This window comes from Trachinotus anak, unplaced genomic scaffold (assembly GCF_046630095.1).
Source record: "Trachinotus anak isolate AG129_WGS33_773 ecotype Australia unplaced genomic scaffold, CSIRO_AGI_Tana_v1 ptg000032l, whole genome shotgun sequence".
Lineage (NCBI taxonomy): Eukaryota > Metazoa > Chordata > Actinopteri > Carangiformes > Carangidae > Trachinotus > Trachinotus anak.
Window position 1 is genome coordinate 15,849,291 of NW_027273883.1, and position 127,942 is coordinate 15,977,232.

The 127,942-nt window shown below is 39.6% G+C and overlaps 10 protein-coding genes, 1 long non-coding RNA gene and 2 pseudogenes across 17 annotated transcripts in view; 9 read left to right on the forward strand and 4 right to left on the reverse strand.

Moving 5' to 3' along the window:
• The window catches only part of kcnn4 (potassium intermediate/small conductance calcium-activated channel, subfamily N, member 4), a 19,150-nt gene extending 6,204 nt beyond the window's left edge, over positions 1-12,946 (reverse strand). For both annotated transcript variants that reach the window (XM_071470686.1, XM_071470687.1), the window contains exons 1-4: positions 12,296-12,946; positions 6,650-6,745; positions 4,192-4,628; positions 1,546-1,681 (exon numbers count right to left, since the gene is read on the reverse strand). In XM_071470686.1, coding sequence (XP_071326787.1) covers positions 1,546-1,681; positions 4,192-4,628; positions 6,650-6,745; positions 12,296-12,700 — 1,074 coding nt within the window. In that variant the 5' untranslated portion in view covers positions 12,701-12,946. The remainder of the gene's footprint in view (positions 1-1,545; positions 1,682-4,191; positions 4,629-6,649; positions 6,746-12,295) is intronic.
• A 978-nt stretch (positions 12,947-13,924) lies between these two features.
• Positions 13,925-20,296, reverse strand: LOC139613809 (maternal B9.15 protein). The gene is made up of 5 exons (XM_071470725.1): positions 20,097-20,296; positions 16,466-16,643; positions 16,187-16,324; positions 15,619-15,952; positions 13,925-15,318 (listed from the first exon to the last, which is right to left on the reverse strand). The coding sequence occupies exons 2-5, from the start codon at positions 16,636-16,638 to the stop codon at positions 15,106-15,108; spliced, it is 858 nt and encodes a 285-aa protein (XP_071326826.1). The 5' UTR covers positions 16,639-16,643; positions 20,097-20,296; the 3' UTR covers positions 13,925-15,105.
• An 8,345-nt stretch (positions 20,297-28,641) lies between these two features.
• Positions 28,642-48,372, forward strand: LOC139613820 (uncharacterized). Its single transcript, XR_011686828.1, has 4 exons — positions 28,642-29,193; positions 38,642-38,702; positions 47,109-47,345; positions 48,019-48,372. It is a non-coding gene; the product is annotated as an uncharacterized lncRNA (long non-coding RNA).
• Positions 48,373-51,004: 2,632 nt separating this feature from the next.
• Positions 51,005-56,437, forward strand: spaca6 (sperm acrosome associated 6). 4 transcript variants are annotated; one of them, XM_071470716.1, is made up of 9 exons: positions 51,005-51,489; positions 51,652-51,738; positions 51,953-52,024; positions 52,258-52,281; positions 52,387-52,464; positions 52,985-53,088; positions 54,908-55,064; positions 55,600-55,769; positions 55,978-56,437. In XM_071470716.1, exons 1-9 carry the CDS (start codon positions 51,276-51,278, stop codon positions 56,020-56,022), a joined length of 951 nt encoding a protein of 316 aa, XP_071326817.1. In that variant the 5' UTR covers positions 51,005-51,275; the 3' UTR covers positions 56,023-56,437. The 4 variants fall into 4 exon arrangements, with proteins under 4 accessions (XP_071326817.1, XP_071326818.1, XP_071326819.1 ...); XM_071470715.1 differs by having other exon boundaries at positions 51,196-51,489; positions 55,589-55,769; positions 55,978-56,428; XM_071470717.1 differs by lacking the exon at positions 51,953-52,024 and having other exon boundaries at positions 51,195-51,489; positions 55,589-55,769; positions 55,978-56,430.
• A 15,257-nt stretch (positions 56,438-71,694) lies between these two features.
• On the reverse strand, positions 71,695-76,106 carry has1 (hyaluronan synthase 1). Of its 2 annotated transcripts, none has more exons than XM_071470680.1 (5): positions 75,837-76,106; positions 74,172-74,880; positions 73,822-74,047; positions 73,556-73,688; positions 71,695-73,429 (listed from the first exon to the last, which is right to left on the reverse strand). In XM_071470680.1, the coding sequence occupies exons 2-5, from the start codon at positions 74,865-74,867 to the stop codon at positions 72,748-72,750; spliced, it is 1,737 nt and encodes a 578-aa protein (XP_071326781.1). In that variant the 5' UTR covers positions 74,868-74,880; positions 75,837-76,106; the 3' UTR covers positions 71,695-72,747. The 2 variants fall into 2 exon arrangements, with proteins under 2 accessions (XP_071326781.1, XP_071326782.1); XM_071470681.1 differs by lacking the exon at positions 75,837-76,106 and adding an exon at positions 75,583-75,645.
• Positions 76,107-78,925: 2,819 nt separating this feature from the next.
• Positions 78,926-81,518, reverse strand: LOC139613813 (trypsin-3-like). Its single transcript, XM_071470729.1, has 5 exons — positions 81,370-81,518; positions 81,093-81,246; positions 80,646-80,908; positions 79,203-79,339; positions 78,926-79,119 (listed from the first exon to the last, which is right to left on the reverse strand). The coding sequence occupies exons 1-5, from the start codon at positions 81,407-81,409 to the stop codon at positions 78,970-78,972; spliced, it is 744 nt and encodes a 247-aa protein (XP_071326830.1). The 5' UTR covers positions 81,410-81,518; the 3' UTR covers positions 78,926-78,969.
• Positions 81,519-87,814: 6,296 nt separating this feature from the next.
• On the forward strand, positions 87,815-91,358 carry LOC139613797 (chemerin-like receptor 1). The gene is made up of 2 exons (XM_071470704.1): positions 87,815-87,950; positions 88,658-91,358. Exon 2 carries the CDS (start codon positions 88,668-88,670, stop codon positions 89,799-89,801), a length of 1,134 nt encoding a protein of 377 aa, XP_071326805.1. The 5' UTR covers positions 87,815-87,950; positions 88,658-88,667; the 3' UTR covers positions 89,802-91,358.
• Positions 91,359-94,730: 3,372 nt separating this feature from the next.
• LOC139613799 (chemerin-like receptor 1) lies at positions 94,731-97,918 on the forward strand. Its single transcript, XM_071470708.1, has one exon. It carries the CDS (start codon positions 94,741-94,743, stop codon positions 95,833-95,835), a length of 1,095 nt encoding a protein of 364 aa, XP_071326809.1. The 5' UTR covers positions 94,731-94,740; the 3' UTR covers positions 95,836-97,918.
• Positions 97,919-99,583: 1,665 nt separating this feature from the next.
• LOC139612929 (chemerin-like receptor 1) lies at positions 99,584-102,229 on the forward strand (annotated as a pseudogene).
• Positions 102,230-104,535: 2,306 nt separating this feature from the next.
• On the forward strand, positions 104,536-106,649 carry LOC139613798 (chemerin-like receptor 1). 2 transcript variants are annotated; one of them, XM_071470706.1, is made up of 2 exons: positions 104,536-104,632; positions 105,239-106,649. In XM_071470706.1, exon 2 carries the CDS (start codon positions 105,253-105,255, stop codon positions 106,345-106,347), a length of 1,095 nt encoding a protein of 364 aa, XP_071326807.1. In that variant the 5' UTR covers positions 104,536-104,632; positions 105,239-105,252; the 3' UTR covers positions 106,348-106,649. The 2 variants fall into 2 exon arrangements, with proteins under 2 accessions (XP_071326807.1, XP_071326808.1); XM_071470707.1 differs by having other exon boundaries at positions 104,569-104,628.
• Positions 106,650-109,750: 3,101 nt separating this feature from the next.
• LOC139613802 (chemerin-like receptor 1) lies at positions 109,751-112,094 on the forward strand (annotated as a pseudogene).
• Positions 112,095-114,891: 2,797 nt separating this feature from the next.
• Positions 114,892-116,877, forward strand: LOC139613795 (chemerin-like receptor 1). Its single transcript, XM_071470702.1, has one exon. It carries the CDS (start codon positions 114,892-114,894, stop codon positions 116,056-116,058), a length of 1,167 nt encoding a protein of 388 aa, XP_071326803.1. The 3' UTR covers positions 116,059-116,877.
• Positions 116,878-126,808: 9,931 nt separating this feature from the next.
• The window catches only part of LOC139613796 (chemerin-like receptor 1), a 2,925-nt gene continuing 1,791 nt past the window's right edge, over positions 126,809-127,942 (forward strand). Inside the window, exon 1 of the mRNA XM_071470703.1 lies at positions 126,809-127,942. This exon is cut by the window's right edge and continues 1,791 nt beyond it. Coding sequence (XP_071326804.1) covers positions 127,578-127,942 — 365 coding nt within the window. The 5' untranslated portion in view covers positions 126,809-127,577.

Below are 127,942 nucleotides of genomic sequence, written 5' to 3' on the forward strand. Positions count from 1 at the left end.
AAGTGCTGACCGTAGGTGCTTTCAGTCGAATTACAGGTGTGAGCATCACCCCAGTCACTGGCTCCCAGAACTGCCCTGATGGGAGTAGGAAATTTATTTTTTTCCAAATCATGGGCACAGGTTGGCACACCCTCCTGTTGTAGTGGTGCCAAAGACAATAAACCACCTAAAAATGGATATGGTGGAAAGTTTTCCCTTATAAGGGGGGAGAGGCTTATAAAAACAAGAGAGATGGAGAAAGAAAGAGGGAAAAGATTTGTTTTCCACTTTGTCACAGAGGTGTCTAAACCAGACACATCCAGAACCACAGTGGCAACGCTTATCTGCTTGTACCAGAATTTCAAGCAGCACAGGTGAGTCAGCTGGCAGCAAACCAGCATCTGTTACTTATTCAACTACACAGCCACTCCTTGCTCTCAAAGACTTCTTGTTCATTTTATAATACTGTAACTCCTTGTGTTTTTATCTCAAATAGGATTTCCACATCCTTTTGACCTGTCATCTATATCTCTGACCTTCTGCACAGCGCCCACTGCATGCTTGACAGTTTCCCTCTCTGTCTTTTCATGTGAGGTGCCTGGTCCTGCAGAAGCACCATCCATTAATTAACAGCTGCGATCTAAATCACACACACAAGGGAATTAAAGCATGCAGGTCTGTCAGCACCGCTAGGGTGTGCAGCTGTGCAAAAAGGCTCTAATGTGTCCAAGATAACTAGTGGAATAGAGCAGAACAGGCCTGGATGGAACACAATAGGCGCAAGAGAGAAGTGAACCAACCTGGACTGAACACGATATGAAATGGGAAAAATTAAATAGGAAAATGGGGGAAGAGTTGCTGCAATGGAACACAGCCGAAACAGAGGGGAATGAAATGGACCATAGAGGAAGATATGGAACAGTGTGGAACAGAATAGAGCAGAACAATATTGAACAGAAAAGAAGGTAATGAAATAGAAAAAATCAGAAGAAAATATGTTGAGGGGGATGTGAACGGAACAAAATAGACTGAAATAGAGCAAAATACAACAGAATGGAATCAAATGTAACCAAGTGGAATGAAATGAGGCAAATCAAAACATTAGATGTGAGTAGAGCAGAATAGAAAACAGAAGAAATGCAGAGAAGAACTGGAATAAAAGAGAAAGTAAAAGGAAAGAGAGAGCACAGCACAGTAATATGAAAGGAACAGCCAACAGAACATCACATGTTTGTGCATTATCCATGCACACAGAGAAATGTGAGGTAGTTTTAGTTAAGAACAAATGCAGAAGTAAAACAAGCTGAGCAACATTTCTCTTTAAATCACTACTGTTGTGCTGGCTAGATAATTTTCTGATAAGAGGGAAAAACAACCACTTGAAATGACATAATAAGTGTTGTGTGTTTTACTACTTCAATATAAACACAACTGCATGTGATTCCTTTAGCACATGCACAAAATTGCCCTTAAAGCCTTTGTATTTCCTGATGAATCTCAACACAGCATAAATTCTTCAGTGTCTTAAATAGAACATTTTCTCAACAAGTAACCCAACCTAGTTACCATGACTCCAGTGAAGAGACACACCGCCTTGCCACAGGTGGTGGTGGGCGCCACATCCCCGTAGCCCACTGTGAGGAAGGTGATGGCTATGAGCCACAGAGCTGTGTTCATGTGGCCTGTTGATGCTTGTGTCTGTCTGCAGGGAGAAGAAAACAGGACTGTGTCACAACAAAACTACATTAAATGCATCTTATGGACCCCACTGTAGTTACAGGCAAAGACAAAGAACCCAGCCACGTTCTTAATATAAACTAACCAGAATTAACTTTTACATAACCCCAACCATCTTAAATCTAAACAGTCATTACTATTTTCAATTTCTGCATGTAACAATGTTTTACTTAAACAAAACCATTTTTAGTTTGTAAGCAATTGTTGATTTCCGGAGCTATTACCATGAAAGAACTCTATTAAAAAAATAAATAAATATGCATTCATTATTGATTCAGTAACTTCCCATGTACATGTAGGAGCAGGTGATAAAACTATCACAGTATATGTAATATATATATTATATTACAATAGTTACACTGTAGATGTCTCGATTTTGTAAGCTTTCTTGAAAAATCAATATCCATACCTTATGTTCCAGCAAATTAGAAACCTGACAAGTTAAGGTGCTTAGTTCAAAAGAATCAAATTTTACCATGAAACAGCCGATGGTATAATATAACCATAAATATAAAAGTATTAACTACCACAAACAGTGTGGGGAAAACTATTTATATGTGCATATATATATATAGTTCCTACGGAAATTTTAAGACACTACGGGACTTAAAGCTGCCTAAACCCGCTGTCAATCTGTATATAACACTGTAGAACTTTATGTCTTAGATACAGTGATAAATTAAAAACCCATTTCCTGTGCACAAGGAGTCTTCTAAGTTTGATAAAGGTGTTTTCTGTTAATCAAACAGTGCTGATGCTCTACAGCACTTGGGAAGTTATAAAATGAGTGTCAGTGTAAACTTGTAAAACATTATAAAGCACAGCTCCAATGTACACTTGGCAGAAACCACACAGAGTTTAGTCAGTGTGTGAGTGTTTATCTGTCTCCTGGATGTGGCAATCATGTAGTATAGAAAATGGCTGGTTTAGCCAGTCGGTGTTAAAAGGCTTGGTGGTTTTATCAGCTATCAATCAAAAATTGTTGTATTACTTCTGACAAACCAAAACACACAAGAGTGAGACATTTGAAACTGAAGGCAAAACCTCCCATTAAGGTTCAGATGAACAAATGACCTCACACTGTTCAAACAGCCAAACACACTACAGAGCATCAGGCTGACATTTAGTTGGCTGACATAAAAGAGAAGCTTGTTAGAGTAACAACATAGAATATGATTATCAAATCCATTTTTAATATGAAAGTCAAATTGACCATCAAAGTGTGTGTGTGTGTGTGTGTGTGTGTGTGTGTGTGTGTGTGTGTGTGTGTGTGTGTGTGTGAGAGAGAGAGAGAGAGAGATGATATAACATTCAGACACATTTTTCAGATATCAATATTTCAAAAGTTCTATTCACGATTTTGTGCAAAAATCGTGAATAGAGCCTGATAACTGAAATCCTGACAAAGTCTTGCACAGAAAGAGAAAAAAAAATATTTGCTTAAATATTTTGTTTCTATTTTGATTCACTGGTAAAATGCACTTTGGGCAGTCACATATTTGGTAATTTCATGACAAATGTAATAGTTAAAGGTCACTTTTTTAAAGGACATTGTGTTAATGTTAAAACTAATGGCCCTAGAGATTATTGTGTAAAGCAAACAACAGGCATTCTTTCAGAGTTAACATTTTCTAGCTGCTGAGTCCAGTCAATATTTGTTGAGCAGGAACAACTCTCTCATAAAATGAGATGATGATACGCCCAAGCAAAGATTACAACATGTCAAAGTCAAATTCATTTTACGTCATTATTCTGCCAACAGTTCTTAGCCCAAACTACACCTGATTTCTACCCCTGAAGGCATAAGACTGGGGACAGGGGGGAAACAGCTTGTTTGACTCTGTTCAAAGGTAAAAAAAAAAAAAAAATTCAGCCTACCAGTACCTCTAAGTGTGCCAAGAAATAGTCAGCACATAACCACCTATAAAACTACAATGTGTTATTCTTACCTTTACCTTCAGAAAGAGTGTGGCTAGTTGTATATGCCTGCTTCCGGCCTTTATGCTAAGCTCCTGGCAGTAGTTTCGCATGTACTGTATAGAAATGACAGTGGATCCAATTTTCTCATCTAACTCTTGGCCAGAAGAAGAATAAGTATATTTCTTCTTTCTTCAGTGAATGAACGACTTGTTTTTGTGTCATTCAGTTGTTTCATTGGAAATTTTTTAACTTCTCAACATTATATCAGTAGTATTTATGAAGTACAGTATATTTCAGGGTAGACTGCTCATTGAAGGCGTTCCAGTTTAAAACAATTTCTATTTTTGATGGATGTCCCTCATAATATATACAGTCAGTCTCTAAGCTTGGTGCAAGTGCTCACTGTATGTGACTCTTATTTGCAAAGATATTATGTACTAATTATAATATTTAGTGCACACAACATGCAGTATATCATACCAGTTTTTTTGCATGTGGTTTGACTCCTAACTTATTATCTGTACTGATTACTTACATGCAGTTTTCTTTCCCTACCTCTCACACAGAGTAAGCATCCAGGACGCAGTGAGCCAGAAGAAGAGGATGAAGACCAGCAGCGTGCGTGCCGGGTGTTTGTTCATCAGTACCTTGAGAACAAAGCGGAAGGTAAAGTTGATGCTGTTAAGCGAGCCGATGCTCCTGTAGGAGGCGCTCAGCAGCACTTTGCTGTGCAGCAGGATGGCTCTGTGCACCAAGTACAATCGGAGGAACATCAGCACTGACAACAGTAGCTCCATGTCCACCAGGACCTCACTGTGATGGTTGGAAACACAGAGCGGCGCTGTGGAAGAGGAGTTGACATGGGGACCTGCCCTCCAGTATGTGCCAACAGGATGGATGGAACAGACCAGCAGCTCCAGAGTGATCACAGTAACCCTGTGGCTGGTCATGGCAATACGCCAGTCCAACTGGTTGTGGTCGTTGACGAACAGCTGAAAGATGGAGGACGACAGTAAAGACAACGAGTGAGAGAAGATGGAAAACATGATAAAAGTTGGAGATGGAGACCATTAAAAATACAGTTACAGTTGGATGTGGACAAACAGACAAAACTTTATCATTTGCTATCACAAGCTTCAACTTCATTTCTCATTTTCCAGTTGATGACATCATTAAATGTGCTACCTGTTTTATCGCACCTGTTGATCATCTATATTTATTCAACCTTGGCATAGACAGATTTAAATATTCTGTCTGGAGAACTGTGGAGTTGGTCGAACAAAAGTCAAGAACATCTTTTCAATTTATTTGTTGCATAACACAGAGGAAAAGGTTTAACAAAAATGCAAATACATAGTTCGCTTAAGTACACCATGTGTGTGAAGGGCTGTGATAAGAAAAGTTTTTTAAGCCTCAAAAGATAGGAAGGTTATGAAACCACAGATATCCAACAGCTATCTCAGGGGGAAAATTGTATGCTAGTTTACATTAACAGTTCACCGGTCAATGTGTAGCTTTATTGCGCTTCAGTTTGTTCAGGAAAGTAAAGGAAATTAAGCCGGTCAGTACTCTCAGGAATTCCTCCTCTCCCATTTTATTTATAAAAACTTTATCCTTGCTCCACTGACTGAGACATCTTGATATTCTTGCATGATTTACTTTGTCACCTCTCACACCGCAGCGTTAAAAGCATCTGTATGTGTTTGAGTCTCCACCCTAAACCTGCCCTCCCTTATCTCCTCTATGCACTTGGAATGGACCCCTCTTGTATCAGACATACATGACTTGCAACCAAACAGAAAACACTGTAGGTTAGAGTACAGACCCAGCAGCCCAACCAGAATGATAAAAGAAACCGTGAATCCTGCAATGTAGTTCAGTATAACTACTCTCCATATACACAGCACTTTCTGCACTTGTTGCTGTACTTGATTGAATATGCATGCTGGGAGTGTGTGTGAGAGCAAATGAAAGAATGTTTACTCAGTTTAATTTCAACAAAATCTCTTCATATACAGTGGGGTCCAAAAGTCTGAGACCACTTTCCCATTTAGTTGAATGGCAGTGAGCCATATGGATTGGAAAAATATTGCAGCTGCAACATTTTGCATGCCTGTGTGGGCTGAGGTTTTTGTCCAGGGTTTTTTATGCATACAGCAAATAAAACACAGATAATCAGTGTTGAGGCTACCATCAGTGGACCGAGAGCTCCTTCGAAAACAATTGCCCTCAAGTATCTCTAACAATGTATCATTCTAACCAAGCTAATTTGGAACAAACATTACTGGTTTAACTAGAATTATAGCCTCATGGCTGTATGCCTCCCCCAACCTGTCAAGTTGCAGTTCACATCCCTATCTGTCCAGACTCATACAATATGTGCAGTGAAGACTTTTCAACCTGGCAGCACAGAAGATCCCTATAATCACAACAGATTCAAGGTGGACACCCAAGACTAGTGTCACCAATTCAGTATCTGACCAAATGTGAAATATTGTCACAGTCTCCCCTTCTGTTGAATAATGGTCAGAAAAGTGTTTTTGCAGAACATTATGATGTCACAGGGGAGTTGGCCTTTGACCTTTTGGATATAATATGTCAACACTTCATCATTTTATCTATCTATTAGACATTTGTGTATATATAAATGTGTAATTCATTCTTGAGTTATGGCCAAAACGTTTTGCGAGGTCACAGTGACCTTAACCTTTGACCTCTGACCACCAAATTCTAATCAGTTCATTTATCAATGATATATCAAGTTCACAAGAATGGGATGAACATGAGGTCAGAGGGACCTTGACCTTTGTCCCTTGGCCACCAAAATTGCATGGTGTTCATTCTTGAATCCAAGTTAACGTTTGTGCCAATTTAAAGAGACATGGTGGAATACAAAATATTGCAAATCAAGCTCTTAAGATCAACAATGCACTTGTGCATGCACACACAGGCTCTCATTCATGCACACAGGACATGCAGACTGATGGAAACAAAGGGGGAAAAGCAAACTCACCCTTATGTCCTTATAATGGAAAGCTATTATGAAGATGAGGAGACACCCAGTGGACAGGCTGATGGAACAGTTGATGATTAAGGCAATGTTTGAACCCTGGGAAGGAAATGGAGACAAGGTAGATAAGGCATAAAATGATGGCTTTCTAGGAACAGTTGATTAAAGAGTGTTCTCCATTATTTTTTTTGGTAATGTCTGGGGTGGAAAGAGAACTAGAATATCCAAATCATGAACAAATGTTTATTATATCAGATCTCCTGACTGTCAGCACACACCTGTGAAAAGGTGAACTGGGAATGTACCTGTGGCAGTGTAAAAGCTTGTCACTAGGACAGTGTCCAATGTAAACTATATCGCTGGGTAAACCTTTTCCTCCCATTGGAAGGGCACTGTTCCCCCAGACAGTGTGGCCAGACCAACAAAGAGGAATTGCTCAACTGCAAGAGGGACAGAGCCCTATCCAGCTTCCCCGCAAAGAGCAGCTGTGTTGCCAGCTGTATCAAGCATTAAATGTGAGTCTCTTCACTGGTGGACAAGTGCTTTTTCATCAGTCAGTGTATTACCTTAACTGACTTTATGTACATTTATTTCACACTGAATTGGCAAATAATTTTGGTCAAACATCGAAACAACTTCATAGTTCTAACAGTTGATTAATCGATTAAGTCAGTCAATAGAAAATTAATCTCCAACAATTTTAACCCAAATAAATGCTTGACATTCACTATTCTGAGCTTCCCAAATGGCGCTTTTCACAGTTTTATATCACTATAAATTAAACTCTCTTGAGTTTTGGTCTGCTGGTCAGACATTGGTATCTTTCACTATGCATTTTCTTTTATTCTATGGATGAAATAGTCGTTGATAAATTGAAAAAATAATTCACAAATTAATCGGTAAATTATAGTCAGTTGCAGACTTTACCACCTCATAGCCTCATGGAGGATAAGCATCTAGGATTCATTGCCTACATGTTAAGATACGTACTTTCAGTAAGAAAATGGAGATCTCCTATAAGTCTTTTAGAGTGCTATCAATACAACCAATGCTACTCATCAATCTCTCTCTGATCTGTGATGTTCACTCGCCTTATTAATAAAGGTTGTGTAAGAGATTTCTATTTTTCATAAAAGTTGATTTGGGGCTAATTCATATGGAATATTCTGCCAGTTCTAATTCTTTTTTTTCTTTTTTCCCTTTTTTTTCTCTTTTTTTTTTTTTTTGTTACAGAACGTGGGCCTAATGAAAGTGGAATTACTGGTTCTGTAATATACTCCAAAAAGCCACTCAATTACAGTAATGAGAGTGCTTGGACTTAAACACTTTTCATTCCATTGAACTGACAGCAGGAGACACAGACACATATGCTCTGATACACCCTAATTGTCTTATTTGTTTTCACAAACTGAAACTAACAAAGAAGCATAGGCCTCTGCCATACTACCTTGGTCTCAGCAGGTTAAAGATCTGCACCCTTTATTCATGCATCCCAGTGCAACTGATGCAACGTCAATGGAAGTTTTAATGGGAGGTGCAGTTTAATGTGGTTTACAGTTAAAAAGATAATTGCAAACTTTCAAACTTGAGGAAACTTGCGCGTGTAGGTGGTATGGTGTGACGTCCGTTGGCAAGGTACGCCGTTTTCCAGTTTCTCCCATAGCATCCACATCACGTCTGTATTTCGTCCAGGGCTAATTAGAAGACTCCACAAAAGCTCAACATTTCACCACATTCCATAACAGAGTGTTCAAGAACATGTTTCTTGCCGAGTTTCTAAAAATGTTTTTGTAAAGTTTTTCCTGTTGGAAACAGTCATTTCAAGCCCGGTGAACCTAATTTGGGTTAACCTTAACACGGATTGTTTCTCATAGTTTTGGACGGACAACGTGCCCCCGTAACCAGGACAGGCCACCCAAGGCATAGCAAAAAATTAAAAATAAAACACTGATTCCAGTGGTCTGGTTTGTATGTTCCGAGATAAATAAATACTTTCCAAAGCAATAATGCACGCATCTGACTTGAGTTTTCTAATTTGGTGTATTAGTCTGGGTGGTTTCATTAGCTTTCATGTGGCTTTTTGTGCTATAGGTCACTAATGGAACTAGAGGTATCCTGTAATAAACTTATGAATACACACAAATTATAACCAGATTATTACACTGATTGTGGGACAGTCACAGGAAAGGAGACATTGCAGAGGGTAAAACATTTGCAGGTTTGGTTGATAACAGCCGAAAACTGAATGAGTTGACTTCACTACCTAGAGTATACACAAGGAGATGTTCTAAGAATATTACAGTAAGAGTGACCCTTCATACCAGTCAAACACTGCATCAGACAATGTTAGTGTTTTCAGGACTGATGTTGACAAGATGCACCTGGCATCACGTGGACCATGAACAGGACAAGTGTGGCTGGCTAACTGCCAGAAAGGAACAAAAACTTGAAGATGAGGACACCGCTTTATGTCACTCTGTAGAGCATTGTTTTCCATCCTGCTGATTGTCTTTCTATCTAGCTAGTTAGTCATTGGTTAACTGCAGTGTCTCATCCCTCCAGAGAATTTAGTTGGATTGAAAACCACTTTCCTACAGGAATATTATAGTGATTTTCAAACGGATGACAACAGTTCAGGACCACTAGTCACCACAGAAGCTCATTTCGATAATTCCTGCTCTCTGTAAAATCATCAGCAAAATAACCAAAGTACCATACAAATCACTTTTGGTAGTCATGGCTCAGTTCCAGCAAAGGAAGAAGTTTTTGAGCTAGTTTTGACTTGATGTATGTGGGCCATGGCTGGCTCCTATGCAGTGAGCGTGTTTCATTTTGTGGTTTACGAGCTAAGTTACGGATGACATAGCATAGGCTGGTTTGTGCTAATTTGCATGTGGGTAAGAAACTGCATGTAAGACAGGTTTCCATGTGTGGGTGATATGCAACCATATTGCAGTATTCAGTCTAAGGAAAAGTGAACTTACACTCATCATTTTACATAATATGTGGGCCACAACACTTAAAATAGATTCATATGTTTTTTATTATATATATTTAACTACATTGCTACATGTGCCCAGTTCATCTGAGTTTATAGCTATTGATTTACTGTCATCCAATATCAAATTTACATCATGATAGATATTTTTTCAAATTTAAAAATTAAACCATAAAATTTTAGAAAATGGAAATGAAAACTGATATACTCTTTTTTAATTTACAAATTGACCCGAAAAGTTAAATTAATTGTGATCCATTATTCATTGGAACTTTCATCCACCTTTTGCCCTGGTCTGATGTTACTTTCAGACAACAAAACAAATAATAAAATCACAACTGGAGAAAGCAGCCATGAAGTAGCTTAACAGAGCATAAACAGCTTCAGTGACAGGCAAGGTGCAGAGTAAGAAAATAAAAGAAAATATAAAAGAACAGATAAAATATGTAATCTCACTGGTTTAACCGCCAAGGTGGTTCAACACTGTTCAACAAGTTCAGTTGGAAAAAAACTACCATCCAGTGATGAGGTGTGGTGGCAGGTCTGGCTGGTTGGATGCTTTTTAAGATTATATAAAACAGTGGTTTCACACACATTTAATCACAATTAGTCACATTTAATCGAGGGATGTTTCAAAACTGTAAAGACTCTCTGACCAAAAGATGTTGCCTCTTACACCTGATCTGATAAACCTACCCCGCAGCCCACATTCAATAGAGCTCATCAAAATGATCCACTTTACCCCACATTCAAACATCTAGGCATATTCTTCTACATACTGGACTTCATGCTTGACTTGTTAGTCCTGATACATGGCTATTGTTGTGGACTGTGAAGTCATTTCAAGAAGTCGTCAGAGACTTGCAGAAAAGAGGACATGAGGTTGCATCCAGGTCAAAGTGCACACTCCTGGCTTTAGCCCAGCTGAACTCAAGACATAGAGACTTTTAGCCTGGCCATGCAAACACTCTAATTATACACTAAATGATGTGGAAAGATAGCCTGAAGTACTGTGAGCAATCTCGCTGTAGGGGAAGAGGTGAAATGTGGAAAAACGTTCCATAAATAGCCCTGTTTTCGTGCATAACCATGAAAAGGTATGCTTAAAATATAACTATGTAGACTGGCGTTAACTTTGATAGGGCAGCTCCAAAATATCCTGCAGCATACTTAAAATGGCTTTAAATATAAAAAGCAATAATTCTGTTTTGCCTCACCAGCCACTGCAAAGATGCTGTATTTTGTTAAGACAGACCCTGTGTGACCAAAAGTCATGTCAGTCCTTGGGGGGGGGGGGGGGTCACAGGTCACACTCATGACTTGGACATCAGATGACATTTAAAGATCAATGCTGACAATTGTTGTAAAAGCTATGGTTAAATCAGCAAAGCACCCTCTTCAAAATAATATGCTTTAACTGCAGCACAGAACACTTTTCCAGTGCATCAGCATTTCCATGCTACCGAAGCTGATGCCTGTTGTTAGGAATGGACAGACAACACCTGTTCTTGGTTCGTATTTGTAAACTGGAATAGTAATGTCATACTCGTGCCAGCACTGTTAATGTCACGACCGTGTTTCTCCAGGTCCAACTCTGTGAACACATCAGCCGTAGTTTTGAAGGTTAGGCCATATTTCCATAGGTTTCTCAAAAGATTGTGATTTAGTAATGTGGGGCTCTTTGACACTGTAATCAATCACTGACTTCACAGCATGGAGGTGGTCTGATGTTTTGCGGCATGCATGAGAACTTTTTTCCACATGTGGAACTGGCGTGTGCTGTAGGAAGTCAGGGGGAGTTAATAATTTGTTGATTGTGTGGCCTGGCATTGTTATCCACTGAGATCTGCATGTTAATGTCATGAGGCTGTGCTACCAAATAGTGTGTCTGGAAATGGACTAACTAATCAGTAGGTCAGGGAGGTTCAAAGCCCAGGTGCAGATTCTGCTGTTATGCTGTATGGGTCTTGTGCTGTCTGCTAATCAAGGAAGTTGTTATGACAACAAATACAGGCAGTTCTGCAAGGATTAAAAAAAAAAAAAAAAAATTATGGTCAATTTAGTTACTGAAAAATGTCATGAGCAAAAGACAACACGGTTTAATATCAGTCTCTCGATTTTATATGTATCTGTTCTATCAGGGTCTATGGAAATCTCATTTTTGTTCACTTGTGACTGCTACACATCGAGCTGAAGAACAGCAGCAGAGCAGTTGTTGTTAATAAAGCTTTGGTACCACTGCATGATGCTCAAAGCAAGGAGATGGTGATTTTGTACATTATGTTGTAATTTCATGATGAGTTCTAGGGCCAACAGTAAAATTAACCAACTGAGAAGAGCAACGTGAATGTGACGTTGATGTTGATTTACAGAAATTGCGCTGCTGTTCCTAAATGGTCTAAATTTACAGATGTAGATGCAGATGTACGCTAAACGCTTTGCAACATGTGCAAAAGGTAATGTGTCACTATAGGTCACAAGATTTCTGAAATTGACTTATTAGCAGAGGGCATCGTAATGAGAGTTGTAGTGGAAACAAGGAGATGCAAGGAAGGCTGCAGCTTTAGTTTTTTTTTTTTTCTGATTAGTAGTCTGATTTGATCACCTATACACAGGTCAAGACATTTGTGTGGTTAATATCTTAAACCTACCGGTTTATTAATGAAGGGACATAGCTCGGCGTGGATGATCATGAGCAGTATCCCGAGCAGAGCCGTGCCCAAAGCCAACGCGCAAAGACGCTTTTTATCCTCTAATAAAACTTTTCTCTCTCTCAGTCTGTAGAGGTCATCTCCCTCCATAAGAGTTGTCCGCTTCCCGGGAAGTGACAGCGGCACGGATACTTCTGCCGAGTCCCCGCCGTTTCGACTGATCAAGCCATCGCAATTTACACAGTCCACTTTGGAGTCGCCGTGCAGGCTGCGGTTTGTCATCTCCATCGCCAGAGCGCACAGGAGACGGCCGCCTGTCCCTCTCTCCCTGTCGTCGCTCTCCGCTGCTCCGTCCTCTCTCTGTCCGGTCTCCGCTTTGCTTCCCTCCCAAGTTGGGGAAGGCATAGTCCGATGGGCGCACTGTGTACCAGGCCCTTCTCTCGTTTGTTGCTCATCGAAGTAGCGGATTTAAAAAAGCAATTGGTCCCTAATACACCCTCACCTGAACACACCTACCAACCCAACTGGCTCGGCGTGATTACGCGCACTGATGTCCTCCGGACACTGCAGCGGGCCGTGTGCTGCTATTTGCTTGGGTTATTATTTTGGGAGTGTGCGTCAGTCTGCCGCAAATGAATTCTTTGCGTGCTGTCTGTCTGTCTGTCTGTGTGTGTGTGTGTGTGTGTGTGTGTGTGTGCGCGCGCTAGTCTGTGCCTGGTGCGCTCCCGAACACATTAAAGCTCAGGAATTAAACGGCAGGTTCACTGTTTTACACTGTTTTACAGTGACCCTCATGTTCTGTTATCTTTTTGTTCGTGCGAACTGCATCAGTGTGATCAGTTAAAATGCAATTTTGGTAGAAAAACTTGTTTAGAAAGAGGTTAAGAAAATTCAGTTTTGTGTTTTATTTATCAGGCAACAAGCCACAAAGCCTCGTTTTCCTTCTCTGAAATAAATAAATAAGGCAAACTATAAAAATAGAAAAGATTATGTACCCTCAAGGCTTAATTTTATTTTTGGTAAAGCACTGCAACAGTGGTAAGCACGAGTTCCTCAACAGCTACAGTGTGACATCTGGTGGTCGAGGAAGTTCATCCTCTGATTTGTTGCGGTCTATTCGCCACATTCGTCAGGGTTCGCCCAGACTGGCATGACCCGTTACTGTCATGGCTTCTTCTCCTTAGTCATCTATTTTAAATATGATCTTTCAGGTGTTTTTGGTGCTCTGTCCTCTACTTTATTATTCATTGTTCAATGGTATCTGCGTTTTGACATTATGATTTGCCTCATTTCCTGCAAGGCCAAACACAAAAGATGAGACACAAACTCTATCCTCACCCTATTTACTAAGCTTTTAAAGGAAGAACAGCGTCATGACCTTGGGCTAAATGACGCATCGAGGAGTCCTTCCGCTGCAGCATCCTGCTGCTCCTGCTGACGGTGCAATGAGTGTCCTCACAGCCCTGAGTGACAGGCTGAGTTTAAGCCGAGTGTTGAGACTGACAGGTGCCTTCTGGGTCAATTCCAAAATATTTATATGAAAGAAAACACAGACAACACTTAAGATGCAGCAACGACAAATTCTACACTCAATAGCACTGATTATATAAGTAAGAAAAAGAACACAACTTAAAATGACAAGTAGAAGTTGATTTAATCCATTGCAGTAAAAAAAAAAAAAAAAAAAAAAAAAAAAAGTAAATGCAAGAGAAAAACTATGCTAAAGCAGGCAGATGAGCATCAGATCTGCATTGGCAGTAAATAAATATGCATCTAAATACTTAAATAATCTCAGTACATAACAATCAGTGAGTGAAACATGATCGTATTCAGGATATAGGCCTATAGTGGTGGTGATTTTCATAGCAAGGGCAGTTATTTACAATAAAACAAACAAAAAAAACAAAAAAAAAAAAACAGCTTTAAGCAGGACACAAATTTCACCTGAATAAGAAGCATGTTTTTGCATTTTGTTGACAGCAGAAAGAGTTAAAGCAGTTTACCATCATGTTTGTGTTCTGTGGAGCTATATATATATATATATATATATATATATATATATATATATATATATATATATATATATATATATATATATATATATATATATATATATATATATATATATATATATATACACACACATATATATATACACAATTTCATGTATTAGCTGTGAGTTGAGCGCCATCCACTGGTGGCCAAATAAATTATGACAAAAAGACTAATATTAGAAAGTGTGTGGTATCCAAGTTCTATTATTTACAAGCAGTTTAGTAAAAATATTCTTCTTAATATACAGATATTTTTCACTCTAGCTACAATAGATTAAAACCCTGAATCACATTTTACATTGATTAACTGTGAAGTACACACCATGGACCACATCTGGTGAAACTGACAGAGGTTCAATTAACAGAAATGACACCTGAAGAGACAATTATTTGGCTTTGAGCAAATTGCTGAGAGTCCCTGAGTTAGTCCAAGCACCCAGTGACTTAAGTCATTCTTCACGTGAACTGTACATTATAAAAAAAATTTTAAAAGCAGTGTAGACCTGACGGAAAACAGTTTTCACTCAAGTTCAGTGGTATCTCTGTGCTGAGTACAAACAATTAATTACAAGTCACCACAGTTCAAAAGGAAAGATGAATTATTACAGGTTGTGCAAGGAATAACTTTGAGCTATACAGTGAAAATGTTCTTTTTGGCCCAGGTTTAGCTAAACTCAGAGACCTGACAGGAAAATGGCTCAGTTGAAGGAGCTTATAATGCTCTATCCGCCTTCACCCCGCGAGTTCCTGGATGGTCTAACCCTTCACAGCTCCCCATGGCTGCAGACTGGCCTGAGGCAGAATGAACTGCGGAGATGGCTGCGGCAAGATGTAGTAGCCAAATACCTGCTGGGGCGGAGGCTGTGGAGCCGGAGGTGCGCACACTGTGGTGAGGAACACTGGAGTGCCCTTCTTGTACTGAGGCCAGACTGGTGCAGGGTGGTAGTAGTACTGGAGGCTAGCAGGGAGCTGAACGGAGAGAAGGATTGGAAGGAGAACAAGAGATTAGCAGGGATGGTGGAGACTTTCCAGCTTGAGTGTTGAACACACTTTTTGTGTGTGGCTCCTTTCTAAAGCATACAATACTGAAACATGGCAGCAGCAGCTAATAGACTAAACTCTGAACAACTGGGCACTTTATTTTTTAGCAACTGTTACTGAAAAAAAAAAAATTGGTGCATTTGTTAGGGACTATTTTCAGCTGCAGATTAATAAGCCTTATCCTTTAATTATAAGACGCGAACAGATGGTCCTTAAAAAAACATTTACCAAATTTCTGACGTATTTGATCTTATTTGGTCCTTCTCCGTGTCGCTTCCGAATCCTGGGCACCATCGCTATTGTGTAGGTGTCGCCTTCTGCCGCATCCTTCTTGACAGCTTCCCTCTCTTCTTTTCCTTGCTCTCCCTCCGTCTCGCCATCCTTTACTTCCTCCTCTGTGTCACTCGATGCGGTGGAACCACAATCTGAAGAGGTAGCAGAGTGGTAATCTGATGTATCCAGGTTTATCGAGTCCTGTTCTCCCTTCACGCCTTCCTCGTCCTCCTCTTCCTCTTCATCTTTGAAACAGGCTATAGTGAAGGGCCTGCTGTTCTCTCCAGATCTGTGAAGAGGGAGTGGATTATTTTAAACCGCACACAAGTCACTGTGCATTTAACTGTCGTCCATATCCCTACTTCTTACTTCCCATGTGTTGTTATTCATCATTTCACAGAACACACCATGACGACACTTACTCACAATTCTTGGCTAGACTGAAAAATGCCTAGTTGTCGTTGAAGCATGCCTGTCTGTATCATTCTTTGCCTCTGCCTCAGCAGGCCACCCAGTGACTCACCTCGCACACACCTCCAGTGGGTCGATCCACACTGTGATCTCAGGCGGTAGGCCCAGCTCAGTGGGTGTGAGCTCACTCTCCTCACATGCCTTCAGGACCACTTCATCACAGAGCACGCCGTTATTTACCCGGATGCATCTGTGAAGGATTTAAATGTTAAAGATTCTTGTTTTCTTATGCAGATCTCTCCCTCTGTAATACAGGGACGTAAGCTGATCTTTGCTGAGAAAAACATTACATACAATGGCAAATATGACGTGTTAAGTTTTGGGTAATTACCTGAATGCCTGCCCTTTGCTGGGGCTGTCGGGGTACCAGTGACCCTCATATTTGTCACATAAAAGTTTCTGTAGCTTCTCAGCAAAAGATTCTGCTTTGGCTTCATCAAGCTTGCCACGTGCCACGACCAGGCGTTTGAGGAAGTTGACTCCGGCCTTCACCTCTCTTTTCATGATGTCTGCAGAAAACGAAGATAAAAAAAAAAAAAAAAAAAATTAGTCGAGGTTGCCATCGAAATCTTCTTTCTTTCGTTTCTGTGTGGTGCATATATGGCTCAGTAATCACTTGCAAAACTTTTTTTTCTCAAACCAAAGCACTAAGAAGCAGAGTGATCTGAGTTTTTGGCTTCTCTCTGATGAGATGTGGTGGTGGTGGTGGGGTGGGGGGGTCGGGGGTAGGAACTTCAGTTGCAGCGATAACAGCACTTCCCTGTGCCGTCGCCCCTGAGCCGTCTTTTTTTATTACCTCCAGGTGAGCGGGCATAAAGCATGTGCAAAAGACAAGCGGGGATTTAGCGCTCTGTGAACACAGAGCCATGTCCGTAAAGGCTAAAGTTTGTATACAGGCAAACAAGATGCAAAGTAGCACTGCTGTGTTGAAATATAAGTATTTTGACATGCAAATCCAATGAGCTCACTGTGCTGTTTATCTACTGATAGCATGTCTGTTTGGGTTGAGTGCCAGTGTCAGCCTGACCAGGTGAGAAGAGTGTGCTCAGTAAAGGCCAAGGCAATTCAAACTTTGCCAGCATGCCAAGCCCCTGCTGATGTCCCTGATGAGAAAGTCGTGCCTTGAACTCTGAGGTGCAGACAGTGATTTGTTATTGTGGTTTAAAACAGACCACTGTTGCTTCAGGTTGTGTAATTTGTTGTGAGGGAAAATTACTATTATGCCCCAAGACATGTAGCCACAGCCATCTCTTAAGAGCAGTGATGAGCCTGTGACACGGGCTAGAGTAGTTAGAGTTTGAGTGGTAACTTTAAATCCCTAACAGATATTTTTTGCCATTACATGAACTTTGAGAACATCAGTGTGTTATCAACCTAATGTTTAGACGTTCAAACAGCAGCTTTGATATTCCAGTCAGTTATTAGTCTGCAAGGTAAACAGGTCAAATTACATGTATTCTTTACGTTGTTGTTGTTGCTGTTGCTGCTTCCTTGGTGATATACCTCTGTTTTGCTGACCATCATGCTGCAGCTAAATATGTTCATCCCAACAGTCTCTACCAGCAAATGGTCATAAATCTTGCAACATGCTGACCTGCAGGATGTCATTTTGTCTGACACAAATACCTGAACACAGGTTTTTCTGGTAGGTCTTCTAGTTTGGGATTTCTGCTGTGACTGTGAAGAATGTTAAAGGGGGCCTTGTACATGAATTCCTGCTAATATGGCCCTGAAAAGTCCACAGGAACTCAAAACAGATAAGGCCATTAGTGGATGTCTTGTTGTTTTGGGTTTGGAAAACATTAAAGCTTGACAAACACTGAATATACCTATAATGCCCCCTTTCCCTCTTGATCTTTAATAATATGAATCTATGTCACTTGGAGTCATTGTGAATAAGATGTAAATGAATTTAGGAAATACACTCAAACTTTATTTGATATATGTTGGTGTGATAAAAATTAATTCATGTGAATATTATACAAGTTGTTTGAAGCATGCATCTCCAAGTCTAGTGATTTTAGATTTCTCGTTCCACTAATGATGAGTTTCATTGTTTCATTCATCTCATGTTCTTGATCGATCAATCACTTTGTTTGGTCTATACAGGGTTAAAAAAAAAAAAAAAAAACTGAGAAAATGGCCATCACAATTTCTTAAATCCCCAGTTCACCTATTCAAACATATTGTTTTGTCCAGCAAACAGTGTAAAAGAAACTAAAGAAATTAAATGTATTACCATACAGGACTAACAAAACCAGTAAATAGTAATAACTGAGAAGCTCTAACAAGTAATTTTGTTTAAGGTATTTATGCTTTAAAAAAATCATTGTTTCCAATTAAATTTCTTTCAGGCGGTTAATCAACTTATCTTTTCAGCTCTATACTGAGGGATTCACTGTTGTTTATGGGTTGAGGAAGTTCTATTTTTTAATTAAATAAACCATTTAAAAAAACCTGTTGGATTATTGTAAAAGTACATAGTCACAAAGCTGAGACAGACAATTGATGTTTAGGAGATGCATGGTTTTCACAGGACAGTACAACACAGTTAAAATGTTCTGATTAGCACACCATCACTTTTGTCCTTGTGGCCAGGTGTTCTCTGACAACATGTAGCTTCCCACACATCACTACTGATTCGGTATAACATGAGTCATGTTTTCAACTGGATTGCACCATGCTACTACATTACTGATGAATGTCTTCTTGAGATACTAGAAGGAACTGAAGGAGATTCACATCACCAATGGGGTTTGTTTTCTCTGATTTCTGACAAGTGTCACGTCTTTGATCTAATCAGAGGCTCAGTCATACCCTAAACAAAAAAAAAAAAGCTTCCAACCCTGATGAGCAGGGCTGCACTCCATGTTTACTGTCTGTCTGTTCACTGAACAATGACCCACTGCCATTATCACAGACTCTTCTGATACTGTTTTGATTCTATGTGGGAAAACAACAACTTGACCCATTTGCAGACTGCTCATAGTGCAGTTTCACTGCTTTACTCCAACTTAGACACAGGGGGCTGAGGACAGGCTGGATCACACTCACACACACATACACATACACACACACACACACACACACACACACACACACACACATCAACAACAATAAAAACTTCACACAACAAGTTGTTGATGTCCTCAAAAAAAAAAAAACCATAACCTCATATGTGTTTCCCAGAATAGGCCAAACAGACCAGTCATATCAAAATCAGTGTAATCAGTTCTGAGGAGGGTTTACAGGTGAGGGGCCCTTTGTCTGGTTTCGTCCGCAGTCACTTTGGGTGACAACGAAACTTGTTGTCGCGTCTGCGTGAAACAAAGGACACACAACAAAGAACTAAAGACACAACCATGCGTCCCAAGGAGGGGGACACGTGTTTGTGTGTGGCTAGCTGCGGACATCCATTACAACCAGTATAAATGTAAAAACTGAAGGTATTCAATCCTTCGCCCTCTAGTGTGTTTCTTTCTGCTGTGACAAAGGAAACTTCACGCTACATGCTGGAAATAACGCATTCGGGGTTTCTGACAGTGCGGAAACCCCCCGGTGGAAATTTAGAAAGTTAGTAGAAACACATCCACGGCTGTATTTTCGGTACAGACGATACACTACTGAGTTATGCCAAACTAAACAAGGTCCTTTAACAATAATCAGAAGGCTGTATGTTTAAAAATGCCAAGTTTGAAAGACTTAAGAAGTGAGTTAGTCGGCTATAAAAATAGTTAGGGGTGAAACACCAATGTGGTAAACAGTTAAAACAAAAACAAAAATAATAATAATAAAAACAAACATTTAAGATGAACCGAAAGAGACATACAACTTAATAACTGACTGGAAATATAACTGTAACAATTAGGCTACAACATTAACTTCAACAACAAGATAGCCCCGCGTTTAAAAGCGAAACAAGACCCTCAAAAGTATAAAAACGAAACAAAATGTTTACTCACGATAAAGAGGAAAGAAACAGCGTCCAGCGTGTGAATGTCCTGCGGTCTGTGCGTGTCCTCGGCTCCTGCTCGCGCCGTGGCTGCGTGACTCTGGGTGCTGAGGTGTTGGGTTATTATGGTGAGCACATGCTGCTTCCTTGTTCTCCGCTCTGCTCTCGCTGCTTGCTGCTGCAACACACACGTAACGTTACCGTCAGTGTGACTCACTTCCTTTACCCAGCACCGTGAGCAAGAGCCGACTGGCTCCCGGCGAGGGCCACACCCCGCCCTGCCCAAATATGGGCAGCCAAGGTAATCAGCTGAGTGGGGGGGGGGATTTCACTCTGTTTCGTTTAGTGTAGGTTTGTTCGTCCCTGCTAACCGCGACAGTAATTTCACTGTCCTCTGATGACATTTGGTGTAATACTCGTTTTTGTCCCTTACTGTGACTCCATAATGACCTATTGTTGTCAAAGGGCTGAGTGTGTGTGGCGGATAACAGTGGGATTATGGTGACTTTACTGTGGTTGCACTTCCTAACAAGGCACCTTTTATCATAGTTTTATATTCTGTACCCAAGTCCTTGAAGAACTGTCAACCAATTCCTTAATGAATTGTCAATACGTTATTTGGGTCTACTTATTATTTATAATTTACAAAAAGTATTGCATTAAAAACTTTACATACAACTAAAAAGTTGTCTTATCAGCAAAAAGGCATTGAAGTCTTAAAAGCAACAGCATCATTTATGCTACCATGTTGAAATACTCCATTACAAGTACAAGTCAAAGGAAGGACAAAACAATTGTATATAAGCAAGTACACATACCTCAACACTCTATTAAAGCACAATATCTGAGTATCTTATTATACTGTAGTTTTGAGTCATTTTCCACAGCAGTGTCAGTACTCCATATTAGTCAGACACTTTTACTAAACTTTTACTTATGAGCAATATGTACTTAAAGTAAAAGTAGTTATTATGCAGCATTATTACTTTATGAAATTATAATTATCAATGCATTTTTAACATAGTAACTTTCTATACTGATTGGTAATTTATTTTGTAACTATGTATTATATTTTGTAAGATGTATATTGTATGTATGATATATAACTAACAGAGGAATGCAGTGGAGGAAAAAGTACAATATTTATCTCTAAAACATATTAGAGCTTTAGTCTAAAGTAAAGTTCAAGTACCTCAAATCTGTACCTAAGTATTTTTCTTGAGTAAATATATATAGTTACTTCCTACCGCTGGTTTTCCTTGCTCCCATAGGTGGCTTGTTATGTTGTTTTCCAGTTTAAAATGTGTGAACACTTTAATTGTGCTGGAACAGTGAATGATTACTGCTGTTTAACAATTTTCCTATAATGTCTTTAATGTGTTTTTGGATCAGTGCAGTTCTTTTTTTTTTTTTTTTTTTTTTTGCACATAATTGTCACTATTTAGCCTAAATGGCGATTGTGTTTATCTGAGCAGCTTTTCAAAGAACTGCACACTCAGTGCACTTTTGACCATGGAGCTCCAGACATAATAAGCTGTGAGTCAGTATGTTCAATAAAGCATCTATAAAAACTGACCTACTCCAGCTGCCTACAGACTGCAGCTTTAATTTACACAGACTGGGATCATATTATCAGATTAACAAGATAGTGATGTAAAAGAGTGTATCTCTCTCTCTCTCTCTCTCTCTCTTCAGACGCCTTTAATTTTTTCACATTTTGTTGAGGAGATGGGAGAAACTTCTGGAAGCAGAGAGCAGGCCTCTCCTTAGTGCACCTAAAGGACTCTCAGACTTTGAGAAACAAGATTCTCTGGTCTGATGAAACCAAGACTGAACTCTTTGGCCTCAGTTTTAAGTGTCTAGCTGGTGGAATCCAGACGTGACACTTTGAATTGGTGGTCCTACTAGAAGTTTCTCCCATCTCCATACAGGATCTCTTTAGCTCACTCAGAGTGACCATCAGGTTCTTGGTCACCTCTCTTACCAAGGCCCGTCTCCCATGATTGTTCAGGCCAGCTTTAGGTAGAGTCCTGATTGTTCCACACTTCCTCAATTTAAGAATTATGGAGGTGGTCTTGGCAGCCTTCCTTGCAGGAAATTTATTTATTTATTTTTTTTTGTATCCTTCACCAGATCTGTCCCTTGACACAGTCCTGTCTCAGAGCTCTGCAGGCAGTTCCTTTCACCATGTGGCTTGATTTTTGCTTTTATGTGTATTGTCAGATGTGAGACCAGTATATGTGTATGCCTTTCTAAATCATGTCCAATCAGCTGAATTTACCACATGTGTACTCCAGTCAAGGTGTAGAAACATTTCAAAGACGATCAAGAGAACGGGAGAAATTTCTAGTGTCATAGCAAAGGGTCTGAATACTTATGTCAATATCATATTTCAGTTTTTCCTTTTTAATGAATTTGCAAAAATTTCTAGAATTCTGTCTTCACTTGTCATTATAGTGTACTGAATGTATAGCAATGAGGGGAAACTTGAATTTAAACAATTTTGGCCTAAGACTGCAACATAACAAAATGTGAAAAAATGTAAGGGCTCTGAACACTTTCTGAATGCTCTGTACATGTCCTGTACATTGCACTCACAGGTTGCTTTGCTTTCATCTTCTGTCCAATTCATACAAAACCAGCTCCACAGGGTTTAAGTCTTAAACCCTGTGGAGCTGGTAAACTTAAACTTAAACTTTAAGTCATCAACACAAATTGGAGCACCTGTAGGAATTGTTTGCAAGAGCTTCCAAGGCTTCATTTACTTCCATTGCTACAGGAAAGCTGGACATTAATTTATTAGTTCCTGAAAAACTATTTGCTATGAAATTTACATGTTTACCTTAGTTGTTTAGTTCACACACACACACACACACACACACACACACACACACAAACATATATATATATATATATATATATACACAGTATAGTGTCTATTGCTAACATGCTTGTGTGTAAGCAGCATTTAATACAGAACAACAATACATCCTATTTTATAGGCCAATCAAAATTTTGTCTATACAGTCTGAATTTGCAGAATAAGTATAACTGTGAAATAAATGTGTTGAAGTAAAAAGTAAAATATATGTTTTCCTATTAAATGAAGAGAAAAAGTGTCATAATGTGGAAATATTAAAGTTCAAAACTGTACTTAAGTACAGTGCTTAAGTATATGCACCACAGGTTTTTTTTGGTTTTTTTTTTTGTTACTGATCAGTGTCTTGCATTTTACACCAGACCAGACGGTATTTGTTTCCCTTTGTAACCACTAGAGAGCAGGCTGGTTTCTTTTTTCAATTTTCATCCAGTGAAAAATGTAAAACACAAAGTCAACCACATTAGAAACTCCACTGCTTTCCTTCCTCTATCTTCATTGCTCCATGATCATGTATCACTTCTCCTCATCATCCTTTGTCCCAGGATTTATCAGGTACAATAAACCCTTTGCACCTTAATAGACCATCATTCCCGCATTTACATAATTTTTGTCATTTTTAGTCAAATACCCTCATCAGGCATTAATTCAGTTTGAAATTATGTGTATTTGTAGGCCAGTGTTGCAAATACAGTTATCACATAAAGAGAAATAAAGACAGTATTTAATGATTAATGAAGTCATCAAATTATTATTTCTCTCCATTATTTCATTATTACTATAAGTCATAAATGATCACACTTCTCTCATTTTTTCTATTGTATGTTCTCCCTCTCTTCTCTGCACACCTGTATGCCATTCCTTCCTTTCTGTCTTGTGACTCATTCACTCATTAATCCCTTCTTTTCTTTCTTTGTCCATTTGGATTTTCATTTCTCCTTCTTTCCCTCTCTCATCAGCCGTGTGTGTCAGTGCAGGTAGGTTGAGGACAGTGTGTCAAATCTGTGTGGATTTTTCTTCACTCCTTCCTCTACTGGACCACACTCCCCTGCCCCAGATGCCAACTCAAGAGTAAATTATTGCTGTGAGTGTGTAAGAGAGAGATAGAAATAGATAGATATAGAGAGACATGAGGAGGATGCGATGAGAGAAGTAGAAAGTGTTGAAGAGTGGGTGTCTTCTGTATTGATTAGCATTGCTTTGGCAACTGATGGAAATTAAATTGCCTTCTCTGTCTTTGTTTCCTCTCTGTCTCTCTGTCTCACTCTTGTTGACCTCCTTCCCACTCCAGCTCTGGGAGCTGAACCTCTGTTGGGTCCTGTTGTTAACTTTAAGACTGACTGCATTACAGTGTCTTTAAACAAGCAATTAATTTTCTCAAAGAGTCACAGGTTGTACTTTCTTTCTTTTTAATCCTGATGTTGCTTGTCAGACCCATACAGCGTCTGCACAACTTTCTCCATCTGAAAACTATTGATTTTCCTTGTCAGTGTGTCATTTGTGCTCCTCAAACACTGGCCAGTATTCTGCTGCAATAATGGGAGCCCAGACTGGGATACTTCATACAAACACACACACACTCACACACACACACACACACACACACACACACACACACACACACACACACACTTTTCGTGTACATCTTTTCTCACAAGTGTCATGATTTTGTAGATAAGTATTGGAAATGAAACCACTTGACCTCGAAATGTGATCATTCTTTTTCAGGCACAGGCACTCTCTGAATGCGTCTGGTGGTATCAATGAAGCCCACGCGCATACACCACAAGTAGCCTGCTACGCCTTTAAAAACATATTGATTTTTCTCTTTCGCAGGGAGCTTAATGTGATCGATCGGCCAGGCCCTTTCAAGATCAGCGCCAGTATAAGCATCTCTTCCCCTAACACACACGCTGCATCTTTCCCCTCAGGTAATGATTGTCCTTGGGCTGGGGGAATAGTTTGTCTGCATTTAGAGAGAGAAGTGTTTCTTGTGGCATCCAGTCCCTCTCCCTCCTCTCTGGTGCCCAGTAATGCGCTTAAGTATGGAAGGTATATTTGACTCTTTAACAAAAGGTATGAGCGAATGCAGCACACACCTCCCTTGACCTTTATCATCCACCCACCCCACCTCCCTCCTCTTCCTCTCCACCTCTCAGTGGGTCGATACCTATTTATATTTGCAATGCATTAGACCAATGCCCTCTTTTCAGATTGAAAAAGTTGGCTTTGCTCAGTTTGGTGCCTCACACCAACAAGAAGCTTTTTATGAACATGTTGCACCTTTTTTCTGTATCTTTTTAAGGCATATTAAGATCAGTGTAATCACAGTTATCTGTCTGGTTAGCTCTTCAAAAAGCAAAAACTAAGACCTATTTTAATGCTCTATTTCAGAGGATAAATCGGGCCTCCACCTGCTGCATGAGCTACATTACGACAGTGGTTCTCTGCAGGGGGGGTCTGAAGCCTCAAAGTGGTCACAAGAAAAATCTGAGTGATCATGAGATGGTTCATGAGAAAAGATATAATGAGAAAAAAGCTTTTTCTTCTCCTTAAAGTCATGTTTGAGAAGGAACCTTAACCCCTGACCTTGAAAAACAACATTTGAAAAAAAAAATCAGCTTTTAGACCAACATGGAGGATACAAGAATACCTTAAACCTGCATTAACAACTTTTTGGCCACTTGGGGGCAACGGAAACAAGCTGTAAACACAACATTGAATTTTTAAGTTGTTATGGCAAACTTGTTAGCAAACAGTTGCTTATTTATACCTCCAACAAAGAAGGAGCAACCTTATCCTTCATTTGTAGCAATGTTTCTGACCACCTGATTAATGTAAGTCCAATATTCACTCTCCTTGATCTTTGCTTTTGGTCTCAACTTTTCAGGGAAATATCTAGTTCTTTAATGTCTGAATTCACTAGCTAGTCGCTAACGTTATTTGCCTGCTGTTTGGTGCTGAGCACTTAGAGTAAAATGGGTTTTTATAGTTTTATCTCTGGAAACAGCAGCTTAAAAAAAACAAAACAGGAACCTGAAAGACAATGTAAAACAGCTGAGGGGAACTGCTGAGTCAGATGATCTTTCTTATCTATGAACAACACCTTTCACATACAATCAGTCATTTGATCCATTGATAATGTAAAAACTTTGATTATAGCTGCTCAAATGAAAAAATGAAACCATAATTATGGTTGGGACAATTCTTTGCTGTGAGATTGTTCTGTTTTATGAGACTGGAGAGTTATACCTTTTCAAGACCAAAACATCATTACTTGGTTGAACTCCTCATAGCTCATACATAAACACATAACACCCGTGAAAACCTGATTCGAAATTAAAAAAAAAAATATTGCATTAATTAACACAATTGATATATCTAATCAACAAATCCCAAGTAAACACTTTAACCCACTAAGTTTTTTCAACAACTTCTTAAATATACAGTAAATAGTTCCAATATTTTTGAGGAAAAAGTCTCCCAGACTGGCGTCAGGTTTGCACACGCCCCCTAAGTGTTAGGGTTCAAGTGCTGTATATGCATGTGATGTTGACATATTTATGTTTTCTTTGTAGATAAGAAAGCCTTACATCCAACCTTAAATTTTGTTGATCCAAGCCTTAGACAGGATTAAATCAGCAGGAAAGCTATTTCTCACCAGACTTAATTTGGTTGGTGACTTTTTAATGGCCTATATTTCAGCTCCTCCCCTTGGTTTGGACAAATGCAGTCTAAACACAGCATACATTACAGTGCTAACCATCTTCTAAGTGCATTAGGGATAAACAATACAACACTAAAAGGGATAAAACACAGTAAAAGTAATAAATATAGCAATAATTGTAGAATATATATCGATTCAACAACTTCGGGCTCATGACTTCTCAAGTGATCCACTCCCTTGAATTCCCCAAATTTCCTCCCATCTCACTTCTGATGATGTCAAACTTAAATGTGAAACCCAGCTGGCAGAGTGAGGAATGAGCTGGAAAACTCTAGGATTTACCAGCAATATCTTGTTTTCTCTTTGTATAACTTGGTAACATGTTGTTTTTCCAGGTCTGTAATTTACCAGTAATTTGCTATTAAGTTTCCTGGAAATAATAATGTAATGATAATATTTTTAGGGAAATAAGGAATTTCCTTGACACAAAAGCTCAACTTAAACCCAAGTAAATATTAATTCAATAATCATTTATTATTTGAAACTTTATTGCCCATGTTTATATGCTTATCTGTAGAAACATGTCTAGGACATGCTATGCTAACTTAATGAAATAATTTTATTAAACATCGCTATTTTCTCTATAGTTAGTACCAAATTATATAGTTCTTTTCAGAAAACTAAAATTATGGGCCTATTTTCCATTGAAGTGATATCTATAACTTTATGGAGGCACAAGTTTGAACAAAAGCCTGTTGATATTATTTCCTCTATATTCCCTTATTCTCTCTTGTTTTGTTTGATCTCTTACATAAATGTTATAAAATAACTTCCATTTACATGAAACTTTGATGTAAGATGTATTTATGACCCTACTGTCCACTGCATAAATGTTCAGGGACTACTTGTATAATGTGGAAGAATTAAACATATGCAAGTCTGTGCTGTGAGAGGCGTTGGGTGGTTCAGTTTACCATGTGCCCCCGCTGGCCTACGATCGAATCCTGCCAGAGCTCCTGACTGCCCTCTGTTTCCCCCTCTGCTGTCTCAACAATGAAATCAGTCAAGGTGAGTGCACTGCCCACTCTCTTACTTTTTTTTTTTTTAAAAAAAGGACAAATACATAAAAGCATAAGCTGGTATCATAGTTCATTTTATGACAACACAACACAAACAAGTTGGCTTATTATGAAACATTTCACCTGTATGTCAGCAGTTGCCATGGAGATTCTGAGCAGATATGTGAGGCTCTGTTTAATGGTCTGACCTTAACCTTGTACTTTCTCGATTGTATGCTTTCATGATGTTATAAACACATGGGCATACTTTATACCGTTAAGCATTCTTTTTAATGTAGATTCATACCTCGAAAATTATAAGAAAACTTGCGCTCTGATTAAGATATTACTTTTGTGTTTGTATGTTGTACATCTCATATATTTCTTGAACTGATTTCCAAGTCCCCCATAGCCTTGAACCACCATTTACAAACCTTTCCCCTCCCCCATCTGCATTTCTTTCTCTGCCCCTTTTTGCCCCTCTGTCCTGCTCTCTCTCTCTCTCTCTCTCTCTCTCTCTCTTTCTCTCTCTCTCTCTCTCCTGCAAGCTGTGTCTCTTTCCTGTGTGCTGGGGGGCCAACGGAGGGGAAGTACATCGAGAAAGAATAGCACTCTCTCAGTTCAAGTGCACAGGCTTAAAGACACAGCTGTCTTCAACAAAGGAGGAATATGACAAGAGGAAAACAGTCGTGGAAAGGTAGAATAATGACCTACTGACAAGGCGGCTGTGTACATAGAGACAGTACAGGGATCATTTCACAAAAAAAGGAAGGGGGGGGGGGTTAAAAAAAATTGTGAACAGGAAAACGCAGAAAAAATGTCTCCTCCCCTTTTCCTCTCTCCACGTCTACTCCTCCTTTTCCCTCCCACCTTCCTTTATTTCAATCTCTGTCCCTCCCTCTCTCCTCTCCTTCATTCCTGCCCTGCATGCATGCGCATACACACACACACACACACACACACACACACACACACACACACACACACACAGATACACACACAATGACTGATGCCTTCTCCCTCCTTCTTATGCATTCTCCGTTTTCTCAGCTCTCTCTGCACCACTCAGACTTTTGTGCACTTCTCCTCTCGGTACGGCGTACGGTGGAACCGGTTCTACGCAGCTCTGGCACATGCTATCCCAGCCACAAACTGAGCAACAGCAGCAGCAGCAGCAGCAGCAGCAGCAACAGCAGCCCCTCCTGCTTCTCACTTTACTGCTTGTGACTTTATCTGCTCTCCTTTCCCTCCGGTACTTTTCCTCACGGTGCTGATTTCCTTTGTCCATAAGGCATGTTTCCTTTCAAAGTCCTGAGCGTTGAGGGGTGAGGAAAAGAGAAGCCGTGTCTGAGGAAGGGGAGATGAGGGAACAGCGAATAAAATGTGACGAGGCTGGAGTGAAACAGAGATGCAAGGCTGCAAGTCAAGAGGGAAAGCACTAACTCGAGAGTGAGGAAGAGGGGACAGAGAGAAGGAATCAAGTTGGAAAGAAACGCGGGAGAAGGTAAAAAAAAAAGAGGCAGACTTATGCAACATAACCTGGAATTCTCTTGTATTTTGTTATTTCCCTCTAGAACTGTTATTTCGAAAGAAAAGTAATCATGTACGCACATTTCATCTGTCCTTTATTGTTTTTGCTGTCTTGATTTCTGTTCTCAGCTCTGGTTTGGTTTCTGTTGGTTTGTGTACCTAAAGTGATTTTCCTTCCTCCCACTCCCACTGGAACATTTCCCCTGTCTCCACGCTTCTCCCATAATCCAGCCATGCCTTTTATCTCCTGTATTTGCCAGACAGAATATGTATGTTTGCTGAACGAGCTCTTGCCTGAAATCAAGCTCAGTGTTAGTCAAAGGCTAAGGCTGCTTTTGGGGCCCAGTTGTCAGGATGAAGAGGAAGGAAGGACGGGGTCGGGGCACTCACTTTTGTGCCATTAGTCTGCGTCAATCACTGTCTTTGTAAATCTTTTTGCGCACAGTGTTGGAGTATGCGCTTATTAAGTGAATCCTTTGGCCTAGTTTTGGTTCAGTTTCAGTTGATATGAAACTGTTAAAAAAAATGACACAAAGTATTTGAATTATTTGGCCATCATCCTCCCTGCTCTGGAATTGACACGTCCCACCCTCTTCTTCCCCTTACTGTTTGTTTGCGGTCTCAGTGTGTGTCCCTGTTACGCTGCACATGACCAAGCCTCATATCTGTATGTCTCTCAGCGTCCACTAACACCTAACTTCCTTCTCCGAATACCTTTTAAGCTTTGTGCCCATGCCGCCCTCAGCTCATCCTCGCTGTCCTGTGCCTCCATTGTTTAATATCGACAAGTTAGTGTCGTCCCCCGCATGTGCGCTCGAGGGCCTGTGATATATCCTCATCCTAGCCATGACCTTAAAAAGCTTGTCCATCTCCATGGAGACCCGACACAAGCTCTCAGTCCCTGTACCCCTGACTGCAGGCAAACAACCTCAAAAATACCCCAGTAGTCTGCAGGCCAGGGTGCGCCATTTGGCAGAGGGAAGATATAAGGTTTTCCTGATCAGTGGCTCACAGGGTGACTGCAGGGATGATGGTAGTCTTGATGGCGTTGATAGAAACAGTCTGAATGCAGGTTTAACCAGAGGAACCAAAGTCAGCTGGACTGCCGACCTTGATGGCTGGTTGGTGCCCATAGACTGGGTGTAGCAGAGACCGGCTAGTAGAGGAGCACAATTAAACACAGATATACGGTGGGGGATGAGTTAAGATGATTAAACTGAACACATATAAAAATAAAGTAGGTTGTTACATTTTATTCCAGATGTTTATGATAACACCAATGGTCAAATAGAGAGCATGCTCAGATGGTCACTGTGCCGTACTGATTTGCACAATTTGATTTTAACTTGTGGATGCTGACCATGGCGTCATAAAGTAAGAATATGTAATTGGGCAGTGAAGTCACTTTGATAAGTTCAGTAAACACCTTAAACCGTTTATTAATTTTGACTATTAACCCTTCTGCATTCTCAAAGGAAGCTAAAAATATACTAAATAACCTCAAGAAAACCAAGTGAGGGAATGTTCTAATGTTTGGGGGGAAACTCAATATTAGACACTTGATTTTATCGGTTTTTAATTTCTGTATTCAGTAATTTACATGAGTGTATTTTCAGACCTTGGTCAGCGGTTTATGAAAAGACCAAAAGCTTTTGTATTACCACCAAACTTGATGGGTAAAAACCAAATTATCACATGGTCTAGACGACTCATAACCAAAACAAATCCTACTTTTCAATCCTTTTCATCAGCTGTGGGAAGTTTGACTCATAAGATGACAAGTGAATGAAACGTGAAGTATTTTAATACCAAAATATTAAAGTTTTATTTTCATAGAACAGATGACATTGTACCTGTAGGTAATATTCAGTGGGCTATTTTCATTATCAGTGATTCTGCCAGTTATTTTTGTAATTGATCAATTAAAACGTCACAACATCGTAAAAACTGCCATAACCACAATTTTCCCGAGATTCTGATGATTGATTAATTGATCCAAATTAATCATTTCAGTTCTACTCGACTTACAAACTTACAACATGTCACTGAAGTGATTTGGATGATTACACAGCATTATTGACTTTGATGTGTGGAGTTGGTGCGATGTTACCCAGCACTGGGAGCTCGATGTGGCACTTCAACCTGCACAACTGTAAGTGTAGCATATAGTTATGTGTTCACCACATTCATCTAGTACTGCCATTCCAGATATGTCTGTCTGTGTCCTTTGGCCGTAATACATACAGTTTTTTGTTGGGTTTTTTTTTGGTGGTTTTTCTTGCTATAAGCTTTATTAGCTACTTCCAATGGCTACATCCTCTGTTTTCTATATTGTTTTATAACTGCTGCTAATAGATTCATTTAGACATTTACTTAATTTAGTCAATTAAATGTTTCGCAATTCATTTTTACAAACAAACTGAAAACAGTGTATAAGAAAGCTTTAGTGAATAAAGCCTATTGATATCTGTTGTGACATAAAGGCAACCTCTTTTACCATAACGCTTAAAGCATATGAGGCATTCACTGCATCTCCATAGCACTGCTTCTGAATACCTTGGCAGAAATAATGGATTACCCTGACTTATTGTACTGACTATGAATGTATCAGTTATTTAAAACCTCTTCAGTGTTAGGCCACCACTTACTGATCCCAGCACATCTAAACTTCACTGTGCAGAGGCAGCTGTTAATGTGCTGCACTTTATAAAACATAACCTTCACCATCAATTATGTAGTTCTGGTGTGAAAGAGACGGAAAAAGGGCCACACACAACAGGCGGCAGGGTCCGGCATGGAGAGAAAGTACTGCACCATGTGACTGCTGTGGATGTACTAACGCGCTCTCACGGTCTGAGTGAGAGTTATTCCCCCTGGACTCAGTGCTCCAGTTGCATCAATGTTTGTCTGCCTTCTCTAGGACATGGGGCTGAAATGAGGCTGGAACTGAGAGAGCTCCATCTGGATACCCACAGGGCTTTCCTACTTTATAAGCAGAGCGCTAATAATGTTTCTCTGTGTTGCACAAAGTTTTACCAGTTTCAGTTTCTGGCTGATGTGAAGTTGTTGTGTTTCGTTCCAGTTGCAGGAGGTGCATGTCTTTTCTTATATTGGGTTGCTGGCCCATGTTGTTAATATGGTATGAGATTACTGTGGATGCTTTTTGTCTCTGTTGAGGTAGATTTTAATTATTAATGCAGAAAGAATAAGAACAATAATCCAGTATTATGATATATATCATAACATAACACTCAGAAAAGGCCCATTTTACATAACAAGTTATTTTACTTTTGATACTTAAGTGATATTTTGTTGCTAATACTAGAAAAAGTTTGAATGTAGGACTTAATTGTTGCAGAGTATGTTAACAGTGGGGTATTATATAACTTACTTGTATAACTTTTACTTAAGTACTTTTTGTTTTTTTAGTCTAATTTTTATTTCACACATCTGAGCTTGCTCACATCCATATACAGTATATACTCATATTCAGTATACACTTTATACTGACAACAGATCAAAGAAGAGATTATGTGCAGTAGAGCTAATATTAGCATATGACAGAGATATATTGGTATCAGTGTACATGAAAGCCATTTTGCATTTTGTCTGTGAAATTGCAACACAGAAATGCCACAGATATGTTTGAGCTAGTTTATATACAGTGTCACCATCACATACAGTAATTTGTCCACCAACACTGACAATTCTTTTTTACAATTGTTAAATGTCTCGATCAGTACAGTACATATCTTCATAATATATATTTTTTTTAATTAAAAAGTGAATCTTATAAAATTAGTTTCTTTATGATTTGTGCTTATGTAAAAGATGACTATCAACTGATATTTTCTCTAAAATTTCAACTTTTGATGTCAGTGTTGGCCTCAAAATTGTTGTGTCAGGGCATACAGTGTCAAAGACCACATAAACTGCAATGTCCCTGCAATGTTTCTAATCTGGTCAAGAATCTTTGTGCATGGCGTCCTCCTCTCTTTTCCTACGTTAACTGTCTACCCGGTGACTAAATACTGTTATTTAAAGACAAATGAATAAATAAATAAAAGTAATGTAAAAAATAATATATCAATTTCAAGAAAAGCTATCCTTTAATTGGGCTAAAACTTGAACAATACGATTAAAAAGATAAATGTTTTTTTTTTTGTTTGTGTTGTTTCTTTTTAATTGACTTCAATGTCACACCTTTTTAAACTGAAGTAAATATTAATGTTGTTAGATTTCTCAGATCAAATACTTTTAAATTATTTCAGTGGGTAAGTTTTTTTTATGTAAATATCTGCATCTGATCAGCCTAAATCCCAAAGTGAGGTTGCAAGAGAGAACATACACCCTCCCACCCAAAACCCATAAATTCTCACTTTTTGCTATCATGAAATTTTGATTCATGTGGGTGTGAGACTCTCCTTACAATCTCCAAATGATGAACAGGGGGTAAATCTCAACCGTTTTTTCTGAACAAGAACAAGAAAGCAGATCATTCAGAAATCTTCATTCACATTATTTTGCTGTTGTATTCTCTCTGGTATTCCAAAGCATTAAGAAGTGGCCAGTGCGTGATGACTGAGGTGATGAAGTTTGCCGACATGATGTTAAATCATTTCTGGTACAAATTACACTTATTGTCATTTGGTTATGACCAGAGTAGCTGCACCTTACCGGGTACATTAATGAGTTTTTTGTGTTATTTCTCTCTCCAGCTACAGTGTTAGACTCTATTCCAGCGACTGAGCTGATATCAATGAATAGCTTCCTCATGGAAGGGCCAGGTGGCTGCCTTGTGCATTCAGATGGAGGCAGAGGTGGTGAGGTGGGGGTTAATATTTGCAGGCTGTAGGAATGTGTTTGGAGTCAGCAATGAGAATTCCTCAGTTCTGCATTAGTAGGTCACAGTGTTGCCTCCTACCTCGCCAACTATCTCAATCCTCTCTTTGCCCCTCTTCCCCCATGTCTGTTTCTTCTGTCTCCCTCCACCACTCTGTCTCATGTTTGATCTCCGTCTTTATCACCACGTTCCTACGCCTGTCTCATTCTTGATGCATGTCTTTTTCTTCTGTGTTCTGTCTCAAGTTTTGATCCTCATCATCTCCTCTCTCCTCTCAGGCTCTTTAGATGTCTCACAGACATCTTAAGAGCCTTAGGAGTTGGGGGTGGGGTAAAAAGCAAGCGATAAGGAAAATGCATGTGAGTGTGATAATTCTAGCACAGCGCTCTCTCCTGCTGGCCTCGTGTCCTCTCCAGTACGTCAGTCATGTATGATTTATGGAGTAGGTTCCTGAGGAATGGGCTTTTCGATGTCATGAGCCAACAATGAGAAACACAGACACAGAAACCCATCTTCTTGAAGTCATCTTCATCAAGATTTATATGCGAAATTTTACTCATTGTTTAGTTTAAGATAAATTAACACCTGAATTAAAGATAAAACAGCAAGTCTTAAAGGAGATAGTTTAACATTTACAAAATATACAAATTTGCTTTTTTTCCAAGCCAGCAAGCTGAGTGGTTCGATAGCACTCTCATAGCTGTAGTAGTCTACTGGATAGGTAGTTAGCCTAGTGTAGCACAAAGACTGGAACCAGGGGGGAACAGTTAACCTGGCTCTCTTTAAAAGTAACAGCACCTGTACAGATCACTATTGAACATGTTTTATCTTTTGTTTAATCCATTTGAAAAATGACATTATGTTACCTAGTTAGCTTTAGGGGTACCAAGCTAAGCTAGCTTCATATTTACTGTGCAGAAGTGAGAATGCTATGCTTTTCTTGCATTTTTTTTTATCAATAAAAATATCGATTATATTTATATTAGCTGGTTTCAGCTGAGATTTAGCTCTTTTTCTCTGTTATATCGTTGCCATTTTTTAGGTTTTATTTTTTATATTAGTAATTTAACAATACTTTGGGAACTGATGATGGAATTTTTTTTTTTTTACATTTTTTGACATTTTATAGCTTGAACACTTATTGGTTATTTGGAAAAATAGTGGATTAACTGAATAGAAAATGAAAAAAATTATCGTAAGCTGTGGCCCGAAAAATTACCGAAGTTTAAAAAATCAAGTGGTTTAAAGTGTCACTACGTCTCCTCTGGCAACATATTGATAGCATTCACAAGGATCTCCATTATGCTTCGCAGTGATACACATGCTCAGCATTGGCGTCGGAGGTGTCAGCAGCCCACGTCACACACCGACACCCTCAAGTGTGCCAGCTCCCTGGTGCCAGACAGCGAGGAGGAGATGCGGGTACAGTGTGAAGAAAAAGGGGAAAAGAAAGATGAAGGTGTAAAGAAACAGGCCGTCGGAGAGGTAGAGACAAGTGGGTGAAAACAGCTAGAGAGAAAGCGCCTGAGAGAGGGAGAAAGGGTTTGATGCTGGAGCAATGGGAGGATTGAAAAAAAAGGAAGGTGAAGGGTAGGAGGAGGTGGAACCATTTGTGTTGATTATCTGTCTGCTCAGTGAATCATAAGACAATGAACCTCAACTGCTCCTAAGCAATGAAAATTAGTCAGATGGCGAGTACCTAGTAGTTCGTAGTGAACTGACGCTCCACATAGCAAGCATTACACATCAGCATATAAACTATCATTGCAAACAAAAGTGCAGAAGTCGGTAGTGGAAGTAAAACTTGCCATTTGCCGGCTGTTCTCTGGTCAGCGTGGGTTGTCAGGGTCACATCTGTAAGATGAAAGGAGAGGCTGCGGTTGGTTGCTTCCACAGGGGGATGGAAAGGTCAGGAAGTGGCCCCAGCACAAACACCAGACTCATTGTTCAAGTTCAAGGTAACACTGAATGGGGTTTTCATTCAGCTGGCTCGGCCCGCTGTCCTCTGACAAGTCCTCAATAAGTCATCTGATAAGTTGCTGTTTTTAAAAGGGTCGTAATTAGAGGAAAACACTGCCTTTGGCAATGTCTGAAGTTAGTGTCATGTTGTTATAACTATAAACTAATTATCCTAGTATTATTTATTTAATTAGGTTTTTTTTGCTTTGCTTTAGACAGGGCGTTCCTGGCGGTTTGTTTCAAAGCAACTAACTGCAAGGTATCTTTGAATATATGTGAATGTGCTTGCAGGAGACGTGTGCTCAGGTGTGTCCACTGTCTGCCCTTTCAGACAATAAACAAGGTCACAGCCGGAGGGTCAGATGTCAGGGCAGAGTTTCCCCTCCTCCACCTCCAGCAGTCCCCCTCCCTCCCTCCTTCTCTCCCTCCCTCTCTGTTGTGTCTGTTCGGTCGTCAGCTCCTCATTAACTCCTCACAGGGGATTTCCTGTTCGCCTCCTTCGTTTCCCTGTTTCTTTTCAAAAATGGAACGGCATATTAGCTCTTTTTGCAAAACATGAATAATTAAGTCCTTCACGGTTATTGTGCTGAATATGCAAACTAACTGCCTGAAAGTTGTAACCACAAGCTAGGAATGAAAAAAGTAGTCAGAGCACGACTAAAGCAGCCACAGTGCCAAACCTATGGGAAGTCTGGGTCTGTAACTGATGACTTTGTGCTCTCATTGAGTACAGTACAACACACATAGACACACACACACATACACATATACACATATACACACAAGCACATGCACATAATTCAGAGTCTGACTCACCCCCTTTAACAGAAAGTCAATAACAATACAGGAATGATTAATCAGTCCCTCCAAGGCCCCTCCCTCTCTACTCGCCACCTTCCACTCTCTCTTCTCAACCCCACTCGCCCTCTCTCAGCTTAGTATTGATCTGAATGCATTTGCTTCCCATTTATGCGTTAGCCCCCCTCCCCCATCACGTATACACTGCCACTGCATCGAGCGGTCACAAAGAGCCTTTTACGCAGGAGTGTCTCCTGTGCACACAAACAGCACACTCTCAAGTGTGTGCACATGTTCCAACAGCAAACACACATCACTGCAGCGTGCACGCCATCTGATACTCCGATAGGTACTACACTTAACTGCCATGCACTGAGGCATTTGGCTTGATTATTCTGGAGTGCAAATTAGAAAGGTCCTTTTCATAGTGCAGGTGCATTATGTATGCGTGTTCTTGTTTGTAAGCTGCACATACATTAACCTAAACACGAGGCAGCACCCTTAGCGGTTTAACTGACAGTTCATCTGACCCCCCCTGTTTCCCCCCTTACTATTCTGGTTGGTGGCACACAGGTTGCCATGACACCAGACTGTTTTGTCTGCCCTTTGACCTCTTTAAGGGGTGCTGTGGTCAATCAGGCATTACATGTGAGGGGCAAATAGAAGGAGGAGAGGGAGGGGGCAATGCATTTCCTCTGTAAAAATGAGGTCCAAAAGGTTCCTCTATACATCCGCTTTGTGCAGAGCAGAAGGTGGGGAGCCTCTGAGAGGCTCGCAGTGAAACAAAGACACATGTGCACATACAGACATGGCAGCACTCTGCAAGGGTAAATGAACTAGGCTGGAGCTCCCAGGGGGTGGGGAGTTATTATGCTCATTGTGCAGTCGGCCAGCTAAAGCTGTTTGGCTGCTTCTTTTGAAGTTATATTTATCAAACCGGAGCAGGAGGCTTAGCGCTCCAAGCTGGTGCATCACTTTGTCCACACTGCAGAACGCATGTGTGCATTGAAATGGCTTTCAGATATCGACATTTAAACCCCTTCAAATGTTTATCCAAACAATCTCACACAGAAAATTAAGCATGAAACTGAATTGATGTAACACTGTTGCCACCAGTTGTGTCCTTTCTTGAAACCTCCAAGCCGTGAAACAGTGAAATGATAATAGAGTTATCCTCAGTAATTTCCTCGTAGTAATTTCTCTGTCAGCTCAATGCTGATCATGTCGGGATAATTTTGTAAATATCCAAACATTTATTAATCGCAGAACTTGAGAAGCAAAGCAAAGCATTTGAGTGTTGAGTGCAGCTTTTTAAATGAGGCTAATTATAAAGTAATTTACTCTGCAGTGTGAAAAGCTTTTGGCACTGTTAGTTCCTCTGTTCTGAATGTCAGTGTTATGACAAATGTTTGACAGTGATCCATCTCTCTTGTTGTTTTATGTAATGATAACTGATTGTTGAAGAGTGTCATTTGGACTGTAGCCGTTTGATTCTTTAAGTTTTTGTATTTAATGATGCTCCCTGTTCTGCCTGTCGTGGAGACTTTACTTAGATTCTTCAACTTCCTTATAACTAAATGCTGGTGTCAAAACACTTCAATGGAGTGTCCACTGTGTGTGTTGCATTTACGAGCGGAAGCTCTTCTCCAGAGCAGCTCATGAGAAAGTCTATGTCTTTTCTTGTCCATTGACGCTTCAGCTGTTGCAGAGACTGAACCTGTGACCTCTTGGTTAAACAACAGTCTTTTTATTCGCAAGGCCAGCTTGTCTCCCTCTAACCCACCTCTGTGTGTGTGTGTGTGTGTGTGTGTGTGTGTTTCAGTTTGCCTCCGCTTGTCTGAGGAACAACACCTGCCACACTTTGACAAGGGAGTGATGTCAAGGTACCAATATTTCTTTATTCTACATTTTACTTCTCAGTGTTATTTTAAGGGAAACAGTGGCTGAAACAATAATGTAAAAAACTGAAAGCAATTTGAATGGATCTACTTGTCACATACATAGTGTATACTTATGTTCATTCAAGCACTTACTGTATGTACGATACACACCTGTCAACAGATACACAATTGTAGAGTATGTGAATCTATCTTTATCTGAATTATCCAATTATCCAGTTATCATCACAACATACTGATTACTCATTCAGGATATTAATCACACAGCATGTTCTTGGATTACTGTAAAGGTAAACCTGCACTGACAGAATCTCAACACAAGAATGCGGTTCAAGTTCAAGTGCAAATGCACATAGTATACACACAGTATAACGAATGAAAATCCCTTATATCTCCCTCATATTTTTCATTTTTAATCTGAATCTATGTCCAAATGATTGCTTGAACCTCTATGTCTGTTCCTCAATGCTTCAGTCATGAGCATTTTGTCGCTGTAAACTGTGAGGTTTTACCCATCTCCACTTTGACACAGATATGAATTTACACAGTTCCTTTTTATCTTCTAACAACCCCAGGCACACTGCTCCCCTGTGTTTACAAAAATACTGAATGCAACTGCACTAAATATTGAATTTGTTTCACTGGTGTACACAAATAAATTTGGATTCTAAATATTCAATTTTTGTTAGACATTCAAGTTGAATTGGAAGTAAATTTTTAAAAAAAAGCTTAAATCTGTAAAATCTAAAGATACATGCATGCACAGTTGTTGACTAAAAGGCTGTTGTAGCTAAAAGGAGCTTTAGGCTTTTTGTCTAAAGTAAATCATTTGTCCTAGAATTATTTTGCAAGAAATTATCTCAGAGGGTAATTAACCATGTTTATCCAATTCAATAATGCCAGCACACAGTCAGCTAAATAGAAAATAATCATCAAGCCACTGTGATGCTCCAGCTGATCTGATGCTTTAGATTTGAAAATAATTTATGACTTGTCTAAAATGAGATTTTGATGCTGAACTTTAAACATAGATGATGCATCCATGTTTAAAGTGGGATGCCATTGCTTCTGTGCTGCTTATTTGGCAAATTGATAGGCCAACTGATTTTTTCTTAACACACACTCCCACCACCATCACATCCACACCTCCCCCCCTTTAATACCCAAGTATTTCATTTCTTGAGAAACATGTTCTTCCATCATGCATCTGATTGGAAACTTTGAGGGGGAGGAGCTGGGCAAGGCCAGACACACACCAATCCCAGCATACGGAGATTGACGGTTGTGCCATAGCAACAGTTTGGCTAGTTGCCAGGCTGTTGGAGTTGCCAGGCAAAAGGTTCCCATGGCAACATTCATTTTGCCATCTTGGTATATGAGGCTGGCGACAACCAAAGCAGATTAGTGTAGGATGGAGGATTGCTCTCACCTGGGAGTAAGCACATGCATATTTCAGCAGATCAGAGCATTACTAACATTGCAACATTACTGTGATGTTGCCCTCAGTCAGAGCTGTTGCATGCATTGCTGCAAGGCGAGGGAGTAGGAGAGGTGATATATTCATTTTTGATATTAAAACTTGGCTCCATAGCTTTGGTGGGTGAAAATCTGGTGGCAACCTGAGCATTTTCCACGTTTCCATTTCGCCAGAGTTACATCATGTTTATTTCATCACCTGCTATCTCTGCTTTGAAAGTGAACTTGTCTTGGTGTAGCTATTAAGTGATATCCCAGTGTATGTTGCTGTATGGAGATGATGATCATGTATGAGAGGAATTTTGAACTTAGAAGCGAGACCGCCCCATTTATAAATCATCCCAGACATTTTTCGTAGTGGAGTAGTCTCTCACTGCTTAGACACTCAGACAGGCCTGCTTAAGGGTGGAGTGAGCAAGAGAAGGAGAGAGAAGGATAGCTGACACTGGCACAATTACACTGCATTTCTGCGTGATTTGACTGTGAAAATATTGCAGACGTGGGGTATAAAGTAAAGGAGGTTGTGGGTATGAAAGAAGGCCGGTCAGCATGTGTGGATAAAGAGGGCAGAAGGGGGGTATGAAGACAGAGGGTGGTTAAAAGGGTAAGAGGCGGGAAATGGGGACCCATGAGGGCTGAAGCAGAGAAAAGGCTGAGTGAGTGAGGAGAGGGAGGAGATGGGGGGAGGAGGGGGTGCACTTCGGGACAGGAGAGAAAAACGGAGCAGCAGAAAGAAAGACGAGGATTAGGACTCTGAACACATACCATACAAAAAAAAAAAAAGAGGAGAAGATTGGACACAAATTCACCTTGCTACATTTTTACAGTGACACAAGCTTGTTGCCCGATTAGTTAAAGGTTTTTAAGATGGGATCTAGTTTCTTCTTCTCTTTGTCTATCTATTCTCTTGGACATTGTTAATCCGTAGCTGCACACTTCAACATGAGGTCTGCAGAAGGATAGGTGCGGTCGATGATCTTTTCTGTATTGTAACTCTTCTTTGCTGAAAGATGGATTCCACAAAGCCCACATGCCAAAGCAGTGTTTTCATGCAGAGAATGCAGAGCTCCTACACATTTCTCTCTTTTTGTCAATGTTGCGACTCAATAGATGGTTTTAACCTCACATTTTTTAAATAGTTGCAATTCTCAAATCATCTTGTTTTGTTATACATTTTCTGTTTTGATAAGGTGCTGCTTAAACTCTTTAAATTTCATATACACACCGTATCATCTTGCCCCAGTTACATCTGAATGTGTGCTCAGAGTAACGTAACACTCCTGGCTTGTGGCTGCTGGAATGTAGCATTGTGCCAGCAGACGTGGTACTGAGGCACACAACCATTATGACTTCTACAGAGAGGCTCTACGGATCTGAAAAAACATTTTTTAGTCCTATAGTAATTTTTTTCACACCGTGTTTGACGTGAGGGAAATTCCATTTTGACAGTGGAGCAGAAGTCACCCAGATTTAGATATCACAGCTGTCAGCAGATTTGATGTTGACGACAGTTTTATGGCAGATGGTATTTAAAACCTGTCAGCTATTAAGTAGTAGAATCAGACAGCTGATTGGGATGAAATGCTGCAGTGTGTAAAGGTTTGAAAGTGCAAAGCCAAATATTATGGTTTCATAATAAGTTGGACACAAATAATAGCTGGTGTTATTTAAATGTTGAAGAGGGAAGATGAAGATATGAATTTTAGTCATTGCTTTCCTGAGTGAGGACATGATGGGATAAGAGATTGTTTACTTTCTAACATTCCATGTCAATACTAGAACAGCCAAACCCTGATTGTTCATGAACCGTGATTTTGCAGCCGTCAATGCTGCTTCTCTCTCAGAGTCTTGTGGCATTGAACTGAACAGATGAGAAGGGCACAGATGAGGAGAGAAGCCGGGGAGTTTGCACAGCCACCAGTAGAGGGCAACAGCTCCTAAGAAATAGATGGAAATACCATGAATGGGCCCAGGAAACTATACCTCGGTAGTACTCACACCTGCATGAGTGGCCTAGATGTGTGGAAATGGATTTTCATAGCTCTGTTCCAACATTATCAAACTTCAGATCGACATCTTTTGTCTCCTTACAGTACACTTGCTTGTGTCAGCCTCGCCTTTCTCCTCCACGAGTGTGATTGAGTGAACCATCCAACTGATGATGCTCTTAATGCAAAGACATGTATATGCACCTGCCCTGTATACCTGAGCTCATCCACTGCAGCCTCTGGGCACTTCTATTCCTTTGGCATCAGAGCCGTTGTGGCAATCGGTATATTTCCTGCGGATCAACCCTCCCAATTCAATCACAATTGCAGACTCATATCTCTACAGACAAAACCCATCATTCAGACTTATTTCTCCTGCTATTGATCAAAGCCCTATTCATCTCCTGTTACCACATGCACAAACTGACATACACCACCAACTGAGCTCAAAGGGAGAATGCTATAGTTTATGTCAGAGAATCAAATTTTTTTTGCCCAAATCCAAAGCCATAGAAAAAACAGAACAGCGTGAAATCATCCCTTAACATCGCATACACCAGAGAAAATCAAAGGGATGAATCCCTTTTGAGTCTGTATGTCTCAATCTCAAAACTCTTTAAATTATTTAGTGAGTAAATCGTTAACTATTTGACTGTATTAACTAACAGCTACATTGAAATGAGGAATGAAGCACTGGCTGACTGGTAGACAGAAGCCAGACAGGTGAACAGAGTATATATGATGACACCTACGTCCTGCTGGGGGAAGATCTTGTCTGGAGAGCAGCTCTACAGTCTGTGCTCTGCAGTGTGAGGTAGTTGGTTGTATGGTTTCGCATAATAAACAGCACGGAGATAACTGTACAACCTTCTAGCTTTCCCTGCGGAGTCACTTCTTGCCACGTCTAACGCACCCCCAGCAGAGAGGTAAGTATGTTGTTACTCCGCCAGAGGATCTCCTAGTGGTTAATGACATGACTTGCCCTTTTTTTTCTTTTTTTTTTTTTCAGCTGCTACGCCTTTTATCCTCTCATGGTCTAATCAGACACACTCCCCTTGGGCAAAGTCCTCATGAAGCTTTTCCAACTTCCCCATCAGCTTGTGTGTCATTTTATGAGCAGCATTTGTAGCAACTGGGCATGTTTGTCAGGAGGACCACCTACTGCTTGACAGGTTGTTGGTGGTATACTCACGATCAGTGACTCCATACTGCGGCAGAAAAAAAAAACCTTTAAGATAGGACGCTAAACCTCCATTTTTATCCAGCAACCTACTTCGAATCCGGATAAGGGACTGTATGCAAAACTATTAGTGTGGGGATGGGGGATGAATTTATTACATTATTTTTATTTTTTATTATTTTGTTAATATTTTCGTTGGACTCTAGTGTTCACTGCGGGAAAACTGCAATACCCTCCCCCCCAGCCTCTCATGGTAAACATAAGAAAATTGTACAAGAAAGATCCTACCACTCCCTGCTCCTCTGCATATAGCAGAAAAAACGACTTATGTCTATTTTCTATACAATAAATTGTCACATGGGAAGCACCTCTCCCCCCCTAATAATTTTCATACAGTCCCTTTGTGTTTCATAACACAACACACAACATATAATACATATAAATGACATAATCCACACACATTTTACAAAGCCTTGCCATGGAAATCATGGCCACCCTGTCTGTGTTAGGAGCCTTGTGTGCCTGACATTAAACTTTTACACATGCACGGCTTCCATGTTACCACTTTGTGCATTCCCCTGCATCCACCAACACACACTAATTTATCCAGTTTCATTACCCCACAACCTCACCCTCCTCCCATCCCCTCAGTATGTCAGACTGGTGGTTGAGACAGCAGCCATCTGCAGTGCGTTATAGCCAGCTCTCCTCCTCTCCTGGAAGGGGGAATTGTGCTGATTCGGCACTGTCAGTCGTAGTGTTCTTTATCATCCACTGCACAACGCAGCTCTCCTGCCAGAAGAGACAGCTGAATGTCTGACAGTTGCAAGGTGTGCAAGGCAAGGATAGTGTAGTGGGAGGAAGGGCTGTATCTGCCCTGCCTGATTCTCTCCTCTCATACACCAAAGATTGTTTATACCAGTGACCTGTTATACTTGGCTCATTTTCCAGCCTGAGAGATACTGCACACTCTGCATATGTGGGAGCAGATTCCTATACAAATGTTCATCCACATGCAAGTATGTTGCTATGAAAATTGTCTTTCAAGGTTGGAACCATGAGTACAACACCACATCCTCTCGCAGTATCATGGGTTCCTTAAAGCCTGGTTTTTCCCTTTTTTGCCTTTGCATACATACACTAAGTTCTAGAAACATGTGTGATGAGTATGAACGTGCTGCCAAAAACGATGCTGTCTCCAGTCTCTCGGGATGTGACGGTGAACTAGAGCATCCCGATCCCGAGACAGACAAGGCAGACATCATCCCAGACTGATGATGTCATCCCTGTGGAGCACTCCCAGTGCTTTGTCTCTCAGTGGCACTGCAGTGTGCAGCCGCAGGCACACACACATATACACACACCCAACCAAACACACACCGACACACACACACACACACCTGTCTGTGACATTCTGCGTTTGTCATTCAGGTTCGGACACTGGTCTTGCCAGAGAGAGCTGCTTTTTCTTGGTCTTTTAGCCAAAATGGCATCCAGCTTGCTGCTGTCTTGGAAAGCTATGCTCTAACGTAGTCTATTGGCAAGAGGGCAGACAGAGAGAAGGCAGAGACTCCTGCACTCTATAATCCGCTCACAATCTACGTGCAGTAAACATACAGCAATTTGTCTTACTGACATTAATGTAGGATCGGATAGAATATATGTGCTGCATGAGCACATATTGCACAGGAACTCGCAATCAGTGCAAACGGACAGTGCAGAGCAGACAGTTCACATATCACAGCAGATAGTGTAAACACATTCAGCATGTTGTTTCTATGCAAATTTAGGTGGCATGGAGTTACAGTTCGATTGCAGCTACAGAGGAGGATGTGAAGAGTCCTATAGTGCATGGGAGCTCTGCATAAGACAGTTATACAGAATAGGATCAAAGCAGGAAATAAATTCAGCCGTACAGAGTATGTGTCTGGAATACCTGCTGCTAAAGTGACATAGAACAGCATATAGGCAATGTGGATACATCATGAATATTCATGAGGTATTATGAATATATTTATATATAGTGTGGTGTTTTTATTGTAACCCACATTTCTGAAAGGTTGGATCCTCGTTTTGCATATTTACGAAACAGGAGCCTCAACTGAAAGCCTTTTGAATGAAGGTGAAGATGAATTTGTCTTAAACAATTCTCCTCATGTGCTGCTTGTCCGTTCTTGCTTTTCAGAGAGAGGTGCTTTAAAAATTCTCTCTAAATTTTACAAGATGTCGATGTGCTTACTTACTTACTTTTTTTTTTTTTTTGTTAATCATGGATTTAACTATCTAGCCATCAGGGAGGTGTTATTGTTATTACAGCCCTCAGTCATTGCTTACTCCTTTTGGCCAAGAACAATGTATTTTCTTTGTCAGTTTAGCCTCATTTGCTCTAAATGTGTGACATATCGGTGATATTCTTTGTTGTACAATATGGTCAGAACACTTTAGGGCCATTAATGATGCTTACACATCAAGTGTAGTGTTTATGCTCCATCTCGCTCAACAGACAGCCAATCAGTGGCTCTAAATTTGATTTACTTTCATTTCTGAATTTCCCTCAGGGCCATATGATTCTGTTATCCAACAAACACAACTGCAACTCTGTCCTCTTGGAGAGTAGCACAAATATTAGAGTCAAACTGCCTTTGGACATGTGAAGTGACTAGGCAACCGCACAAAAATATGAAATGTATGAAAATATCAAAGGATTGAAAAACACAACACATCATTAAATATGCAAAAACTGTTGCAGTTTCTTTGTTTGTGTATGCATTAAACAGCCTCCATTTCTGCAACATTTGCATTAGCTGGGTTGTACCCAAGCAGCTAACTGCACATTGTCCACCTCTGATGTTAAGCTGTGTAATCAAGACACATTCTTGTAAATGGTGAAGCTTTCCACGATGTGTGTTTGATGTCCCTCCAGCTGCAATTTACAGTTGTGTTAGAGCCAACGCCATAAATCCTGTAATCAATTTGATGATGGTATGATTGCTGTACACATAGGGGGAGGCAGTAATGTCAGGCTCTCAGGTTCATGAGACTCCTGGGCTTCATATTTTCTCTATTCTCATCCTATTAGAGATTCTGACCCTCCCCCTCCATCCCCCTCTTTCTGCTAGCCTCTCTGCCACCACACCACCCCCCTCCCCACCCACCCACCCACCCACCCCCCACCTCCCTCTCTTTCACACACACACACACACACACATATACACACACTCTGTCGTTGACACACACATAAACACACACGCATGCACTCACTGCACTCTTATTCACTCTCTTTCCATCTCTCACACGTTTACACGCATGCACGTAGCTCACAGACTGGAGTGTGTGTGTGTGTGTGTGTGTGTGTGTGTGTGTGTGTGTGTGTGTGTGTGTGTGTGTGTGTGTGTGAGTGTGTGTGTGTGTGTGTGTGTGTGTGTGTACGTGTGTGTATGGGGGGGGTTTACTGGGCTACTAGAGACGTGAGGCTTGAAAAACGTGATAGGAAAAGAGGGAGATGGAGGGTTGAGAAAGGAAGAGGAGAGAGAAAGGAAGAGGAGAGACTTTGAGGTACAATGAAAGCAAAGAGAGACGACTGGAGACCATGAATGCAGCATTGAGGGTAAACGAGTTTGTGTGTCAATGTGTGTGTGTGTGTGTGTGTGTGTGTGTGTTGTCTGTCAGCTGTGGTGTGTAAGCAGGCATGTGGATGCACAAGTAAGGAAGCTTTTTCTCTCTTCTTCATTTTTCTGTCATTTGCAGCTCTGTATGTTTGTGACGGCAGCTTTGCGGAGACAAAAGGTGAGGAGCTGTATAGATGTCGGTGTTAGTCAGGTAGAGAGCAGAATAATGGAATCAATACTATTGTCTGTAACCTACCTGCCGCTGGGCTCTCTGTCTGGCCCCGGCATAGACCATCAGAGAGAGAGAGGGAGCTGAGAGGAAGCACATATTCACTCTGACCGGGAAAGAAAAAGAAACGAAGAGGCTGACTTTAAGGTGACTGTTTCTTTTTTTTTTTTTTTACATTTTCATTCACAATGTGAATGTAGATTAAGGATTGTATGTTTATTTTTTATGCAGATGTGACATGCATTTTTATCTATCTAACTACTTCATCAATAATTCCTTTCTTCTAGGTGTATATATTTGCAGTATAAATGTGACATTCTGTCTGTGTTTGCACACGCTGTCAAAGCCTTTCAGTTAGCGTCTAGGCTGCGTGACAGGTCATGTCTACGCTTCATGTTTGATTTGCGGCTTGTTTTAATTCTCACTTTCCTTTCACACCTTATATGTAAATCTCAGATAAATATTTGCCTCATTATAATTACCTGTTTTTACATCAGCAAGCTGAATTAGTAAAATAAGCAGCTGTCAAGGAATGGCAGTGTTGTACAATATGCATTTACTGCAATTATCATGAATATTATATTTCCATTCTGTTGTGCTATGTGATTAATGATTATGACTGGTTATGATTAATTCACAATTTTTCTTTACTGATGCTGACATGAATGGAAATATTTCAAAGTAAAGCAAGCTTCACTGCAGACAAATCCATAATTAATTTCTAGGTGAAGTTATGGCAAATACCTGCTTTTCCCTCTCAGCTGCCACGTCTTAACTAAGACGATCTGAAAATCACATCTCTCTTTTCCAAATTCTTAAGGCCTGCAGCTCATGAAGTCAGCCTGTAGGTTGGACTCAATATGCACTGATGCAGTTCAATTTGATGCAGGACGTGACGCAGGTATATTGCACCTTTATTCATATTAACGCCAAAGTGTTTTACATGACGAAAACATGTTTTCCCCAATAGATGAGTCACAAAATGTGCTAATTTTCCATCTCCACAACGTATGAACATATTCAGTCTTCTGGAGTCAGCACGTGTTATTCTGTCTGTCTACCAGCGGGTGGCATCGTCTTTTAATATTTCTACGCAATGAATTTCCTTTTTTTCATCACCAAAATATACAGGAAGTTTTACACTTTACATTAAAGTGTCATTATATTATTTCATTCACAGGTGGATTGATGTCTGGAACGCCTTCCTTGTCCTACTCTTCGTCTCCTTCTTCGTAACCACTGAAAACGAATTTCATCTTAAATAGTAAGTCCTAACGCAGATTCTCTCATTCCTATTATTGGACTGATAAAATATAATAAGTACTGCATGAAGGTAATGTCAAATGTGTAAACATCTCTGACTGGATACATGGGTTATATGAATACCTCTAAATTAATGTAGAGTGTAACTCCATGTAAATTGTCTTTTCCATGGAGTTGTGATTTGGCTATTTATGTGTCTTAGATGCGTATAAATGGTTAAGGTTTGGGTAGTTATTAAGAACTAGAGATAAGTGTCTTTTTTTGTTATGTTGTAGGCTATTATTCTAATACTATTATGTTTCTTATGTATGTATGAAGTTGACTTTTAAATCCCTTTTAGCTCACTGAGCTCCGAAAAGCTCTTATACTCTGTAATTTGTCAGTGTTCAATGCTCAATAAATCATTTTCAAAATGCCCATGACATTTAAAAAAAAGTTGAATAATTTGTTTATGCTAAATTAATAGCATTTTCTCCACAATTTACTCAACTGCTGCACTGCTGAGATGATTTGTGCCTGCTGTGAAAAATATCACTTTGATTCTGACTGTTACTCTGCAAAACAAAAGTAGAGTGTGGGTCAAATGTAGACAAATGTGTCGAATATGATTATGTTTTAATTGAGCTGATCATTTTTGCCTCAGATCTGCAGCAAGCCAGGGGACCGGTCGGTGCCGCAGAATCCAAATGTCAGATGAGGTCATGTCTTTGTCTCATTGCAGAGACTCTGCGGTTCCTATTTTTTGAATGCGTTTCATCTCAGCGTTGGTTCTTTGTTTTCTATATCAACTTCCTCTGTATTTAAACCCTGGCTGTGTATTTTAATTTCACAGTATGCCCCTCTGTCCCTGAGACCCTTAACCTGTGAGGTCAAAGCAGGTCACAGGTGAGGTCCTCGGGAACAGGGCTGCATTCAGTTTCAGCGTCCCATAAAAATGGAAGCTTTTTTTTACTGTATTCTTACGTGATAAATGTCTCTTTTAGTGTTTAAATTTCCTTTTATATTCTCACCGTTCTTTTAAACCACTTTAACAACAAGAAAACCCTCAGATTATACAATGTCATCTTTTCTTCTACCTCTAATGTATCTCAGTATCTAGCTGCATGTTTCCTCATTGTTTCAGTATGTTTACCTGTCAAGTCATGATCAAGACTCGTCAGGTTGGACAAGAGGACAATGACCCCTCTTCCTGCAGTACAGACACTCTCAGGGGGCCAACCCTATTGGCTGGCTTTGTGTTATAGCCCTCAGTGGGGGCCAATAGGAAGACAGCCAAGGGTTGTGACCCCGTCATATATGTCGCCTCCAAAAATCAGTGGAGTTGTTATTTGCACGTCATGTGCATCATGTGCATATTGTCCTGAAAAAGTTGCTCTGTTTTGTATTTCTGTATCTCAATAAAATGTGGCAAAAAAAGTTATAATGTGTGAATTCATGGAAAAACATGTCTCTCTGTCTGACACCCAAAATAACACCACAGGTGTTAAATTTGCAATCTCCCACATTTCCTTTAATTTTGCACAAAGCACCAGCTCTCTAATATAAAGTGTCATTGCTACAGTAACATCTTATGAAGATTATTCTCATTTCACTTTTTCTGAATGAAAAATAGTGTGTCATCATTCACATGAATAAAAAATTAAAACTACAAATTTTATAAAGCTGTGAACGAGCAGATTTTTTGCTCTTGATCTGCATGAAAATATTTTATGAAAGTGCCCCTCTTGCCACACACAAGCTGTATACAAACAGACACAATGAAATGCACTCAAACACACACACATATTTGGGATTTTCCGTCCGACCATCTGACTAGCTGTCTGACTTTGGCAGTCCTGGAGCAGACTCTTGCCTAATATTGATTGGCTTGTCTGTGTGGAGACAGATGAATGCATTAGTACCCAGCTCACCCTGCCACTGGAAATATATTAAGTTCATGTATTAGGCACCCTGTCTGGTTGCCATGGAGATACACCAGGAGTGAGGGACCGGGGGGTGGGGAGCATGGGAGACGAGTGGGGGATACAGGATGTGATGAGGCAGTCGACTTGATTTGTAGTCCCGCTCCTTCTTCCTCTTCCCCTGCCTCTGTCACTTGTGTCCTCTCTTACCTCTTGCACCTTTTTTAATCCTCTCTGTGTTTATCCTCACTTGATTGTCTTGTCTTGTTTTTCCCCTAACATTGTTTCTCCACTACTTTTCAAATTTTCTAAACTCCACCAGGAAAAATGTGCACTTTCTCTGTCTCACTGCTAACTAATCTATTTATTTTGTCATCCCTTTTGTTCCTTTTTTTTCCTCTATTTGGCTTTCATTCTGCACCTCGCAATCCCCACACCACCAGTTAGACTTTTATTTCTCTTGGGTTTTTCTTGCCGACACATTTACCACTTTATCCCTATACATACATAAGCATTTAACTCCCTCTTCATCTGCCTCTCTCCCCCTCCACCGCCGCCGCCTCCCTCCTTGGCTCGCTCCATCTCTGTGCTCTGCAGTAAAACTGGTGCATTGAGGCAGCAGGAAATGGGGACTAGAGACAATAGAATGGAGGGAAGTGTAAAGGGGAGTCTGTGATGCTGTCCTCTCAAACCCAAGCCTGTTGAGAAAACATGAGGAGAATACTTTCACAATCTTACTTTTAATTACATGTGGCATATGCACATAAAATGAATATTCAGTGCTTTATTTATCAAGCTTCTCCTGGATTGTAAAAGCTTGGAACTTCCACATTTGTGGTTACTGTGAGATCAGGATTTGAATAAAAACTGTTTGCACAGAAATCTTTGTTGAGTTGGATGCTCATATTGGAAAATGTGCACATCTGCTTTGTGGCTCATGTGTGTTAGCTTGCTGTTCAGCACCTCTCTAAGCTGCTATCAGTGCTTTGTTGATGTGCAAGACAGTCTTCGCCTGTGCTGGGGTCACATTTTGACTGAACACAATATTAGAAATGTGGACGCCTGCTTCAGGAAGCTGGACAGTATATTCAACAACAACAAGAGAGTGATTGAGGCTGGAAGAGTGGGTGTGGAATTTTTTTTTTTTTTCTTTGATTGATTTTGATGATTTTTCCTCAAGGAGAACACAATAAAATGAGTAAACTGGCTAAATAATTAGTAATAGCATGTGCAGTTGTATACCGTGCAGAAGTTTGTTTATACTTGTGTGATATGTGTCCCTCTTCCAGGTAAAGGTTATGACAAACAGCTGAAGGAACTTCTGAATGCAGAGATCCTGCCCATGGTAGAAGAATTCAACAACCGGCTGAATGATGGTAGTTAAACACCTGCTCTGACAGACACATAACTGCACAAGTAAATTAGTCTATAGAGCGTCAGAACTGATAAGTGAGGTCAGACATGGAGGGGAGTTAGAAATGAGAGATTTCAAAATGATAGCCTAAAGCACACTATTCACCAGGATGTGTCGAGCCAAATATTTCTGTCTTCCTCCTCCTCCTCCTCCTCCTCTTCCTTTCCATTTATCAGACACAGTGTATGAGGAAAGGTTGCAGACAGCAGCAGACAATTTCATCGCAGCTGCCTCCAAACTGCCTAGAGGTGAGACATGGTCTCTTTCCCTTTCCTTCATCTTTTCGTCTATAGTAAGGCCTAGATTAGGTCATTACAGCTCCATCTGATCTCTGTACTCTCTCTGTAATAAGCTAGTTACAGCCTTTCAAAAACTGTGGTGAGTAAAGGAAGCAGTCGGGTTGAACTGAGTCATGGATGTTGGTAGTAAATCAAGTCATCTGATCGAAATAAAATTTGGTAATCTTTCATTCTTTTCACAGTTTCTGGATGTTTCCCTCCATGCGGTTAGTGCCTTTACTCTTTTTGCCTGTTCAGTATCATAGTTTTTGTTATTAGAAGCATCATATCTTAATCCATCCATCATCTTATTAGTTCAATGCCTCCATCAGGTTTTCAGAGTGCAGGTGCAGTATACAACTGTATTACCTGCCAATATGACTCCTGTGAATTCCCCCTCGATTGTCCAGGTGAGTATTAATAGTAATCCATCCAACATATTGGATTACTGATACTGTTACATCACAATTTTCAAGTAGGAAAAAAAGGTGCACTAATCCAGACTTGACACATCCTTACATAACTATATTTTCACCTTCATAAGCATCCACTCTTGATCCCTGAAATGCTCCTCTTTGATCCTTGAAATGCTCTTAGCAGAAAGTCAGGATTTAAAAAAGAGACTGAGGCAAGGTTTTATTTCCACACATTATATCTTTTGCACAGAGCCCCCAAGGTACTCTTTAAGTCCTTGGCTTCTTTATGCAAGGTGACAGTTGACTCCCACACACGACGGTATTCGTATCAACCCTGTACAGCACAGCCACTGTTTAGCATATCATCACTTTTACTCCACTCCTCAGAGACTGGGCTTAAGTATTATCATTAAGGAGGGCTCAGACTGAAAGAGCTGCCCCCCTGCGAATGTTATCTGTATGTGTGTGTCTGTGTGTGTTGCTGCCTGTGTGGGTGGGTATATGTTTATTTCAGTTAAAGAAATTAAAGTAATGGAGAACAGCAGGAGCCGAATGTGGTGCGATGTGCCATTTCACCTGCCAAACGACATCGAGGTTATCTGGAGGTTCGCAGAAGAGGTATGCTCGGCATATGGTGAACCATTCAGGGTCACTGCAGTAGCTTTAAAGGAATAATTCAATATTTTGGGAAATAGGGATATTGACTTTCTTGCCGAGACTTAGCTGAGAAAATCAATACCAGACCAGATCAATACCGATTTACCAGACAAATATGAGATATTTGTCTAGTAAATAAGGAAACTGGAGCCACAAGTTGATTATTGGCTGGACCGCAACAGCGGGACCAACCCTTTAATTACGAATGTCTGTGACTGACTGGCTGACTGAGTGATAGAGTTGAGTGATCAAATTTCCACCATTGGTCAGCCAAATGCCATGTTACTAAGTTAGCATTTCCCAAGTGGCCCTCGTTCTTTCAAAATGAATTGGCAAAGACACTTTCTAGCAGGGGGTCATTGACATCCAGTAATGTTGCCAACTTAGTTCATTTGTCAGTAGATTTACAGACTTTTTTTTGGTAGTAAATCTAGCAACTTTTTGGACAAACCATGGCTACTTTGAAGACAGTCACCAGTAATGGCCTCTTTCGCGTCTACTCTGCAGTTTGTTACCCAGACAGAGGCTGTGCACTATGTGAGAGACAAAATGAGAAATGTATTTTGATGCATCTAGCTTTCTCACTGAATGATCATTTTGAAGGTATATATAGCAGAACAGTCTTTGTCTTTGCTGGTGATGGTGATTTTGTGAGACGATGTTGCAGTTATAAAATCAGGATTTTAGCAGCAGCGGTGCAGCAGCTGGGGAATGGCTTGGAAGTTAACATGTAGTCTTAATGGGCTGTGCATGTGAGAACAGCTGTTTTTTGCTGTATTAAAATCCTGTATGTGAGCACAGAGGCTAGGAGAGAAGCAAACCATAAAAGACTGAAGCCGATTGACACTAGGTAGAATGCAAGTAGGATGCAGTGCTTACAGTTGTTTACAGTGGTTCCACGCAGTTTTAAACTACGTCCTCAGTTTTACACATTGAACATACATGGTCCGGCCATTTGACCTATTCTTGTCTTAATGTAGCATGAAGAGTGGATGCAGGTGAAAACAGCTAGCCAGGCTTAAGGTGAAAAAAAATCTCTGCCCACCAGTGACAGAGGCTTTACAGTGTGGCTTTACATATTCATCCGTGTAGGTTTATTATTCAGTGGATAAATGGAGCTTTGCCAATTCATGAAATATGATAGGTTGCTAAGTTTAGCACTACACACAAATGTTGCATATTTATGTCCTCTGTATGGACCAGTAAAAAACACGCTGATTTTATGACTTATTGAGATGCAACTAAAAAGTGTAACAAGTGGATGCAAAACATTTTACAGGGCTAAATTTGTCATATATCATGAAATAGCACCCTTGGTAAACAAGCTAGCTGTGCTAAAATGCAGTAGCCTAACAATCTTTTACATGAGGGCTGTGTTGGAGCCAGTTGTGGTGAGCCAACTATAAACTAAGCAGTCCATAAAACCTGTTACTATTCAGACGAAACGCAGAGAAATAGACACAGGGTTCCCATTCATCATTCCAACACCAGCCAACACATCGGGAGGGTTGTTTGGTGATCAAGTTACACCACTAAATTAAAACTTAAAATATTTTAATTTCTTTTTTCATCTATACAAGATGTAACATGGTAATCAGTACACTTAAGAGGTGCGGATAGATGGATTTTGTTTACCTTGGGATAGAGCCAGGCTTGCTGTTTCCCCCCTAATTCCTGTTTTTATGCTAAGCTAAATTAACCAGCTGCTGTCATATTAAATCTGTCATTGTATCTATACACTTAAAAAATGATCCCTGTACATGCAACCTTATTCCTACAGGTGAAAACCCAGCAGGTTGATCAGTTTAAAGAAGTGACTGCAGGGGTGGACAGGCTCTATTCTATCCCTTCAGCCAGCTTGCAGCATCAGGGCACCTACCTGTGTGAGATCTACTCAGGACAACGCTCCATTGTGAGACTATACTACTATCTCACAGGTAACAACATACACCACGTTTGGGAAAAAGAGCTGAACACTGTGACTGATGTTAATCAGTGGAAGAACATAACGACTCTTTCACACTTAAGTAGAAAATATACTTAGAAGGTTCAGATGTAGCACTTTAGTACTTGAAGTAAATATATCAAATATGGTTTCTCTTTGTCATTTAAGTGTTTGAAGGAATGTGGAAAAAACAGATTTATATACATATGCATATTGTATATTTGCAAAAGTATATCTGTAAGCACTCATATATCTTTGTATTTGGTTTTAATGTTTGTAGTAATGCTTACTGAGCTTTGCTACATTAAGGATACACCTTTTCTTTAAGTTTCCTTTTTCTTTTCTACTGCATTTATTTTCATGGGAAACAATTACATATCATACATGTTTTTTCTCAGTAAACACTGTTTTTATTTTGCACTCCCCCAGTTCCTTCACCATCATCTATCACTTTATATGAATTCCTCTCCTGCCCTGTATTTTTTCTCTTCATCTCTCTCTCTCTCTCTCTCTAAGTGACCCCCCAGGTTGTGGCAGGCCACACAGAGCTGCAGGAGATATTCGACCTGTCTCTGCTCCCAGGAGGGTGGTTACTCCCTGCGCCTGGTGGTCCTCCCCACTTCCCCCTCCTCCCTTCACCACTGCTTCTCACAGCCTGTTTAACTGCTTTGCTGCTGCTGCTATTCCTCTCCCTAGGGTAAAACAAAACTATTATTTGCACAATATGAAACATAAACAATATAGAAACTTAAAGATGCAGGATGCCCTTTGCCAGGCATATATATATATATATATATATATGCGTGTGTGTGTGTGTGTGTGTGTGTGTGTGTGTGTGTGTGTGCGTGTGTGTACACACATATTAATTTGTGTCATATCTCCCACTTTTTCTTTGGTTGTTTCAGGATTCTGTATTGGCTATTAATACCAGAGCAAACAAGTCTTTCTGAACAAGCAGCTGGAGATGAAGGTTTAGAAGGCCGCATATAGTACAATAAAGGTATTTCAACAAGCCTTTGGTCTTCTAGAGAGTGTTGCATCATAGTTCACAGAAAACCTGTGTGTAACTCCTTCCACCACTAGAGGGCAGGATGTACATCTTTATCAGTGGTGCTTTGACTTTACTATCATCTGTGTCAGATAGTAGAATTTTCTAAGCAAAATAATGCACTTTTTACCCCACCACTGTAGTATATAGTTACTTTACATATTCATATTTTATATACAAAAGCATATGAAAAGCTCATGTTTTTTGCAAGTATTTGAAATGTGCTTCAGCCTGCTGCAATGTATTAATATGCTATTTAGTCAAAAGAAATAATAAGAGACTAATATAATATAATGACAATTGTAACACCCTAAAAATAAATTGACCCTTCTGCAATGAATACTTTAACCACATTTTGTTGATAACACTTTTAATTTTTACTGACATTACTTTTTTTTTTTTTTTTTAATACAGGATCTTAATTAGCAATAGATAATCTTTACACTGTGTTATAGCGATGCCAATTTTAATCAGGTAAAGGATCTAAACACTTTATCCAACAATTAAATTGATGATGATGCAATTATATTAGACTCTATAAGGAGTAAAAGGTAACGACCTGGAAATAACAGCTAAAATGGCTTCATTTTCAGACAGGGTGGACACTGATGTTAAGAGGTGTGGAAGCATCATCATGTCCCATTCCTTCTCATAACTACTAGTAGAATGAATAGGAAAGAAGGGAGTGAGTAGGAATAAAGCCTTTAGTCAGGACAGAGTGTTAACGGCTAGGAAAGACCTGGATGAAGAGTTCTGGGTAATGGACTCAGTTACACAGTGACAATAGTTATGTTGATAAGCAAAAAAAATGCATATTATATTAGTGAGGACAATGAGCACCAGTCAAATTGGTAAGAAGATTTAAAAAACAGTTCCTTTATTCAACTTGACTGCGAGGAAGCTGCTGAAACACTTAGTCCTTCAGGTGACCACAGGGAGGCAGCAACACACAGACACGACTCCTTACGCCAGATATCACAAGAAGATGTCGTCCCAGACATATAACAATATATTCAGCTTGAATTTTCATTGAACTTTGCTGTTAAATTTACATTGTGTCATATGTTAGCCGCTCCCTGGTCATTACAACCTGAAAACACAATTATACATACATAACATTACATAATTTGCTTCTCCTTCAAAACAGCAGTGGAAGGCTACAACTTTTTCCCTCAGGTCAATATGAATTTCACTCAATCACTCCAATCTTTCTGTCACACTTACACACAAACACAAAAGATCAAACAATCACATGATCACACACTGTTATGGAGTCCTTGATGTAACAAATGTCAGTAAAAAGGTCAATACACTGTGCAAAATGTAGATTTCCCTTTTTTACCTATATCAATTGGAAATTAATTAATGACAATTTTACCCTCATAAATTATTTGTCTAATTGCCATTTTTTTACCTTTTCCATTTCAATTTTTGTTTATATGCTGAGGACCTGCACTGACATGAATTTTTTACATCGCACCTCTCCCCTCACATCACTGGGTGGCAAACAAACTTGCTACGGCCGCTGTGGATGGAGAGACCTGGATACCAGGAGGAAACAAACTAATATCTTTAAAAAATAACAGCTACCTTCATCAAGAACATTGCGATATACCAGACAGTCAGTGGCCTGTGGATTATTTAATTTTCTGATATGCTGTATATGTACAGTAAATAAGCTTAATGTAACTCCTCACTCTGGACTAGTTACACCAGTCAAGATGTCAAGATGTCACATTAAGTTTTTGTCCTGTGACATATTCCCAGGTTACACAAAGACACTGTGAAGAAAATAGCATTTCTGTGAACATCTGTGTGCAGGTGCAAAGCAGAAAACTGCTTGCAAAAGTTAGCGCTCAAAGTCCCGCCCTGTGCATGATGCTGAAGTTGTAAGTTTGACTTTTGACTCATTTTCACACCTGAACTGATTTGACAATGACAGTCTAATCACGAAGCAGAGTCCACTCAAAGGGCTGTTACCTTCATCTGGGTCACAGGTCCTGAAACCTGTCACTGCATCATCAATACTTTCAAAATTCATGCCTTATCACTGGAAACCTTTTTGATTTTCTGGGCCAAAAGTATTGCTGGCAGTGATTTCTTATCCATTCTGCTGCTCACCACTACTTTATTTTTAGAGCTGCTTAGTGAAATGTACTTCCCCTTATCCATGAGAGCAAGACATGAATGTGACAAAGTGGGTGAGAACTCACCACTTGTCCCTGTTAGTACATACTGTATTTCTAGTACACAATGAAACAGGTTTCACCTGTTCCACCCTTGTTCAGTTTAATTTGATTTAGCATTGCTTTTGTAACATTGCTTCTCTTGGGATTATGTACCTTGGGAAAAGGCATTTCGTTATGTCACTGTGTTAGAAAGTATTCCAACAATGTTGGCAAATTTCTTGACGTTAATATTGATGTGTGGGACAACCTGCTGGGGTGTGGTTCAGCCTGGAGTAAGTTAGGCGTGAATGGATCTATCAATAAAAGCAGGTCAACTTTTGCTCTGGTGAGAGGAGGTGAGGATGTGCTGCCAGAAACACATGTCCTTTTTTGAATTTGACATGGGTTAATTTTCTGAGATTATTTCTGAGCCTTTTTTGTTTTCTTTTGTTGTTTTGGTGCCTTTAAGCTTAAGTTGCATGTATGATATCATATGTTATCCAGAGAATATGTGGTTGCTAAAACGAAAAAAAACACAGCATCCAACAAAACAAATCAGAATCACATGCAAGGATGGGGAAGTACTTCAATTTCGAAATGGATTCTTCCTAAATTGTGACGATGTAGTCATGATGTATATTTGCTAATAAGTTAACAGTCCTAAAGTGAACCCTCAAAGCTGAACGCCTCACCTAGAGCCCTCTGATGTCAGAGTTTCCCTTTGTGGACAGGTTAAGAGTGAGTGGCAGCAGTTATTACATAACAGATTCCACTTGTCCATGTAACCACCGCTCCCTGGTCAATACAACCTGAAAACACCACTCAGGGCTGAAATATAGCAAAAGTCACTGGTGTGTACCCCTGGCCTTTGATGCAGATTTTTTCTGAAGTGACCCAAAGAAGCGACAATTACTCTTCCAGTGACAATTACATCTTTTTGTGTTATTGCATAATTTGCTTCTCCTTAAAAACAGCAGTGGAAGGCTACAACTTTTTCCCTCAGGTCAATATGAATTTCACTCAATCACTCCAATCTTTCTGTCACACTTACACACAAACACAAAAGATCAAACAATCACATGATCACACACTGTTATGGAGTCCTTGATGTAACAAATGTCAGTAAAAAGGTCAATACACTGTGCAAAATGTAGATTTCTTTTTTCCATCTAACAATTGGAAATTAATTAATGACAATTTTATCCTCATAAATTATTTGTCTAGTTGCCTTTTTTTTATCTTTTGCATTTACATTTTTGTTTATATGCTGAGGACCTGCACTGACATGAATTTTTTACATCGCACCTCTCCCCTCACATCACTGGGTGGCAAACAAACTTGCTACGGCCGCTGTGGATGGAGAGACCTGGATACCAGGAGGAAACAAACTAATATCTTTAAAAAATAACAGCTACCTTCATCAAGAACACTGTGATATCCCAGACAGTCAGTGGCCTGTGGATTATTTCATTTTCTGATATACTGTATATGTACAGTAAATAAGCTTAATGTAACTCCTCACTCTGGACTAGTTACACCAGTCAAGATGTCAAGATGTCACATTAAGTTTTTGTCCTGTGACATATTCCCAGGTTACACAAAGACACTGTGAAGAAAATAGCATTTCTGTGAACATCTGTGTGCAGGTGCAAAGCAGAAAACTGCTTGCAAAAGTCAGCGCTCAAAGTCCCGCACTGTGCATGATGCTGAAGTTATAAGTTTGACTTTTGACTCATTTTCACACCTGAACTGATTTGACAATGACAGTCTAATCACGAAGCAGAGTCCACTCAAAGGGCTGTTACCTTCATCTGGGTCACAGGTCCTGAAACCTGTCACTGCATCATCAATACTTTCAAAATTCATGACTCATGACTGGGAACATTTTCGATTTGCCAAAAGTATTGCTGGCAGTGATTTCTTATCCATTCTGCTGCTCACCACTGTACTGTACTGATTTGTACTGATACCTGCAGAGCAATGGACTGAAACCGTGGTTAGTGGTTCCAGGTACGAGAAGGAGGTGTCGAACAGCTCAGGCACAGTCTGGTTTGATGCTAATCACCCCTCACCAATTCCTGCATTTTCCTGGAAACAGAAAGGGACTCTCATCTGTTAGAGATAACACAGCACATCAAAGATATCTACTGCAGACTATGTTATTAAAAAAGAAATCCCAGAAAGAGATTTTTGAAACACTGATGTCATTAGTCTAGTCTGACTTTCCTGTATCCAGCAGCAGGTAAAGCGGTAACTTAACATTTCAATTTTAAACTAAAACTTTGAAAATGTGTTCAAATTATTTCCTGCAGCAGTGTAAGGTTTACAAAAAAACCTGGTCTGATGACAACAACCCAAACCTCACCCCAACACACATTTTCAGAGGTGAAGGGACTTAAGTACCTTTACTCAAATACTGTATAGCATTTTGATATACTTGAACTTTAATCAAGTATTTCCCTTTCTTGCCACTTAATACTTCTGCTGTATTTCAGAGGGACATAAGATATCACTTTATTCATCATCAGGGAAACTCACAAGCTACCCAGCAGTACGGTATATAAAGTCATTAAAATTAGCTCCACCACCAGCTGCAACATATTCACAATGTTATTCTCCAATAGTTGAATGTGCAACTAACAATGTGTGTCAGTGTGTTGTGTCAGGCTCTCTCCACATGAAGACATGTTTTGCAAAATATTTATTGGCAGAAAAGATTATTTTTCTACTTTTACTGAAGTAAAATTTAGAGTCCAGTACTCCCACTTTAAGTGGGAGGAAGTGCATTAATACACTTAAGGTCTATTTAGGGAAAATATCTGAACAATCATTCCACCTCTGTACATTTCTGACCCAAGCTTTCCATATTTTACTCTGTGATTTGTTCGTATAGCTGTCACAGTCCATTCATGCATTCATTCATTCTCTGGCTACCACACCCCCCTGCCCTGTAAAAACCCTAGTTTTCCCACCTTTCATCCACCTGACTCCTTTCCACACAGTGACTCACTTGTTCCCAAATTCCCCATTCAGCTCTTAGTATTTATACCAGCCCATTTCCAGTGTTAACTGCCTGTTTTTGGATTTTGCCTTTTCCCTTTATCTGCTGCCTGTGACCAACCACTGTCCGTGCCCTGACTTCACCATCTTCACCCTCCTACACACACATACCAAAACACACCATCATCATCATCATCATCATCAGGGACCACACATAAGAGGTTTCTGGGCAGTGGTGATGCACTTATATGCATTTAGTGTATTTAGTTTTGTCTTTGCAAAATGGGCCAATATGAGGGACCATCAGAGCCCCTTTTCCCAATTTTTTTACATTTCAGTGGTTTGCTTCTCCTGGCACTACGCCTTTGCCTGCCAAGCCTTAATAAAGGTGAACTGTTTTGAACTCTTAACTGTGTCTTTGAGCCATGCTATTGAGTCCTCCTAAACCTGAGCTGTGACACATAACGAGCCCTATGCATATCATACACCATGGAAAAATCTAAATATTTTGTTATAACTCTTATTCAGCGGTGGTATTTTAATGATCTTGGAAATGTGATTCAGATGGAAGACTTTCCTTATGTAAACAATAACTCAACCCTTGTCAACATCCATTTTTTAGCCTTGTCTGCAGGACGTGACAAACTGACTTCTAGATGTTCAAATTACTATGTTGTGCAACTGTGCAGCTGATAGAGATGATGCACAATGACACTGACAATGACTAGTCAGTGTCCGCAGCCTCAGTCTATTGGCCTGGAAAGTAAAAGATGAACCATTGATAATTTACAGTTGAAATTGTTTTTATTCCACAATCTTAAGATTAATATGAGCTCTTCCAGTTGAATCTCTGCAAAGACAGCTACAAGCAGTTCCTTTATAAACAAACCAGCTCTACAGCTCAAGAAGAGAGATCTGTGGAGCCTCCAAAGGCCTGAAAAATTCTATTTCATTTTATGTATTTTATCATCTTTCTGAACCTGTGGATCTCATCAGAATGTAGTTTCACTTTTGAGTTAAGTTTTCTTCTCAGATATCAAGTAAGAGGCCGATTGCCAACAAGACAAAGTCTGTCTGTGAAAACAGAGAAGTATCTTTGATTGACTATTTGGGGCACAATGGAATCAATAAACTCAAAACATGTAGATTGATGTAATCTCGGTTCTTTTGTTGGAGAGCAGAGCAAAGCTACTTTTGGGAAACTCTGCACTGTTGAGCTGATGTGGATACAAAGCGTGGTCGTATATCACTTTCACAGGCGCTGTAGGATCAGTGACAGGAAATCATCAGATGACTTTTATTGGAATTCACACCAGTTTGCTTACAAAGAGATAGATGAGGATGTGAGATTAATTCACCTATTGATAAACACAAAAACTAACAGAGAAACCAACAGTGAGACTATCACACTAACACCACAGGATGTTATTACAGCAGTGGGAGGGAGGTTTTCCTTATGAAGAACTGGTTCTCTTATTAGAAAGACAATTAATGAGGACTCAAAGTAAAAAACTCCAGTGTAATGGTTTTACTATGAATACACACAGCAAATGGTATTAAGGATAAAAGAAGATTCTGTTCTGCAGGATTTTAAAACATGTTCTGTACTTTATCAAATGTTCTGTGACACAGTACTATGTGGTACAGTATATTCATTTTTCCCTGTGGTATTCCTGAGTGCAGCTGTGATGTCAAACATAATGTATAAAGTATAAACTGCAATCTCAAGCAAAAATATATTGTGGATCAAATTAATTATTTGGAACTAGAGTGAATTTAAGTAAATTAAGCAATTACAGATCATTGAACATTCTGATAACATGACTAATCATTGCTTCAAATAAAATACAATTATCTAAATAAACATGTGCATGTGTGTATGCAGCAATTCATACATTTAGCATTTACTCTAGGCCAATAGTGTTTAGTAAATCTATGGTCCATTCCCATACACTGTGTGGCACATTCCTTGAAAGCCAGGTGGGGGTATAAACCCTGTGGTAGATTACTTCAGAGGCAAATCACCACAGGGTCTGTGATACATTACCACAACATTTAATTTTCATGTGGTACTGAAACATCATGTCATGGGAATATTTTCCAGGATATTTGCAGGGGTCTCAAGTTTGTACTGTAAATACAATTAACTCCAAACTTCTTGTATAGCCTTCATTTTTTTTATCTTGACTGATATAAAAGTTAATGTAGGTTAAAGTTAAAAACATTCTGCCCTTGTTGACATGTGCAACTGCAGGAAGTCCCTGAAATTATGTTCCTGCAATAGGCTGCTTTACTGATATGCATATGTTTTAGGTTCCACTATATGAATGAGCACATTTACAATGTAATTGCAAAAAAAGCAGGCTACTGTTTTTTATTTGTATTTCTTTGAATTATTTCATTCTGGGGGCTACTATTTTCATATTCTATTCCCCAGTCATTCAAACAATCAGTTGTTTGTATTATTCTCTGAATGTTCAAATAAAACAACTGACACAAAATGTTTTATAGAGGATTTTTATAATACAATATTCAGAACAATTCTATTTAAAAGTCTTCTTTCATCTCTGACTTCCTAGTCTGTTCTAATGGTCCTATTCTTTTAGCTCAGTAAATTTTATTTTATAAAAAACCTGTTACACTGGTTTTGAAATGCAAGGTAAATGAAGAATGTGACATTTTAGCCTGACAAGAACTTGTTTACCCACAAACTAGTGTAAATTATACTTAGTCCTGCTGAGTGACGAGAAACACTGTCCCATTGGTGGAGAAAACACACTGTGAAGACAGACTGGGATCTGCGAGCTTTATAAAGCGCTTGTCGAGTATCTAAATATAAGTCAGACATGACTCAACACTCAACTTGTCATTAAACTGGCAGATTGCATGTACTTTTTTCCACTGGGTTATCCAGTTGCCAAGACAAACAGTGATGCATTGTAACAAGCAGCAGGAAATGTGTAATATACCGATGAATTATTTTTGGGGGATTACTCCAGATTATAGAAACCTTTGTGTGGTGCTTATACACTGAGTCTTCTACACATTTTCTCTCTTTTGGATGCCAACTCACTATCCCTAGCTAAATAAGTAGAAGGCAACAGAGAGGAGTGCCCATGAGGTTAAAAGTATCATTAAGGATACACATCAGAAAAGCTCCTTCAGGAACTCTCACAGTTGACAGACCCATAAATCTTTCTTTTCTCTCAGAATTATGTATAAAAGGCAACATTCTTTTGTTTAGCCTGTAACTTTGAACTGTTTGAGGCTTTCATCCATGTATAATATTATGCACACCCATCACAATACTAGAAAGCAATTATGGTCGACTTAATTGCTTGTTTAGTTGCAATTTATCATCTGAACATACTTTATAAGCAAGTAGGTAAATAAACTGTTCTATTGTAGAAAATACCATTATGATTGATGAGTCAACTGACCTCAACAAAGTTTATTTTTACTTCAGCTGACCATTGTCAAATATGAGTTACAACTCATGTTTTCCTGACTCGGGTGTGTTTGTCACATTCAGGTAGAAATGATCTGTTTTGATGATGGAAATTACTGCTCCATTCAGGTTTTCCTCACTCGTTTGATTTTGTGAGAAGTCGAGGTAATAATGTATCTCATTAGTACAATGAATTCACAAATTCTGGGACTGGTTCTCATTGTTGTTACATTCCAGTATTGAAAAAATGACTCTGAAAAGACCAAGGGGCAACTACATATTCAGCTCAAGAGACATGTTTGTCAGCGACTCCTCTGTACAGGGACTTCAAAAACTCTGGGAAAAGTTGTGGGCTCTGATTGGTGCCTGCTGGTATGCAGTGTCAAACTATGTGTTTTTGCGCAAGTTCCAGTAAATGATGGCAGCTCCACCAGTATGAGTGTGCATGCTGCAGCTGACCATGAGGTCGTCAGATGCTGTCTCTGCAGACTGGGGGAACACCCTTAACTTAATTTGTCCAAGTACTATGTGCCAGTAATAACTAAATGATCTAATGGAATTCTCTCTTCATCTGTACCCCGTTTCTGGAGTAAAGGGAAAGAAAGGAAAATAATAAAATATAAACCATAAATATAAAGTGAAGAATATGGGATTTGTAATAGCAAACAAAAGCCACACAATCAAAAAAGTGAAAACAAACAAGCAAAAATATGTTATTATTTCTTATGATATAATATTTATAATTATGCATATGCCTACTGATTTCTTCTTATCACCCACAGCGTTGGCATTCTTTTTATCTTTCAAAATATCACCTTGTATTAATTATGACGTCAGAGCAGCCGTCACAATGGAAACTGTAACCACTGTGGTGATTTTCACATGTTCTTGGGGAGCTATTGCAGTTGGCTGCGTATGTTCACCCCGTCCTCCTCCGTCATTTACAGCTTCCTCAAAGACAAATGAACTGGTCACACAGATTAAGACCAAAAATAATTTAGTGCTGAAGGTGACACAACACTATGTGGCACATACTTCTGCTTCCCATTTTCCACAGTTCAAACGTGCAGCCCACCATGTGTGCCAGCTGAAACTGTTCCTTCTTCATGGTATCAGGGAGGGAGGCCCAGACAGGGTGGGAGAGGGCGAGCTAATTGAAAACAGAGATTAGAGGAAGTGATGTTTGGCTTCGTCACACTTTTGGTTTGCTCCTGAAGCTTTTTTTTTCTCCCTTTCTCTCCTTTCCTTGACTCATTCAGGCACTGTAACTGTACAGAAACTGATTTCTTCTACTGAATCACCTCAGAGATCTGAGATCCGTAGTGGGTGGTTTACAGTTTGGGCAGAATATCCATGGTAGAGACGTGATATTAGATACCAAACACTAGCTATCACACTGAGTAACATTGATGCTGCTCTTGAGGAAATCCAGACACTTTTACTCATGTGAGAAAATATTCTTGCCAGCCAAACTGGTTGTTTTAGCCTCTGCCAGAGGTATTGACTCACTGCCTGTCTGGCAAATAGTCAGGCAATAGTGTATGCTGTCTACTATTGGAAGTGCTTCCTGATGTTACCAGAGGTCTTGTGGTCATGTAGTCAATGTCTACTGTTGTAAACTACTTCCAAGTTTTTGAACAACAGCTGAGTGACAGTGGAAACAACATTATCACAAGAAAGACAGACTAAGACTGCCTGAGATGAGCACAATATACTTGCTAAGTTGTAGGCTGGCTTCCATCAGTTGTACTCCAAAGAAACAGCTCTCAGTTGACATCTTAATAAACAGTGATACAGGAGAATGTTCAACAGTGGTAGATGCAGTATTCAGACCTTTTATTTATGCAGACGTACCAGTGAAAAATACTACTTGACAAGTCCCTAATTCCAAAGCTGAAGCTGGAGCTGAAAAAGGATGAGTGAATATAAGCTGGTGCTAAGGCAGGGCACTGACTGCTGTCCATCCATCCTTCCATCCATCCATTATATATATTGTTTATCTGTACAGGGTTGCTGGGGGGCTGGAGCCAATCCCACCTGACAATGGGCGAGGGCAGGGTACACCCTGGACAGGATGCTAGTCTATTACTGACTGCTGTTTATTTTACTATTATTTTAGTATTAGTTTTGCTCATTATTTAACTTAGTGTTTATTGCATATGTTTCACATAGGTTGTGGTCAGGCACTGGGAGTTCATTCACTTTTGATTGATTTGGTTTGTGGTGGGTCTTGTGTTTTATTTCATTAAGCGTGATTTGGTTCATGTTACGTGACTCACAGGTAGAATACTCCCAGTGCTCCATTCATCGCTGGTTGGCTTCCTGGCTGCGGTGCGACTGTCCCCCCTTCCTTTCTTTTAGAATCTTAGCAAATGTTTTAGAAATAGCGAGTTATGGCAGATATCCCATAACAATTGTTGTGACCTCTTTATTGAAGGCCCTGTTCACTTTTGTTATATACAGTATGGCATTGCTGGGATGGGGAAAAAGTGGTGTTGTGTAGGTTTTATGTTAGTGACATAAAATATTTAACAGCCGTCAGTGCAGAGGACCAAAGAGGTCCCCAGGGCTGGTTCTCCTCATCCAGGCACAGATGAACTTGCCATTTGTCTGTCTTTTAATTGTTTGGAAAGGGTTGGTCCCAAATAAGTGAAATTGAGGAACAATTAGGAGGCCTATATGTGCATCTTAGAGCTCTCCAGGCTGAAAATGGACTTTTAGAACAGGCTGCCTGCAACACCCCTGTTCCTAACCCTTCTGCTACAGCCCCCAGAGTTTTATGTCCCACATAAGAAGAGGTGCCCAATCTTTTATGGTGGTCAGGAGTCACCTGACAGTATTAGCTTGGAGGACTGGATTGAGGAAGTGGAGGCATGTCTTAAGGGGTATAATTCCTCTACCAGAGAAAAGCAGTTCTCCTCTTCTGTCACCTGGGAGGGGAACTCTGAGATGAGATCAAGCACAGGTCACATAGTAAAAGGGAAACCCTCCCAAGATCATTGATATCTTACAACCATTATATGGTGGCAAGAAGCCTTTTGTTGCACTGCAACATTTGAAAGCAACAGGAAGGTAAATCACTAAGGTTTTCTTAAACACCCTTATGCCCATCAGCCTTTTAGCAGACTCCACACCTATAGTCTAGACAGTAAAGGTTGAGCAGCCAGTAACAAAGTTAACCATTGTCTTTCACCAGGTATCGTAAGTAGCTGATTCTGAGTCCAACCCAGTTTCCCCAAAACTTTTAAAACAGCTTGTGGGCCAATGTACTGTCATGCAGTAAACTATGAATGGAATTAAGGTCCCCTCATTATTGGACAGTGGTTCAAATGTCACTACATTGACAGAAAGTTTTTTCATGGAACATTATGATCCAGATCAGCACAAACTTAACTTTAAGTATCTAAAACTCACTGCTCCCAAAGAGCTGGCCATCCTCTACTTAGGGTATGTAGAGGTGGATGTCAAAGTCTTGTTACAGTGCTTCGGGATTGGGGTGTGCTGATTGAAGACCCACCCAGCTCCACAGCCTTGTGTAAACAGAGGGAGCAAGTTCCTGGACTCCTGGGGATGAACATTATGCTTTAGCTCTACAGTGACCTCTATATGGACTATGGTCCTGCCCTGTTCTTAATCACCCAGTTTGCAGACACTACACTTGGTTGGAGGGAAGTGGCATAACACACAACAAACAAAACTGAGCAGTGAGAGGGGGCTTGGCAAACCAACAAGCACAAAAGTCTTTAGTGAGGTAAATGATGCTCAAGACAAAGTAACTGTAATCTGCTCCCTGGCTGCAGCTGGGGACTCTCAGTACATTTCAAAGGCTAATGGAAAGGATATTTGGAGATCAAAGTTTTCACTCATTACTTCTATACTTGGATGTTGTGATAATTTTTTCAACCTCTGTTGAACAGCATTTGCAGAAGAGATGAAAGAGAGATGTCTGCAGGTGGCGTGGCCACTGGCCCAGATAAGACTGCTGCAATGGCCCAGTGGAAATGTGCAGAGAATGTAAAGTAACTGAAAGCTATGCTAGCTATAGGTGGTTTGCTCCTGGGTTTTCACAAATTACCTCCCTGTTAAACTCCTTGGCTGCAAAACTGACTAATAGAGACAAGAGAGGCAAAGACTCAGTGAAACTCCACTGGACAGTGGTATGTGACACAACAATTTAGAGATTCAAAAACAACTCACCGCAGTACTGGTCTATGCACATTATAATAGACCTTTTATTTTGGACATAGATGCAAGTCATGATGAGTTGGGAGCAGCCATGTCACAAGAGTGGGAGGGTGAGATTCACCCTATCCCCAAGTTGGAATTTTTAGCCCCCAAGTGGGCCATTGCAGAAAAGCTTAGAGAGTACTTGTTGGGACAAAGATGCACAGTATACTTGATAACAATCCCCTTTGTCGCCTCCAAACAGTAAATTTGGGAGCAGATGAACAAAGGTGGACCTCAAAATTGGCAAATTTTTGCCAAGAAATCAAATTTGTCTCATTTTGTTGAACTCCAGACAGAAGAAGAAGTTGTGTTGTCCGAGGTATATAAGGGTCGACATTAAAAAGAGCCATTAAGGAGCGTTTCATCAGTCTCAGTCTGCTTAATTTATTATTTTTTTCCTTGGGATATAGAGATTTCCCTCGTGATTGCCATCATGGTAACTTTCCAGAGTTGTAAATCATACCCACAAAATGTTGTAAACTACCAAACAATATTTAAACCTTCAATGTTTGGAACTGTCTTCCTGGATTGTATTTCGTCATCTCACTGGTATCTAAAACACAAACACTGCATTTTTTTAAATCGGGGCTATTTTCAGTCTGAATGCTCTGGAGAGGTTCAACTTCTGTTTTTCTAATTGGACTTATTCAGTTGCTTTTGGTAACCTCCTCCTTGTATTTGCCCTCATATGAATCTCTGAAATGTGGTGTGCCCTGAGATTCTGTCCTGGGTCCTGTTCTGTTTGTTCTGTATGTGCCTCTCCTTGGGCAGATGTTAAGTATTTTAAAGTTCACATGTATCACTGCTATGCATGTGATGTTCACCTGCACATTTTGTTTAAATAGCCATTCTCAAATTGGTTGACAGTATTTCTCATAGCTCAAAGCTGACAAAACAAATGTTCTTATTTTTGACACTTCAGCTCAGGTCTTTACCTTTGAACTCAGATCTGTGGACACTGTGGACAGCAATAAAAGAAAACACCTCAACACCCACCTGTTCACCTGTCTTCTTCTTTTTCTTTAAAACTATTATTTTTTGTTCGTCCTATTTTTAAATGTACTGATCAGTTGTATATCTGCTTTTCCTGATCAAATAAGGCACATCATCTTGTATTTAATGACCAATTGTGTGCATTTATGGATTACTGTATAATTTTGTATGAGATTATATTCCAGCACATTTCCCCTTACTGTTAATTTAATCCTCATTTTAAATTCCATTCCCATATGGCTGTAATTATGAACATAAAATTTCCATTGAGAATTCTGCTCATCCACACCTAACATCAGAATGTGAAGATCCATCATCCGTAGCCCATAATGATGACGTAACCAACAGGGTGCACTTGACACCTACTATAATGCTCTTTGGGTGTTGATCTGTGTATTCAAGAGCCACTTTGAGGTTGTTGAAACAGGATACACCTTATTTATGACGTTAGTTTTGCATTGAACATAAATATGTGCGTGCATATTTAGTACTGCATCATATTGACTGTCTTTGGGATTGCTGAAGCACTGCCTCTCCTGTAACAAAAATAAATGACAGCTCTACAAAACAGGTCAAGTCACTCCCTCTGGATTTTTACAGCACTCTAAAAAGCTATAAGAGCTTTATCCTACGTGTTATAAGAAAATATTTCCATGTAAAACAAAGATAACTGTTCCTCACAATGTCACATCATTAACTTTAATGTAATTACAAAACTTCTGTCCCGCCCAGCTCATTTAACTGTCTTGTTCATATAAGCTTCTAACAACACCCTGAGCATGATAACATCCTGATACTGACCTATGTCCAACTAAATTCATATAATATTTACCCTCCTCAAATCATAAACCCAACAGTCGTAATGGAATATTTTTCAATTGTGTTCTTTATATAATTCAACATATGAGCTGCCTATGAAAGGAATAGGGACAAAAAAAATCATTTAAAATCATTTTATTTAACTTATCCAACAGCTAAATTTACTTACAGCACAACATGTGAGAAATCACAACACCATAATTACTATAAATAAATTACACCAATACACAAATTGTATTTTTTTTGTACAAGCTAACCTCTGGATTACAAGGAAAGCATCTGAGGCTGTATTCTACCACCAAACCCAGTAGGAAAACCTATTATTAATTAGCCTTAAAAACAGAGTATACTGCCCACAGTTAGTGTCCTCTAGCAGGTGTAAAAGCCTCCAGCAACACAGTGAGAGCTTACACTATCACAATCACACATTCTTTTATGACCAATTTCAGGGCTAGTAATAGTGGTTGTCTTGAAGTCACAATCAGACAAAATCCAAATCTATAGAAACAAATATGAGTCATTACACAAGTTTTTGTTTGTTTGTTTTTCATTCTTCTGTTTTTTTGTTTTTTTATCGTGGATGGACTTTGCACCCAAATCTGATTTTAGTATTGTACACATGCACACATCATTACACGTTTCTTATCAGCGCAGTCTTGTCAAAATTGTGACTTTCAGTTCTGTACACTATGGACTTGCACCACTATCTTGTTGTCACTCAGGTGTTAGCAACTATGCTAATGCTAACACAGAAAGAAGAATGCCTAATTTGAGCTGATGTTATGTTTCTCCTTGAAATTAGTGTCACCTGTATTATGTAACCTTGTATTTTTCTTTGCAATATAACTTATTTATAGTCAAATATTCTGTTGTTCTCTGTAAATAACGTGATTTTGATCCAAAGAAAACAGGACACTGCTTGTTAGAAAAATATTTTATTTCTCATCTCTTCACAAGTTCCCAAAACCATCAATTTGTTCACATTTTCAGAAAATTTTCAGCCATTAAAACATGCATATTATTTAGAAAATATATAGAAAACTGGCAAAATTTTTGTTCACTTTCCTCAGTTATACAAAATTAAACAAAGTGCATCTTACAAAGTACACCCATACTTCACAAAGGTAGGTATACAGCAATTAAATACAATATTAAATGAAACATCTGTCCCCACTGTTTCATAAGTCACTCCAGCTTTGGTCCTCAGCCACAGTATCATTATCATTGTCCAGTTTTCTCATCGAGGTACGGCATCTTTTTTCCAGTTTGTACATTTTACCCACAGCACAATACTATAACTGCAATTTTCTCTATTTTCAAGTAAATCTACAACATTGCAGACAGTGCCGTCCAGGATCCAGTGCAATAACAGTAACAGTGCTGAAGTAATAGTCACTAAACTTGCAAAGTGACACATCTGTAAGTGGAGTTCTTTGTGTTGTTAATGTAATCTACACACACATACGTAAACATGTGGTCTTAATATTTCTAAATTACAACAAACCCAGATTCCTTACTGACACCCTTGAAAAAGAAATGTTACATAAATAGCAGTTTTCCCATCTTTACATATCATGAATAAATATCCGATTGAAGGTCGTCTCTTCTGTCATCATCTGACAGAGAGAAACCTGAGAAGTGCATGAGCCCAAAAGCCCTCAGAACAGTTACATTGAAATGTGCAACAACATCTCCATATAAATCAAGCATTTGTCCCTATATATTAGTGATATATTGGTCACTTGTTTAAAAATGCTTTGGTAATATGGACATTATCAATTTCAAGATTACCAATATTTATTCCCCTTTTTTTCTTGCAGTTTGTTGGTTTACTAGCTGCATGAAACGCCCCTGTCCTTCAGTTACTAAAATATGAAATGAAATAAATAAATGAAATCAAATTAATAAAATAAGGTAAATTGTCAAATTCAAATAAATCCACTTTTTTCCTCTTAGTTCTTCACCGGTCACTTCAGGCCACCACATTCACTGTGTATTTTTGGGAGCGTTTCCTACATATCCTGCGGAACCACACCCAGTAGAGAAACATCATAAGCAGCCAGTAGCATACGTAGGCCACACAGCCAAAGATAAGAAACTTAGTTTCCATTATCTTGGCTGGGGTTGACCAGTCCAGTTGACTCTCCTTGTAGATTGTGTATATGAGCCCACCCAATAAAATAGCTACCCACACTGACAGAGGGAGAAGTGGGATGTAGTTCCCTACAATTTTACGCCTGCCTGATGTCCCCCAGCTGCTTTTGTTCATGGTGATAATGGCAAAATACTTAGCAGGGAGCAGACTGGTCATGTAAAGAGCTGAGTAGAGGGACATAAACACCATCACCATGTTTCTACGCAGGATGCATGCGTAAGCCGCTTTCACTAGGCCAATCAGTTGGATGCAGCACAGGATCCAGAGGATGTCCCACAGAGTGCCAGTCCAAAACAGCTGGATGATGGTGGCCGTCACAAAGAAGGGGAAAATGCCTGAGACAATGGACTCGTAGGTCATCCAGAGGTGGTGCTTGTGCCACCACATTGCATTGTAAAGCCACTCACGGAAGTAGGATTTCGTCCAGCGAGTCTGCTGGTTGAGCCAGCGCAGAAACTGAGCAGGTGTCTCTGTGTAGCATTTGGAGCGGGCTGTGTATCTGAAGAAAATTAAATAAATAAATAAAGACCCATGAAACCTTTCACATTTAACATTGTAATATCAACTCACGTTTATTATGTCCTTTGTAATTTATGCACGTAACAATGTTAAGAGGGGTTCTTACTTTGTGGCGTAGCCCATGCTCAGCATTCGGTTGGTGAGATGTCTGTCGTCACCAAATGTGCAGTGAGTTCCCAGAAACTTTTGATTGTACCAAGACTCCAGAAACTGCTGGAGGAGATCGTTCCTGTACAGACCTTCATGGAGCAATTCAAGAAACAACAAACACATAAGAAATATTAGTTACAATGGGTTACAACACTGCTTTTAAGCCATGACAGCTGCTGCTGCTGGACGCACTTGAGCACAGAGAAAACACTTTTTTCTTACCAAGAGGCCCACTTATGCAGGACACGCAGTTGAAGAAGGACTGGCAGGACCTTTCGATGTTGAAAGCCATCCAGTACCTCAGACTGCTCATGAAACTTATGTATGAGTCTTTCAGGTTGAGGATCATCACATCTCCTCCAACAGCCCCGTACTTGGGGTTGCTCTCCAGCACCTTACACAGCTCCACTGTGGCCAGAGGGTCCAGCTTAGTGTCTGAGTCACACACCTTGGAAAGGAGAAAAAGATTCATGTCAGAAAAAACTGTGCAACATTACCATTTCATTTTCTTTAAAATGATCTTAGCAGAAGAAATACCTCAGCAATATAAATGACAAAATAGAAATAGATACCTGTATATAGTCGACTGATGATCCAAGCGCTTTAAACGCTGTGTACATCACCTCCCGTTTGCCGCCCCATTTCTGCATGATACACACACACCTCTTGCTCTGGATCAAGCGCTCTACCTCTTTTCTCTGTGGATCCTCTCCTACAACATAATCAGCATCCCCTCCTGGGCCCATTGCTGTGGCCATTTCCACATCCGGCTGGGCCTGGGTGGGGTCCCATGTATGGTAGTTGTTCTTCCACACATAACAGCCAGGATCCTGGTCCATAAACACCTCTCTGAACATGTCCATCATGTATCGGTCATCATCTGAGTTTCCATCTACCACCATAATGATGCGCAGCAGCTCAGGAGGATACTTGAGAGCCCTGATGGAGTTAAGGCACTCTCTGAGATAGTCAGGGTCCTCTTGGTAAGCTGATATAGTGAAGCCGATGGTTTTGGTAAAGGTGCATGGATCTGTGCGGGCTCTCATTCGCCGGTGTTCTAAGAAGGCAAAGAGGCTCTGGACCAATACATGGAGGGAGAGGAGTAGTCCATAAAAGCCAAAGGAGATGATTCCATACAGGGAGGTCACTAGTTGAAAACCCTTAACATAGGCCCAAACCATCACACCCAGAACCAAGAGAGCAAAGAGGAAAGTGAGGATGGTGCGGACTATTGAGCCCAGCTTCTTCAACAAAGGTTTCAGCTCCATTTTGTTTCTTCACCTTAGAAACAAATAAAGACAACACATCTTAGTATGATTTGTAAAGTATGGTTTCCTATTGGCTGTAGTCATACTAAAAATGTACACATACACTCATGGTAGTTAGGTTTGGAGAAAGGGTGTACTAAATAGTTGTTTTATGTGGACTGTTGTAAAACATGTTAACAAACTATACAACTTGGAAAATTATAGAAGCTGTCAGGCTTATAAATGCTTTAAGCTCCAGCTGTATTATTTTTAAAAGCACCCCAGACCGTCAGCTTCAGAATGTGTATCACTGACAATTATGCAATATTGTGTAAAAACACGTGTAAAACAGTTCAGGTGACATTAGCAGGAACAGCTGACATAGTCCAAAACACTATCATTTTTTAACTTTTTTTTACTTATTCTAATGTATTCAATCATGTTTTATTCAGGCTTTGTTATAGTTTAAATAATTCTTCATAAATTCTTATTTGAAAAAATTTTAAATACAGCAGGTTAGCTACAAGCTGAGCTAAAACACCACACCACACTACCATAGAAACAAGCACAATATCTTATTATGACAGAAAAAAAGTTTCTGTATGGTTACTGCATAAAGCTAGAGATACCATCTGTACTTTTAATCTGACTAAATTAACTAATAACCGAATAATGAATAGTTAAAGGGGTAAATGAATGTATAGGCTATGTAGTTAAAGCATTAAAAAAATCTTACCACTAGCAGAAATCTGAAATCTGTTTATATTTAAATTCGTATTTTTTTAATCTTAAAGACATGCCATGATTCTACACTACGCATTTAGTTTTAATTTAAAATACAAACCATTTCTATAAGCTATATCAAAATTTTATTAAACCGTATATAGGAATATTTAAGTTTTGCAGTTTAGTAATACAGCAAAAAAACAAACAAAAAAAAAAAAACATGACTAAACACATGACAAAGTTTTTTTTAATCTTCAGCCCTACCTGATATTAAGGTCCCCTGGCTTTAAATATGCGAGACATCCACTCGGTGTTTCTCTTGTCTGGCAACCTGGCCTGAACTTTGTTGGCTTTATAGTCTACTAGGCTGAAGACGGGATGGAGCCATGTGCGCGCTCTTCGTTTATCACTTACGCGCGCCCCCGCTGACTCAGCCATGCGTCAGGAGGAAGGCGGTGGTCCCGCTGGCTCGGGATACCAATGTACGAGTTGCAGACGGCTGCTTTGTTTTTTCTTTACCATGGAGATGTGCAGTTTGTGACCTCCTACATAAGTGTTTCACAAAGGAGGAGGTCCCCAAACTTTTCATGGCAGGAGCTTCAGCAGTGGAGCACAGTCGATCCATTGGGTTAAAGGGATGTTTCACGTTGTCACCCCTCTCTCTCTCTCTCATATATGTATATAAATAAATAAATTTAAATATATATATATATATATATATATATATATATGTGTGTGTGTGTGTGTGTGTGTGTGTGTGTGTGTGTGTGTGTGTGTGTGTGTGTTTTGTTTGTTTGTTTAACATTGTTTTATGGTGTACATAATTGAAAACAGGCAAACAAAGTTTACTCAAATAATATGGATAAATACAGTACTGAATAGATAGCCTCTCTACATGTAGGACTCCCATCAGTTCTCTCAGCCAAGATTTCCACAATTTCAGAGTGGATCTCTCGGCAGTTATCATGCCATAAACCAGGACCAGGAGTTAAAGTAACCTAAAAGACATTAGAATACCAGTGGAACAGTAGACACCAAAAATTACCTCTATATTTTTGACAATTTCTCATTCTTCTTACTTCTAAAAGATTTAACTGATCCTTCTTTCTTTCTTTTTTTTAACCAAGACCAAACATTATTTTATTTCTATATTTCATTTAACGTTATTTTATTTTATATCTCTGATTCACCAGCTGTACCTTAGAGATATTTCTTTGAACATACTGTATATGATTAAAAATGCAGATCAAAGTTTATTCCTTTTTGGCAGAAACTGTGCAGTCATAGAACAGAATGTTGAGATATTAAATCACATTAATCTTGAAGGAGAAAACGATAAGAAACTTCAGAGGCTACAATCAAGAATCAAGCTAGTTGGATGCTGCCCTCTGGTGGTTCCTATTTGAAACGGCACAAGACCAAAAAAAGGGGGGAGGAAGGAGTGAGGGTGGTAGCAGAAGAGTCGAAGCTGGTGTCACAGAGTAATAGGAAGTCTTGTCTCTTTTCTGTGCCACTAATCTCTGACTTCAAAAGACAAAAGCTGCCCCACACGGTTTTCTGAGTTGCTGCCACTGTCCCGACTTAACCGTGATTACATCCCTGTAGAGTTCCTTTACAGGGAAATCTGTTCAAGAGGGTCCACACCCTTAGCCACAGGAGTTGGCCTGACCGTCAACACGCTTCATGTCGGACCCAAATAGAAGCCATCAGGCAGCTGATGTCATGTAGGGAGGCTGTGCCAGTGTTAAAGGGACGATGAACTGGCTTGTCTTACTGGATATGTTATTACATGTAGGGGTTTCTGCATGAGATCTGTATGTGTAATGTGTTTTTTGAGACTGTCCTCCAGTAAAAAAAACAAGCCCATAGGTCGTATTTGGAGCAGATAATTATGACCCATAGTTACGTTTTGTTCCTATAGGCAACATTGAATCTTTTCACATACTATTATTTTTCAGTTAATATTCATTCAGGCCAGTTGTTGGCTATTTGCTTCTAATTTCTTTTGATTTTATTTTTATTTATATGAAAAGGACTTGGCTAAACTCCTGGTTTGTTCTGACTTGTCGCTGGAAATGATTGAGTTTGAGGGTTCAACAGCATAAATCTGTGGCCACATCAAGTGCGTATACAGTAAAGGACACTGCAGAAGGATAAGGGCTCTTTTTACCATCGCACCATAACTTAAAAGTAGCTCGTAAACGTGGTTTGTGGAATTCTGCAAGATTCGAAACACAGACATCTGTGTTGCCAGAACCAACATCCTGTCCGAGGCCATGTTTTCAAAAAATTTAAAAAAATGTGCAGCATGCAGTGTGCTTGATGGCGATGAGAGTTATTTTTCATACATAGGCTATGAGTCCTCAGAAACCTCGTTAGGCCCCAGTCTTTATTCACTGGTCAAGTAAATGCCTGATGACTCACTCCTCTCTCTACCACACCCAGGCAACCAAAATCCACTTAAATCACTGTGAGGTTTTATGATGGATATTCTCATATGTGCACCTGATGCTTTTTGATTTGGCAGTTTGTGCCTTTTCGCACAGATGTTACAAAGGGATTCAGAATGCACAGTACACTTACTTATTTAAGGGTGCAATAAATGTCCACCTACATATCCAGTTTACTTAAACATGAAGTACATTAACAATAATAATCAGGTTGAACCAAGACACTATACAACTCCATTTGTAATCTCATGTAGTTTTAAAGAACTACAAATAAAAGGTTTCTGAATAGTCAACCGGGTGAATACCACTGATTATGGAGTGTGGCCAATGTGTGTAACATGTTTTGCAATTTCAGCCCACAGAGAACAGTGCAGCAGATTTTTTCTGGCCTTGGTGATTTACTGGTGACGGACTGCAAAAGTCAGGCTTGTTCCTCAACTGTTCTGTGCTTGACTGAGGAATCTTTGAGCAAGAAAAATGTCTGCCCATTCACTGTAAAGTCATTCTGAGTCAGAGTTTGTAGAGCCAAATATCAGTGAGGCAGCTAGACAGTATATTACATTCCCAGATACTTGCCATTTTGATTTACAGTCATGCTTAGCAAAGCTATGAATTATGCCTGTGTCACAACAAACTCACACACATACTACTTGTTGGGCAAAACACCCAGCTATCAGTTTACGATAATGTAACTGGATGAGAGTTTTTTGTAATAGCTACTCTGTGTGTGTGTGTGTGTGTGTGTGTGTGTGTGTGTGTGTGTGTGTGTGTGTGTGTGTGTGTGTGTGTGTATATATGTGTGTGTGTGTGTGTGTGTGTGAGTGGTGGGGGGTGGGGAGGGATGGGGTATTCTAATGACCCACTAAAAGACCTGTATAAACCACACTGTAAACACAGCACATCTTTACTGAAGTTGCCACATGTGAATTCTTTAATATCTTTGCTGCTCAGCCAGATGCCATTGTGTTCTTGATCCAGGTGATGTAATTGCAAACTTTTGTGTACACCCCCGGCTTCTTTCTTAGAGCACATCCATGTCCCCAAGACACAACTCCCTGGAGCGCTCCGTCACACATCATGGGACCCCCGGAGTCTCCCTGAGGATGAAAGATGTTGTACTCTTCACTGATACATGCAAACACTATGTTTTGTGTAACATTAGCCATGATTTCTATATTACCTGACAGGAGTCCTTCCCTCCCTCCAAGTAGCCAGCACAGATCATGTTTTCAGTGATTTGGAAAGGATATGCATTAAAGCATGTGTCGTCACTCAGGAGAGGGGCATCCAGGCACTGCAACTTATCAGGGTACCTTGCTGGAAAAAACAGAAAAAGAATATGATTGATTTTGTGTTTTTATGTGTAAATATGGAATGGAAAACCATTACATATCCAGCATTTACAATAATAACAATATTAATAATAACAATATTAATAATAACTTTATTTATCTAGCAATTTTCAAACATAGTATAAAGTGCTTCACAACAAAATTACAATATAAATATTATAAACAATAAAATACAATAAAATGAACAGAATAAGATACAAGATTTAAAATTAAATAAAATGAACAGGATCTTTACTTAAAATCAGGGTATGCTTTGCAATAAAAGTATGTTTTTAGGAGAGATTTAAAAGAAGACATTGACTCAGACAGTCCCTTTTCCTCAGGCAGCTTGTTGCAGAGTCTTGGGGCCCTGATGGCAAAAGTTCTGTCCAAACAACTGCCAAATGATCTCAAATTGCACATAGGTTTTATAAGGTTCTAAAATGTATGCTGGAGCCAGGCCATGAAGAGCTTTAAAAGTAATGAATAAAAATTTTAAATCAATCCTGAAACATACAGGGAGCCAAAAACAGGTGTGATGTGATCATATTTCCTGGTTCCTATTAAAAGCCTAGCAGCTGAGGTTCATACAGTCTGGAGTCGTTTTAAAGCTTTTTGGTTAAGGCAGGAGAAAAGGCTGTTGCAGTAATCAAGGTGTGAGGAGATAAACGCATGTAAAACTGTATGTGCATCATGAAAATTTAAGATCCATCATATCCTAGCAATGTTTCTGAGGTGATAAAAACACGATTTTATAAGCTTAGTGATGTGTTGGTCAAAATTTAACTTGTTATCAAACAGGGCAACAAGATTTCTTGCAACAGGCTTTACATACTGAGATAAGTGACCAGTGGAGGGAAGCATTTGAGTGGTGACCTTTTGGGGCCCTATTACAAGGATTTCAGTTTTATTAGAATTAAGAAAATTTAATGACATCCAGTTTTAAATATCTGACAGGCATTCATGTTGGGAACTCATCATACTGGTGTTGGTGGACTGAACAGGAAGATACAACTGTGTGTCATCTGCATAGCTATGAAAAGAAATGCCATGTCTGTGGATGACCTCACCAAGAGGGAGCATGTTCAAAGAAAACAGGATTGGACCAAGAACACTCCCCTTAGGAAACTATACTCGATGTGAGAAAAAAGAAGACATAAAACCATTTATGGTCACCCAAACCTCCTATTTGATAAATATAAAGAAAACCGCAATATCCCCACCCAGCGCTGCAGTCAATCTAAGAGGATGTCATGATTAATTGTATTTATCAATTGTATTGTTTAACTCACAGCCCTCGTTGCTGGCACGAAGACTGCCCCATCCAGAGATCTTGCACATCGTTCCATCATTGGCACACTTTGTAGGAAGAGTTGCAGGGCGCACAAAGCTGTTCAGAGTGGCAGGGCGACTCAGTTTGATAAGCATGATATCACTGTCCTGTGTGCGGGAGTTGTAGTCGGGGTGGCGGATAAACTTGGCAGACATAATGTACTGCTCCGTCCCCTCATGTTCCCAAATGTTGTGCTCTCCCAGCCGAACTTCTACATTTGACCTGAACGAATTAAACACATCATGAAGGTCAGTTAGCTCCATTGATGCCTCTGCCCCAGGACTCAACGCCAAGGGGGATTCACAGTCATAAAATAATGAAAAAGACACAATATAAGCACAATATACAAAAATCCCTCAGTGTTAGGCAGCTGCTGTAAAACCAGGTTAGTGATAATCTGTCTTACTTTGGTTTGCAATGTGCAGCAGACAGCACCCACTCATCAGACAGAAGAGTCCCACCACAGAAGTTGTACCCAGTGAAGAGAGACACTTGGTAGGGCACAGAGTTTTTTGGGCACTCATACCCTCCGACAATCTTGTCATCTTCCTCCAGGGCAACTAAAGAAGTAACAAACACATAAAATCAGTTAATTCATCTATCATTAATCTTATAAACATATAAACATCTCTAGTATCACTTGTAGTCCCATAATCAGACCCTTTCCAGGATCAACACTATACCTGCCCCTCCGAAGAGAGTCAGAAGAAGGAAAACCCTCATGCCTCCTGTCTGTTTGGCTGGCAGATTAATGTGCCCTCACCCTCTTAGTTTCAGGTATTTTAGTCCTCTTATCTCCTTTTTCCCAAGGTCTCCCATCGTCAGAGGTACACCTCAAACATTAAACATGTGTTACATTTCCCCAGTGGTTTAATGTACAGTATTTAAACAGAAAAGCGCTACAGTTCAATACTGTGAAAATAACTGAGGGAAATAGCTTGAAAGAGGAGACAAATTTGAATTGCAAATATTGACATTTGGAATTTCCCTCCATTAACATGCATTCAGACAGCACACATTGTTTTTGTTTATTTCTTTTATGAGTTTTTTTTCTGACAGAGTGATTTCCAGGCGATTTTGAGTAATTTCTCTATACATTCTTTGTAAGTAAAAACTCTTCTAAGTATTCTTTGTTATTTTTGGTTTGGCAATAGTCTTATTACACAATCACTTACTGGATGTGGCATGTGTGCTGCCTTTAAATGAACTACAAAGTTACCTTCACTTTTAAGGATGTTGAGCACGTGATCATCTTGGGTAAGAATTTTTGCGGAATAAAAAACATTAAAAGAAAGAATTTCACCGGTAGTATTTTATTGTGTAAATGTTCTTACTCATGTAGATAGGATGTCTGCTTATCAGCAAGCTGCTGCCTGGAAAAACATAGTATGATGCTATGTTGCAACACATGATATGAAGGTGTTAACATTTTCACTTTTTCCATAAATGGTAGTCATGCATAGGCAAATCTGATGTGGTCGGAAAATGTGAAACAGTGTCAGCAGTTTCAGTTATCAGTGATGTGTCACTTATGACACTGAAAGCATTTACATTTTTCTGGTTTTCCTTTAGTCCATGGTTATTAACACATAACACATGTTTCTTGACATTATTACTATTTTCTATACAACCCTGTAAGTTTGGGAGTCAAATGCACAATTTAAAAATATTCAAAGAATAAAAATATCTTTAAAGCCCAATTTTGTGTGAAAGCCTTATCTTACAATCCTGTTATGAAATAGAATCTGGTCAGTGGCTTATCTGTATCACTATGATTGTGGTTTGGGTAAGAAATATTTGAAAACATTCAACACTCTCACTGCAACATTGCAAAACTGCACATCATTGCTGAGTCAATCTCTCAGAATGGAGACTTTCAAGGGAGGTACCAGGCTCCGTTACACATGTATGAGCATAGGTGTTTATCAGCACCAGACAGGAAAACATTTAAATGTGAGGGTGCACTTACCCAAACCCTATGATTATACACTTAAGACTAGAATATAACGCATTCCCATCCAGCACAGGCAAGTTCCCCACCCTCATTACTGTGTGGCACACACACCGTCAACCTCATTCCTTTTCCAACCTGCATATCATTGCTTGTATTCTTTGAATGTTAACAATTGCAGCAACTTGGCACAGCCTGTTACGAAACACACTCTCTGTGAAGATAAAACTTCTCATGTTTCGTTGTGTCTTCACTGTTTGTTTGTTTTTTGTTTTTTTGTTTGTTTGTTTTGGGTTTTTTTGGTTCCAACTAGAAAAGGACATTACAGCAATCTCCAGCATTACAGCAATCTCCAGTATTACAGTAATCTCCAGTGACATTTATCAGCAAAAATGAAATTGGCAAAATCATTTTCACATGTGCAACAAATGTAAAGAGTCCCAGAGCTAATTGAGCAAAGGTGGTAATGTCCCTGTCACATATGACACCCAGTCAGTGGAGAAAAAGAGAACAAGAGCAAGTTTCTGTGAACTAAAAGTACCACTGACCCTCAGTAATTTCCAGCTCCACATGAATTTTTTTCCCCAGTGTTTGCCCCCCTAACCCTTAGTTACAATATATGGAAAGGATAAAAACTTCCATTTATTTCACCATCTGGCATTCCCTGCATGTTTAACCATTTCTGGTTCCCCTAGTCCCATTCCACTGTACCTCAAAATATCCTTGCACAGACAGAGAGAGCACTGTGTCAAAGATCTGTATGACTTGTATGACTGTATGCATTGCCAGGCTTGTTTGCTGTCAGACAGAGCCCAGGCTGATTATTCATATCCCTTAGGTCAGCTGAGGGGGGCCAGCCGTTGTGGTTGAAACCAGGGACGAATGTAAGGAAGTGGTTTAAGTTATTGAGGTTCAGCTTTTTTTTTCCCTGTGTGTGGTGTATTTCATGGAAAAAAGCATCACTGAGCCATAGGAACGAAAGGCGTTGGCACCAGTTTTGACTTGAAAAACAAAATTCCTGACCTCTCCACAACTGTGAGACAGAGGGTTTGATTTCCAGTCAGCAATGCAACAAGATCAACAAACCTTGAGGTTTCAGCGCTGCAGCAGATTCCCACTATTTCTGTCAGTTCGACAGCCTTATTGGAGTTGAGAAGCACAACAGCTCGCATACCACCGTTTCACCGTGGCCCGCTGCAGAAAGGAGCTGTGGATTTAGAAATGCTGTGTGCTCAGTGTTTTGCACTCAACAGCAATGAAAAATACTGGGTGTATTACAGTGACGCTGGGAGCTGGAGTATGTCATTAGTACTTCACTGCACCACACACAAAGACACACACCAACATACATGCATTTTAGTTGTGCCTTTCAGGTGACTCCCCCACACTCCCAGCTGCTATAGTGAATAATAAACCCCCAAACTCCAATTGCATTTGTCACCCACCGCTAAAACTAAATTCCCTTTAAACCTCCACTCGTTGTTTTACACACCCAAATTGGTATTTGTGTGGCACATACATAATTGCAGGTTTGGTTGGTAAATCAAGAACTCTGGCAAGCCCTGGGCTCAGAAGGCTTCCCTCAAACTATAGCCTTGGGTTAGCTATTAATATCCCCTACAGACAGCAGCAAAATGCTCTGCCTTCATGTTCTGTTCCAAGACTCTGCAACAAAGGTTTGAGAAAAAACACATTTTAGCACAGAAATGAAAACTGGTGGAATATGTTGCAAAGGAGGATCATGACCAAATTAAACAAAGTAGTCATACTGTCTAGACTTTAGCTAAAACTGGCATGTCATTTAGTATTACAAATGGAGCTGAACTGTACAATGTAGTTTTTAGGAGAGATGAAAAAGTTGACTGGGTCAGCTTATTCTAAACAGTTTCCTGTAGTTAGAGTGAATTAGTTTTGGTCCTGGTCTAAAAGATCTCTCAGCAGAGAAGTTTCTCAAATGCTGAATATTTGTGTATCCAACAAAAAAAAAAAAGTCCTCCTACCTACACACTCAAATTCGGGTGTTGCTCTGAAATCATGCAGAGGCTGTGTACACATACAGACACATACAGACAAAGTGCCTCTCACTCCTTCACTCTCTCCCTCTCTCTCTCTCCCCCTTCTGTCTTTCCTTTTTTCCTCCCCCTCACATCTGGACTCTTGGCAGGACATGGTTCCTGTGTGGTATGTGTGTACATTAGCAGCGGACTCAGTTTTTGGGTTGGGCAGGTTCGAGCAGCTCACACTGTGTGAATCTGATCAGCTCAAGCCTATGAGTCTCATTGTGTTTCACAGTGTGAACTAGTTCAACCATCAAAAGCCACCACAATCACTGAGACGCGTCTTCGTCTGATTTTTATTTAATATTATTGTTATCATTGTCAGAATCAGAATCCGAATCAGTTTTATTGCCAAGTATGTTTCCACATACAAGGAATTTGTTCTGGTGATTGGTGCAATTGGGGATCTGATTGTGACCTGAGATATCCATTTACCTCCTCTACCTATTTTGCAAATATTTATTATTGAATGCAAAAATGCAGACATTACTATTTTGATGTAAAGATTTGGGTCAATTTCACAAAATGTAGCCACTTTGGATCATTTTTGCAGATATTCGCTTACATCAACTAAGGTCTTTATGTCAAAATTCTTTGAATTTGTTAAACATGTACTATCAACTGACATTATTCATACATATATATATATATAAAAGACTTTGTTGCAACATCTGTTGTTTACAACATCTGTTCTGAAGTTTGCTAATCAAGATTCTGTTGCTGGATGTCAAACTGGACTGTGTTATAAGAGTTATTCTTGGTAAGTGGCATTTTTGCTTTAAGGTCAGTGTGTTTACTCATGACATGAGAAGAAAGAGAAATGATACCAATTGAGGAAACAGTTAATTCTTTCATTTTTCTTCATCTCCACGGAAAATTCAGCCAAAAAAAACATACACACAATTCTCACATGTACAAAATGTGTGGGTAGTGGGGCAGCAAGAGCAAAGAGGAACCATGTGGGAGGAAATATGACCATGAAGTCAAAACTCAGATGAAACATCTCTTCCCCACTGTAAGGTAGGGCTCTACTCTGGGGAGATGAGACTGATTTTCAGTCTCTCCAGCCAACACTCCCCCATGTCCATCTTGCTCTTATTATTATATTTCTACTATTACTGTCAGTTCCTGCAGATTTCTGCAGAGTTTTTAACTGTTTATGTAGATTTTATATTTTGTGATCTTGGGATAAATTTCAGTTTTAGAAACTTTGAGAACTTGACTGTGATAGATGTGAAATACACAAAGAGCATCTACCAGGCAGGCATAAGAGATAAAATTAGTGAAGCTTAGATATGCTTCAGGGTGGATATATGGATTCCCTTTGGGTTTAGGCTTACTGGTGCTGTTCCTTCCCATACCATAAAACATCTCATCCTATCCCAAGAAATAGCTTTTTTTTACTGGGTTTCACTAAACTATATAAAATAAGTAAAAGCTGCAAAAGTAGTATCTGTAGTAATGCTTTTTCTTGTTCAAATGTCCTACTTGTTTCCTAATTTATCAGTATTTCTGTAATACATCAAAGATAGTGTGTTTTGAAATTTCAAAAGAAATCAGATTAAAAGTGTACAGGGTGAACAGGATGCTGACAAATAGGAACATATTGCAACTTAGACTTTTGGGTTGTGCAGTTGTCCTAATACCGACACTAATTCCTAAAATGTGTTGCAAAAATCTTACTCCAGATCTGCAAGTTCAGATCTACAGAGGTAGTTACTACACTTGTGTCCAGCTTCAAGTGGACGGGAGAAATGAGACCAACTCATTTTTTTTTTTTTAATTCCATGCAAACAACAAATTACTAACAGGTTCTGCTGTGAGTTTCTTATACGTAGTGCAGGGGGATGAGAAGGGACATTAAAAAAATGTAACCTACATGCCCAGATGGCGAGTCAAACAGTCAACACAGAACAATTACATTTAACCTCAAGCAAACATGAGCTCAACCCACATAGAGAAAAACACATGACGCAGCAGAATCATTGGTGGACATGAGAAGTCGCAGCTCCACTCTTTCTCAGGTAGTCATCTCAGCAACCTACAATTTATAGTGACGGCCCTCTGGCTCTGCCATGGCCTGTAGGGTTGTGTCTTGTCCTTAGCTGCTGCTTGTGTTTTGTCCAACAAGATTGCATGTAGAATCAACTATGCCTATTTTCTGTCTCTTTCATTCCATTGCTGGATCTCCACCATGAAGCTAATGGTTTCTTTTTTCTTTTTTTTTGGCTTATTTTACTTCTCTTCATTTCAGACCACACAACACTGCCCTTCCATACATCCTCTCACTAACACTACCGGTCTACTTAATGACTATCCATATGTTTAGTTAATGTATTCTGTTTCCATTTATGTTAATAAATGTGATTGCATGTTCTTCCCAAGCTGTGTGAATTTCGCATTGTTTGTCATGACCCAGCTCTGAGGAGTGAAATGGACACAGTTGGACTGAGAAGAACAATCACATTTATTTACATTAATGGAAACAGAATAGATTAACTAAATGGATAAAATGGTGAATCAGTAGTGTTAGTGAGCAGATGTATGTAAGGATTGTGGTGTTTTGAGCAAAATAAAGAGAAGTACAGCTAAACCAAACACATGTGATGTGACCATGCGGTGCAAGGGGGAGGTCCAGTGATTGAGTGAGAAAGAGAAAATAGGGATGGCTGTGCCTAAATGCAATCTGGATGGACTAGCCAGGTCCACCCAGTTACATTCCTGTGAACTCCACCTATACCAGGACCTGAAGGAAGACACAATTCACAAGCAGAGTGAGAGGGCTGTCACATTATGATGTTTGGTCAGTACCTTTCTCAAAGGATGAAGGCTCAGTCATGTGGCCTCTGAAGAGAACAAACGTGTTGGAGCAAGAAATTTAGCGTCAGACCTCGGATTAACAGCAGAAAAACTCTTGCAGATGAGAGCTGGTATAGTAAGGGAGTAAACTGTGCGTCCTGTCTGTGTGTCATATAGGCTGCACAAATCCTGCCTCTTAAAATTATGTGCATTCATGTATTCCATCTCTCGATCAAGCCAAACTTAAATGAAATTATTTTTTTTACAAGTATAATAGAAGAAGTGTAGTGGTCTTCAGAGTGCGTGCTGTCTGAGGTCCCGCCTTGATGTGAGCGATGACGTCACACAATTAGGGAGTCTGGGATCAGAGCTCTCCAGTTTCCTCGGAGTAGTCTGAGTTATCCACAGCTGCCTTTGTCGCGGACACATGCTCATCGGGCTGGACTGGAGCTTTGAGGTAGGTTACGCGTCTTCGTAATATTTGTTTGTAATTGAACCGCTTCATTTCAGGCAGTTTGCTGCTTCTTGACTTGACAAAGATCTTTATCAGCAATTAACTGTTTAGACACGGTAAAAAAAAAAAAAAAAGTGAGTCCAGCCTACGCCACAGCTGCCTTTCTGCTTTTCTGCAATACAGTGGTTTCGTTTGCTGGGGTTAGGTTGATCGTAACTATGTTTAAAAAAATAAAAATAAAAAACTTTAGCTCAACAATTTCTGTTTCCTTTTTAATGTTGATGTGGATTTAATTTAGTGTCAAACTTGCTGCGCTTGGTTTGCATGCTTTGCAGGAAAAAGTTCCTTTTGTTTCCCTTGGTCTTTTAAGTCTTATTGTTATACCTCTATCATAGAAAGCTGGGATACTTTCTATAAACTGTCATTAAGACTTGGCTTAATGTCTATTGTGGTTCAGGAGAAAGGTTGTGAAGCAGCAGGACTATTGCCCTGTGACTGCAGAGTTCAAGTCATGCCTCTGTGCACAGCATCCTCTTTGGGCCTTTTTGATGAACAGACATAAATGAAGCAAAACTTTATTTGTATTTTCAAGATTGGATTTGATATGCTACATTTTTCACTTGAATAACATAGGAAAACATTAATCTCATGTATTATTACAGATTGTTTTTGACCTTACGGTGAACTTTTATTTTTATTTTTGTTTGCAGTTCTAAAACAATGATGGAGGTGATGACCACTGCCCTTTTCTACATCCTAAATGAAACAGATGCCACTGGAAATAATGTCTCTTTGTATGAAGACGACGAAGAATATGACTACAACGAGCATGCTGAGCTGAGAAAGTCTCTTAACATCATGTCTATCATTGTTTACTGCCTGGCCTTCGTTCTCGGTGTGCTGGGGAATGGAGTGGTTATCTGGGTGACCGGGTTCAAGATGAAAAAAACAGTTAACACAGTCTGGTTCCTCAACCTCGCTGTGGCCGACTTCCTCTTCACTGCATTCTTGCCCCTATCTGTGACGTACACAGCCATGGATTTCCACTGGCCTTTCGGCAACTTCATGTGCAAATTGAACAGTACCATAAGCTTTCTGAACATGTTTGCCAGTGTCTACATCCTGGTGGTGATCAGTGTGGACAGATGTGTGTCTGTGGTGTGGCCTGTCTGGGCCCAGAACCACCGAAGTGTGAGCAAGGCGTCCTATGTGAGTCTGGGTGTTTGGGTACTGGCTCTGACTCTCAGTGCTCCATACTTCATCTTCAAGGACACTGCACCATACAGTGAAGACATCATCAACTGCTTCACCAACTATGGTCTTTCTGATGATTATGAAACACCATCTGTGATACAGCTGCGTCATTTTCGTCACCAGGCCATGACCACCACCCGCTTCCTCTTGGGATTTGTTGTTCCCTTCACTGTCATTGTTTCTTCTTATGCTGTGATAATCCATCGTCTCAAGAGGAACCGCACCCTGGCCAGCCAGTCAAGTCGGCCCTTTAAGATCATCGCTGCCGTTATCACCACTTTTTTCCTGTGCTGGGCTCCGTATCATATCATGGTTCTAATTGAGATGGTTAATCACACGGCAAATCATTCAAGTGAAACACTAAACCATGTCATTGTCATCGGTATCCCTATAGCCACCAGCCTGGCCTTTCTCAACAGCTGCCTGAACCCACTGCTGTATGTGTTCATGGGCCAAGATTTCAAGGATAAAGTCCGCAAATCCATCCTGAATGTGTTGGAGACTGCCTTCCAGGAAGAGGTGTCTCGCTCTTACACTTACACAAACTCAATGGTCACCAGTCGGAGTAAAGAGAAGTCAGTTTCTGATGCAGAGGTATAAGGTTGCCCATGATATAAATAAACAAATATTGCAATTATAATTGTACATAGCAAGTGTAACTGTATATAACAAACAATTTTTTTTTACTTTTGTTGTTTTTTAACAATGGATTATCAAAACAATATCTACATAAACTGAGATTGGAACATTTCATCTGTTACAATTTGATTGATATGAGTTTAATGATTAGCTAATGGGTCAGATCTAAAAAGAATTTTTTTAAAAAGGGATCTACCTCTTAACTACACATTGTGGAGGTGACTGGAAAAAATGCATATTACATACATGTCATACATACTTAAAGCAACTTGCATACACACATAACTACATACACAAACATTTACCCAAACTAAAATAATATATGAAGCAAGTATCTGCATTTATATTTTGAGTATGAGTGGTGCCTCTTCAATATGCAGTTCTGTTTTTAGTTGCACTCTGTACCATGCTAAACCTAGTAGATAGGTAATATGCCCTAATGTCCCCAATTATGTAATGATACCTGTCATAATTTCAAATTAGATATTACAGTTTTTTATTTATTGTTATTAGTTTATAGTTTAATTTGTGCAATGCAAGCAAAACATAGATGTTTTAAGAGAACAGAACTTTGTGTTTCTCTCCTGTTTCATCATCCAGTTGTTGATTACTACTTTCCTGATGTGACAACAAAGAAAACAAGCAATACAACAAGTGTTGGCTGTTTATAAGGCATATTATTGTATTTGAATTATTAAATATGCAGGAACATCACCTAAATAAGAGTAACAGGGTTATTTTGACAAATAACATCATGCCCATTTTTCTATACAACATAGTAAGCTGTAAACTAACATATGAAAGACATTGTACTGAATATTAAATCTACAGTCACGTCTGACTCAACCCACTGATGCCATTATTTCTGTACGTGTATGTGGCAACACCATCAAACTGATTCACCTGACTTTCAACTGCTACATGTCTACTCCATGCTTTGTTAACATGCTATCTAGCATAAGGGCAGGCTAATGTGAGTCTAATTAATAAATATGTAACTGACAATAAGATGCTTTGTATTGTGAACGTCTATTGTAAAGCTTAGTTTCATGTTTTGATTATTGTTAATTGTTTTCTGAGGGGATATGTCTTTGACCACCACCCTGAGTACATGCATGTTGTGCTACAATCTGAGAATCTTTATGTATTATTTCAGGTTACTGTCATGGTAGACAAAGCAAACCACCAATCACTCACATTTTAGAGGGACAAAAATGTGTTTTTTACCTTTGTTGTCCAGGAAAATCATCTTGAAAGATCAATTAGTTATCAGTGCTTTTACAAATTGAATGGAAAAAATGGAATGGAAAACTTATTCTATGTACTGTGTTGCTTTGGTTTATGTGGTATATTGTGACCTAATAAACCTCTCTATATTATAATCTATTCAAAACATTGTAAATAACAATTGACCATGTTTTTGTATTTTTTAGCCCAATTCTACTAAGAGTCCATAAATGATGACGATGATGGCTGTTATTGTGATTATTCCATTATTAAAATATTATTTAGACATGACCACTTTTCCACTCATACAGTTTATCTAATAACTTCACAAAACACTGACTAACATGTTTTCACTATTAAATAATGCATATCAGTGCCAGAGATGTAGTCAGGAGGTGGGTAAATCAAATATCATATATATGTGTAAGTATTTCTAAATCGGCTTTTTGTGCCCAAATACCTTATTATCAAGAGTTTTGAATATCATGACCTCCCATTCTGATTAATTCAAGTAGGTCAAATGTATGAACTCATTTTATTAGTGAGATATTTTGGACGTTACTGTAAATACATTTTGCTTTATACATGGAGGAAAACACAAGAACAGATTCCTCTGGATTTTTTCGCCATATAATTTTCTTGATGTTTGGAAAGTATTTTGTTATCCTCCATCATCATTAATTCTATATTGCTGTTTGATATGATCTTAAAACAGACAGTCCTATTTGTGGAACAATGCTCTTTTGCTAGGAGTAAAGAGAGTGGTCTACTGGAACTGTGAATGAATTGTGGGAAAGTTTGAGCCAAAAAAAACTGCAGATGGAGATTCAATCAGGTAATAGCTCCAATCACATCAAAAAAGCTCACACTTTAAAAGGAGCTATTAGTTCTGCTATATATAGTCAACATTAGCATCAACAGCTATTTATTTACCAGTCTAGAAGAAACATTGCAAGTTCAGCATCAAACTTAATTCCTTAACTTGTTCCACAAAGGTAACACAACCACAAGGTGAGGCCTCAAAATGCACAACTCTTACACAGAGATCAGAGGCAGGGTCATTAATGTAAACTCGGTTGGTACACAGGTAGTCAAACAGGTCAGGCAAACAGATCCAAAGGATGAGGCTAAACACTAGGTCAACAAGGAAACAGCTCCTAACACACTAAGGCTGAACATGGAGAGAATGCAGGAACGCTTGATGCAAAGAGCAAAGACAAACTGGCATAGAAGAAAGGGAGCACGCAGACTAAATACACTAGGAGGGAGAAGACAATTAGACACAAGTGCAACACATTAGGGGTGTGGTCACAAAATAAAACAGGAAGTGCAACAGACAGTGGAAGAAAACAGAAAACATGACCCAGGATGAAGGACAGGACATGACAAAAGTGATATCTGTAATTAAATAATACCAGTAGTTGGCAAACTATAGCATTTTAGTTCAAATCTTATGCTCTTCCTCTAAGGAGTCAAAAAACAAAATAAAAAAGTTGAACAGTAGCAATGTAACAGTATACTGTATGGTGTGCAGTACTGTTTTTTTGAGTGAGAATAAATTGGTGCCACTACTGTTTGCGTAAACATTTTGCGGTTCCTGAGGCTTTTTTTAAGTAATCCATAATAACTAACTGCAATGGCAAACCCAATCTTTCAAAATTTTTGAGGAAATCTGATTGAGTGTGCAAAACAGGATGCAACAAAGACGTTTTAAATGGCTATAATGCAAATACAAAATGTCATAAAAAGATATAGTCTGATTTCAGATCTCTTTTGCATGCAGTGTTGGATCTACAGATGCATTATAGTTTATATGTCCAAATTCGGTGTTGAGTAGGCTGCTGTTTTATCAAACCACTTCACAACCCTCAATCATTGACAGATACTGCTGCAACTTTCTTGTAAAGTGGTGGATAATGAAGAGAGAGGACAGGAAAAGATGTAATTATACCCACACAAACAGGCAACACAAAGCAACAAAGAGTGTAATATATATTAAGTATAATGTAGTACTATAATGTACGAACATATGCATTATACAGTTCATCTATCAACAGACACTGTTAGGCAAATGTTTTTTTTTTTTTTTTTATTAAATAAAAACATGACCTAAATAACCAGAAGACAAAAACACAAAAGTCCTCCAATCCTAAGAATTTGACATTTTTCAAAATTAGGTTTCAGACCAAAGTACTGTGAAAAGAGTTCCAAAAATTCAAGAAGGGTTTACAGACAAGAAGGTTTTGGTCTTAGTAGGAATGTTGTGTCATTTGCATACATTGAAGTTTTTGTTTGAATATTCCCATGATTGATCTTGTTGAAGTACATTCTTTATCTATCAGCGATACATTTTGCAAATATTTTAGCATCATAACATTGGACTGTTATTGTTCTCCAATTTTTAAGATTCACTGGATCCTTAAATTGGCCACTGGGTTCCTGCTTGGGTAACAAGAAGATAAGCCCTTCTTTCAGAAGTTTTTTTTTTTTAATCACACTGCACAAACAGTTCAAGTGTGATTTCCAGAGATTTAATAGACTTCAGGGTGGAATGAGTTTTTTCTAACTGTTCAGGTTGTGGTTCCGCCTCATTGTGGGCAGTGACATATTTAGCTACTTCCCTACAGAGCAGTTTATATAAACCTGTCAGAGTTTGAACAAAGAAACCTCTGCTGCAGATTCCTACTCAGCCGACTGAACAGCTTTAAAAAAAAAAAGAAAAAAAAAAAAAAAAAAAAAAAAGGTATGTTACTTTTGCTTGTTTATGTGGGATTAATCCACTCAGGTTGTTAAAAGGAAAAATGAAAGCAAAGTCATCAGATTTTGACTGTGGAGACCTGGACCAACAGCTTACCTTGGAAAAAGATTTGCAGTTAGGGTACTGTCAAACTGATAACTTTGCTAAAACCTTTGATCATCAAATTGTTGGTTAACAGTTTAATATAAACATAGCCTAAATAAAAATAAGTCAATAAATAAGACAGAAAACTGACAGTAAACAAGGTTCAGGGTCAGTGATAACAGTCAGGCAGGCAGAGAACAGTGATTAAAAAAGGACTTAAAGTTACAGAGAGGTATGAGTAATTAGATTTTTAGATGGTGTTTCAGATTATTCCATGACATTAAAAGCAGTTTTTTCTCACCCCTAGTTCATAGCTTCAGAAGTATCAACTAATCACTGGAGTGAGTAAGTTATAGGCTTAAGTCCCAGAGTAACAAACATGAGATAGAAAATGATAATTTACTAACAAGGGCTTTGTAGATAAATCAGTCCGCACAGTTATAAAGTCTCTTAGACAGTGAAGGCTTACCAACTTTTCATCCAGAATACAGTGGTGAGTGTGAATTATCACCAGCGATGAACCACATCAAAATTGTTTTCTGTGGCTTTCCTGGTCTTAATAACACCAGAGCAGACAACAGTGCACTCAGCCACCAGTGAGGAGCTAAAAGCTGATTCAGTCAGTGACAGCTGTGTTCCAGTATAATCAGTTCAGTTTGAAGATTTGCTGTTCAGATTAATTCATTTGTGTACTGAACACTATATATTACTTTAAGATGAATAAGAGCTATATTATTAGGAACTGCTATTGACAATTATGTGGGTAAACTATACAGAAGAAAAAAGTTCTTATTGTTTCATCATATTGCCATTGCAGCCCTCAAGAAAAGGATGGAGACAAACACCACCCCTTTCTATCACAACAATACAGATGTATCTGGTAATAATTTCAAAGATGAGCATGCCGAGCTGAGAAAGTTTCTCCGCATCATGTCTGTCACTGTTTACTGCCTGGCCTTCGTTCTTGGTGTGCTGGGGAATGGAGTGGTTATCTGGGTGACCGGGTTCAAGATGAAGAAAACTGTTAACACAGTTTGGTTCCTCAACCTCGCTGTGGCCGACTTCCTCTTCACTGCATTCCTCCCCCTGAGAGTGACGTACACTGCCATGAATTTCCACTGGCCTTTCGGGAACTTCATGTGCAAACTTAACTCCACCATAACAACGCTGAACATGTTTGCCAGTGTCTACATCCTGATGGTGATCAGTGTGGACAGATGTGTGTCTGTGGTGTGGCCTGTCTGGGCCCGGAACCACCGAAATGTACGTAAGGCGTCCTTTGTGATTCTGGGTGTTTGGGTACTGGCTCTGACTCTCAGTGCTCCATACTTCGTCTTCAGGGACACTGCACCATCACCTCGTAGGAAGGAAATCATCATCTGCTTCAACAACTATGCTCCTACTGATAATTACACATCATCTATGAAAGAGCTGGTACAGTTACGTCACCAGTCCATGACCATCACCCGCCTCCTCCTGGGATTTGTTGTCCCCTTCACTGTCATTGTGTCCTCTTATGCTGTGATAATCCATCGTATCAGGAGGTCCCGCACCCTGGCCAGCCAGTCAAGTCGGCCCTTTAAGATCATCGCTGCCGTTATCATCACTTTTTTCCTGTGCTGGGTTCCCTTTCACATCATGTCTATAATTGAGTTGGTTCATTTCTCAGGCACTAAAACTAAAACGTTACGCTATGTCATCACTATTGGTTTTCCTATAGCATACAGCCTGGCCTTTGTCAACAGTTGCCTCAACCCACTGCTGTATGTGTTCATGGGCCAAGATTTCAAGGATAAAGTCCACAAATCCATCCTGGCTGTATTGGAAACAGCCTTCCAGGAGGAGGAGACACGCTCTTACATTGACTCAAAGTCAGCAGGCACCAGTCAGAGCAACAACCAGGCAGCTGTTAGCACTGAGGTATAAGGCTTCCCATGACATGAAGAAAAAAATACTGAAACTGTACATTTAGAGTTTAATTCAAGTTGTTTTGTTTGTTTGTCCGGTTTTTGTTTGTTTGTATTTGTTTTTTTGCTTTTGTTGTGTTATTTTTTATTTTTGTGAGTTTTATTGTATTCTTGGCTAATTAATCAGGTTGATCAAAGAGCGCTGCCATTTAACACCTACAGTATTTCCAGTATGATGGGACAGACTGGTGGTAATCATGATAAGTTGTGATTCCCTCTGTGAGCTAAACCTTTGTTGAATAAGATCATAGTGAAATGTTTTCAATCACGCAGAGCAAAATGTCTACACAAGATCTACACTGTCCTGTGGTTGGTTCTCTTTGACTCACAGCAGTGTCTTTAGTCTGCACCATAACAGCTGAAAGGATGAATAAAATGCAAAATCCTGAGAGACAGAACATAGTGGTTCTTTCAAAATATTTATTGCTTAAATTGTGAGTAACAACTAAGTGAGTAACACCACAAAAGGGGAACTTTCATCTTTTTTTTCATCTTTCACATGCACAGCAGATTTTGATGACCATGTCCTTGCCTGTAGGTAACAGCAAGGAAAATACGGTTGCGATACATTATCATTTGTTTATTGGTCACAATTTTAAAATTCAATGATAATCAAAACACTGGCTCATCACCTAAATAACAAAGTAATAAGGGTATTTTGACAACAAAAAGATCAGGCCCTCTTTACTGTACAACATAATAAGCTGTAAACTAACGCATGGAAAAAACTTTACTGAATATTGAATCTACAGTGTGAAATAGAGTTGTGTAGTCTGTGCAGAAAAAAACATCATGTGTATGTGTATGTGTACATGACAGTACATGTGTGTGTTTGTGCGTGTGTGTCTTTTGACCATTGTTAGTTGTTTTTTGAGGGGATTTGTCTATGATCTCCACCCTGAGTACATAGGTCAGCCATAAAAATTGTTGCAGGTTAATAATCTTTGAATTAACTTGTCACACACACACAAAACTATACACTTATGTACTGTATGATTTAAGTATATATGGCATATTCAACATCACAAAGTTAAATCACAATATACCATGCATACCTCTGTATAAAAGCTTCATTCTAATGAAAACAATGTAAATGAAGATTTGATTTTAATTTTTTTTTTAATAATAATCCCCACAGAAGTTCATAACACTTTGCCTTATCTTCCTCTCTAGTCACGCAATTATGAATGTCTGCAGAGAGAGGCATGTTCTTATCAACAACTCATCTGATGAAACACCTGATAATGATCTATCATATCAAGTAGCCAGTTACTGACAGCAATTTTAATGTTGCCGCCCTTTATCATTATTGTATATACTTATACAGAAGGGTGAGCTTTTTTACATCTCAGCCTATACAGCCAATACATTGTATTGGTTGAGTGTTGCACTGAAGACACTGCATTTGTGAACTCATGTGGTGTATTGGCAGCATCTGTCATCTGATAAAAGGACCACTGGTTCAGATTCTACATGGCAGAACAGTGCTTTCATGGCTAATGGTAATAGGAGCATTAAATAGAAGCTACAGTGCCACCACAGCCAGGCAGAGCAGCTGCAGCTGTGCTCACATCCAGTGATTGTATACTGGCAGAGCTCAGCATTTTGAAAGGACGAAAGAACAATAACTGCATTGTGTACTTAATATTATGAACTTTCTTAATCTTTCTTAATATGAATTGATCACCAGAGGGAACTGCTGTACATGTTTAACGACACACCTTCCAGTAATGTGCTGCAGGATCAGGTCCCTCTTATACTGTGAGATGTGAAATGGATGTGTTAAGAAAAGCTTCATTCTAATTTATTTTATTTGATGTTTTATTTGAATCAAACATGATGATGATGACTGTTACTGCAGTTGTATCCAACCAAGACCACATAATTTCACAAGAGCTAGAACTTCCTTCTCTATTATCATATACTAACACATGCTCTAGATATACATCTAATGTTGATAGTCTTGCGAATTATTATGATAAACTTTCCTCATAATATGAACTGACCAGCAGAGGGAACACCTGTACATATTTATTTAACTACACGACATCCAGTGATATGCTGCAGGATCTGGTTCTTCTCAGACTCAGGGCTGTCAATGTTTGAAGGAAATAAAGTGTATCTTGAGAAGACCTTTTGTGCCAAGGTCACTTAATGATGATTAGTTTTTATACCCTTTCTTATTTGAAATGTGAAATGATTTGGACAGTTTAAGGGGGGAAAAACACATGAAATGTGTAGGGCCTAATTTTGTCTACGAAAAGTATAACAAGATACTGTGAGTCAATGCTTGCTGAACTAACAAGTTGTTTCTCAGAGAAAAATAGCAGTTGCACTTCATAATCTTTTCTAAAATCTACATAACAGTGGAAAAGAGGAAGGAACATGTAGATAGCAGAGACTTGTGAAAGTTACTCAATACCAATGTGAGGCTAACATGTTAGACAAAGATATGTTCCTTTTTCAGATCTCTTTTGCTTGGATCTACAAAGGCAGCATATTCTATGTGTCAAATGTACACAGGTAAAGAGGGAGCAGCCGACAGAGCCACTTATTAACCATCAATTAATGTCAAATGCTGCAGATACCGTACGTGTTCAGATGTCGGTTCAATGCATGGAAGAGAAATGACACTCTAGTCTACATCAAGCAAATATGAGCTTAATCCACATGATGTAGCAGGATCATTGGGAGACATGAGAAGTCACAGCACCAGTTCTTTCTCAGTAGTTCAGGTATTCATGTAGGTTGAGGTTCAAGAATTCACTTCACACCTACTATTTTTTTAAAAAAGTGGTCTTCTGGGGACACCTCAGTGGCTCACCTGGTAGTGCCCATACCAAGGCTTAGTCCTAACCGCAGCGGCCTGGCGTTTGAATGCGACCCGCGGCCCTTTGCTGCATGTTATCCCCTCTCTCTCTCCAATCTTTCCTGTCTCTCTCTCACTGTACCTATATATAAAGGCATAAAAAGCCAGAAAAAACAAAAGTGGTCTTCAATTCGAGGGTCAGTGCAGTTAGGATCTGTTAGGTTTTTTAAGAGATTATAACTTATGACATGCATATTAGGAACTCGTGCTAAAACTGGAATTTGTTACGCGAGGCAGGTTTTTTTTCCAAGAATTGCTTTGTGTTATATGAGGTCCCACCTCAGTGTGATGGCGACTTGACACAGACGCTATGAGTCTTCAGGATGCACAGCTTTTATTAACCTGTCAGAGTTTTTCACCAAGTTACTTCTGCTGTGGACACATCCTCATCAGACTGACAAACTTCAACAAAGGTAATGTTCTTATGTGTAATGTTTTGAATTTGCATGAATTTGAGATTAATGCAACAGGATTGCAATGCAAAATTAGATAATCAGTATAAACTTAACTACAATGGCAAACTTCCCTAGAATTTACAAAGACAGCCATTAATTAAAATTACAGTATAAGGCAAAGAGTATCTGCTACAGATACCTTGCTGCTTTTCTAAGTGAAAATAAATATAAATAATATCAAATATAAGATAATAAAATAAGTAAAAAATATTTGTATATAGAAGCACAGTTCAGATATTATCATCTGGTAAACTGATGTATTTGTAGAAAATGTGCATTGTCATGTTAGACGTTGTTGTTATTGTTGTTGTTGTTCTTGAGGTCTAGGAAGAATAGAAAAAAAGATTTATTATTTATGTTGCTATTTCAGCCTGCTTTCAAGGATGGAGAATAGTAATACAACAGATTTATATGGTGGAAATGGCTCTTTGTATGACGACTACGAGGATGAGCATGCTGAACTGACAAAGTCTCTTAACATCATGTCTATCATTGTTTACTGCCTGGCCTTCGTTCTCGGTGTGCTGGGGAATGGAGTGGTTATCTGGGTGACCGGGTTCAAGATGAAGAAAACAGTTAACATAGTTTGGTTCCTCAACCTCACTGTGGGCGACTTCCTCTTCACTGCATTCTTGCCCCTATCTGTGACATACACAGCCATGGATTTCCTTTCGGCAACTTCATGTGCAAATTGAACAGTACCATAAGCTTTCTGAACATGTTTGCCAGTGTCTACATCCTGATGGTGATCAGTGTGGACAGATGTGTGTCTGTGGTGTGGCCTGTTTGGGCCCAGAATCACTAAAGTGTGAGCAAGGCGTCCTATGTGAGTCTGGGTGTTTGGGCACTGGCTCTGACTCTCAGTGCTCCATACTACGTCTTCAAGGACACTGCACCATACAGTGAAGACATCATCAACTGCTTCACCAACTATGGTCTTTCTGATGATTATGAAACACCATCTGTGATTGAGCTGCGTCATTTTCGTCCCCAGGCCATGACCACCACCCGCTTCCTCTTGGGATTTGTTGTTCCCTTCACTGTCATTGTTTCTTCTTATGCTGTGATAATCCATCGTCTCAAGAGGAACCGCACCCTGGCCAGCCAGTCAAGTCGGCCCTTTGAGATCATCGCTGCCGTTATCACCACTTTTTTCCTGTGCTGGGCTCCGTATCATATCATGGTTCTAATTGAGATGGTTAATCACACGGCAAATCATTCAAGTGAAACATTAAACCATGTCATTGTCATTGGTATCCCTATAGCCACCAGCCTGGCCTTTCTCAACAGCTGCCTGAACCCACTGCTGTATGTGTTCATGGGCCAAGATTTCAAGGATAAAGTCCACAAATCCATCCTGAATGTGTTGGAGACTGCCTTCCAGGAAGAGGTGTCTCGCTCTTACACTTACACAAACTCAATGGTCACCAGTCGGAGTAAAGAGAAGTCAGTTTCTGATGCAGAGGTATAAGGTTGCCCATGATATAAATAAACAAATATTGCAATTATAATTGTACATAGCAAGTGTAACTGTATATAACAAACAACTTTTTTTTTTACTTTTGTTGTTTGTTAACAATGGATTATCAAAACAATATCTACATAAACTGAGATTGGAACATTTCATCTGTTACAATTTGATTGATATGAGTTTAATGATTAGCTAACGGGTCAGATCTAAAAAGAATTTTTTTAAAAAGGGATCTACCTCTTAACTACATATTGTGGAGGTGACTGGAAAAAATGCATATTACATACATGTCATACATACTTAAAGCAACTTGCATACACACATAACTACACACACAAACATTTACCCAAACTAAAATAATATATGAAGCAAGTATCTGCATTTATATTTTGAGTATGAGTGGTGCCTCTTCAATATGCAGTCCTGTTGTTCGTTGCCCTCTGTACCATGCGAAACTTAGTAGATAGGTAATATGCCCTAATGTCCCCAATTATGTAATGATACCTGTCATAATTTCAAAATAGATATTACAGTTTTTTATTTATTATTATTAGTTTATAGTTTAATTTGTGCAATGCAAGCAAAACATAGATGTTTTAAGAGAACAGAACGTTGTGTTTCTCTCCTGTTTCATCATCCAGTTGTTGATTACTACTTTCCTGATGTGACAACAAAGAAAACAAGCAATACAACAAGTGTTGGCTGTTTATAAGGCATATTATTGTATTTGAATTATTAAATATGCAGGAACATCACCTAAATAAGAGTAACAGGGTTTTTTTGACAAATAACATCATGCCCATTTTTCTATACAACATAGTAAGCTGTAAACTAACATATGAAAGACATTGTACTGAATATTAAATCTACAGTCACATCTGACTCAACCCACTGATGCCATTATGTCTGTACGTGTATGTGGCAACACCATCAAACTGATTCACCTGACTTTCAACTGCTACATGTCTACTCCATGCTTTGTTAACATGCTATCTAGCATAAGGGCAGGTTAATGTGAGTCTAATTAATAAATATGTAACTGACAATAAGATGCTTTGTATTGTGAACGTCTATTGTAAGCTTAGTTTCATGTTTTGATTATTGTTAATTGTTTTCTGAGGGGATATGTCTTTGACCACCACCCTGAGTACATGCATGTTGTGCTACAATCTGAGAATCTTTATGTATTATTTCAGGTTACTGTCATGGCAGACAAAGCAAACCACCAATCACTCACATTTTAGAGGGACAAAAATGTGTTTTTTACCTTTGTTGTCCAGGAAAATCATCTTGAAAGATCAATTAGTTATCAGTGTTTTTATAAATTAAATGGAAAAAATGGAATGGAAAACTTATTCTATGTACTGTGTTGCTTTGGTTTATGTGGTATATTGTGACCTAATAAACCTCTCTATATTATAATCTATTCTAAACAATGTAAATAACAATTGACCATGTTTTTGTCTTTTTTAGCCCAATTCTACTAAGAGTCCATAAATGATGACAATGATGGCTGTTATTGTGATTATTCCATTATTAAAATATTATTTAGACATGACCACGTTTCCACTCATACAGTTTATCTCATAACTTCACAAAACACTGACTAACATGTTTTCACTATTGAATAATGCATATCAGTGCCAGAGATGTAGTCAGGAGGTGGGTAAATCAAATGTCAGTGGCGATTATGTGTAAGTATTTCTAAATCGGCTTTTTGTGCCCAAATACCTTATTATCAAGAGTTTTGAATATCATGACCTCCCATTCTGATTAATTCAAGTAGGTAAAATGTATGACCTCATTTTATTAGTGAGATATTTTGGACGTTACTGTAAATACATTTTTCTTTATACATGGAGGAAAACACAAGAACAAATTCCTCTGGATTCTTTCACCATATAATTTTCTTGATGTTTGGAAAGTATTTTGTTATCCTCCATCATTATTAATTCTATATTGCTGTTTGATATGATCTTAAAACAGACAGTCCTATTTGTGGAACAATGCTCTTTTGCTAGGAGTAAAGAGAGTGGTCTACTGGAACTGTGAATGAATTGTGGGAAAGTTTGAGCCAAAAACAAACTGCAGATCAAAAAAGCTCACACTTTAAAAGGAGCTATTAGTTCTGCTATATATAGTCAACATTAGCATCAACAGCTATTTATTTACCAGTCTAGAAGAAACATTGCAAGTTCAGCATCAAACTTAATTCCTTAACTTGTTCCACAAAGGTAACACAACCACAAGGTGAGGCCTCAAAATGCACAACTCTTACACAGAGATCAGAGGCAGGTTCATTAATGTAAACTCAGTTGGTACACAGGTAGTCAAACAGGTCAGGCAAACAGATCCAAAGGATGAGGCTAAACACTAGGTCAACAAGGAAACAGGTCCTAACACACTAAGGCTGAACATGGAGAGAATGCAGGAACGCTTGATGCAAAGAACAAAGACAAACTGGCATAGAAGAAAGGGAGCACGCAGACTAAATACACTAGGAGGGAGAAGACAATTAGACACAAGTGCAACACATTAGGGGCGTGGTCACAAAATAAAACAGGAAGTGCAACAGACAGTGGAAGAAAACAGAAAACATGACCCAGGATGAAGAACAGGACATGACAAAAGTGATATCTGTAATTAAATAATACCAGTAGTTGGCAAACTACAGCATTTTAGTTCAAATCTTATGCTCTTCCTCTAAGGAGTCAAAAAACAAAATAAAAAGTTGAACAGTAGCAATGTAACAGGATACTGTATGGTGTGCGGTACTGTTTTTTTGAGTGAGAATAAATTGGTGCCACTACTGTTTGCGTAAACATTTTGCGGTTCCTGAGGCTTTTTTTAAGTAATCCATAATAACTAACTGCAATGGCAAACCCAATCTTTCAAAATTTTTGAGGAAATCTGATTGAGTGTGCAAAACAGGATGCTGACAACATAGACGTTTTAAATGGCTATAATGCAAATACAAAATGTCATAAAAAGATATAGTCTGATTTCAGATCTCTTTTGCATGCAGTGTTGGATCTACAGATGCATTATAGTTTATATGTCCAAATTCGGTGTAGAGTAGGCTGCTGTTTTATCAAACCACTTCACAACCCTCAATTATTGACAGATACTGCTGCAACTTTCTTGTAAAGTGGTGGATAATGAAGAGAGAGAACAGGAAAAGATGTAATTATACCCACACAAACAGGCAACACAAAGCAACAAAGAGTGTAATATATATTAAGTATAATGTAGTACTTTAATGTACGAACATATGCATTATACAGTTCATCTATCAACAGACACTGTTAGGCAAATGGATTTTTTTTTTTATTATTAAATAAAAACATGACCTAAATAACCAGAAGACAAAAACACAAAAGTCCTCCAATCCTAAGAATTTGACATTTTTCAAAATTAGGTTTCAGACCAAAGTACTGTGAAAAGAGTTCCAAGAAGGGTTTACAGACAAGAAGGTTTTGGTCTTAGTAGGAATGTTGTGTCATTTGCATACATTGAAGTTTTTGTTTGAATATTCCCATGATTGATGTTGTTGAAGTACATTCTTAATCTATGAGCTATACATTTTGCAAATATTTTAGCATCATAACATTGGACTGTTAATATCTCCAATTTTTAAGATTCGCTGGATCCTTAAATTGGCCACTGGGTTCCTGCTTGGGTAACAAGAAGATAAGCCCTTCTTTCAGAAGTTTTTTTTTTTTAATCACACTGCACAAACAGTTCAAGTGTGATTGCCAGAGATTTAATAGACTTCAGGGTGGAATGAGTTTTTTCTAACTGTTCAGGTTGTGGTTCCGCCTCATTGTGGGCAGTGACATATTTAGCTACTTCCCTACAAAGCAGTTTATATAAACCTGTCAGAGTTTGAACAAAGAAACCTCTGCTGCAGATTCCTACTCAGCCGACTGAACAGCTTTAAAAAAAAAAAAAAAAAAGGTATGTTACTTTTGCTTGTTTATGTGGGATTAATCCAGTCAGGTTGTTAAAAGGAAAAATGAAAGCAAAGTCATCAGATTTTGACTGTGGAGACCTGGACCAACAGCTTACCTTGGAAAAAGATTCACAGTTAGGGTACTGTCAAACTGATAACTTTGCAAAAACTTTTGATCATCAAATTGTTGGTTAACAGTTTAATATAAACATAGCCTAAATAAAAATAAGTCAATAAATAAGACAGAAAACTGACAGTAAACAAGGTTCAGGGTCAGTGATAACAGTCAGGCAGGCAGAGAACAGTGATTAAAAAAGGACTTAAAGTTACAGAGAGGTATGAGTAATTAGATTTTTAGATGGTAGATAGAAGATAGATAAATCAGTCCGCACAGTTATAATGTCTCTTAGACAGTGAAGGCTTACCAACTGTGTTCCAGTATAATCAGTTCAGTTTGAAGATTTGCTGTTCAGATTAATTCATTTGTGTACTGAACACTATATATTACTTTAAGATGAATAAGAGCTATATTATAAGGAACTGCTATTGACAATTATATGGGTGAAAGAGACAGAAGGAAAAAGTTCTTATTGTTTCATCATATTGCCATTGCAGCCCTCAAGACAAGGATGGAGACAAACACCACCTCTTCCTATCACAACAATACAGATGTATCTGGAAATAATATTGTAGATGAGTATGGTAAGCTGAGAAAGTCTCTCCGCATCATGTCTATCATTGTTTACTGCCTGGCCTTCGTTCTCGGTGTGCTGGGGAATGGAGTGGTTATCTGGGTGACCGGGTTCAAGATGAAGAAAACTGTTAACACAGTTTGGTTCCTCAACCTCGCTGTGGCCGACTTCCTCTTCACTGCATTCCTCCCCCTGAGTGTGACATACACGGCCATGAATTTCCACTGGCCTTTTGGCAACTTCATGTGCAAAGTTAACTCCACCATAACCACCCTGAACATGTTTGCCAGTGTCTACATCCTGATGGTGATCAGTGTGGACAGATGTGTGTCTGTGGTGTGGCCTGTCTGGGCCCAGAACCACCGAAATGTACGCAAGGCGTCCTTTGTGATTCTGGGTGTTTGGGTACTGGCTCTGACTCTCAGCATTCCATACTTCATCTTCAGGGACACTGCACCATCATTTTTTAGTGAGGAAATCATCAACTGCTTCAACAACTATGCTCCTACTGATAATTACACATCATCTGTGATTGAGCTGATACAGTTACGTCACCAGTCCATGACCATCACCCGCCTCCTCCTGGGATTTGTTGTCCCCTTCACTGTCATTGTGTCCTCTTATGCTGTGATAATCCATCGTATCAGGAGGTCCCGCACCCTGGCCAGCCAGTCGAGTCGGCCCTTTAAAATCATCGCTGCTGTTATCATCACTTTTTTCCTGTGCTGGGTTCCCTTTCACATCATGTCTATAATTGAGTTGGTTCATTTTTCAGGCACTCAATCTCAAACGTTAGACTATGTCATCACTATTGGTTTTCCTATAGCCACCAGCCTGGCCTTTGTCAACAGTTGCCTCAACCCACTGCTGTATGTGTTCATGGGCCAAGATTTCAAGGATAAAGTTCGCAAATCCATCCTGGCTGTATTGGAAACAGCCTTCCAGGAGGAGGAGACACGCTCTTACATTGACTCAAAGTCAGCAGGCACCAGTCAGAGCAACAACCAGGCAGCTGTTAGCACTGAGGTATAAGGCTGCCCATGACATGAAGAAAAAAATACTGAAACTGTACATAGAATATAATTTAGAGTTTAATTCAAGTTGTTTTGTTTGTCTGTTTTTTGTTTGTTTGTATTTGTTTTTTGTTTTGTTTTTTTGCTTTTGTTGTGTTATTTTTTATTTTTGTGAGTTTTATGAAATGTTTTCAATCACGCAGAGCAAAATGTCTACACAAGATCTACACTGTCCTGTGGTTGGTTCTCTTTGACTCACAGCAGTGTCTTTAGTCTGCACCTTAACAGCTGAAAGGGTGAATAAAATGCAAAATCCTGAAAGGCAGAACATAGTGGTTCTTTCGAAATATGTATTGCTTAGTTGTTGTGAGTAACAACTAAGTGAGTAACACCACAAAAGGGGAACTTTATTTATTTTTTTTTTTTCACCTTTCACATGCACAGCAGATTTTGATGACCATGTCCTTGCCTGTAAGTAACAGCAAGGAAAATACGGTTACAAGACATTATCATTTGTTTACTGGTCACAATTTTAAAATTCAATGATCATCAAAACGCTGGCTCATCACCTAAATCACAAAGTAACAAGGGTATTTTGACAACAAAAACTCTTTACTGTACAACATAATAAGCTGTAAACTAACGCATGGAAAAAACTTTACTGAATATTAAATCTACAGTGTGAAATAGAGTTGTGTAGTCTCTGCAGAAAAAAACATCATGTGTATGTGTATGTGTACATGACAGTACATGTGTGTGTTTGTGTGTGTGTTTGTGTGTGTGTGTGTGTGTGTGTGTGTGTGTGTGTGTGTGTGTGTGTGTGTGTGTGTGTGTGTGTGTGTTTGTGTGTCTTTTGACTATTGTTACTTGTTTTTTGAGGAGATTTGTCTATGACCTCCAACCTGAGTACATAGGTCTACATGTTGTGCAATAATCTGAGAATTTTAATGTGTAATTTCCCCATTGTTTATTTAGCTGGTAATTTTGCCCCAAAGACATTAACATAGAAAATCAATCAGCCATAAAAAATGTTGCAGGTTAATAATCTTTGAATTAACTTGTCACACACACACAAAACTAATGACACTCTAGTCTACATCAAGCAAATATGAGCTTAATCCACATGATGTAGCAGGATCATTGGGAGAAATGAGAAGTCACAGCACCAGTTCTTTCCCAGTAGTTCAGGTATTCATGTAGGTTGAGGTTCAAGAATTCACTTCACACTTACTATTTTTTTTAAAAAGTGGTCTTCTGGGGACACCTCAGTGGCTCACCTGGTAGTGCGCATACCATTAAGGCTTAGTCCTAACCGCAGCGGCCTGGGGTTTGAATGCGACCCGCGGCCCTTTGCTGCATGTTATCCCCTCTCTCTCTCCAAACTTTCCTGTCTCTCTCTCACTGTACCTATATATAAAGGCATAAAAAGCCAGAAAAAACAAAAGTGGTCTTCAATTCGAGGGTCAGTGCAGTTAGGATCTGTTAGGTTTTTTATGAGATTATAACTTATGACATGCATATTAGGAACTCGTGCTAAAACTGGAATTTGTTACGCGAGGCAGGTTTTTTTTCCAAGAATTGCTTTGTGTTATGAGGTCCCACCTCAGTGTGATGGCGACTTGACACAGACGCTATGAGTCTTCAGGATACACAGCTTTTATTAACCTGTCAGAGTTTTTCACCAAGTTACTTCTGCTGTGGACACATCCTCATCAGACTGACAAACTTCAACAAAAGTAATGTTCTTATGTGTAATGTTTTGAATTTGCATGAATTTGAGATTAATGCAAAAGGATTGCAATGCAAAATTAGATAATCAGTATAAACTTAACTACAATGGCAAACTTCCCTAGAATTTCCAAAGCCATGAATTAAAATTACAGTATAAGGCAAAGAGTATCTGCTACAGATACCTTGCTGCTTTTCTAAGTGAAAATAAATATAAATAATATCAAATATATAAGATAATAAAATAAGCAAAAAATATTTGTATATAGAAGCACAGTTCAGATATAATCATATTGTTGTTATTATTGTTGTTGTTGTTCTTGAGGTCTAGGAAGAATAGAAAAAAATATTTATTATTTATGTTGCTATTTCAGCCTGCTTTCAAGGATGGAGAATAGTAATACAACAGATTTATATGGTGGAAATGGCTCTTTGTATGACGACTACGAGGATGAGCATGCTGAACTGACAAAGTCTCTTAACATCATGTCTATCATTGTTTACTGCCTGGCCTTTGTTCTCGGTGTGCTGGGCTCCGTATCATATCATGGTTCTAATTGAGATGGTTAATCACACGGAAAATCATTCAAGTGAAACATTAAACCATGTCATTGTCATCGGTATCCCTACAGCCACCAGCCTGGCCTTTCTCAACAGCTGCCTGAACCCACTGCTGTGTGTGTTCATGGGCCAAGATTTCAAAGATAAAGTCTGCAAAAATAAGCAGTTGCACCACATATTTTTTTCTAAATTTCGGAGGAAATCTGATGAGGAGTGCAAAAGAGGAAGGAACATAAAGATAGCAGAGAGTTGTTAAAGTCACTATACCAAAGTGAGTGTCTTCAGTCTTCAGATCTCTGAAGCAGGAACATATTCTATGTGTCAAATGTACACAGGTAAAGAGGGAGCAGCCTCCAAAACTGCTTATTAACCATCAATTAATGTCAAATGCTTCAAATAACATACATGTTCAGATGACATTACACTCTAGTTAACATTAAGTAAATATGAGCTAAACCCACATGATGTGGCGAGATCACTGGTGGACAGAATTCACTTTACACCTAATACTTTTAAAAAGTGGTCTTTAACTCAAGGGTCAGTACAGTTAGGATTTATGAAGTTTTCTTTTCACCAGATCTTAACTTACAAACATTAAACTCATTCATTTTAGGAAATTGCAGCTGGAATTTGTCAGGAGAAGCAGTGAAAGTGTGTGTGTTTCTTCTTTTTATAAATTGCTGTGTGATACATGAGGTCCTGCCTCAATTTGATGGTGACTTGACACAAAGGCTAGAGTCCTCATGACACACAGCTTTTATTAAGCTGAGTTACTTCTGCTGTGGACACATCCTCATCCGAGTGACAAACTTTGAGAAAAGTAGTGTTGTTATGTGTTATATTTTGAATTTGCATGAATCTGAGATTTTAAAAAAGTAGATCATCAGTGAACAATCAATTTATACTGGTTTTAATTACCATGGGAAATACTTTACCTGGAATTTAACAACACTGCCATTAATTAGAAGGCAAAGCTCATCTGCTTCACATACCTTGCTGTTTTTCTAAGTGTAAAATATTTTTATAAAGAAGCACAGTTAAGATATTTTCATCTAATTTATAGAAAATTATGCTCTATTGTGTCAGAAGTTGTTGTTGAGCTCAAGCAAAAATAGAGAAAATATTTATTATTTTTTATTGCTATTTCAGCCTGCTTTCAAGGATGGAGAAAAGTAATACAACAGATTTATATGGTGGAAATGGCTCTCAGTATGACGACTACAAGGATGAGCATGCTGAACTGAGAAGGTCTCTTAACATCATGTCTATCATTGTTTACTGCCTGGCCTTCATTCTCAGTGTGCTGGGGAATGGAGTGGTTATCTGGGTGACCGGGTTCAAGATGAAGAAAACTGTTAACACAGTTTGGTTCCTCAACCTCGCTGTGGCCGACTTCCTCTTCACTGCATTCTTGCCCCTATCTGTGACATACACAGCCATGGATTTCCTTTTGGTAACTTCATGTGCAAATTGAACAGTACCATAAGCTTTCTGAACATGTTTGCCAGTGTCTACATCCTGATGGTGATCAGTGTGGACAGATGTGTGTCTGTGGTGTGGCCTGTCTGGGCCCAGAATCACTAAAGTGTGAGCAAGGCGTCCTATGTGAGTCTGGGTGTTTGGGTACTGGCTCTGACTCTCAGTGCTCCATACTTCGTCTTCAAGGACACTGCACCATACAGTGAAGACATCATCAACTGCTTCACCAACTATGGTCTTTCTGATGATTATGAAACACCATCTGTGATACAGCTGCGCCATTTTCGCCACCAGGCCATGACCACCACCCGCTTCCTCTTGGGATTTGTTGTTCCCTTCACTGTCATTGTTTCCTCTTATGCTGTGATAATCCGTCGTCTCAGGAGGAAGCGCACCCTGGCCAGCCAGTTAAGTCGGCCCTTTGAGATCATCGCTGCCATTATCACCACTATTTTTCTGCGCTGGGCTCCGTATCATATCATGGTTCTAATTGAGATGGTTAATCAAACGGCAAATCATTCAAGTGAAACATTAAACCATGTCATTGTCATCAGTATCCCTATAGCCACCAGCCTGGCCTTTCTCAACAGCTGCCTGAACCCACTGCTGTATGTGTTCATGGGCCAAGATTTCAAGGATAAAGTCTGCAAATCCATCCTGAATGTGTTGGAGACTGCCTTCCAGGAAGAGGTGTCTCACTCTTACACTTACACAAACTCAATGGTCACCAGTCGGAGTAAAGAGAAGTCAGTTTCTGATGCAGGGGTATAAGGTTGCCCATGATATAAATAAACAAATATTGCAATTATAATTGTACATAGCAAGTGTAACTGTATATAACAAACAACTTTTTTTTAGCTTTTGTTGTTTGTTAACAATGGATTATCAAAACAATATCTACATAAACTGAGATTGGAACATTTCATCTGTTACAATTTGATTGATATGAGTTTAATGATTAGCTAACGGGTCAGATCTAAAAAGAATTTTTTTTAAAAAGGGATCTACCTCTTAACTACACATTGTGGAGGTGACTGGAAAAAATGCATATTACATACATGTCATACATACTTAAAGCAACTTGCATACACACATAACTACACACACAAACATTTACCCAAACTAAAATAATATATGAAGCAAGTATCTGCATTTATATTTTGAGTATGAGTGGTGCCTCTTCAATATGCAGTCCTGTTGTTAGTTGCACTCTGTACCATGCTAAACCTAGTAGATAGGTAATATGCCCTAATGTCCCCAATTATGTAATGATACCTGTCATAATTTCAAAATAGATATTACAGTTTTTTATTTATTATTATTAGTTTATAGTTTAATTTGTGCAATGCAAGCAAAACATAGATGTTTTAAGGGAACAGAACTTTGTGTTTCTCGCCTGTTTCATCATCCAGTTGTTGATTACTACTTTCCTGATGTGACAACAAAGAAAACAAGCAATACAACAAGTGTTGGCTGTTTATAAGGCATGATTGTAGAGTATTTGAATTATTAAATATGCAGGAACATCACCTAAATAAGAGTAACAGGGTTATTTTGACAAATAACATCATGCCCATTTTTCTATACAACATAGTAAGCAGTAAATTAACATATGAAAAACATTTTACTGAATATTAAATAAATGAACGTCTATTGTAAAGCTTAGTTTCATGTTTTGATTATTGTTAATTGTTTTCTGAGGGGATATGTCTTTGACCACCACCCTGAGTACATGCATGTTGTGCTACAATCTGAGAATCTTTATGTATTATTTCAGGTTACTGTCATGGCAGACAAAGCAAACCACCAATCACTCACATTTTAGAGGGACAAAAATGTGTTTTTTACCTTTGTTGTCCAGGAAAATAATCTTGAAAGATCAATTAGTTATCAGTGTTTTTACAAATTGAATGGAAAAAATGGAATGGAAAATTTATTCTATGTACTGTGTTGCTTTGGTTTTTGTGGTATATTGTGACCTAATAAACCTCTCTATATTATAATCTATTCTAAACGATGTAAATAACAATTGACCATGTTTTTGTCTTTTTTAGCCCAATTCTACTAAGAGTCCATAAATGATGATAATGATGGCTGTTATTGTGATTATTCCATTATTAAAATATTATTTAGACATGACCACTTTTTCACTCATACAGTTTATCTAATAACTTCACAAAACACTGACTAACATGTTTTCACTATTGAATAATGCATATCAGTGCCAGAGATGTAGTCAGGAGGTGGGTAAATCAAATGTCAGTGGCGATTATGTGTAAGTATTTCTAAATCGGCTTTTTGTGCCCAAATACCTTATTATTAAGAGCTTTGAATATTATGACCTCCCATTCTGATTAATTCAAGTAGGTAAAATGTATGACCTCATTTTATTAGTGAGATATTTTGGACGTTACTGTAAATACATTTTGCTTTATACATGGAGGAAAACACAAGAACAAATTCCTCTGGATTCTTTCACCATATAATTTTCTTGATGTTTGGAAAGTATTTTGTTATCCTCTATCATTATTAATTCTATATTGCTGTTTGATATGATCTTAAAACAGACAGTCCTATTTGTGGAACAATGCTCTTTTGCTAGGAGTAAAGAGAGTGGTCTACTGGAACTGTGAATGAATTGTGGGAAAGTTTGAGCCAAAAACAAACTGCAGATGGAGATTCAATCAGGTAATAGCTCCAATCATATCAAAAAAGCTCACACTTTAAAAGGAGCTATTAGTTCTGCTATATATAGTCAACATTAGCATCAACAGCTATTTATTTACCAGTCTAGAAGAAACATTGCAAGTTCAGCATCAAACTTAATTCCTTAACTTGTTCCACAAAGGTAACACAACCACAAGGTGAGGCCTCAAAATGCACAACTCTTACACAGAGATCAGAGGCAGGTTCATTAATGTAAACTCATTTGGTACACAGGTAGTCAAACAGGTCAGGCAAACATCCAAAGGATGAGGCTAAACACTAGGTCAACAAGGAAACAGGTCCTAACACACTAAGGCTGAACATGGAGAGAATGCAGGAACGCTTGATGCAAAGAACAAAGACAAACTGGCATAGAAGAAAGGGAGCACGCAGCCTTTCTTGTAAAGTGGTGGACAATGAAGAGGGAGGACAGGAAAAGATGTAATTATACCCACACAAACAGGAAACACAAAGCGACAAAGAGTATAATATATATTAAGTATAATGTAGTACTATAATGTACGAACATATGCATTATACAGTTCATCTATCAAAAGACACTGTTAGGCAAATGGTTTGGTTTTTTTTATATAAAATAAAAACATGACCTAAATAACCAGAAGACAAAAACACAAAAAACCTCCAATCCTAAGAATTTGACATTTTTCAAAATTAGGTTTCAGACCAAAGTACTGTGAAAAGAGTTCCAAAAATTCAAGAAGGGTTTACAGACAAGAAGGTTTTGGTCTTAGTAGGAATGTTGTGTCATTTGCATACATTGAAGTTTTTGTTTGAATATTCCCATGATTGATGTTGTTGAAGTACATTCTTAATCTATGAGCTATACATTTTGCAAATATTTTAGCATCATAACATTGGACTGTTATTGTTCTCCAATTTTTAAGATTCACTGGATCCTTAAATTGGCCACTGGGTTCCTGCTTGGGTAACAAGAAGATAAGCCCTTCTTTCAGAAGTTTTTTTTTTTTTTTTTAATCACACTGCACAAACAGTTCAAGTGTGATTGCCAGAGATTTAATAGACTTCAGGGTGGAATGAGTTTTTTCTAACTGTTCAGGTTGTGGTTCCGCCTCATTGTGGGCAGTGACATATTTAGCTACCTCCCTACAGAGCAGTTTATATAAACCTGTCAGAGTTTGAACAAAGAAACCTCTGCTGCAGATTCCAACACAGCCGACTGAACTGCTTTAAAAAAAAAAAAAAAAAAAAGGTATGTTACTTTTGCTTGTTTATGTGGGATTAATCCACTCAGGTTGTTAAAAGGAAAAATGAAAGCAAAGTCATCAGATTTTGACTGTGGAGACCTGGACCAACAGCTTACCTTCGAAAAAGATTCACAGTTAGGGTACTGTCAAACTGATAACTTTGCTAAAACCTTTGATCATCAAATTGTTGGTTAACAGTTTAATATAAACATAGCCTAAATAAAAATAAGTCAATAAATAAGACAGAAAACTGACAGTAAACAAGGTTCAGGGTCAGTGATAACAGTCAGGCAGGCAGAGAACAGTGATTAAAAAAGGACTTAAAGTTACAGAGAGGTATGAGTAATTAGATTTTTAGATGGTGTTTCAGATTATTCCATGACATTAAAAGCAAATTTTTCTCACCCCTAGTTCATAGCTCCAGAAGTATCAACCAATCACTGGAGTGAGTAAGTTATAGGCTTAAGTCCCAGAGTAACAAACATGAGATAGAAAATGATAATTTACTAACAAGGGCTTTGTAGATAAATCAGTCCGCACAGTTATAATCTCTCTTAGACAGTGAAGGCTTACCAACTTTTCATCCAGAATACAGTGGTGAGTGTGAATTATCACCAGTGATGAACCACATCAAAATTGTTTTCTGTTTCTTTCCTGGTCTTAATAACACCAGAGCAGACAACAGTGCACTCAGCCACCAGTGAGGAGCTAAAAGCTGATTCAGTCAGTGACAGCTGTGTTCCAGTATAATCAGTTCAGTTTGAAGATTTGCTGTTCAGATTAATTCATTTGTGTACTGAACACTATATATTACTTTAAGATGAATAAGAGCCATATTATTAGGAACTGCTATTGACAATTATATGGGTAAACGAGACAGAAGGAAAAAGTTCTTATTGTTTCATCATATTGCCATTGCAGCCCTCAAGAAAAGGATGGAGACAAACACCACCCCTTTCTATCTCAACAATACAGATGTATCTGGAAATAATATCGTAGATGAGTATCCTAAGCTGAGAAAGTCTCTCCGCATCATGTCTATCATTGTTTACTGCCTGGCCTTTGTTCTCGGTGTGCTGGGGAATGGAGTGGTTATCTGGGTGACCGGGTTCAAGATGAAGAAAACTGTTAACACAGTTTGGTTCCTCAACCTCGCTGTGGCCGACTTCCTCTTCACTGCATTCCTCCCCCTGAGTGTGACATACACGGCCATGAATTTCCACTGGCCTTTCGGCAACTTCATGTGCAAAGTTAATGCCACCATAACAACGCTGAACATGTTTGCCAGTGTCTACATCCTGATGGTGATCAGTGTGGACAGATGTGTGTCTGTGGTGTGGCCTGTCTGGGCCCGGAACCACCGAAATGTACGCAAGGCGTCCTTTGTGATTCTGGGTGTTTGGGTACTGGCTCTGACTCTCAGCATTCCATACTTCGTCTTCAGGGACACTGCACCATCATTTTTTAGTGAGGAAATCATCAACTGCTTCAACAACTATGCTCTTACTGATAATTACACATCATCTATGAAAGAGCTGGTACAGTTACGTCACCAGTCCATGACCATCACCCGCCTCCTCCTGGGATTTGTTGTCCCCTTCACTGTCATTGTGTCCTCTTATTCTGTGATAATCCATCGTATCAGGAGGTCCCGCACCCTAGCCAGCCAGTCAAGTCGTCCCTTTAAGATCATCACTGCCGTTATCATCACTTTTTTCCTGTGCTGGGTTCCCTTTCACATCATGCGTATAATTGAGTTGGTTCATTTTTCAGGCACTCAAACTCAAACGTTAGACTATGTCATCACCATTGGTTTTCCTATAGCCACCAGCCTGGCCTTTGTCAACAGTTGCCTCAACCCACTGCTGTATGTGTTCATGGGCCAAGATTTCAAGGATAAAGTTCACAAATCCATCCTGGCTGTATTGGAAACAGCCTTCCAGGAGGAGGAGACACGCCCTTACATTGACTCAAAGTCAGCAGGCACCAGTCAGAGCAACAACCAGGCAGCTGTTAGCACTGAGGTATAAGGCTTCCCATGACATGAAGAAAAAAATACTGAAACTGTACATAGAATATAATTTAGAGTTTCATTCAAGTTGTTTTGTTTGTTTGTCCGGTTTTTGTTCGTTTGTATTTGTTTTTTGCTTTTGTTGTGTTATTTTTTATTTTTGTGAGTTTTATTGTATTCTTGGCTAATTAATCAGGTTGATCAAAGAGCGCTGCCATTTAACACCTACAGTATTTCCAGTATGATGGGACAGACTGGTGGTAATAATGATAAGTTGTGATTCCCTCTGTGAGCTAAACCTTTTGTTGAACAAGATCATAGTGAAATGTTTTCAATCATGCAGAGCAAAATGTCTACACAAGATCTACACTGTCCTGTGGTTGGTTCTCTTTGACTCACAGCAGTGTCTTTAGTCTGCACCTTAACAGCTGAAAGGGTGAATAAAATGCAAAATCCTGAAAGACAGAACACAGTGGTTCTTTCGAAATATATATTGCTTAGTTGTTGTGAGTAACAACTAAGTGAGTAACACCACAAAAGGGGAACTTTATTTTATTTTTATTTTTTTCATCTTTCACGTGCACAGCAGATTTTGATGACCATGTCCTTGCCTGTAGGTAACAGCAAGGAAAATACGGTTGCGATACATTATCATTTGTTTACTGGTCACGATTTTAAAATTCAATGATAATCAAAACGCTGGCTCATCACCTAAATAACAAAGTAATAAGGGTATTTTGACAACAAAAAAATCAGGCCCTCTTTACTATACAACATAATAAGCTGTAAACTAACACATGGAAAAAACTTTACTGAATATTAAATCTACAGTGTGAAATAGAGTTGTGTAGTCTCTGCAGAAAAAAACGTCATGTGTATGTGTATGTGTACATGACAGTACATGTGTGTGTTTGTGCGTGTGTGTCTTTTGACCATTGTTAGTTGTTTTTTGAGGGGATTTGTCTATGATCTCCACCCTGAGTACATAGGTCAGCCATAAAAATTGTTGCAGGTTAATAATCTTTGAATTAACTTGTCACACACACACAAAACTATACACTTATGTACTGTATGATTTAAGTATATATGGCATATTCAACATCACAAAGTTAAATCACAATATACCATGCATACCTCTGTATAAAAGCTTTATTCTAATGAAAACAATGTAAATGAAGATTTGATTTAAATTTTTTTTTATCTATTTTTTTTTAGCCCGAGTGTACAGCTATATCAAGAGTGCTGATGATGACTGTTATTTTCTTGTTGTTACCATTATTTACATTATTAAAATATTATTCTGATTTCACTGTTTGTCCACTCATAACATTCATCTCATAATCCCCACAGAAGTTCATAACACTTTGCCTTATCTTCCTCTCTAGTCACGCAATTATGAATGTCTGCAGAGAGAGGCATGTTCTTATCAACAACTCATCTGATGAAACACCTGATAATGATCTACCATATCAAGTAGCCAGTTACTGACAGCAATTTTAATGTTGCCGCCCTTTTTCATTATTGTATGATATTGTGTTTGTAATTGAACTGCTTCATTTGCAGTTTGCTGCTTCTTGACTTGACAAAGATCTTTATCAGCAATTAACTGTTTGGACATGGTAAAAAATGTGAGTCTAGCCTACGCCACAGATGCTTTTCTGCTTTTCTGCAATACAGTGGTTTCATTTGCTGTGGTTAGGTTGATTGTAACTATGTTTAAAAAAAAAAAACTTTAGCTCAACAATTTCTGTTTCCTTTTTAATGTTGATGTAGATTTAATTTAGTGTCAAACTTGCTGCGCTTGGTTTGCATGCTTTGCAGGAAAAAGTTTTTGTTTCCCTTGGTCTTTTAAGTCTTATTGTTATACCTCTATCACAGAAAGCTGGGATACTTTCTATAAACTGTCATTAAGATTAGGCTTCATGTCTATTGTGGTTCAGGAGAAAGGTTGTGAAGCAGCAGGACTATTGCCCTGTGATTGCAGAGTTCAAGTCATGCCTCTGTGCACAGCATCCTCTTTGGGCCTTTTTGATGAACAGACATAAATGAAGCAAAACTTTATTTGCATTTTCAAGATTGGATTTGATATGCTACATTTTTCACTTGAATAACATAGGAAAACATTAATCTCATGTGTTATTACGGATTGTTTTTGACCTTACGGTAAACTTTTATTTTTATTTTTGTTTGCAGTTCCCTTTTCTACATCTTAAATGAAACAGATGCCACTGGAAGTAATGTCTCTTTGAAGAGACACGAAGAATATGACTACAACGAGCATGCTGAGCTGAGAAAGTCTCTTAACATCATGTCAATCATTGTTTACTGCCTGGCCTCTCGGTGTGCTGGGGAATGGAGTGGTTATCTGGGTGACCGGGTTCAAGATGTGTGTGATAACCACACACATAAACATTTACCCAAACTAAAATAATATATGAAGCAAGTCTCTGCATTTATATTTTGAGTATGAGTGGTGCCTCTTCAATATGCAGTCCTGTTGTTCGTTGCCCTCTGTACCATGCTAAACCTAGTAGATAGGTAATATGCCCTAATGTCCCCAAATATGATACCTGTCATAATTTCAAAATAGGTATTACAGTTTTTTATTTATTATTATTAGTTTATAGTTTAATTTGTGCAATGCAAGTGTAGCAGGACGCAGTCATTGGCCCAGTGACGTCACTCAGGAGGCGGCCCCAGCCAATTGCGGTGGGTGAATGCCGCATAAAAGGCGGGCATAGAGCACCTGTCCATCGTGTGCTTGCCGGAGGCTAGGCTCCGTCATTTCCTGGCGTCTGTCACTTCCGCCCCTCTGGTAGCAGGTGGGCTGTTGGCCGCGGCTGCACTTCTCTCCACGTTGTCCCATCCAGTGCTAATTTTAGTTATCTTGTGTTAGAGGCTCGCTTGGGTGTTGCTGCTGGCTGCATGCTGCTCAGCGTTGCTCACTTCTTACCGCTCTGTACGTCGCTCGCTGCCGGTAGGTGAGCTTTCTGTCTCACGTGTCTGCCCCTGTGGCGTTGCACCTGTAGCGACCTGTGTTTGTTTACAGGTCGCTCGTGTATAGCGCCGACCCTCCGCTCCGTGCCGTGTGGGCCGGGACTGCCTGACCGGGTAAGGATGTCCATGTAGCGGCTCAGCGCTGGCTAATCTACCACTGAACCACTGCTGCTCTGTCTCGCTGGAGCTTCCTGGCGGTCAGACACCGCTTGCTGCAGACTGACTGCCGCCTATTACTGCTTCGCTGTTTGCCTGAGCTCCCACTGTCGCCACGGCCGACTCGGTCCCTGCTCGCCTTGCCTGGCTTTGGCTGTTTGGTTGGCGGGGTGTCTCTGGTGCGGCCTGTTGCTGCCGGGGCGTACCTGTGGCTCAGCAACGCTATTGCTTTTTGTTCATCCAGCCACTTCTTAAAGAGTGTGTGTGTGTGTGTGTGTGTGTGTGTGTGTGTGTGTGTGTGGATGTGTGAGAGGGAACAGTGTGGGAATTTACTTTAATTTTGTTTTCTGTCATCTTGTGTGTTTAATTGTTGGTTGTTCTATGTTCTTTATTATTAATTTTTCTTTTCTTTTATAACCCCTAGATTTGATTAGTTGGTAGCTTTAAGTTTATTTGTGGTTATTTCTTTTGGGGTATTGTGGGTTGTAATTAATTTGTGATTTTGTATATTTTGAGTAAGCAAATTGGTTTGCTATTGTGTCTACTTGTTATAGATTTTGTACATTTAAGTTCTTTATTCATTTCTTTTCTTTTTGCTATTAGTTATTATTTTTGTTTTCCTCCCTTCGTAAACTGTCTCTCTCTGCCCCCCCCTTCAGGTGCTGAGCCTACGGTGGTGGATTGGTGTCCAGTGGTGGTGCCCCTCTTTTGTGCTGTCTCCACTGGTTTGAGTTTTTACTTTATTCTTATTTTGTTGCATGTGTGGTGTTCCTGGTATCCCCTTTTTGTTGACCCATCCGTCACTAGTAGGCCTCAGCCCTGATTGGCCCCCTTTTTAACTTCCCCAGTGAATGATTTCATTTAAACCAGAGTTTTAAACAAATTGATTGTGACTAATAAAATAATATTTTGTACTTTTGAACTGCCGTCTCTGCCTCGCTTTGTTAGAAGACCTGAGTGCCTCCTCTTGAGTTAGTTCACTAAAGTCCCTAGGTGAAACTCCCAGGGTGGCACTGTCTGGCAACCATTATTTAATTAACATCACTCTAACATTAAACTAACTAATCCACCTCCTCGCGCCACCACAATCTGGCGTTGTCGGCAGGATCTACAATTTGAGAGCAGAGACGTGCGTTCTGCTTTGGTTTGTTTTTCCCTTTTCTGAGAAAAAAACCAAAAAAAAAAAAACAAACTGTGGCTGTGTAATTATTTGGTGTCTGATTTGTGTTTCTTTTCTTTTTTCCGAGGCAAAGCAGCAGCTGGTTTCGTGGACCTGTAGGGAGGGTAGGGAGAGTCTTAGTTGGTTCAGATTTTGCAATGGAGTCAGAATTGCAGGAACTGAGGGAGTTAGTCGCTCAACTGAGAGCAGATAATGAGAGGCTGAGACAGGAACAGGTTGCGGCTGCGCCTGGCCCTAGTACAGCGCCCTCAGTCTCGCTCCCACCCGTTGCACCTCCCATTGCCAGTGCTCCTTCAATGGAGAGACTGATTTTTGTCCTGCGAGACAGAAAATGTTCCCACATTTAGGGGGAAGTCAGGTATGGGGTTAGCCGAGTGGCTGAAGGAGGTGCAAGCCTGTATGAGAGCACACCATTTGTCTGCATCCGATCAGGCATTCTTCTTAATTGACCATTTAGAGGTGGAGGCACGTGTGGAAATAAAGTACCGCCCCAATGAGGAACGTTCAGACCCAGCCAAGATCATTGAGGAGTTACAGGAGTTATATGGGTGTGCAGAGTTGTAGAGGCCTTTTTCTCCCGACGGCAGCACGAGGGAGAGACTCTGCTAGAGTTTTCACTTGCGTTGATGGGCCTCATGGCATCTGTGAAGCAGCGTGCAGCCAGCGGCATACCCAACTCCAAAGTTTTGTTACATGACCAGTTTGTGGAGCACGTGCTGGATGGGTCGCTTCGTCGTGAGTTGAAGCAGTTTGTGCGCAGGCAGCCTACTGCTACCTTACTGGAGGCTAGAAGTGAAGCGATCAGGTGGGAACGAGAGGGCTTACCTGGAGGTGTTAGGGGTCATAGTCATTCTGTTCCTTCTGTCTTCGGTGCTCAGTGCGTGGTCCAAGGCAGTCGTCAGGTGAGTGTTGGTCCCCCGCAATCCTCCGAGCTGCGTGAAATGAGGGAAATGCTGAAGTTGCAACAGGAGCAGTTGAATCAACTGACTCAGAGCATTTCCCGTCTACAGGGCTCCCAGCAACCTAGCTGAACAGCTTCTCGTGGTCCCATCATCTGCAGGAGATGTCAGCAACCAGGTCACATTGCCAGAGAGTGTGATGGAGTCCGTGTTCCCGCCCGTACTCAGCCTTCCTTGCTGGCCTCTCAGCATAGGGGGGGTTGCAGTCTCTTTCCTGGTAGATACCAGGTCTATGGTGTCAACCATCACCGAGTCTCTTTTCCGCCAGCAGTTTGAGACCTGGGGCCAAGAGCGGCTCAAATCTATTAACTGGCTGCAGCTCAGAGCAGCTAATGGTCTTGCCATACCTTATATTGGCTATTTGGAGTTGGATGTGAAGCTCTGTGGTAAATTGTTGTCAGCCTGTGGGATTCTGGTGGTCAAGGCAATGTGTCTTCACAGGTTCCTGGCATTCTAGGGATGAATATTATCCGCAGGTGCTATGGAGAACTCTTTGGGCAGCATGGCTTAGCTTTGTTTGACCTGCCAGTGGTATCTGAGGCCCCCAAGTTTGTCACACAGGCCCTCCAGAAATGCATTAAAGCCAGTGTTTCAGTTGACCAGCGAGCTGGGAAGGTCAAGGTACGTGGTAAAAAGGGTTGTCTTATCCCAGGTGGTGTGATGAAGATGATCGCGGCCACGTGCTCAGAGCAGTATGCCGGCACCACGGCACTGTTTGAGCCTCCAGAGTCTGGCCTGCCTGCCAGGCTGCTTGCCTCTCCTGCTCTGGTGTCAGTGGTACGGGGCACCGCCTACATTCCCATCGTGAATGTAGGTTCTTCAGATGTGTTGCTCTATCCCCATGCCATGGTCGGGACACTAGAGGAGGTACATGTGGTGAGTTTCCCTGCTGGTGTTACTGAGAAGCCACCTGTGGTGCCCTCTCAGTCTGTTTCTTCGCCAGTGCAGGATCAGATAGCAGCCTTGGAGTTGGGTCATTTGCCTGCGGAAGCACAGGGTAAGGTGAGAGCTCTCCTGAGTCAGTTTAGCTCCATCTTTTCCGCCCATGATGGGGACCTAGGTTGCACTGACCTGATTTCCCATGAGATCCCGCTCCTGGATGACGTCCCTGTTCGACAGCGGTATCGCCGAATTCCTCCATCCGAGTATGAGCTTGTCAAAGATCACATTAATCAACTGCTTGGTGCGCAAGTAATTCAGGAGAGCAGCAGTTCCTACGCCTCTCCAATTATGCTGGTCAAAAAGAAGGACGGCAGCCTTCGTATGTGTGTTGACTACAGGCCCCTGAATGGTAAAACCAGGAAGGATGCCTTTCCTTTGCCCCGCATTGATGAGTCTTTAGATGCCCTGACCAGAACACGTTGGTTTTCTACCATGGACCTGGCTAGTGGGTACAATCAGGTCCGCATGGCAGAGTCGGATCGTCCCAAAACCGCCTTTTGAACCCCCCTTCGGCTTTTTTGAGTGGAACCGGCTGCCCTTCGGGCAATGCAACTCCCCCCAGCACCTTCCAGTGGTTGATGCAGCGGATTTTCGGTGACCAGCAGTGCCAATCCCTGCTGCTCTACTTGGACGACATTGTGGTCTTCTCCTCTACCATCGACCAACATCTGGAGAGGTTGGGTGTGGTGCTGGGGCGTTTGCAGTGCGAAGGGCTGAAGGTGAAACTCAAAGTGTGCCTTCTTCCAGCAGGAAGTGCGCTACTTGGGACATGTCATTTCCGATCAGGGTGTCTCCACAGACCCCAGCAAGATCGAGGCCGTTGCCAGCTGGCCTTCTCCTACCACCCTTTCAGAGCTGCGTTCATTCCTTGGTTTCGTCAGCTACTACCGCTGCTTCGTGGAGGGATTTGCAAAGCTGGCTGTACCCCTTCACAAGCTGGTGGCAGAGCTGGCCGGTCTTAAGTCCAAGCGGGTAGATCAAACTGTCACTGGTTGTTGGACAGAGGAGTGTTACCATAGCTTTGAAGCATTGAAAGCTCGCCTCATTTCTGCACCTGTCCCCGCGTATGTATGTCACAGGAACAGGATGGAAGGGTTCGGCCCATAGCCTATGCCAGCTGTGGTCTGAGGCCCACTGAGCGCAGCATGCGGAATTACAGCTCCATGAAGTTGGAGTTTTTGGCGCTCAAGTGGGCAATGACCGAGAAATTACTAGAGTACCTGTTGGGCCACAAATGCGTCGTTTATACCGACAACAACCCATTGAGTCACCTGTTGTCTGCCAAGCTTGGGGCCACCGAACAGCGCTGGGCAGCCCAGCTGGCGTCCTTTGATTTCGAATTTAAGTACCGTTCTGGCCAAAATAATAAGAACGCCGATGCACTTTCTCGTCAGCATCCTCCAGGGACACAGGACATGCAAGCCATGGTCCATGGCACAGTGCTCCCTCAGCCCTTGCAGCAGGCCCTGCAGGTGGACAAGGTAAATGCGACTCAAGCCACTGTGGCAGCCTTGCCCCATCACCCCCCATCTGACATCGCCACACTCCAGCACACCGATCCTGTCATCCAGGAAGCCTTGGTTTTGGGCACGTAAACAGCATCCCAGTAAAGATGAGTGGAAACAACTGTCTCGGTCAGCCTTGGTGTTACTGCAGCAGTGGGACTGGTTGGTTGAGAGGGATGTAGAGCGCCGTAAGAACAACCAAGAAGTTCCTCTGAAAGAGGGCCAGTTGGTATGGTTGCGGGACCTTGGTGTATGGGGGAGGCACAAAATCCAAGATCAGTGGGTCTCGGTCGTGTATCTTGTCCAGAGGGCACCAAGGGAAGGGGGATCAGTCTACACCATTGTTCCGAGGGATGATCCGACCAAAGCCAGACAGGTCCATCGTTCTCTGCTGAAGGCTGTGGTAGGTGTCAACCCCCCCAGGTTACGCTGTTGTCCCATCTACACCTCCTCCTGAGCAGCCTCAGTCAGAAGACGAACTATCATGTGATGGTGATTGGTTGGTCTTGAGGCCCGAGAACCCATTGCCCACTTCTGTCCGGACCGAAGCTGTGACCCAAACCACCCCTGGATTGCTGGTTCCACTGCTGGACCAAGTCTCCTCCGTGCCATCTGCATCAGTGGAACCCATTCCGGTGGTTTTAAGGGAACAGAGCTTTGTGTTTCTCGCCTGTTTCATAATCCAGCTGTTGATTACTACTTTCCTAATGTGACAACAAAGAAAACAAGCAATACAACAAGTGTTGGCTGTTTAGAAGGCATGATTGTAGAGTATTTGTATTATTAAATATGCAGGAACATCACCTAAATAAGAGTAACAGGGTTATTTTGACAAATAACATCATGCCCATTTTTCTATACAACATAGTAAGCTGTAAACTAACATATGAAAGACATTGTACTGAATATTAAATCTACAGTCACGTCTGACTCAACCCACTGATGCCATTATGTCTGTACGTGTATGTGGCAACACCATCAAACTGATTCACCTGACTTTCAACTGCTACTGCATAAGGGCAGGCTAATGTGAGTCTAATTAATAAATATGTAACTGACAATAAGATGCTTTTCTATTGTGAACGTTTATTGTAAAGCTTAGTTTCATGTTTTGATTATTGTTAATTGTTTTTTGAGGGAATATGTCTTTGACCACCACCCTGAGTACATGCATGTTGTGCTATAATCTGAGAATTTTTATGTATTATTTCAGGTTACTGTCATGGTAGACAAAGCAAACCACCAATCACTCACATTTTAGAGGGACAAAAATGTGTTTTTTACCTTTGTTGTCCAGGAAAATCATCTTGAAAGATCAATTAGTTATCAGTATTTTTACAAATTGAATGGAAAATATGGAATGGAAAACTTATTCAAACTTAATTCCTTAACAAAGGTAACACAACCACAAGGTGAGGCCTCAAAATACACAACTCTTACACAGAGATCAGAGGCAGGTTCATTAATGTAAACTCAGTTGGTACACAGGTAGTCAAACAGGTCAGGCAAACATCCAAAGGATGAGGCTAAACACTAGGTCAACAAGGAAACAGGTCCTAACACACTAAGGCTGAACATGGAGAGAATGCAGGAACGCTTGATGCAAAGAGCAAAGACAAACTGGCATAGAAGAAAGGGAGCACGCAGACTAAATACACTAGGAGGGAGAAGACAATTAGACACAAGTGCAACACATTAGGGGTGTGGTCACAAAATAAAACAGGAAGTGCAACAGACAGTGGAAGAAAACAGAAAACATGACCCAGGATGAAGGACAGGACATGACAAAAGTGATATCTGTAATTAAATAATACCAGTAGTTGGCAAACTACAGCATTTTAGTTCAAATCTTATGCTCTTCCTCTAAGGAGTCAAAAAACAAAATAAAAAGTTGAACAGTAGCAATGTAACAGGATACTGTATAGTGTGCAGTACTGTTTTTTTGAGTGAGAATAAACTGGTGCCACTACTGTTTGCGTAAACATTTTGCGGTTCCTGAGGCTTTTTTTAAGTAATCCATAATAACTAACTGCAATGGCAAACCCAATCTTTCAAAATTTTTGAGGAAATCTGATTGAGTGTGCAAAACAGGATGCTGACAACATAGACGTTTTAAATGGCTATAATGCAAATACAAAATGTCATAAGAAGATATAGTCTGATTTCAGATCTCTTTTGCATGCAGTGTTGGATCTACAGATGCATTATAGTTTATATGTCCAAATTCGGTGTAGAGTAGGCTGCTGTTTTATCAAACCACTTCACAACCCTCAATTATTGACAGATACTGCTGCAACTTTCTTGTAAAGTGGTGGATAATGAAGAGAGAGAACAGGAAAAGATGTAATTATACAGGCAACACAAAGCAACAAAGAGTGTAATATATATTAAGTGTAATGTAGTACTATAATGTACGAACATATGCATTATACAGTTCATCTATCATGTTAGGCAAATGGTTTGTTTTTTTTATATAAAATAAAAACATGACCTAAATAACCAGAAGACAAAAACACAAAAGTCGTCCAATCCTAAGAATTTGACATTTTTCAAAATTAGGTTTCAGACCAAAGTACTGTGAAAAGAGTTCCAAGAAGGGTTTACAGACAAGAAGGTTTTGGTCTTAGTAGGAATGTTGTGTCATTTGCATACATTGAAGTTTTTGTTTGAATATTCCCATGATTGATGTTGTTGAAGTACATTCTTAATCTATGAGCTATACATTTTGCAAATATTTTAGCATCATAACATTGGACTGTTATTGTTCTCCAATTTTTAAGATTCACTGGATCCTTAAATTGGCCACTGGGTTCCTGCTTGGGTAACAAGAAGATAAGCCCTTCTTTCAGAAGTTTTTTTTTTAATCACACTGCACAAACAGTTCAAGTGTGATTGCCAGAGCTTTAATAGACTTCAGGGTGGAATGAGTTTTTTCTAACTGTTCAGGTTGTGGTTCCGCCTCATTGTGGGCAGTGACATATTTAGCTACTTCCCTACAGAGCAGTTTATATAAACCTGTCAGAGTTTGAACAAAGAAACCTCTGCTGCAGATTCCTACTCAGCCGACTGAACAGCTTTAAAAAAAAAAAAAAAAAAAAGGTATGTTACTTTTGCTTGTTTATGTGGGATTAATCCAGTCAGGTTGTTAAAAGGAAAAATGAAAGCGAAGTCATCAGATTTTGACTGTGGAGACCTGGACCAACAGCTTACCTTGGAAAAAGATTTGCAGTTAGGGTACTGTCAAACTGATAACTTTGCTAAAACCTTTGATCATCAAATTGTTGGTTAACAGTTTAATATAAACATAGCCTGAATAAAAATAAGTCAATAAATAAGACAGAAAACTGACAGTAAACAAGGTTCAGGGTCAGTGATAACAGTCAGGCAGGCAGAGAACAGTGATTAAAAAGGGACTTAAAGTTACAGAGAGGTATGAGTAATTAGATTTTTAGATGGTGTTTCAGATTATTCCATGACATTAAAAGCAGTTTTTTCTCACCCCTAGTTCATAGCTCCAGAAGTATCAACCAATCACTGGAGTGAGTAAGTTATAGGCTTAAGTCCCAGAGTAACTAACATGAGATAGAAAATGATAATTTACTAACAAGGGCTTTGTAGATAAATCAGTCCGCACAGTTATAATCTCTCTTAGACAGTGAAGGCTTACCAACTGTGTTCCAGTATAATCAGTTCAGTTTGAAGATTTGCTGTTCAGATTAATTCATTTGTGTACTGAACACTATATATTACTTTAAGATGAATAAGAGCTATATTATAAGGAACTGCTATTGACAATTATATGGGTGAAATAGACAGAAGGAAAAAGTTCTTATTGTTTCATCATATTGCCATTGCAGCCCTCAAGAAAAGGATGGAGACAAACACCACCTCTTCCTATCACAACAATACAGATGTATCTGGAAATAATATCGTAGATGAGTATGGTAAGCTGAGAAAGTCTCTCCGCATCATGTCTATCATTGTTTACTGCCTGGCCTTCGTTCTCGGTGTGCTGGGGAATGGAGTGGTTATCTGGGTGACCGGGTTCAAGATGAAGAAAACTGTTAACACCGTTTGGTTCCTCAACCTCGCTGTGGCCGACTTCCTCTTCACTGCATTCCTCCCCCTGAGTGTGACATACACGGCCATGAATTTCCACTGGCC

What these genes read in the sequence shown, in the direction of transcription:
- LOC139613809 (XM_071470725.1), bottom strand. Translation starts at nt 16,638, where the DNA reads ATGAAAAGAGAGGTGAAGGCCGGAGTCAACTTCCTCAAACGCCTGGTC. An exon ending in AGCAAAGGGCAGGCATTCAG is followed by an intron (nt 16,325 to 16,465) that starts GTAATTACCCAA and finishes AATCCTTCACAG; the next exon opens with ATGCATCCGGGTAAATAACG. An exon ending in CCACTGGAGGTGTGTGCGAG is followed by an intron (nt 15,953 to 16,186) that starts GTGAGTCACTGG and finishes CCCTCTTCACAG; the next exon opens with ATCTGGAGAGAACAGCAGGC.
- spaca6 (XM_071470715.1), top strand. Translation starts at nt 51,276, where the DNA reads ATGTGCACATCTGCTTTGTGGCTCATGTGTGTTAGCTTGCTGTTCAGC. An exon ending in ATTCCCCCTCGATTGTCCAG is followed by an intron (nt 52,465 to 52,984) that starts GTGAGTATTAAT and finishes TGTTTATTTCAG; the next exon opens with TTAAAGAAATTAAAGTAATG. An exon ending in ACTATACTACTATCTCACAG is followed by an intron (nt 55,065 to 55,588) that starts GTAACAACATAC and finishes TCTCTCTCTAAG; the next exon opens with TGACCCCCCAGGTTGTGGCA.
- has1 (XM_071470680.1), bottom strand. Translation starts at nt 74,867, where the DNA reads ATGGAGCTGAAACCTTTGTTGAAGAAGCTGGGCTCAATAGTCCGCACC. An exon ending in CATCAGTCGACTATATACAG is followed by an intron (nt 74,048 to 74,171) that starts GTATCTATTTCT and finishes CTCCTTTCCAAG; the next exon opens with GTGTGTGACTCAGACACTAA. An exon ending in AGCATGGGCTACGCCACAAA is followed by an intron (nt 73,430 to 73,555) that starts GTAAGAACCCCT and finishes AATTTTCTTCAG; the next exon opens with ATACACAGCCCGCTCCAAAT.
- LOC139613813 (XM_071470729.1), bottom strand. Translation starts at nt 81,409, where the DNA reads ATGAGGGTTTTCCTTCTTCTGACTCTCTTCGGAGGGGCAG. An exon ending in GACTCTCTTCGGAGGGGCAG is followed by an intron (nt 81,247 to 81,369) that starts GTATAGTGTTGA and finishes TTACTTCTTTAG; the next exon opens with TTGCCCTGGAGGAAGATGAC. An exon ending in TCGTGCCAGCAACGAGGGCT is followed by an intron (nt 79,340 to 80,645) that starts GTGAGTTAAACA and finishes TGTTTTTTCCAG; the next exon opens with CAAGGTACCCTGATAAGTTG.
- LOC139613797 (XM_071470704.1), top strand. Translation starts at nt 88,668, where the DNA reads ATGATGGAGGTGATGACCACTGCCCTTTTCTACATCCTAAATGAAACA.
- LOC139613799 (XM_071470708.1), top strand. Translation starts at nt 94,741, where the DNA reads ATGGAGACAAACACCACCCCTTTCTATCACAACAATACAGATGTATCT.
- LOC139613798 (XM_071470706.1), top strand. Translation starts at nt 105,253, where the DNA reads ATGGAGACAAACACCACCTCTTCCTATCACAACAATACAGATGTATCT.
- LOC139613795 (XM_071470702.1), top strand. Translation starts at nt 114,892, where the DNA reads ATGGGTAAACGAGACAGAAGGAAAAAGTTCTTATTGTTTCATCATATT.